At 35.8% G+C, this 144,179-nt stretch overlaps 1 protein-coding gene across 3 annotated transcripts; it reads left to right on the top strand.

Moving 5' to 3' along the window:
• Nucleotides 1–59,383: 59,383 nt before the first annotated feature.
• Nucleotides 59,384–143,963, top strand: LOC120636069 (neprilysin-2). 3 transcript variants are annotated; one of them, XM_039907351.1, is made up of 17 exons: nucleotides 59,384–59,529; nucleotides 92,928–92,978; nucleotides 108,485–108,624; nucleotides 117,811–117,924; nucleotides 122,461–122,706; nucleotides 126,848–127,059; nucleotides 128,856–129,032; nucleotides 134,081–134,166; nucleotides 135,433–135,538; nucleotides 135,827–136,011; nucleotides 137,408–137,497; nucleotides 138,562–138,718; nucleotides 139,725–139,893; nucleotides 140,331–140,449; nucleotides 140,922–141,053; nucleotides 141,136–141,276; nucleotides 142,351–143,963. In XM_039907351.1, the coding sequence occupies exons 1-17, from the start codon at nucleotides 59,525–59,527 to the stop codon at nucleotides 142,549–142,551; spliced, it is 2,331 nt and encodes a 776-aa protein (XP_039763285.1). In that variant the 5' UTR covers nucleotides 59,384–59,524; the 3' UTR covers nucleotides 142,552–143,963. The 3 variants fall into 3 exon arrangements, with proteins under 3 accessions (XP_039763285.1, XP_039763286.1, XP_039763287.1); XM_039907352.1 differs by having other exon boundaries at nucleotides 138,562–138,712; nucleotides 142,351–142,551; XM_039907353.1 differs by lacking the exon at nucleotides 117,811–117,924.
• The last annotated feature ends 216 nt before the right edge of the window (nucleotides 143,964–144,179 follow it).

Here is a 144,179-nt window from a genome sequence, read left to right as displayed (position 1 = left end):
GGACGTGAATCCGTGCTACGATCACGGGGGCGTTCGGACTAAGCCACTCCAGTCCAAAAGTCCACCAACCAGTGGCGTGCACTTTATACATGCACAAAAGCACTGCATACCCAATATTTTTTGTATAAATCATAAAGGGGAAGGATTTTTTAATTATATGCCATCTTCCCTCTTTATGCATACCCTGGTAAAAATCCTGTGCACGCCACTGCCACCAACACACGAGTCCGATTAATTTCCTCGAAGAAGGCACCGTCGGGTCGACGCCCCTTCCCCTCCATGTCTCTAAGGGCTCCTCTACCCATGGCGGCAAATATCCTGCCGATTATGGTATTCGCATTAAAACAAGTAATATTTAGTTCTACACAGTATTTGTATAAAAAAGAAAGAACACTAGACAGAAAGAGAGCTATTATTAACCCTTTTATGGGTTAACCCTTAACAGGAGATCTTAAAGGGTCAGTTTATTGTTCTTTTATATGCCTAAATCTATCATTATCAAGAGCGCTTTTATCTGTAACGCGTTAATGTATAAATTTGGTTTAAATTTCTTGTGCCCTTTGGTGACGGCAGATCAGAATACAGTGGTCACTACCTATGTCTGTGTCATATTTCATAAAGATTCATTAAGCGTTTGAGCAAATATATATAACAAATTCAGATGGATTAGGACCTGGACCTAGGAATCGGGGGGGTGACAACTGTATTATACAGTTGTCACCACCCCGATTCCTAGGTCCTATTCTCGCGGGTGTCAGCGTCTTCTTTGCCGTACTGCCATCTACTGCGAACACCAACCTGCCCAGCGTGGTGATTATTTGCTACACCTCCCGTTGCCTTTAGTCCAGCAGTGGACTTTTATAGGCTATTGATGATGGATGAGATGGCAGGCAACAAAAACTTAACTTTATTTTGGGCAGTTGGTACCGTCTGCACCAACTACTTAGTCTTTGGTACGAGATTACCACATTAGTTCCCTTGATTGAACTGTGATAAGTGGGAATCACCTGAACAATGTAAATACAATTCGACTTTGATTGGATTACTATCGCATGTCCGATCGAATATCCGGTTATCTGGCGCTATGGGTTAGCTGTAAACCTGTTCGATATTCAACACCCGGTAAATCCATCGGTCGTGGTGATTGTCAATAACGGCTGATAATAATCGAAACCCTAGTTCCAATTTACCTTAGACAGAATAATATTGACCCCAATATTCGCACCAACGTTGGTCGCTCTAAGTTGGTTAAATAAATACGCTCCAACTGTAAATGAACGAACAGGAATTTCTAAATTTAATAAACAACATCACTAAATACCTACCTGAGATGCAACTGAATGTAACACAATCGTAATGATTGAGTGGTGTCTATTAATATAACTCGATGAGGCGATGTTACTTTTTCGTCAAAAAAAATTAGTCCACGGAGCTAAGGAGACTAATCAATATTTGTCTATATTAGATTAGTTATCGACCTAAGTTCTAACCAACGTTGGTACAAACATCGGGACCAACGTGTGGAGCCGGGGTCACATGTAAAAGTGTGACCTCTACTGCGGTTATAAAGGTGCACGAATAAGGCATAAACGTGATGTTATGAGGCGAAGTAGAAACGTGGGCGGACTGGACTGGGGTTTGAACTCAGATGCAGTTTGATGACCCATTTAGATGTGCCCCTACTCGATTTATCCTTAGATGGTGGGTGACGGAGCCATGACGGTTCATTTAAATGACTTCACGATCGTACACCTACGTTTTTAGTTGCATATAAATATCTTTTGAGCTTACGTGATATTTGAAATATTAAGTTTTATTTGAATAACAAGAGTGTAAATTTTTTGAGTACCATATTTGTCAAAATAATAACCGGAATAAACTCTCGCAGAGTGCCTTTATCTTTGTCGTATCTGGCTCTCTATTTTTTCCATGGGTCTTAATACGCAGATGAACAATAAATACGTGCGACGTGGTTATGCTCAGAAACTGTATGGAGTTGACATTTTTAATACATATAGTTAATATCGAGGAATTACTAAATAACACCACATATTAACACACTAATGTAAACATATTACACACTAAAGTGTAAATTAAACACACTGCCGAGTGTAAAAATTTTAAGATTCCATTTCAAGGCTAAAGGCAAATTTGATACACTCTTTCCATATATCCCTGGTTGTCGATAAAAGACGTAAATAGGGATCCCAGATTTTCTGGAATCCATCAGGTATGCAGTACCGACTGCGGAACCCCTTTAAGAAACAAGTGCTACTTGCACTTGAAACAAATGGCTCTTTCTTTAACAGGTTTTGCGCTTGGTTTGATCTAACCTGTAAGCGATGATGCAATCTAATATTGAACGCGCTAGCCTAAAAGGTATGACATAATTCACCGGAACACTAAGTCGCTTGTCGCTGCGGTTTTGCCGGTAAGCCAGAACTAACTAAGTTAACTCGAAATAGCTTAGATAGAGACTACGTAACTGAGCCAATCATTTCCTTAATGAACTCTACCGAGAATTGTTTCCGGAACCTTTCGATGGGAATATTCTAGTCGTTGACAGTGATTCGAATATTCCCAGCTAAAAGCTTCTGCCATAGACACGGTCAAAGTGAGACACAAATGGACGTGGATTAGATATTCAACTTTGTGCCAACCGATAGACATAAACTTCTGCATATCGACAGGTCATGCAATATTGTATTTGAGGCTCCCGGCAACTAGTATTTCATATTTCCTGTCTGCCTTGTGGGGCATTTACAAATCCTGCGGTTACGCAACGTCGCCATTTTAGTTCCGGAATTCGACATCCTCTTTGAATTCAAAGACATTTGGTGCCCCTTTTCTTGCCATTTTAGCGTCAAAACTTGCTGAGGTCTGCTGGTAAATTTTGTTGATATCCTCGTTTCTGATTTGATGACGTATAACACTTTTACTCCAAGCATAATTGTATCGCTTACTTCTGACAGTGACAATCTTAAGCTTTCAAGACCAATACAATTAGTGAATAGTTAGCTGTTACTACGCTTCGGGTCCGTAAGCAGCAAGCATCCCAATTAAGACTATAGCAAAGGCCTAACATTCAATGAAAATTTGGCTTTTAAAAACTATTTTTAATTGATGGAGTTCAATACGAAAGCGTCTTTTAACTTATCCCTATTGAATTAATTGAGATCATTGCCTCGCTACGAACATTTTTCTTTGAAGTTTTTTCTTTGATGCAAAAAAATTACATCGAAGACAACGACACTAGACATCAGACGTTCGAAAGAGCCCTCAACAAGCAAGTAAGATGAACTCGACAGTTTAATCGGGTGAACTTAGAATAAAATACCAATATAAAAGAGGTTAATTAGCAGAATTTAATCGATGGTAAAATTGGTGGCGTTATTATTATTCAGTTCAAATAAATATGAATTTTGTGACTGGAAAATCAGTGCCAAACAATTGGAAGCTAGATATCAAAACGAATTAGGAGACATTGTATAATATATTTTCTCTTACGCGAACGTAAAGTCGATTTTAGCCTAACCAGCATTTTAATTGGAGGCGTTTGATGCTTGATTTGGTGTTTACACGGCTTATGTGTCAAAATACCGGTAATAATCGACAGCAAGTTAACCTGCCGGGGCTTTTCATTTGGGGCGCCACAACCAACGCCTTACTAGTGCGGTTGGCATTTCTCTGACTGGGCTTATTACAGCTTTACGATACATCTAAACGGTATGTAGCTAAGCGGCTTACATTGAGTAGGTACTACTCGGAGCATCTAGAATATTGTTCGAGGGAAAGCAATACCTTCCAAAGCAGGAAAGCAGTATCATTCCTTGAGCCTTTATGTCACGCGTCTTGGGTTTTGGTCTGATGCTACGAGTAGGTTCTCATTTACGAGGCAATCACTCTATTTGCGAAACTGTCGCCGCCTACCACAGGTTAGTTGTTTTGGTGATCTTGCATCGTTTTCCTAATATCATAATAAATTTTTGGTATGCTGTTTTAACCTAGCTTCGGTAGGGGTTTTCCAAGAGCTCTATTATTTTTTCAATTTACCCTAACCCCTTATTATACGAGGTGACCCGTGCTCTGTAGTGGGCCGGTAATGGGTTGATGTGATGATGAAGTGCTTCTTCTACCTATAATTAGGCACTTAGTGTTAGTTTTATTACATGTAAAGATTAGACATGAACCGCTAGGTGCTATCGACGATTGCAGTGATGCGCCGGCGCCGATCGACCCCAATGCGCGGTCGTCGCCCCCCTCTATCATCTCATCTTACCCGTATAATACGGGTAAGACGATAGGGCTGGGGGATATGATCAATACTTATTGAGCATTTTTAGGTCATCTTTATCTATATTTTACCTATGTTAATTAATGACTTCGATATGTTATGTGATTTACACGAGATGGAAGCACTCATATGACTCGTAATTTGAACTTACGTCTTAAACTTTGTACACATTAATAAGTGCATGTAGCGCGATTTTGGTCTGGTGTACGTAAACGTCTAAAAATCTATATCCGACCAAGGGCTTTTTGGGAGACCAATAATAGTAGGTCTTCCAATCGGAAGGGGAGACTGAATGCAACGTTATACAATAGCACACTATTTTATGACATTGTAGATATCACAAGTTTCCTAGTTTAGACAGATCGCGCAATACGATCTACTGGTGTGTTCTAGGCTTCATACAATTGCAGTCTGTGATTGGCCGCTAATTGGCGTTTAGCTCTGTTAAGCACCCCAAAGATTTCTCTAAGCTAATTTTGGTTTCCCTTCCAAGTAAGTACAAATTTAGATTTATTTCAAGATGTTAGCACCGAGTATAAGTTCGTTCTCTATGCATGAAACATTTATGAAACTAAGATTTTAGAAGAAAGTAATTTTTTAAAGACCTTCATAGTAAAATGTTTACGTTTATTGATAATGATACTGTGAAAAATTCAACTCGTAACATTTATTGGACTAATCCGAATGAACTCCTCGTGATTCGTGCTGCAGTCCGTATCATTATTAATTATACTGTTAACATAAACATTTTACTAACATATTGTGAACGTAAACATTTTACTAATAAGGTCTTTAAAAATTACTTTCTTCTTAAATCGTAGTTTATTACTATTCCTCTTAATATTTGCTTGTAAAAATCGTTACCTACCAAATTTTTAACCGGAAAGACAACTGAAGAAAGACCGAGTTAAAGTTATACAAATTGCAAATGTACTAAACATTATGTCAATGTTGTAAAGCAATGTCATCTGAGCATTTCATTTGTCTGTGATGAAAAGGCCCGTATGAATGGAGTAGGTATGAATGGTGACAGGGGTGTCGCGCCGGAAAAATCTGCCGCCTTGATAAAAATATAGTTTTAAATCTGTGTAGTCTTTAGAACCAGTTATTGTATTAATTGGCACAGCCTCAAATAAACCTACAGATAATTTTCGTGACCTATCATAAATAGTTATGTTCAATGTTCTCCCTATCACCCATCCCCTACTTATCATGTCAATCTAAAGTCAAACTCTAGAATAAATTATGTGATGATTATTGCCATGTCCGTCCGTCAGTTTGTCCATAAGCGCTTTAGCTCAGAGACCCGAGTAGAAAGCTGTAATTTTGAATGGGAATATTCTATATGTACTTGATATAGGTACATAAGTTAATGACACCACCAAAGAAGAGAAATTTCATCTCGAGAAATGTAGAGTGCTTTTTTGTACCTGTTTAGTTTTTGTTTTTTTTTTGAGTTCGGTAAGGTGCGTGAAAATCCTTTTTCGATTCACGGATCCGTTTGCGAAATAAAACGCATTTTTATATATACATTAAGTTATCATATATCAAAAGTATCACAGCTAAATACGCTTTAGAAGTTACAGATGTATCTTTATAATTATACTAGTGATAGCCTATGCGTGTATGTGTCAAATATATGTGTGTAATGCTTTTTTTATTGTTTGAATGTATGTATAATGCATTATTTAAAAAAATATAAGCCTTCTATATAAACTATAAGTGCGCAAAAATTCATATTCTTACATAAAAAGGAGTAAAAAGTTTTGGTTTTACGTAATTATATATATTGTATATGGTAACAGGTAAGTTTAAAAAACTGTCAGTACCAGCCCAGAGTTGACGGAAATTGACGGTGCCTTGAAAACGATAAGTTGTCAATCCCGTTTACTTTACTAACATGTTAAATTCATCCAAATTCAAAACCCGCCACCAAAACTGGGGCAGCGTGATGGGTCTATACTTCTTAATTCTGTGCTGTGAGATGGGAGGCCTGTGTCCAGCACTGGGACAATAGTAGAGGTCAGTGATAATGATGAATCAGTATAGAAAGCTAACCTATTGAATATTCTGAGCTCAGTACGTACATACATATACAGATTTCCTTTTATATAACGGTCGTTATGTTGGTCGGATTGACCACCTTGCATTGTCTTCTCATCTATAGAAATATAGAGATAGCCTATGATGCCCCAGATGCGTCATTTGCTATCTCTGGTTCAATACAACATTGCCTGCATTTGTGTGGTTGAATCCACTTAATTTGCGGTAAATATATTATATATTATTAATATGTACACAGCACAATTAACATGTATTCAACTGCCTCGTTTGTGTGTGTGTGTGTGTAGTGATTAGCATGTTCAACTACACTTACATGTTCAATTCTCGTTACGAAACATTTTTTTTTTTAGAGCCGAGACCTACCACTCCCTTGGAGAAAATGGAATGCTGATGGCTTGCACCTACTGAAACCTCTTAGTATCCCTCGACAAACATATACAAGAGTACAGGATGCATTTGCGTATAGAGTTGTTAGGTATTGGGATTTTGATTATTACTGGTAATTATGAATACGTATAGAAAGCGTACCTCTTGAACTTACTTAGCTAATTACGTACATAGTATGTACACAGAGTTCCTGAAAAATCAGTAATATATTTCTACATATTAGTTAGAACGAACAAATCTCTATGACCATACACCGGATATGCCATCAGAGCTTTCATACTGAGGGCGATTCAGAAACTCCGCTTTAACGCCAATAGTGGTCAGACATGCCTTTGTCCATCCTTGCATTGTTGTGACTATATTTTGCATCAACGAGTATTTCTTACTTTTATCATTCTCTTTAATATCGTTTTAGATATACCTGCCGGCTAGCAGGCTTTTAATACATGTAATGTACAATGTAATGTACATACTCAGTATCTTAAGAAGGGTCTTAAGATACTGAGTATACCAGTATGAGGTTCAAACAACGTTATATACATACTACTATTGAATACCTGTATGAATAATTTCTTAAGAGCGCAAAAAATATTATAGCTGGATATCTACGATTATTCGTGGTTTTTCTTGACCATATTTATGTCTTTATGATTATCTGCTGTAAGCGATTAAGTAAAATTTTGGGATTAAATAAAAATTCCTGTTTATTTAGGTTAAGTTTAATTTTGGCACCTAAAAATTGCTAAAAAGTGGAATTGTAAAGCGGCCACGTAGCATTTTAGGTTGAGTTTTAATTTGCAAAGTTCTGGAATCATGGTCATGTCTCGCTCTTAATAGATTCGTAACTGAAAATGTTATGCAAATCTGGTCTGTAATATAAACAGATTCCTTCGCGTTCTGCGCTCTTAGCACATTTTTAACTGCACCGCGAACATTCTCACACCATAAAGCTGCGAAATTCCCTTCTGGAATTTCAATTTAAGTTGCAGGATTTGAAACCGGGTAATCTTTTGTATCATCAATGTTTTAGACCGATTAAAAACTGACCATCTGAATCGGGTATCAAATTTGTCTACAATACGTACCATACTCGGATTAATAATGTAGGAAAAATAAGAGATACATTTATCGTATTAACCCATCATGTTGCTAAGATCTGGGTGCACGAGTGTTAACAATAATATTATTAGCACATGATAGTGATAAAAACCAAGCACGGGGGTGACCAATTTCCTAACCCAGGGCTGATATCTCATGATGAGAATTTAATGGCAGAAAAATTCAACTCGTAACATTTATTGTTCTAATACCAATGAACTCAACACCTCGTGATTCGTACTGCAGTCCGTAGCAACGCAGGAATTGTACAATCTCTGCTTTGAAATACTGTGTTATGTACCGAGATGAATGCTGGACAACTATGCAAAAATTACACAATAAGACAGTAGGTCTATATTATGTTTGTGAGAGGTGTTATTGTTGCAAATGATATTAGTAAATTACTTCCGGACAGAGGCTAGTATGTTTTTGCAACTATAATAATTTTAGTAATTCGCTTTTTTATTATACTTTTTTGCCAATGGAGCCTGGAGGAAGCTTTATTATCGGAGTGCTATAACAGTTTTCGAATTGTATGTATAATATAGTAAACAATAAAGTATTTTAATAATCCTCTTTCTATTATTGATCGCAAGTTTAGTACCAGTTAGTTCATCATATAGAATAGATAGGTTCATAGGTCATCCCCAGTTGTGCATGGTCCTCCATTCTAACTGCAGAGAGGGAAGATTAGAAGATGGCGACCTAGTGGCGTTCACTTCATACATGCGCTAAAGCACTGCCTATACTTATAACTAATATAGAATAAGAATTTTTCCATTTTATTGCATATTCCTGCTATTGGCGTGCCGTGATAGAAAATTCTGTACAAGCCTCTAAATAGACCCCTACGAATAACTTTCTTAGTGCTCTAAGGCACGGTGGTGCGCTTCAGATCTCTGGATGGTTTGTTTTAACAATTGGACCTCGTGGGAATGCGAACGCTTTTTTTTAACTCCACAGCGGAGAACGTTTATCTGGGCTAGTATAATACAGTCAGTCAATTCCACCAATCCGCACTGGGCCTGCGTGGTTGACTACGGCCTAAATCTTTCTCATTGTTAGAGGAGACCCATGCCCTGTAGTCGGCCTATAATTCTCGTACATTCTTTTATTTCTAAATCAATGTTTTGCTAAGAAAAATAAAGGATGGTGCCACATTATAGAAAAATGGTGCCGTTTGATAACAGAAGATCAAAATACAGTTGTCACCACCATTCCTCATCTCGCGGATGTCGTGGGAGGCGACTAGGGGAATAAAACGGAGATCGCGCAGTTCTCTGTGCTAAGACTACCGTATGCCCAGCGTGGTGATTATGGATAAACCCTTCCATGCGCGAGACCCCCCAGCAGAGGGCCGTTATAGGATATTCATTGACGGAAACATATTGTAAAATACTTAATTATACCTACCCCAATTAATAGACACTTAGTTAACTACCTCAGTTTAATTATTTTTCTTATTAGCGGGAAACTGATTCGCTTTGGGATCTTTGTAGTCGGCGTTGAGTCTATATCCCTGTTTCCATCTCTTTGGTTGCAGCGCATCCTTTGATTCATTAAAGAGAGTGCACGTATTTGCCACTTACGAACCAGATCGATGTATTGGCTCGTGTTCCATCTTAATTGTTCGAAAATTCAACTGAAGTGCCCGGCTAACGCATTTATGTGACTTTATCGACTTACTAGCCGACGCTTTTGCGTTCAAACGTTACTATGTATAGATCATATGCTTCGTATTCATTTTTATATACTTAGACAAGGAAAGTAGCAGTAGTTTTCTACATTTTACTTGGCACCGACATAAAAGTGTTGTAGAAAATATTTATTTCTTGCTTTTTAGTTGTATAACGAAGACGGTCAATTTTTTGTTAACAAAGAAAATCTTTTACCTATGTTATTTTTAGGGAAAATTGGTAGGACCATGAATATAGTAGGTACCTATCCTAGTAGTACTTACTTATAATTTTATATTTTTATTGAGATGTTTTACCTACACTTGGAGCATTTCAAAAATCCACTGGGAACAATTTTCCGTCCTGCTTTCCTTCCGAACGGTGTCGCAATTACGAATTCCTCTGATTTTATTTAAATTTCAATACTAAGTTATAAAGTTTGCGCCATGGAATGCTACGCCGTGGAATTTTATTATTAAAACGATGAAGTTTATTCTTTTACTCGCAACGATGCCCGTTTGCATTTTCGCAATCTCTTTCTTGATACACAAAAGTTAATAAAGATAACTTTTTCTTATTTCGTTTCAAAGGCATGCCCATAACGAGCATTTAATCGATGTCATGTTAGGTAACTTTGACGTTGCTCTGAACTGACTTAATGATTGTTATCAAATGTAATTTATAATAGCCGGAACCAACGGAATTTACCGGGTCTATAAGGTGCGGGGCTGGAGAACGACATTATCCTAACTCCAGGCTTGTTCTGCTAGAGGAGTCTTTCCCAATCCCGTACCTCGAATCCCAATCATGACCCAATCTCAATATGTAAACTTAGATCACGCGAATACCTTCGTACCAAATTTAAAGATATAGGTATACTTACAGTAGCCTCGCAATAGATTTATAATAATATAATCTTTATTAAACAAAACATAAGTAATTTAAACAAAAAGTCGATATAAACAGTCGACTAACTAGAAACGGCCTTAAGTTAGTGATATCTGCATACAGTCTGAGAAAAGTACAGAAATCCTTTGTGGGGATGGGTATATGCTTTTATGACATGATACCGAAGGTAATATTAGATTTACCTTTACTTAAGTTTAAACAATATATTAAAACACATTTAACAAATCGTGGTTACTACAAGATTGATGAATTGCTTAACGACAAGGCTGCCTCCGCTCTCATCTCTCACAAAACAGAAAAATTCTAAAGATTGTTAAACTTTAAAATGATGTTGGAAAAGAGCAATCTGCTGAGTTTCTTCCTCGGCTCTTCTCAGTGGAATCTTCCTTCCGAACCACTACAAACAGACTGAGTTGACGTTTCAAAAGTGCTTATTAATTAGGCCTACTTGAAATAAATGAATTTTGAATTTTTTGAATTTTGACCTCCCTGGCGCAGTGCAGTGGTGAGCGCTGTGATTTAAGCATTTAGGGAATTTATAATTTCTGAATGTTATCTGGTCTGGTCTGGTGGGAGGCTTTGGCCGTGGCTAGTTACCACCCTACCAACAAAGACGTGCCGCTAAGCGATTTAGTGTTCTGGTGCGATGTCGCGTAACCGATAAGGGGTATGACTACAATACTCCATAACCGGTCAGCAGTGGCGTGCATTGCATATATGCAAATAAGCAGTGCATACCCTTCCCTCAGGGTCTTAAAAGAGCCTTCAGATAGGACCGTTAAAGTTTTGTAATTAAAAAAACACGAAGTAAAAAATATATGAAAGCGCCATATAGTAATGAGCGGCCAAACTTCTAGGTCAATTGTCGCTAGACAGGCGACAGCGCAACCAGCGCGCGCGAGGCGCATAGCGTACAAAATAAAATCTTCTAATTCGTATTTTAATTTTTAACCGTAAACGCTAAACATTTACCTTTTAAAACACGTAAAAATACCTATATTATTATTTAAATCTCATGTTATCGATTGCCGGGTAAATCAATTATTATGAATCACTCGACATATGACGCCCTCTACTGTTGCATAGAAATATCAAATAAAATAAGCACGCCCAAAGAAAGGATCGTTCTGCTAGATGTGTGCGTGCAAGTTAGTAGTTTGTATCGTGTAATGTTATAATCGTGCGCTTGTACTCACAAGATTAGCATCGGTCTTGTGTGAACAGTTTCATTCATAAATTCTTTAAGTATGGGTGTCTATAAGCACTGCTTACGGAAGTGGATAATCAATTACGTGTTTGATTTTTTTATGAATAAAATGATTTGCTTGGTTTGTTATTGTTGTTAACGGTCATTATTCTTTTTTTAGAATTAAAAACATTATTCACAAATGTAAATACCGTTTAGTGTCATTTAAGAAAATTAAGGAACTAATATTATCGAATTAGTCTTTCGTTTTGAAAATAATCTATGAAACCAAACGCTCTCTAAATTTTGAAAAATGAATAATTTCGGTTTTCCAGGAGTCATTGGAAAGAGAGAGAGAGAGAGAACAATAAATATGGTTTCTATTTATTGTTTACATATCATAATAAAATAGCGATCGTACCCAGACTTTCAAAAAATTAAAGACTATTTTGACTAATTTCGATTGCAATACTATCATTAGCATATTCAATCGCCATTATTGTTTACCTTTGAACAATGCTGTATGGCGTTGGTGATAAATAAACGGTTCAAGTTCATAAATTCAGTAACTTATAAAAGTTTGAGTAGTAGTTTATTCATTCATTTTATAATGAAAGCATATTCGTGCGGTCTTTGTTTGGGTTCAATGTGCCTGGAAAAAGTACTTAGAGAAAACTTTAATTTCTATCCCTATATCGTAAAATTAAAAATCATTCGCAAGGAAGGAGTGTACCAATGTTACCAATATCCCAAAAAAAGGTGATAAAGTAACACGTATGTTTAATAATAAATATTACGAAAACTTTTCTTGGCTAAGCGGCTTTGTACATACCAATCGATTATTTTGCTTTCCTTTTGTTTTATTGTCCAATATACGTATAGTGTGGAATGATAAAGGATATTGTGATCTTAATAATTTTCATAAAGACGCTAAAAACATGTTGGAAAAATATTATCATCATCAGTGTGCTTAGAAAATGCTGCCGAATGGTGTGTCATAATTTTGTGACGTAAATCAGGGTATGTACTTTTATTCAATTAGCAGTAGATAGACGATAGTATTAAATCAATCAAAAATATAACTTTCGTAAAGTAATTTGATTATAAACCGACATACATATCTAAAATCTAAATTTTAATTTTACTTTATGTTTGTGCTGAACACCTTGTGCATTCCCTGGGTCCAAGGGCTATGCACGCCACTGCCGATCAGCCCGCTACCATCTTAGACTTCATAACGACTTACCACTAGGTGAGATTGCATTCGAGGGCTAATTTGCAGTAACATAAAAAAAAAAGTCCGTCGGTTCATGTGTTGTTGTATTAAGGCTTTTTGTAAGAGAACTCGTTCGAGGAAGCACTAAGAGTTCCGGATGAATGGCGTTATTGCCGGTGTAATTACAGGCACGTGATGCTTAACACCTAGGCCCTAATTTGAGGGACACAACGTTTCACTATAGGACAGGTTCCTTGCATTACCTGGTGAATTGTTTGTCTGTTTATAGGCGATGGATTTCCTCGTACCCGTGGCCGCCATCGTGGTATTAGTAGATACACGGAGAAATTTGAGAGATACACGAGATAACGTCAAGTTCTGCCGCTGCAGATATGACTTTGTTTCGACTGAAACAGTCCTACTCTCATTATGTACTATTACCCTGTATTACATATATTATGTGACTGCGTTCCCAACACAAAAGCCAACAAAAGGCTTATTAGTAACGTAGGTACGTATTACTGGTAGTGATGGAATTATAATATGATCTACAAATTGAGTAGTCTGTCACGTCGCTTTAACAAAGACCTACGTGGTTAATGACTAATCTAGCCACAGCCTCGATCCAGAATAACATTAACTATGTTGTGCATTTTGCGATGTCAGACCTGACACTTTCTCATACAGGGCCTGCCGAATTTGACGTCAATAATTACAGTTGCAAGTTTAAACGTAGAGCATTTAGGGGATAAAAGTCCTGAAGTGACACGATTTTACGATAAAAATATCAAATATTTGTAGAGCTACAAACATTTTCTTAGTTGGCGATACATTATCGAGGTCAGATCTTTGGATAACATGCTCTAATACTAATACTTTAAATAATTTGTCAACGGTCGTCTTGAGAGCCACTAATCTAGAACAGCTAAAGTCAAATTGTATTCAATGACCAATGTACTGCAGCGACCCGGTCAATACAACTATGTCGTCCGCAAATCACAGCTGTGAGATATATAGACTATAAACTAAATTAATAAGTGTGAAATGGTATCATTGTTAAGGGGTGCGCCTTTTCATTCCACATCCATTGCGCTTACACATCCATTTCACAATTGACTCAATCCATTTATCTGGAGACCACACTTTGATTGGCGCGGTGCACATCTATGACGTAAGCCCATGACAATAAAACTTGTTACCAGCGAGCAATCTCGCTCAAAGGCCTTTCTTATTGATATTAGCTCAAGTGTTTGGCATAACATGTTATCAATTTTCATGACGCGCGCATAGGCATCATAGTGCATTCGTAAATTATTCTGACCCACATAGTTCGTAGAGTAGTAATACAAGTGCATCTCAAAGTTACCAATTAGGCGCTATACTATCGAGCGTATTTAATATTTCTTCTATGAAATGCAATATAAAGCACAGATTTTAATCTGTTTAGGCAAGTAAAATGCTTATTTCCCAACGCCGAAACAGCTTCGATAATCCCTTGCATGAAACCTTCTACTGAATCAGCAGGATACATACCTAATTGTTTGCAATCGACTGGCTGGGGAACAAGCGGCTTGCGGCGCGGACATTAAGCGGCTTATGGCACGGCAGAAGCTTGTTTACGTATTTCAAATGTTTCGGGACCTGACTGACTGAGGGAGACTAATACCAGTTTCACACGTTGATCAACGATTTTAGTTGAAGCTCATCGAGGAAACTAAAATTAATTCGATTAAAGTTCAACATCTTTCAACTTTTGTTGATTCAAGTCTCTTGTTTAAAGCGATGCGACTCATCTTAACCAGTCGACATTTAGTTCAATTGCGTATTGTTTACATAATCAAAGTCTAACATTATAAACTCCCTTCCCATCAGCAGCGGACATCTATTCAAATAGAAAAATCTTTCGTGTGGTTCACTAAAACTGGTTTATACTCGGGTGAATATAAAGATCTCTGTTGGCCACCTAACTTCTTTACCGCGCATCAATGTCTTTATTTTATCATGTAAGGTATAAGGATATTGAACTGCGACGAAGTTTTTCTCAAACTTGGTTCGGACAAAATTTTAAAAATCGTAGTTCGTAAACATTTTTAGTCACATTTTCGCATGTTATGCTCTCCTCTATTTACCTCTCCTTTCTTTTGTATCCCGAAATAACCAACAAAAATTAATGTTATAAATACTACAATTTAAGAGTTCGATTTGTGTTGATGCTCATCGAGGCAACGAAAATTAATTCGATTAAAGTTCAACATCTTCCAACTTTTATTGAATGAAGTCTCTTGTTGAATCTGATTCGACTCTTCTTAACCTGTCAACGTTCATTTCGTCTTCAATTGCGTATTGTTTACGCTGAGCAAGTGTGATTTTCTTGCATACGACTAAAAATGCCATCTTTTGTATCAATTTTAATCGAACTGTCAAAACTTGTTCATTCCAATACGTTTTCAATATTTTGTTGAGCAATAAAAATGTTCGTCTTCTAAAGTCGAACCGTGTGAACCCGCTTTAACTGAAATAGTAGTTAAATTCGGAAGAGTAGTTTATTTTTTAAGCCTCAATTGGTTTTTCTGAAAAATTGGTTTGACTTCTCGCTCGACAAATCGTTCGTTTGATGATTAATCGGATCACTGGGCCAGGGTTAAATTTTCAGGTTGGTTCTATTTGAATTTCTGTCATGAAATTCATATTGATTGTAGGCCTGGCACAGTTGAGTGCGCTTGTATCTTGTAAATGGGTTGGAGTCCTGGGTTAGAAAACCGAAAGGGAAAATTTGGGAATTTGTAATTTCTGACTGGTCTGGTGGGAGGCTTTAGCCGTGACCAGTTACCACACTACCGACAAAGATTTTAGCGTGCTAATACAATGCTAGGTATGGAAACTGAGTGAATTTAAATAGCGATTGGCGCAGTTTGCAGCGAACCTGCGTTCTGAGCCCGAGGCCGTGGGTTCGATTCCCACCACTGGAAAATGTTTGTGTGATGATCATGAATGTTTTTCAGTGTCTGGGTGTTTATATGTATATTCTAAGTATTTATGTATATTATTCATAATAATATTCATCAGTCATCTTAGTACCCATAACACAGTCTTGTTTCTAATTAGAGATCTATTTTATGGAGAAACTATATATAACTAATTAAAAAAAAATGGAATCGACCTATAATTGTGGAGGGAAATACGCATCGAATACAAAACCTCGGTCCACTTTGCAAAAGAAATAAAAAATTAAATTGAAATAGAGACTAGAGAGGCATAGAAAAGTGTAAGGAATAAATGAAAATCCATTTTTATGAAAAGCCAATCTAATGAAGTGTAAGATGCAGTGTATTCGGATCCTTCTATTCACTTCTCGCCTTTGGAAGAATTAAATTACTCCCGCGTAGTTTAAAGTCCATTAAGAAAATAAACTATATATAAAGTCTAGATATCTCCGGCTTTCCGATTTCCGATTTATTTTCCGTTAGCTGTACAATAGACTTTGGATGAGTAAGGCAAATCATAACGGATGCAGTACAAAGAAGTGGCCAACGAGCCAATTAGTACTTAAGTATTATATTTTCAACCGACTTCAAAAAGGAGGAGGTTCTCAATTCGCCGGAATCTTTTTTTTTATATGTTACCCGATTACTTAAAAGCGCCTGAGCCGATTTAAAATATTATTATTTTCCCAGGTATTCCCATTATAGCCCAAAGTAGCAAAATTTTTTTTCCTGTGCGTATTTTGAAGTCGGTTTTTTTTTTGTTTAAAAATAATTTATATATTATACCATTAATTAAATAATCTTATATGTAGATGTACCAGAGCATAAGTAAGTTTAACACATTCAATCGTTATTAAAGGTTTTCAGACGGTTTCTAAAAATATATAGAGATTCGTGTGTAAAAATCTTCATGTAAGATGATTGTAGGATGCAAGTTGGCGTTAATGCATTACTTTTACACACGAAGTGATTTTCTGACCAATAGGTACTTAATTGCGTTTTTGTTCAGGTCTGCCGTAACTTAAGATCTTATGAGCACTTCCGTTGCCATGTTTTTTCTCACATGAATTCTCACCATTTTGCAATCTCTTCCAAATAACTTCACATTTAACTGACTTATGAGGTTATGACCTCTTTCAATCTCATACGGTTAGGTTGCCGTATTACGTACGCAAATCGACCAGTCAACGGAATTGTAATTGAAGATACGAGTGACTACTAGCCGATGTCATTGCAATCTCAGAGTATGTATCTAGAAGCGAGTCTGCGACGTTATATTCTGGAAGAACGCAAGATAACTTCTTAAACATGACCTCTTTTAATTAAATACCGTGTTCGACCTTACAACGTATACAGATCGAACGGACGTCGGGAAAGCTAGCGGAACTGTAATTGCATTTACGAGAAATGACTATGCGACACTCGAATATCTTAAGAAACGAGAATTCAGCTATATATTCGGGTGGAACCAAAGATGACTTGAAAAATCATCTATACCTACTGCATCTTTTTCTGCGTTCCATTTCTATTTATAACCATCTTCTTCTTCAGCCTTTATCGAAAACATTGGCGTGGGCCACCTTCAACATCTTCCACTTCTCGCGACATTGAACTGTGTGGATACAATTCGAACCGAGAACCTTCTTCACCATTCGTCCTTCCGCATTTGTTGTCGTCCTTAAAGGCGCTTTTCTCTCCAAAGCTTCCATGGGATAAATGGCCATGCGTAATACTATAATTTCTGACAAGATAAATCATCTAGCCTCTGCGCTCCAACTCCACTTTCGCCTCTCTGCGTCGAACCCCGTTAAGTTTAGTCACTCTACTGAAGGTTAGATTCCTCAGGCAGGGTCAACGAACTAAGAAGGAGGGTATCTTAGTTTGTAAGGGTATCTTAATTAGTGATGTAGATGTGCTTAGGAGTTTCATCTTAGGCGTGGTAGCGGAGCATTCTTGTTCAGTGAACAACAGTAGCTAGCACCCATAGTCCGAGTAAGATGGATTACTTCTTACCCATCCGAAAGCCTTAGGCAAGCGGTTGGGTTAACCTGCCTAAGCACTTTAACACATAGAAAGACAAAATACAAGCATAGATGACCTTTCAAGTCATTAATGCTTATAAATGGAATTTCTGAGTTATGTAAAAAAACATCTTTATACTTAATCATCATCTTTATCAACAGATTACCGGCCCACTTCAGGGCACGGGTATTCTCTCAGATTGAGAAGGAACTAGCCCGCAGTCCACGACGCTGGCAAAGTGCGGTTTGGTGGACTGTTACTAAATGAATATGTAATAATAAACGGTACTTACGTCTACAAAGTATTCGTATAAAACAAAGTCACTTTACCCGTCTGCCTGATGTTTACTCCTACTAAACCACGCAACGAATATTATTTACTACCAAATCTCCGAGAAATAGATTATATGTGGCTGTAACTTCACTTTTTTCCGGGGCAGCAGGTCGCAAGTTACTAATATATTAGTAACTTGCGACCTTCCTTAGAATAATAAACTGAAAACCTTAACTTAAGTGAGGGAGGTATTTATTATACGTCTCGTGATGCATTTATGTTAATGCTATTCATATTTCGTATACTTACTCCAGGTTATTGTAAGGATCAACCGTGCCTAAATTCATTATTCTGAGGTTGAACCGCTTACGTTGTATGCGCAGACGACAGATGACTTCTCGATAACTGCCAACAAAGGTGTTAGTGATAACAAACTTTACAGTATCTTGAGGTATTTTTTTTTGGTTTGAACACTTATCGATTTTGTTTGTAGCGGACAAAGTAGAAGTAATTTAACAGTGGAATATTTACTTTAAAAGATCGGTTGTGAAAAAGGTAGAAAAAATCATGGTATTTTGGAAAGTCAAACAGAGTCGACACCAGCTTCAATAATTTTCATAAGCTGCTTATTTAATGAACAATAGGACGGAAAACTTACTATCACTTAAAGATTAAAACGGATATAGAAATTACTTCGAACAAGAAAATAAAAGTACCTTATACTTATTTTGTAAGGAAAATAACGAGAAAAACATTCAACATCTCTCAAATTGCACTGAAGCCATATTTTTCTTGGTATCTATACGGAAGTAAATAAATCTGCTCTTTAAACAACTTGCTTCAATTCATATTCCCCCAACGTACCCACCCCACTTAACAACGACTTCAGTAACTAGTTTTCTTAGTCAGGAATCATGAATCTTAGCTCTATTTTATCACAAATACCTAAAGACTAAAAAACATACGCACGACACGATATCGCATCGTAGGTTTCGAAGTTGTTTTGAGATGCGCCGCGGATGATCATGTATTTAAAGTCTTTCTTTTTTTTCCTTTAGCAAGGAAAAATGTTTCTTCGTGTCAAGTCTACCAATTCGTTCAGGCCAGCGTGCTGGACTGTACGATAACCCTTCTGAGAGGAGACTCGAGCAACATGGGCATGTAATGGGTTAGTCTTGATGATTTGGACAAGAGCAACTGCTGAGTTTCTTGCCGGGTTCTTCTCTATAGAATCTGCCTTCCGAAATGGGGGTAAAGTCGCTACAAACAGACAGACTTGACGTTTCATAAGTGTATTAGGCCTACTTGAAATAAATGATTTTTGATTTGATTTGATTTATCATACATCGTCTGCGACAATTGACCATTAAATGCGGTGCTGAGGCAGTATTGCATTGTCTGTCTTCACATCACGACGTAACGACGTCGTATAGTTATCTTCCACTACTCTTCTCTATAGCGATAGGCGATATTTAATTTTCTCATGGTAGGCATGCTAGCCCTACAGGATGCAATGTCTTATTACGTCGGTGTAGAATTTCACTACACGACGGCGCAACGAGGTACGATTCGACATCGTATAGTGTGTATGTGTTTTGACCCTAAGTCATGGAAACCCCAGGAAATATTATATTTCACCTATTGAGTGACATGAATCAACGTCTCCATTAGTTCACAATTCATACAAATCAAACAATCATTAGGTAAATGGCGAGGCCGTAATTTATATAGAGCCAGATTTCGTAGAATTCGTAGATTGTAGTCACCATAGGTATTCATGAACTAAATACATTTGATTCCCATTAGTATTATATGTTCCCCGGATTGTTGAAACCATCGGTATCCCAAGCCGTGTAGTGACGGCAGATCAGAATACAGATGTCACAACCCTCCGTTTCCCGCGGGTGTCGTACGAGACGACTAAGGGTTATAAATAAATAATAAAATATACTTCGACAACACACAAATCGCCATCTAGCCACAAAGTAAGCGAAGCTTGTGTTATGGGTACTAACGTAGCTGTTGAATATTTTTATGAATATAATACACATAAATACTTATAATATACAGATAAACGCCCAGACACTAAAAAACAATCATGTTCATCACACAAACATTTTCCAGTTGTGGGAATAGAACCCACGGCCTAGGACTCATAAAGAAGAACTGATTGAACAGAACTGTTGCAGGCAATTGATGGTAGGATTAGGACACATTCTTACGAAATATTTCTTCCCTGGCTTCTATGATTCTGTGTTTTCAAATCATTATTAATCTCAACCTTCATTAATAAAAGTAAACGTATCGGCTATCAATAAATTAGTATTGTTTTATATATATAAAATAGCGAATGGTATCTTGGCGAATCTCCCAAATATGTGGATAGGTATAATACCCCTATTATGTTCTTATTAAAAAAACTCGACCTCGTAAATAACATTGCTAATTCCGAAGTAGGTTTTTAAGTATAACCAACTAACAAAACAAAAAAAAATGATGACAACATTTTTGAGTCAGCGGTAATATTATTGTGTAGTCATGTTATATATATATATTTCTTGTGTGCGTGTGTATGTCACTGAACTCCTTCTAGACGGCTGGACCGATTTGAATGAATTTTTTGGTATACGTTTGGGTAGCACCCTGGATGGTTTAGATTCACAAATTAGCCTTTATTACGCTTTTTTTACTGGATTTAGAAGTATATTTGTCAGTTTGGCTAGCCAAATGTGAACAGTGAAATTGTGTTTGTCATATTCATTTTTATATTTTTAATACTGTAAGAATATTCTAATCCAATACATAAAAACTATCAGCGGTTAAAATCCTGTAATACAAAGGTACAAAGGTACAAAAGTACCAAAGTCTGGGCCTCCTGCAGAAGCGACCAATGGAGGATACTGTCAAAAGATTATGATCTAGGTCATTCAACGGTTGCCTCTTAGACTATACCTCCAACGTGATAGTATGATGCATTTCTAAAAGCAGCTGTCAACTCTGTGGCGCCAGACGTCGATATCGTCGCAATAACAGGGTAACCCTTGATCTATCTTTGTTCCATTCAACATCACAATACATGAAAATAACTATACATAAAAGTTGGATATGCTTCTTTTCGTATACATTACAGTGAGACAGAAGAGTGAGTGAGTGCAGAAGAGACAGCGATATATAATAAATCTACCCTTACTAATTTACTATAATAAAATAATCAATTGTTGTAAATTCTTACTAATATTATAAATGCGAGTGTGTCTGTTTGTTTATTTGTTAGTCTGTTACCTATCATCGGTTCAACTACTACACCGATCATGATGAAATTTGGCACGGTTATTTCAGGTGTCTTGCAGAAGGACAGAGGTTAACTACACTTTATTCAAGGATATCTAACAGATACCGCGGTATTTTTAAAAATCGAATCAATTGTGGGCGAAGCAGGCCCTTCTATTTGTTAATCAGATTTCATGTTTCTCACAAACCGCTGTTGTATTTAAATAAGATTTCACTTCTATACCTTTAGTGGTTTGTGTATTTTATGAAAAAAAGCAATTTTAAACTTTAAGAAACCTTATTCTATTACGCCATCTATTACGATATTTTTGAAGTATTGCTTAATTTTTTTTAAAGGTACATGTTAGCATACCCATTACATTGTAGCATTTGAATGTAAGTTAGCGTTATAACATAATCCACGAATACGTGGGACTGCGATTAGGATTGAAATTGATATGTAGTTCGGCGTATCAAGTTAATATCAAAAAGTATCTCCTACAAAAAATACGACATTTTGTAAAATCCCCCGGAAATAATCCCGGAATTGAAATATGCAGTTCCTTTGGGATAAATCTGGGGCGTAATTCTGTAATTAGGTATCTCATCAACATTCAACACACTTGCATTTGTAATGTCAGAAGCGAAGTGGAAATACGGTAGGTGTTAAGTATGCCAAATGCAAAGTTTAAATGTAAATTATTATTTGTAGTGATAAAACCTGAAAATAATTACTTTTACCCTCAAAGGTTTTATTTTGCAGTGGCTTTTTAACATTTATATCGTACTAGCTGTTGCCCGCAACTTCGTCTGCCTCTGATTTTGTTTTTTAATGTGGCATTCTATTTAGTTGTATTTCTAAAAAAAAATAAAGTATTCAGTATCGCTAAGCCTTAAATGAGGGGGTTTCTGCTGTCCGCTGAGGAGTTCTGTCCTCTATCTCCAACCACAGATTGGGAAAAATTAAACACATATTATAATCTCTATAGTACAACAATAATTATTTAAATCGGTTATAATTTGTCGGAGAGTGTAAAATCGTCAAACATTTTCATCCCCTCTCCCAAAGGAACCGAGCCTAATGTCTGGATAAAAAGTATCCTATATAACTAACACTTCCAAGAATATGTATACAAAGTTTCATGAGGATCGGTTTAGTAGTTTTTGCGTGAAAGCGTAACAAACAAACTTACATGACATTTCTAATATTAGTAGGGATAGGTGTATGTGATCTTGACATTTCGATTCACAAATCGCTCTTCTTTACAAATGTTAAAAATAATTTGGTGCCCTAAGAAGGTGATTGGTATCATTTCTGTCAGGTGTCACAAGACGAGATTTTGAACTGTCGACGACCTGGCGTAGCGGTGAACACTGTGGTTCTATGAGTGAAAGATCCCGGATGCAATCCCCAGCGGGGAAAATTATTGAATTTATTATATCTGATGCATGCATATTTTGGTGGGGAAGGCTTTGGGCGTGGCTAGTGTCACCGAGCGATTTAGCGTTCCATTGTGATTCCGCATAGAAACCCATTAGGAGTATGCGTTTAATATAACTGCCATACCATTAATAGGTACATCGTCACTCACAACCAGCTAAGATTGCGCAGGTCTAACTAGAGAAAAAGAAAAGTTAGATTTGCGCCAGGGGCTAAATTCGGTCCCCCCTACTAGGCCTCCACCTGGTGGCTTCATAGACTTAATGCATTCATTTAGTGCTCAATTGATTAGTGTTTGCGACCCGATAAAGGAAATTGGCCGTCGATGAACCGGCGGTGATCGATCACGCTTGACTTTAACGCGTTTAATGCCCTGCTTCCGGCGTTGGCGCATCAAACATTAAAAGAGAAGAGTCCACATTATATTTTGTTTCATCGATATCGTTTAGACTCGTGATAAATATTTATATATATTTTTTTATAGACGAGCGCTTGACTGCAATCACACCTGATGGTAAGCGATGTTGCAGCCTAAGTGGAGCGCGCGAGAAGATGCCTATTCACTCTTGATTTGAAGGTACTCATATTGTAGGCACTGGGGAAGATTGCAGCCGGAAGGACATTCCAGATCCTAGCGGTGCGGATTAGAAACGAAGATGCGAAGCGCTTCGTACGCGTCCGCGGTATATCGACCACGTAGGGATGCAGATCCTTACGGTGCCTTGCGGTTCGATGGTAAAAAGGCGAGGGGGGAACCAGCCATAGGAAGCCAGCATAAAAGACACGCCAGTTTCAGCCTCAAACCACTGTTCAAACAAACTACATCAATGTACATTAATGCTGTTAAAACGTTCATTCACCTCAAAAGCTTGATTACGACTTGCAAGTTGAATGGGGGACAACGGAGTCAAACGGTTGTATTCCTTTCTTACGTAAAGAATGTGTGACTACAGAGTAGAGAATAGTAACGTGAACAAGGCGCCAGCGCTGGGAGTCCATTGTATGAGGGCTTAGAATGCTGCCAGTTAAACGCTAGTAATAGTTGTATATAGTAAGTCGTCGACTGATCTAATTGATTTGCATATCACAATGTTCTACATCTAAACTATTAAACTGCGGAATGCTTAAATAATGCTTAACTTTTGTATGTTTGAAGGCGTTAATCTAAAACTTTTCAGTCCTCTTTTTTGTTACATAGCCCGCTTATTGATGCGAGTAGGTAAATGGTTTAATTTTATCGTTCTGTCCCAACTTTATATTTCAATCAAAACGAATGTAAATCTTCTTTAAATAAAATAACAGTAAATAAATAAATAAATAAATATACTACGACAATACACACATCGCCATCTAGCCCCAAAGTAAGCGTAGCTTGTGTTATGGGTACTAAGATGACTGATGAATATTTTGATAAATAATATACGTAAATACTTATAATATACATATAAACACCCAGACACTGAAAAACATTCATGTTCATCACACAAACATTTTCCAGTCGTGGGAATCGGCCCCACGGCCTTGGACTCAGAAAGCAGGGTCGCTGCCCACTGCGCCAATCGGCCGTCGAAACAGTATACACTATACATTGCTCCTTTAACAACATCTACATAAAATAATCGAAATAGACAAAACTTTTTGCCCTTGCCGAGGGTTTGGGAATGGGGACATCGAAATGTTAAGTTAGGAGGCTCAATAGGTCATCATAGTATGATAAAACTAAATTTGTACTAAAAGAATACAAGTATATCTACATTAATATATTACATGAAAGTATCCATCTCTGATTTCTACTATAAAAGTGATTTTTCGAAATAAGCTCGTACACAAATCACGTTTATAAAATAAAATAAAAAAAATTGTTTATGAGGGCTAAAATATAGAGCTGAAATAATAAATAAATATACTAGACAATACAAACATCGCCATCTAGCCCCAAAGTAAGCGTAGCTTGTGTTATGTGTACTAAGATGACTGATGAATTCCTTTTGTGAATAATATACATAAATACTTATAAAATACCGATAACCCAGACACTGGAAAATATTTATGCTCATCACACAAACTTTTTCCAGTTGTGGGAATCGAACCCACGGCTTTGGACTCAGAAAGCAGGGTTGGCCCACTGCGCCAATCGGCCGTCTATTTTATCGATACTCTTATGAAAATGGTTGCACCCCTGAAAGCTAAGAAAGCTATACCGAGCGAAAAGTAAACACAACATACTAGTAACACTGCATGATGGATGTCATGGTTTGAAAAAAAAACAAAAATACAAGGAAGAAAGTATCTTAGTTTTTATAGTAGAGAGCACAGTAATCACTTGATTTGTAAGTACGCTATTTAACATATTTCTAAGTATAATTTGTACATATATAACAGATACCATATTTTAGTTAACTTCCTAAAGCGGCTGGTTTCTGTTGCATTATCAACGTTCTTTGTCGAATATTAAGGACTAAAATTGCCTACGTCATTGTAGTCCTTTTTGAATGGGGGAGGAGACCCTCCTTCGTGACTCATCGGTACCAGCTGGCGTGCTTAGGGCGTCTGCATACCTAGACACTGCCAAGTGATATATTGCAAGGGGCATTGCACACGCGATACTTTCGCAACTTGTGAGTAATCACAACATTAAGAAGTACATTTTTTGTTACCTTTGTTAAGAAAATTATATTGAACAAAACAATCTGTTTATTAATTGTATATATTTTTTTAAATAACTCAATTAAAACACTTTAGTGTTCCTAACCAAAATGCAGCGACAAGTAATCATATTAAAGGAATAGCGCGGTTTTGTAAACATCGGGATTAATAACATTTACTTATAATTAATAAAATAACAGTCTTTAATTATTAATATTTCATGAATCGATCAAAGATCAAGTGCTCTTTGCTTTTATTTCAATATACTTAGTTTTGACCCACACTAAATAGAGTGATGTTAATTTGGACACCCGTCGTACCACGAAAACTTTGAAACTTTTACTTTACGTTTACAATAACTTTCATTCGAATATAACAGGGAATTGGGGGACAGCCCCTAGTTTACCTTATCAAGTTAACTAAATTCACATTTGAGTAACGTAAATCTGACGGAATTGTCATTTGCTCTTGAAATTTGCTTCTCCATTTAAATGACAATTTTACGCCTACGTAAATGTGATGTTAGTTTACATACTTTATATGCTGTCCAAAACCGTTTATATCTCATAACTATTAACTATTTACCATGGCTATATAACATATTACATATTGCGTTATATTTTGGGGGAATTCTACAGATAAAAAAGCTGCATTTAAAGCTCAGAAAAAATGCATAAGGGCCATATTTCAGCTTAAAACTACTGCGAGCTGTAAGTAATCTTCTTCTATATATATATATAAAGAGAAAGTGTGAGGGTATGTTCCGTATAGGCTCCGAGACGGCTGGACCGATTTCAATGAAACTTTCAGGGGATCTCCGAATTGACCTGGCGAGTAATCCTGTAAAGTTTGGTGACGATCGGAGCACTCCTATTTTTGAACTGTCAATTACAGCTTTTATTTACTATGATGATATTCTATTGTTGGGTGTACATAGGTGTGTAGATAATGATCTTCACCCGCTCGAGAAGAGAATAGAACAGAATGAATACGGAGAGAAATAAATGATTTAATAAATTATGAGACTTAAATTAAAAATGTAATGATGTAAGTTTATTGTTTAAATAAAATAAAGCAAAATCTAGCCCGGGGAAGCGGGCTGGGTACGCTAGTACTTTATAAAATACAAAATTTTGACAATGCCATGAACACCTACGAGAGTATAATTTTTATTAAATTCGCATAAAAGTAATAGAAGACACATGCTTAAACTACGCCACCCACGTAGTAGCACTGCTGTTTACCAAATGATTTGAATGTGAATTTGAATTGGAATTTAAGTCTATCGGTGAAATTGCAGTCAACCGCTTTCCGAATAAAAAAGTTAATCCACTCTTACACTGACAGAAAGGCAAGCCCGGTTTGGAGCAACGTTGAGGTTACCATAGCATTATATGAAATCAATGTTCTAAACTTCTCCTTTAACATGACATGGGCGAAATATTTGTGCTCTGGGAACGTACAAAGGAGTAGGCAGTAGGATAGTAGTGTGTCCAAAAACAGTGAAAACGCCCCGCGCACGTCACACTTTACACCCGCGGAATGATGCTAGCTCACAAACTATTCCCCTTTTTTACATTTTATGGTGAACGCTTAAAACATTAGAGGTTAAAAATTACTGTCATCCGCTAAATGTTATGAGGTAACTAACCATTTGTTCCAGAAACCATTCTAAAGTGGAGTGGTTTTCTATGCTCCAATATTAGTTGTGTATACGGATGATGTTCGTCATTACTAACTGGCGGGTAACGGATTGCTTAAAACGGAATTTTGTAACCTAGGTAAATAGGAATATTTATTTCTGCTGCAATTGATTGAATTGATACCGCCACCGCACCGCGCCTCTTACACTTAATATAGGATGCTTCTTAAACACCAATAAATTTAATAGTTTTAATTTTTGTTTACGTTTATTATTATTTCCAATGAATAGCAGACATAGAACCGATTTACTCGGTAATTTTTGTACGACCCAAGAACAGTCACCGAGTATAGGTAACATAGGCGAGTGAGTACTGATGGATCTAGAAGAATTATATTTTCCACGCGAGTTTCTAACAAAGGATAGGTAAGCAAAGCAGGCAAAATAGGTGAAACCTTGTAACTTATAAATTATTTTCCTGAAATCCCCTTAGCCATGAGCATTTTACTCTATAATCATCCGCACGATATCCGAGATATCTACTGTGTCAACCACATTGTTCTCATTGTATAAATATTTTAACGAGAAAGCGATATTTCTTTGTTATCGTTACTTTGCTACATTGTCCACTGATAATGCGTTAGGGTCATTGTAACTTGAAACCTGTCAACAAAACAAGAAAATCTTTACTTAAGTTTATTATTAATATTAATCCTCGTTTAATGGCACTTGTATTGAATCCGCTGGTAGTAGGTATCTCTTATAAAATAAGTATTAACGGAGCTATCTTTTCATCCAGAGCGACACTGGCCGTTCATTAAACGAGTACTTATTTTAAACTATCGTCCAATGAATTTAGTACAACCAATTCACAAATTTAACAGTTCAGCTGTTTCGTTAGGTTTTAATTCAACCCTATTTTATAGCTATCAAAATAAATTAAACTATTATTTTAACTTTTCAAGACGTTTGCAAGTATAAGCGAGATGAATTAACAGTATACAATAACAATTATAATATATGAATATACCACATAACACATTTTTATATTAACAAACAAAATCATTTATAATTTTATATAAAGTAGTTATTAGTTTTAGTAAAACCGAGTCCCTTATCATTGCTATATATTTATCAGATACTTAATGTTAAACGTTGCATAGATCAATCATTTTTCAGACTTTTATGGGAGAGGAACGTGAAATATAAAATTGAATGATACGAAGTGGATTATAGTGTCAGGAATATTGCGATATATGTTTTAGCTTTTAACTGAGTGCATTGACGTGTTCACGTCTACTCCAGCGACTATTCGACACTTTTAGGCTGTACTAAAAGGTTCTGATTTTATGATGGCGGACAAAATCCCAAATATAAGTATCAACATTATTAGATGAATGAATATCGCACATAGAAAAAACTAGCGTTAATAAAAAATCTCCTAAAAAGCCAACATACAGTCAGCAAAGCATGTCTTCTTCTAACTTTGAAGACAGACTTGTTGTTTTGGTTTTAGCATACTGTTTACGAACGACGACCTGTCTGACATAAACCCTCCTTCGGAATGTATTTGCTGGTGGAATAATCGCCACCTTGCGGTTCAAAGGGATGTAATCCCCTTTTAATCGCAAAGTCAGTCAGTCTCGCTAAGCATCCGCATGAAATTCCTAACTCCATCAGAGAAGTTCCCCTACGCATCAGCGCTAATAAAGTGAACATTCGTTAAATTAATACCACTTTTCTAAGTAATTGGAAAGTTAACAGAGAATAAGTTTCAAATCGCAATATTGCAATGTCGCATTATATAGGTAGTAGGGACTGAAAAGCGAGATAGACATTCTGGTTTCAAAGTTCCGTGTATATTTTATTTCTACCTATGTTAGACAAATATAAAATGCAGACGTGTAAAAAGGATACAGTTTGACTCGGGAAAACAAACGAGTTAACTTTAAGATCCGAAACAAACACAGATAATTAAACATAAATATTTAAGTGTTGACATTATTTTATAAATATTCACGCAACCTTATTACACTACATAAAAAATGCCTGAAACAAAGATCTACAACAAAAAGGGATGAACCCTAACCGAAATGAGCGCAACATGACAGCCCTTTTGTGAGTCCTTGTCGCGTGAAATGCTCATTTGCAGTCTAACTTCTGCGAAAACTAAAGGACATTAATCTTAAGACTATTTTTGACTTTTGTGCGTTAAAAATTTGACTACGAAGTTGATTTAAAAACGTAAATGTAAATTGTTTTCGACTTTTAATATCGCTTTCTAGGGTTCCGTTCCCTAATTGTTAAAAATGAACTCATGGTGTGACTTTGCGTCTGTCACAACCTAACACCTATAAAGGTGGTTCATAAAACCAAAAAAAGATAACATACGGCGCAGAGTCGCACGCGTGGTATATCTTTTTTTTTCCGACGCGTGTATTTATTTGGGCTTCATAGCTATACCAGCAAAGGTGGCCCAATAATAATAATTAAAACGCTTATTTGAACACTTACATTGTAAACCACATACAATTTGCAAAAGCATAGTTGGTAAAATAGTATGGCAAAACTTCGGATATATATTTTTTCCTACATACACTTTCATATACTATTCTACCAAACGCATAGCATAGTTGGTTCGCGATAACTTCATTTTCTCGCCTGCTAAGTAAAGAATCGTAGCGTAATATTAAATAACCAAAAATAGATATAACCTTGTAAGAATCGGACTATCAAATTAATAAAGATTTTATAAATCGACTCAAAATTTTACCTTAGTAAAGGTAACCCAACGACTTAGTTGCAATCGTGGGTCTACCCTTTTGTAGAATTGTAGTTTGGGGTATACCTTTGGTGTTACGAGAAGTCACTGCGCACGCGAGGTATATGTCTATCTTTTGGGAAACTGTTGAGCTTAATTATTTTGTTATAATATAATAGTATATAGTCTGAGTTATGTGAACTAAATATTTATACTTTTTTGTTTGTTTTTAGGAACTATTTTATACTTAACTACTGTGGTAAATACGAAGCTAACTTAAAAGACAACATGTGATTTATTGGCCCGAGAAGGGAATAAAAACATAGACCAACCTATGGACACCTACAGCGAGCTAGTTTTACCTTAGATAATGAACAGAGTGACCTGGACGATTAGTTTCTTGAAGATAAAACATAGAAGAGAACAAAGCACATTAATTAATTGTCTGTTGCGGAACCATCAGAGTCTTATATAACTTCGGCGTAATCTGAATCTTAGAACCTGATAATTCCTGATAGTTTTCACTATCATAATAAAATTTATGAAATGTTTATCTTTTAAGGTTGTCTGGTTAGCTTTCATATTGTTAATGTTACTGACTTGAAATTTGGAATGGATAAATAGATAAAGCTTGTTTATATAAATAGCAAAATTTGAAAAAAATAAATATTGTACCAAGTACACATCTTGTATTTTACTCATATCTTTATTGTCTATTAAATATAATATACTAGCTGTTACCCGCGACTTCGTCTGCGTTTGATTTTGTTTTTATCGTATTCAGTATCGCTAAGCCTTAAATGAGTACATGTGACTGTCAATTAATTATAGACAAATAATTTGCAATAAAATAAAATTGCGACTATAATGAAATATCTAAGCTATCCTATCTCTTAAGTTGGACCAGACTGCTCACGGTGTGCCAATTTAATTTAAAATCGGTTAAGTAGTTTAGGAGTCCATCGCGGACAAACATCGTGACAGGAGATTTATATATATAACTAGCTGTGGCCCGCGACTTCGTCTGCGTTTGATTTTGTTTTTAAAGTATTCAGTATCGCTAAGCCTTAAATGAGTATAGTAGTATGACTGTCATGTGACTGTCAATTAATTATAGACAAATAATTTGCAATAGAATAAAATTGCAACTATAATTAAAGATCTAAGCTATCCTATCTCTTAAGTTGGACCAGACTGCTCACGGTGTGCCAATTTAATTTAAAATCGGTTAAGTAGTTTAGGAGTCCATCGCGGACAAACATCGTGACAGGAGATTTATATATATTAAGATATATATATATATATAATTTAGTCAATCGATTTAATAAGTCACGCAAATCGAACTGTAGACCATTCTATGCGACTACACACACACACACAACCCCCATTTTGGGTGAAAGGACAATTTGAATTTAGCTCAAAATACGTAAGCCATCCAATGTTCAGCTAGGGTTCGCCTTTGTGAAAATGTTTGAGCAAACTTTCGTGTTTCCTTTCGGGTAAATCTGCTTAAGCAGTTAATCCTTTCGGCAAATGGATATGTGTTATGCATCAACATTACTACAACGCTATATTTCCTGGTACTTTTATTGTTTCTATTTTATATATAATTCACAGTATAACAACCTATACTGTGGTAGAATCACTACAAACAGACAGACTTGACGTTTCAAAAGTGCTTATATTAGGCCTACTTGAAATAAATGAATTTTGAATTTTGAATTTTGAATTTGAATTATATATAATACCCCACATATATAAAGCAATAATAAACAGCTTATGTAAACTTTTAAAAAAGTAATATGGTATTCCTGTAAAAAAACATAGTTTTCTCCTTTATCTGTACACTAGCTGTAGCCCGCTTTCTTCCTCCGCGTTTATAAAGGTTTTTTTTTACAAATCCCAAGAGAACCGTTGGTTTTCCAGGAATAAAAAGAACCCTATGTTACTTTCCATCCTCTCTTTCCATATAACTAGTACAAGAGCAAGGGTTTATTGAGCCACAGCTCGTCCTGGGAAGTTCCACTGCCAAGCTTATTTCTGCCGTCAAGCAGCTTTGTTGCATAGCTGTGTTCCGGACTGAAGGTCGAGGTGGCTGGTATAATTACCGGTACATCAGGCGAAACACCTACGCCTTAGATTGATGGACACAGGGCGGCACAATACAGACCCTGTTCCTGCATGCCCTGCGAAGCGTTGCTCCGTTTATAGGAGATCGTTTTCTTACCATCAGCTGGCCCGTGGCTGCGTGAACCGTCAACAAAATAAAACGTAGTCAAAGCACGAAAAATGATGCTATGAATTATGAAATTTAATAATTAAAAGATTTGTTTGAACACTTACATTGGAAACCAATGCAAATCCAATTTGCAAAAGCATAGTCAGTAAACTAGTATGGTAGAACTTCGGATAAACCTTTTTTCCTACACAAACTTTTATACACTACTGTTGCCCGCGACTTCGTCTGCGTTTGATTTTGTTTGTTGATGTAGCATCAAATTAAGTTGTAGATCTAAAAAAATTTAAAGTATTCAGTATCGTTAGGCCTTAAATGAGGGGTTTGCTGCTGTCCGCTGAGGAGTTATGTCCTGTATCTCCAACTAAAGTTTGGGCAAAATTAAACACAGATTATAACCTTTATAGTACAAAGATAATTATTTAAATCGGTTATAATTTGTCGGAGTTATGGTGTAAAATCGTCAAACACTCATCCCCTCTCCCAAAGGAACCGAGCTTAATGTCGGATAAAAAGTATTCTATATTACTTCTAACACTTCCAAGAATATGTGTACAAAGTTTTATGAGGATCGGTTAAGTAGTTTTTGCGTGAAAGCGTAACATTAGTAGGGATAGGGATTCTATCCACCGCATAGCATAGTTGGTTCGCGATTACTTCATTCTCAACTACTAACTAAGGGGTCGTAGCATAATATTAACTAAACTATAAGTGGGTATAACCTTCTAAGAATTGGACTATCAAATAAATGAAGATTTATAAATCGACTCAAAACTTCACTTTCAACCAAACTAATAGAAAACAACAGCTTCATTATTAGTAGAGATATAAATAGGAATACCTGATAGTCATAGATGAGTTAAATATGACGGTTGGGATCCCGTGCTATTAATTATTACAGTTTTCCGTTTATTTCCTAAGACGTAAATATAATATAGTGCTTCAAGGAGCATTACTCCATTTAATATTATCCGAGCTATTTCCATTAAATCATTCTAGCGTCTAAGTATTGTTCTCTACTACAATAATTCTCCGGACGGATATTAATATAATTATTGCCGAGAAGTTCAGCAGATATTGCACTAGCGATTTTGAAGCCAGACGACGGAAATTTCCTAGAAAATTATCGAGAGCATCTCAAAGCTAGGAGTGCCTTTGTGAGCTTGCCTAGAGGATGCCTTGTTCACTCTAAATATTTTAAAGCTAGGTACCCCGTAAGCATCGGTGAGAGAACTGGAAGCCGGAAAGGAATTCCAGTTGATGCGGTCCGGAAGAAAAGCGCCGCTTATTCCGTGAAACAACAACTACGACGGTGCAGATCCTCAAGATGCCTCCGAGTTTAACGAAAGCTAATTATTGCCTTCTTACCTCTGCCGGCGACATTGCGCGGAATGCAGTAATCGATATCGCTAGATCAGAGTTTTTTGTTTTAATACTTCTAGTTATGATAATGCATAGTAATTTTATATAAGAGAAAGTTGGTTACTTTTATTTTGGGGTGAGTGTCTTTTGTTATTTTTCTGAAAAAGGGCCCAATAGTTTGGCAAAAGTATTTTTAATATAAGATTACAATAAAGCCCCTAAGATTTACAATAAATTACCGGAGGAGCTGACTGATAAAAATCTTAGTACATATAAGCCGAAACACAAATTAAAACAATATCTTACTGAAAAATGTTATTATTCCGTAGATGAGTACTTTGCTGGTACTAAATTAAATTCATTGTCATTATATAGTATCGGACATAAAATTAAAATTGTAATTAATTAATTTATATTTTAATTGACGTAATCTAATAATGAATGTTTTTAATTATTTTTAAGATTTGCATGGCTCTAAATGGGCTAAAACATTGTTCTGTATAATTTTTTTAAACATCTATAATTTCACATGGTTTTTGCAAATTAATTATTATGATTATGATTATGATTAGCAACGTTCATGCACATAATTTTCAAAGAGTTCAGTTCAAATCATATAGGGGACGAAATATAAATATTATTTCTTAGTTCAGCGGGCTGAAAGCACTTATTTCAAAACTCAGACTTTTGGCTGTAGGTTGTCCGTCAGTCAGTCAGGATAAAGCATTTTATAGATGTAGTTATAAAGTTATGAATTCCGTTATGTGAAGGGTATACCTATATTATAACTTACGTAGCGATATATACGGTTTCTTCGAAGTGATAATATGCTTACTCTCAGCATATTTTGTCCTACTAAGTTTAAGGTTCGGTGTTCTTGTATTACCAGGTTCTTATTACTTCTGATTAACGAGCGATATTTGATATACTTATTATCGGCTATATTTGATGTCACGTTGCCCCTAATACCCACAATAGGCGTACAAGTATGATAACTAGAATCAACTAGCTGTTATCTTCGACTTTGTCCGCGTTTGTTTCAGTTTTGAGGGTTTCGGAGATATCTGCATCCTTATACCATCACTCTTTTATCTGTTTATCCGTTCTACTACAACAACATCATCATCATCATCCCCGGCCCACTTCACCAATCAAAAAAAGGGTTAAGGCCGTGGTGCACTACGCTGGCCCAGGGCAGAATGGTGGGCTTCACACACCTTTGAAAACATCGTGGAGAACTCTTAGACATGCGGGTTCGTCACTATGTTTTCCTTCGCCGTTGAAGCAAATGATATTTTAATTACTTTAAGCACATAATAAAGTTACAGGTGCGTGCTGGGATTTGAACTCGAAGTCCTAACCACTGGGCTATTCCATACATCAGTCCGCCTGAATGACACCATCCAACAATTCTGTTGACATTTCAATTCAAATTATCAAAATTCAAGAACAATTCAAATGACAATTCTTAGAGACTGCATGAAATACCAAGACGATACGTAAATATACCGAATTATGAAGACAAAATGTCAGTTCTAGTTCAAAACAATAACAACAGCGAAAACCACTTTTTTTTTAACACCATAATGTCATATCAGATTTTTTATCGTGATCTTTTAAATCAAAAATGGTTTCTAAATTATGTACTTTTTATCTTGTCCTTGATCACAATTTGCCCTTTTTTAATTAAGTACGTTGGGACTGTCGTTTTGAGCGAACAAGTCCTACCCCATATCCGTTTCAATGATACCAGCTCTGTCTGTGCCGAATTTAGTCATGATACGTGCAGCGGTTGAGCGGAAAATACGTAACAAATAAACAAACACACTTTCCTATTCATAACATTAGAATGGATAATCGGCTTACGCTTGGAACTTATCAAATAAGGCATAAAATATCATGATCAAATGTATGTCAGGACAAAAGCGGGTGCGCGAATTCGTCCGCGTAATATTTCCGTTACACAGCTTAAATGCAGGATTTACATTCTACATAGCCTTTGTAATACATGCGGTTTTAATAAAATAAATTTCATATTATCATCGAGAAATATTTTCGACTAGCTGTTGCCCGCGACTTCGTCTGCGTTTGATTTTGTTTTTGATGTGGCGTTCAATTTAGTTGCAGTTCTAAAAAAAATTAAAGTATTCAGTATCGCTAAGCCTTAAATGAGGAGTTTTCTGCTGTCCGCTGAGGAGTTCTGCCCTCTATCTCCAACCACATTCAGATCCACACAAAGTTTGGGCAAAATTAAACACATATATATTACTTACAATTTCTATAGTACAAAAATAATTATTTAAATCCGTTATAATTTGTCGGAGTTATGGTGTAAAATCGTCAAACACTTTCATCCCCTCTCACAAAGGAACCGAGCTCAATGTCGGGATAAAAAGTATCCCATATCATTTCTAACACTTCCGAGAATATGTGTACAAAGTTTCATGAGGATCGGTTCAGTAGTTTTTGCGTGAAAGCGTAACAAACAAACTTACATTGACATTTATAATATTAAGTAAGTTAGTATAGTAGGGTAGGGATAGGGATAGCAATCTATACTAATGTTATAAATGCGATAGAGTTCATGCTTATTTTGTTTGTCCTTACATTACGCAACCGATTGACTCGATTTAGTTGAAACAATGGAGAGTACATTTGCTACTTTTTATCCCAGGAAAACATTCGGGTCCCGCGGGATTTGTAAAAAGCCACGCTGGGCAGACGGGTTGGTGATCGCTGTAGATGGTAGTAATCGCACAGAGCACTGAGAACGCTGCTGAGCATTCTCCGCGACTAAGGGAATATTTCCTTAGTTAGTATTTGACATCCTTAAGAAAGAAAGAAAGAAAAATCGTATTTACTGTCACACATTTGTGTAAAATGTTACATTTGTGTCATAAAATTGTTAAAGTATAAAAAAAAAGTGTGACAAAGGAGCTGGCTCAGTATAGCTGCATACTAAAACGCGCAGCCCTGGTTTTCAGCCAGCCCCATTACTGGTTTTCAGCCAGCCCCATTACTGGTTTTCAGCCAGCCGCATTGGGGCCCATGGGTAGAGGAGGGTTGGTGACGACTGTATTCTGATCTGCCGTCGCAACACGTCTAACCTATTTATTAAAAACATCTTAATATTTTTGTTTGTTTGTTTGTTATCTATATCTATCTTAAACGCTTAATGAATCTTGATGAGATATGGCACAGACATAGCTTGCTTCCTGGGAGAGACACAATAAATATGATGAAAATAGTTCCTATAGGATTTAAAAATTACCATTCATTATCTGTACACTACCATTTTACGCCATCTATCTAGACGAAATTTTGCTTTTGCTTGCATCCTACTTTGATGATTTTATTTTTATTTATTTATACTCTTTATTTGTACACCTTTACTCTTTATTTGAAAAACGAGAAAAAAAAACAAACACATGAAGATTGAAGCAGGATACAACACCGGCCTTATCGCTAAGAAGCGATCTCTGCCAGGCAACCTTAGGATTAGGAAAACTAAAAAGAAAAACGAATAGGGTCTATTTAGAACATAAATACGAATATCTACATACGAATACATAAACCAGACTACACAATTACAACAATACTATTGATAAATATATAAAATAAATATACTAATACATATTTTAACACATCACAAATACTTAAATATGAGTTTGAGTAGATAAATAAATAATAATAGTTGATGATGATGTATAACGATTTTTAATGCACAGGGAATGCCGACTTTCCGAAGGGAATTTGAACATCAATTTTTTTTTGTTTTTCCCTTGACTGCAGTCTGCAATCTGACCGGGCAGTTAGTGTTGATGCAGTCTAAGATGCTAATGGGCTAACCGTTTAGGAAGGATGGCAGATATATTACATCCATTCTGGCATACCCCTCATTGGTTTCTACGCGACATCGCAAAGGATCGCTAAATCGCTTAGCGACGGTGTTGTCGGTAACGTGGTGGTCTAGCAACGGCCAATGCCTCCCACCAGAGCAGAAAGAAATCTGAAATTATAAATTCTCAAATTGCAGCGGCAATTGAAATAGAGACCTCCAGCTTAATACCTCAGATCCTGAGATCCTCAAAGTAGGAAACTCGTGCAGATACTGATGTGGTTCAATGTTGAATGTAAGTCATAATAAAAAAACCCAATAGGCAAGAGGTACTTGAAACCTATATTAGGAACTAGGAGTTCTCGCGACTTCGTCCTCTTCAATTTCGGTCGTTAATTTTGACTCAATAACCCTTTGTTTTCCAGGGCTAGAAATGGCTTGTATATCTCCAATATAGCAGCTATCTATATTATATGTATATATAATATATTTATTGCGCTGTTCCGTTTAGGTGGTGTTGGTAGAATTTTTATAACTTTTGCAATGCCTACCCTTAAGTTTTTTATAACTCATACTGCAGATTTTTTTTATTTTATATCATCTGCATACCCTGTGCATCCCTCTATGCATGCCACTGAGCTGAAGTCACAAATTTCAATAGCATGAAGTTGTAGAGTTGAACTTGGGCAACAAACAAACAAACAAAAATATTAGGATGTATTACATAAATATAACTTTCCGAAGGTTTGTTCTAAGATAATGGATAATTTTAGCAAACACAAACTTTAGCAATTATATTATTCATCATCATCGTCATCATCATATCAACCCATTACCTTACCACTTCAGAGTACGGGTCCACAATCAGAAGGGCGTAGTGCACCACGCTGACCCAGGGCGGAATGGTGGGCTTCACACACCTTTGAGAACATCGTGAAGAACTCTCAGGCATGCGGGTTCATCACTATGTTTTCCTTCATCGTCGAAGCAAGTGATAATTGAATTGTTTAAGAATGCACATAACTTAGAAAAGTTAGAGTTGCGTGTTGGGATTCGAACTCGACCTCCCAAAAGTGAAGCCAAAACCTAACCACTAGGCTAGATTTATATGATTGCTTTGGATTTAATTTGTTTTTTTTTAAATAATATATTGTAGGTAAGTCTAAGTAAGGCCGCCAAACCGCATTTTTTGAGAGGGTTTGGTGAATTTAAGCCTTTATACCTCTCTCCAACAATAGAACATCTATTTGTATTAAGCTGTTAATGATGAGCATAATAATGTATCAGTATTTAAAATACAAATACAAAGGGAACTATCAGTCGATTAGTCTTGCTGCATCGGCATGGTAATTTGATGGACCAAACTTCGTTGGTTCCAACTAAATGTTTGCCTGCCACAAGACTCGGATAGTATACTAAGCAGTCGGTTTCTTCCTAAGAAGCGGAAGTAACTGTTTTAAAGCCAAAACACTAAACTAGATTATAACCTTAGTTCCACCTGAAAAGGATATGGGTGTCTTTTTATTTTCTTCTTGTTTTTTTATATGGAATTTAGGTAGATGTTTAGTCTATCTGTGTAAGTAGCATTCTGGCTGAAACCAGGATCATCCCACAACGAGAAAGGAAGCTAGGTTAGAAAGTAGGCACCTACCTACTTACTTAGAGCTAATGAAGTGTAGACTAACAACAAGCTTAAATAATAGTAAAGAATATCGTAGTTCTATCCAGAAGTTGTTCTAAAAATGATGTACCTACCTAGGTAGGTAGATAGGAATAATTATAAATATTCATAGTATAAATATTTACGTATTACGTGTACCCAAATGTTTGTAATACTAATATACCTACGTACTTATACTAGATATGTAGTTTTACTTAGTTTGGTAGGTACCTACCTAAGTGTGCATCTCGGAAACTCGTCGTCGAAGAGAGCTCTGTGCGTAAACATTCATAACATTATCAGTGATAATTAAACACTTACAAACTACGCCGGCAACGTCCCAGATAGTGTTCAACAGTCTCTTAACCCCCACTCACAGTCTCTTAGCACGTAAATAAATAAACGTTCGGCCGGATGCCGTTTTTTGTACACTAAACGAATCGATGGGTATAAAATTCGCCGATACACGTTTTGGAAGGCATGACGCACGGAAACGCGGACCGATTGTCGTCTATTCCATACCTCAACTGCGGTACTCCGTAAGTCCGTACGGACTACGGGAGTCAGTGTACTCAGAATGCTCAAACTTTACTTACATCCAACGACAATTGAACACGATCACGATACGATACGGTTGTCACGGTGAAATAGCCTTACGCTGTCAAATTCTCGGTCTCGCTCGCCGTCGTATCCTTACACGTGTCGGAGTCGCACAGTAAAATATGCCGGTCTAAAGTTGTGTAGGCGGATGCGTACTATGGTAGTAATTGTCCTGACTTCTACAAAATTTCCGCGTATTAGAAAACGCGTAACGACATCTTTGAATAGAGATGGAACTAACTGAAAAGTTTGTAACTTATAGCGCCACCTATTGGTATGCATAGGCGGAAATAAAATTTCATGTAATTCGAGACCCTCAATTAATTGTTCTGAACAGAGACAGTAGGTATGCTAGGTTGGAAAACCTAAACCAGCACCAACACATTCGTGTTCAAACTTTGCAACCTTACAGTGTGTTTCTATATTAATGAAAATAATGTTTTTATTTTTATTCATATAAAATGTAACATTAAGTTTACGAAACTTGGCTCTGTCCCACTATTGTGATTGAAGTTAGGGCTAAATGTGAAAAAAATACAAATAACCACCTATTAGGCAATATAGGCAATTTTCCTTGCAACTTTATTATTACATTTATTTTTATAAAGTCTTTGTTTACCTGAATAAATAAAAAAATAAGTGTTTTCTGCAGACAGCCTTTTCCCTAACGCCATCTATTAGAGAAACGTAAAACGTCATGTAAAGCTTACTAGTTGCCGCTGCGCGATTACTGTCTCAATACGGCGAGAACCTGATTTTACAGGTCGATAACAGATGGCAGCATTATACTCTAATATACTGGATTATTAAAATGCATAATTTAAAATAATTTTCATCACCTGATTTCCTGTCATAAAAATTATCACTACTTTTTTTTTTAAAAGAAAGTGATTTCAGAGGATGTTTAATACATGCATAATATATAATTGTATAGTTGGTAGAAAAACACTGTCAATTTTAGAGTTTTCTAATGTGATGTCTTAAATAAACAGATTTTTTGCGTTTACCAATTCAAACGCTATATAGATATATATAACTTATAACTTAACTATGGATATAAATAACGTACCTACTACAGTATTGTTCACCTTAAAAAGTTCAACAAAAAAAAAACCTCAATGATATATAGTATACTTATATCTACAATATATATCTCCAAAAGATAACCCACGGTAACTAACCATTTTTATCTTTACCATTTAAAATAAAATTATGGGTTATTGACATACATTAAATACCTACGTGCATTGTGCGTGTGTGTGCATTTCATGTGAATCAAAATTGTTCAATACAGCATACCTATTATAAAAATGAATATCTTAGAGGATATCAGAGATTTAAAAAGCGGATTGCGTGCGAGAAATTTAAACTCTCGATAATAAATTCAAATTACATACACACTTAGGTACATACATTGCCGGCCGGTCGCTAGTAATATATCAATTCAACCAATCTTGTGAGTCATGCTCACATACCCGACTCTATACATTTCAAGGAAGTATATTGCAGGTGCCTATTTAACCGCCTCAGAAACAAATAAAATAAACGTGCACTACCTACACACAATTTTCGCCATCAATAAGGCACACGTGCTTCTCGTAATTGACCGTTTTTTTCTGTTGCCTAGAGTCAAGACCTTCCATGTCAAGGTCCAGTTTACATTTGCAGTGACTTTGTGATACTGCATTTAAGGTTGCGCTATCCTTACATTTACTATATTGCCGGTGTGGTGATGTGTAGCGAATGCAGCGGCACGTTTAACACAAAATCAGGTTATGCGAGTCATCTAAGAGTTCACCAGCGACGCTCTCAGCCGGAATCCGAAACTCTCCCAGTGCAGCTCACTGGGAGGGTTTGTGCAGGCAATTGGTGGTGAATCAGATTCCTTACATGGATGTTTTAGAATGAAACCATAAAACATCAATATATTCTGTTAAGTGACATAACACCTTCAGGAAAAATAAATTAAAAAGATAAATCTGCGCATAAGCCAATAGAATAATAATAATAATAATAATCAGATAGAAGGCAATTTATATACCTAATAAAAAAACAAAATTGCATGGGTAATATCTTAATATTCCAAAATGGGTCACAAACAATATTTAAAAATAATATAATTAAATATAATAAGTTTTCGTTATAGCTTATGGTGTTTGAACCTAACTTTGTTATATGAGCATCTAAATTAAAAATTAAATAGATTATTATCAATTCAATTCAATTCAATTCGTCTATTCACTGATTATAAATAATAATAATAATAATAAAATCATTTATTCACACGATTATTAAATTGTGACAGAAATCATAGCTTAGTACTATGTATGGTTGAATCACTGGTACCTAAACTGAGTAAAAACTCGTACTATAGATATCAGTGCACTCCCCTATATAATTTTTGATACAACAACATAAGACTACGACAAGTATATTTTATTTTGGATATAGATTTAACATGCAACATGCAAAAATATTAAAGAAAAATAAATAAAATGTTTATTTTTGGAGATTGGGTAATTAAATGGTGATTTAAATGTGTATGAGTGTGTGCATGAGTGTATGTGTGTGTGTGTGTGTGAACGTATGTGCGTGCGTGTAGGTGCTGCGTGCGTGTTCGTGAGGCAAATAAAGTGTATGTGTGTGTGGGTGGATGTGTGGGGGAAGTGTCATGGATTTATGTAGTACAAGGTACATGTGAGATAATGTCATTTTTGAATGGATAGTAGATTCTCTGTGCTATCATAATCCAGCGCAAGAAGCCAGTCATGGACCTGCTTTTTACATCTATAGGATGATAGTGAGTGAATGGAAAGAATTTTATTGGCCTTATTGTATATGATGCTACCAAGGAAACAGAAAAATTTTTGTGAAAAGGAAGTGCAGAATTTGGGAATATTACATAAGCTGTTTTTGCGACGTTTATCTTTAAATTTCATAATTGACTCCTGATTAATGAATTTGTGTTGTTTTAAAATTATTTTTAAAAGAAAAAGCTGTATTACAGTAAGTACCCCACTTTCCTTATACAAAGATGAAGTAGGATATCTGTAAGGAAGAAAGGAGCTAACTTTTAGAACAGCTCTTTGAGCCCGTTCCAAGTTAAGAAGACGCGTCTTTGCTGCACCTCCCCAAGAATCGATGCAATAAGTCAAAAGTGACTCACATAAAGTGTGGTACAGCATTTTCATCGTCTTTTTGTCAGCCACGTGACGAATATTTTTAAAAATGGCAATGAGTTTACGGATACGATTAACTAGTATGTGAATATGATTATCGAAGGAGAGTTGATTGTCAATCACTATTCCCAAATATTTAATACTATCAGATCTTTCTAAACAGGTACATTCACATGCGTTGCGTACTTTTGCGTAGAGTTAAGACATAAAACCGAATGTGCTCGAATACTAAAATTTACTAAAGATGGTTGTCCAGATCGTAAAATTGAAAATGTTAAATATTTAGTTTTCTCCGCATTAAAGCTTAAAAGATTCTTCTGTAGCCAAGTCATAACCAAGTTAAAGCCTTGCTGGGCATTGTGAAATACATCATCCCAGCTCTTACCCCAAAATAACAGTGTAGTATCATCTGCAAATGTGATAATTCTACCATTAGTCATTTGGAGATTGCAGAGTTGGTTAATATAAATAAGAAAGAGCGTCGGACCCAATATGCTCCCCTGCGGAACTCCATGCTCAACTGATAGAGGTGGACTAATGTGCTCACCGATTCTTACGCACTGTGTTCTATCTTTTAAGTAATCCTGGAACAGCATCAGCTGAAGACCACGAATTCCCAGCTGTTCCAGTTTCTTCAAAAGAAGAGGTATGGACACAGTGTCGAAAGCCTTGGCGAGGTCCAGAAATATGGCTATACACTTCATTCCATTATCTAAGTTTGACACAATACAGTTGGTAAGGTCAGTTACTGCATCAGAAGTGGATTTTGCTTTGCGAAAACCGTATTGATTGGTTGAGAGTAAATTATTAAGTTCTAAATATTTTATCAATCTATTATTAATCAATCGCTCTAAAATTTTGGAAAAGGTAGGTAATATCGATATTGGTCTGTAGTTACTTATAACTTTCTTGTCCCCTTTTTTATATACGGGGATTATTACCGATTTCTTAAATAATAAAGGAAACTGGCCACTTGAGAAAGCTAAGTTACAGATATGGCACAGCAAAATTGAAAATATTTCCTTGCTCTGCTTCATTACTGTCGAAGATATGTTATCAAGACCAGAAGAACCAGTATTTTTAAGAGAATTTATTAATCTTACTATTTCTTCGTGATCTGTTTCAAATAAGACAAAGGAAGATGCAGGCGTTAAGAGACATTGAGGCTGTGTGTGTAATACAACATCGTCTGAGCCTGAAGGACACAACTCTATACAATCTACAATATTCTTTCCCATACCAACAAAAAACTCATTCACCTCCGATACTGCTTGTATAGGGCAACGCGAAATAGACAACAACTCCCAAGCTTCCGAATTTTTAGTCTTTAGGTTTGTTATATTATTTATAACATCCCATGTTTTCTTCAAGTTAATTTTGCTAGCTTTCTCTAACTCGGTTCGATCATACTGATGTTTTAATTTTCTGAGTAAGTTGGTACAAAAATTTCTATATCTACGATAAATAATTTTTATAGAATCATCATTTGGATTTTTTCTTAAATGTATATGTAATTTATCTCGATGTTTTAAGCATCTCAATATACCAGGTGTAACCCATGGCTTACGCGGACTTTTACGATGTAATGTTCTGCTAAGCACAGTATTATTTTCAACGATATTTGAAACTACATGTATAAGAAGATCAGTAGCGTCATTACAATTAACAATGTCGAGCAAAGGCTGAAAATTAGTGTCCCGAAGATCGCTTTTTATGGCTGAATAATTTATTTTTCTAAGCATTTTATGTTTAATTAGTGCCTCTTTAGATGTACGCAAATTTATTGATATCAGAACGGTATTATGGTCTGTCAAGCTATTGGCAATTACAAGGGTAGTCGAAGATAATGATGATCTACACAGGACGTGGTCTAAACAATTGTTATATCGAGTTGGGAATGAATGTGAAGGAAGTAGTCCATGCGTTGAAATAATATTTAGGTAATTATGGGCGTTTGAATCAATACTGTTCAGCTTAATATCTATATTTATGTCGCCTATTAAGATAACGTTCTTACTTTTGTGTAATGCGCTAAGCGTAAGATCTAACGATTCTAAAAAACCATTTAAGTTTCGAAATGAAGGTGGTCTGTAAATGGACACTATAGAAATATTATTTACTGTGGTAATCAAACAAGTAGCTTCGCAGAACTGGCGTTCATGTGTTTTCGACGGCATTGTATTTTTAATGAAAATAACTATACCATCATTCTGATTGTAGCAGTACTTGTAGTCCAACAGTGGGCAAATTGTGCTGACTTAGCAAAATCTCGGGCCAAAAATAGTAGTCTCTTAGTTTTAGCGGTTAATTGTTCTGATATATAGATAGGCTGCCCTGGGACTTCCAGGCACAATGTGTTAAGTTTTTCGGAATATTCGCAGTTAAACTTCTTGGCTGCATTCAGTATGTGATTTTTATATAAGGTATTCGAAAATTCTACAATGATGGTTGAACATTTTGCATCGGATTTTTTACTCGGTAATCTATAAACGTCACGAACTTCCACTTTATTTATTTCTGATTTTGTTATGCATTTTGATAAACTATCTACGTATAAGTATAGCATGTCTTTGGTCTCACGAGATTGCTTCGGAACATTTCTAATTTCAACGCACGTCTTTATAGTTCTTTTGTCAATATCGTCAATCTTGTCTTCTAGGCGCATCAAATGCAACGATAGATTTTTGCGATCCTTTTCAATACTGCCAATTTTTCCTTGGAGCGATCGAATTTCATCGGACATAAATTTCAGCGATTGCTCAATGTCTTGATTCGACGATTGGATAGCTACATTTTGTTGTTTTACTTCCATAATGTGATTTTCAAGGGTTTCTAATCTTTTATTTTGTTTTTCCATAAAAGTATCCATCATAAATTTTATTTCCGCTCTAAAGTCATTGAGTTGGAATTCAATTTCGTTTGAACGGCGGCGCTTGAGTTGGGTGCGAGGCTGGTGTTGCGAATTTAGCTCCTCTGACACCACATCGGAACGATCAGAATCCGATGCTGCACCTGCGAGTACTTTACTTATTTGACTTGAAGTAGTTCGCGGCATAGTAGGCTTACTATTATTGAGATACGGTCTGTTTTTACTTGCACAGGTAGTCTATAACTTACTCGGCCTGCCTGGTGCCCTGGTACTTCCAGTTGTATTTAGGAGAGAATCTTTATTTTGACGTTTGATAAACACATAATATGTCACTTTAACTTAGAAGACGATGATAATCTTATATAGTCCTAGTACTTTGGCGAATTATTTACTACATTTTTTGGAAATTTAATAATTGAAATATGAAAATACACGGTTAGAGTGGACGAAAGCCGAGAGGGGAGAGGATTGGTTTTACATTGTTGGTAGATAAAATATCCGCCTTAGATGGCATGCAAAAATATATATGATCTTACTCTAATTCCTACTTACTATAATAATACTATCTTAAAATTACTATGATTAGGTCAAGTTTCCAACTAGCGTACTCTTAAAGCCAAGTGTATCACAATTGCCGTAGTCGTACCTTTATTGACTGCGTGTGTTGCACGGCGCTGCCGCGCAGGTGCCACGTAACAGAATAAAGTAAATTGCGACTTGTTCTCGGAACATCCATACTAATATTATAAATGTAAAAGTGGTTTTGTTTGTCCTTACATTACGCCCTAACCAGCCAACAAATCAACTTGTTTATTGACATAGGGTCAGTTGAAAGGAAGGTGAGTAGCATATCAAACGAATATCCCAGGAAAACAAACGGTTCCCGCGGGATTTATAAAAAAACCGCAACAAACAGAGACGAAGAACGCGGGCAACAGCTAGTATTATATTCATTCCCATTGGAACTGAGGGATGTAAAGTACCTAATATGCTAACATTGTTAGACACATGTGTTAGAGTTATTCAACGTGTTAACATTGTGATAAATTTATAAAATAATATTTATCTTTATATGAAGGATGGCGTTTTATATTAATTGTAAAAAAAAACCCTATTTAAATAAGATTTACAATATAATTAAGTAATTTATATAAATTGTGTGTTTGTTTCCTCTTTGGTATATATGCCGAGAAAAAAAACAATAAAAAGAAGAAAAAGATGGCGCCAATTAGGGATTGAGACGCGAACGCTCAACGTACTTGGAATGGATATAATTTTAGAAGTGCTAAGTTCTAAGCGAAGAGTGATAATTAAAATAATATTGTAAAAAAACGAATAAGGAAATAAAAGTTGTAGAAATATTAAGAAAGTTGTTTTGAACTATCAGTCATTAGCCAACATATGTAACATTAAATAAAAATATAAAAATTCGTACCTAATAAATAACTTAAGTACTACCAATACTCGAGTTTTGTTATCTTAAATATAAAATATCGAAACGGACAAGTAAAAAACTAGCCGACCGACTTACATTTTTATTCGACAAAAATCTATTTTAGTTATTCGTGTATCTTCCATTTCTCCGAAATATTTTTCTATAAAATGCCTCTCTCCAAAACAATCTTGGGGAGAGGCATTTTATAAATAAGGGTCACAGAATAAGTGGTCCCAAAATAAGTGGATTTAGACCGTTAAGGGTTTAGTCCACAAAGCTGGTAGACTTCACACTATCATTAATTATACCTAAGGAACTCAGAATGACGCTCATCAACATCATCATCATATCAACCCATTACCAGTCCACTACAACGGCCACGTGGATACCTTACGCGTAGACCCCTCCCGCTGATCCCGTAACATACATTTTTTACTATCTCCTAAACTATGATACCAAATAACAAGCTGTAAAGCGCTTGGTACCTATATTTACATCAGATTGTCTTGAAATTTATACTGTATGGCTGGCTATTTAAACAGCACACGTATTCGCAAGAGATTGCGAACGTTTTTTTTATTCTGGCTTGGTTTACAAATACCATTATTTCAGATTGCAATAAGATTATTACCGAAATGAAGCCTATAATACTTTTTCATAAAATAGCTTTCCAATGGTGAAATAATTATTAAAACAAAAACCATATAAACTTATATTAATATAGTAAAGTATAAATACAGAATATCAGAATTATATTTCTTGAGTATACTTATTTGTGTATTTTTGATGTAAGTATACCGTAAAAGTCATCATCAAATGCTACCTACGTGTTCAACGTAGGTTAACCGTCTCAACTGATTTGAATTATCGATAGAATCGTGATAGTTCAGTGTGTATGTACGTGACATTCATACATCTATACCAATATTATAAAAAGAAAGTTTTGTTTCTTTGTGTGTTCATCTGGTTATTTTGTATCGTAAAACTAATTGTGCCAACTGCGGTTTGAAGCCGTATTTATAAAATATTCTTCATAGAGATTTAATACCAAGACATTGTCGCTTTCTATCATTTTACTTTCCCAGAGGCAAAATCCCTGTGCCTATTTGTTTAAATCAATGCATTGGTAGGTCCAAAATTTTCTTAAGAATACCCTTCGCAGACTATAATATGCAGATGTCCCTTATTTTATATCAATGCCTAATTGAATCGATTGTTCAAACTTTTCGTCTACAAAGACTTATGTTTTATCATCAATACTGTATTGAGCAGCTACTGTAAGTCATACTTGATTTCGCAGCCAGGAACTAACTTGCAATGGAATAACGAAGTAACTAAACCTAACTTCAATTAGATCGGACACAGACGGAAGTTTGTTTGTTTAAGAACAGACAGAGGATGTTTCTACAAAACTTTCGGTGTCAATTAAACAATAGCCGTGTCCGGCACTGCGAAACATCCGGATCATATTTATTTTGGTTCATTACACGTCCTATAGCTTGACCTAGGCCTAGAAATCATCGCCCCGTTGATGAGGATCAGGGTGCTGGATGCGGGGAATCTGTCACCCATTGGAGGAAAATTCTCGGGTTGGAACACAAACTCAAAAAGTGCATTTTATCATGTGGAGGGTCCACCACAGCAGAGATGTGTGCCCAAGTGGTTCCTTAGCTCAGCCACCAAGCGACAGTTATCAAAACTGTGGAACCGTTTCTGTAAGCAGGAGGTGAGGTTGTATTCATGAGGATTAACCCAGAAGAAATAGCTCTAGAAATCATTACTTAGTCATAAGGAGAGAGAGTTTTGAACTATGGTAAGAGAAAATCTGGAGATCCGTAGAACCAGAGTTACAGTTCAACAATTTGTGCTGCTGAAGCTGCACATCACTAGGGGCGTCGACGGACGTTGGGGTCCCGAAGCTAGAGTGGCGACTTCGCACTGAAAATCGTAGAGTTAGTAGTATCAACATTGGTGTGCAGAAATGATTATTCCTAATGAATTATATGAAACAGATAGCGGACATATGACTGCCTCCATGAAAAGAGTATTAATTTTTATTAATAAAAATAAAGGTACAAAATAAATTGAGGGGAAAATTTTCGATGAGTGGGATTTACCTTTTAGCGACCATTAGAGATTTTTTCTATGCAAAACATGTTTTCAGTTAAGCGGATTACTCTGTTGGCTGTTATGTATTCCTTTAAAAGCTTTTACTATTTTTGTACTCAGGTACCTAGATCGATGAAATGTTTTGATAAACAAGTTTCATGTAAATAAAATAAAAATCATTTAATAAAGCAAACAGTGATGTTAAAAAAAATATCGGTATAGATAGGCAAACAATGGCAAAACTTCATGGCCGTTAATATTATTTTAATATGTTTAATTTCATTTTATGCGACTTCAAAAAGGAAGAGGTACAGACTCAACCGACATTTCTTTTCTTACAAAAGTGGCACGTGTGGTTTATGAAGACCACCATAAAATAGTGTAGTACGACGCTGCGTTACCTATTAAGTGTTTCGGTTATTAGCTTTCTTAAATCAATGACTCGCCCGTCATAATAACAACAATAAATATTTATATATGTAGGTAGCTATTTCGAATAGCTGTTTCAAACTGCAACCAATGTTTTATTACTAGGCTGGTACAGTGTATTTAACACACTTTGATTGTTTTATTTTGTCGACCTCCCTGGCGCAGTGGTATGCGGGTGGTACCGGGTTCAATCTCCGGCAAGGGCGATTTGGCAATTTATTATTCCAGAATTTTCCCTGGTTTGATCAGGTAAGTTCATACATTGCTAGTAATCCTACAAAAACGATATTCCGCCAAGATATTTAGATATTAAGGTATAGGATTCATGTAATTGTCTCACCCCTAACAGGTTAGCCCGCTACCATCTTAGACTGCATCGTAACATACTAGTTGATTAAAATTGCAATCAAGGGTTATCTGAAAAAAAAAGATGGGGCAAATTTTTTTTTTATAAAAAATAAAAAATAAAATTCAGTTATTTCGACCGACTTGGATCATAAATTGTTAGTAAAATACAAAGGTAACTGTTAGTAAACTTAGCCTAAGGAAATAGTTTATATAAAACCCTTCGAGCATGCCCGATTGGAAAGCAAGTGTACCATGCAGCAATGGCACAGGTACTGACCAATAAGTCCTGCCAGCAAGTACCCTCAGAAGGCCGCTGGAACTAGCCAGAACTCTGCGCACCAAGGATGTACACCGTTTTCGCATGATCGTGTAGAAACAATCTATATGCGCTTCGGCAAACATTCTTGACGCGCTGCAAGACCGAGGCAATCCATCAGCATCCTGAACGCATTATTGTACTGTACGCGGAGGGCACTGTACTGTTTACACGTGTAATTAATCCACAGGCTGCTCGTGTAAAATGATGTACAGTATGCTCTGAAAAGAGTGACATTAACAGGAACAACAACGACAAACCTGCGCGCGATCATATTGGCCCTCACAGACAATGCCCTGCGCTCTCTCTCTATATCTGCATCATCTTTGAGGTCAAAGGATATCACATGCCCCAGGTATTTAAACTGTGTCACTCTCTTTTATGGTATCGTTCCCTCTTATTATCACTAAAATCTCCCGTTAAGCCCGGTAACCGCACTGGAATAGCGTGGTAAATCATTGCTATAATTCCATATCTCCGATAAGAGAGGAGAAGTGCACTAACGTGTTAAATCCATATTTTGCATTCTTAATCCTAAGTTTGCAACCGAGTTCATTTCAACTCGGTTGGTTTGGGCGTTATTTGATGACAACTTGCCACAGTGGCTTGCTAAATTTGATGTCAACTGCGATACAGAATAGCCCTGCTGTGCCCAGCTGTTGGACCAAACGAAACGAATTGAGATCCTTTTTGAAATTGACAATAACTTTACCGTTCCGAGTCTAAACCGTTATGCATTCTCATTAGGGCTTAGTTGGAAGACGCTTGCGGAAGTGTATTATGTTCATTAGAATGCTATGGATGATTCCGAGTCCTTCGTTTTCAATGTTGAGGATAAAGTGGCCTCTTCATGACCTTTTTAGGTACATAATATGTACATTAAAAATTTGTATAAAAAAACTCAACGTCTGATTCTGTTATCAGTGACTTGCCCAAGTGTTTGTGAGCAGGGTGCCAGGTACCGAATAAATTAACATTCATCAATACGGCATGATGCATTTTTATCTAAGTATTTTTGAATTTTTTTCAAAATTCAAAAAAAGTCAAAATCCATTTATTTATGATCAGATTACATGGGATCAATAACAACAGAGACGATGGCGTCAGGAAAAGTTTAAAACTGCGTTCCAGCCGCCACGCCCACCTCCGAAGCTTAAGCTAACTTTTACACATAGTTGGTCTACACTATCAGTATAATTGTGCTGCTAGTCAGCACACTTCGCACTACTCCTCTTGCGGTGTGGATATCAGCTACTGGGGCACTCCATCAGGACCTGGGTGAAGTTCAGTGACCCTGCCCAGGCGGCAGGGTCACTGAACTTCACCCAGGTTGCAATATTGACGGCCGATTGGCGCAGTGGACAGCGACCCTGCTGAAATCTGAGTCCAGGATCGTGGGTTCGATTTCCACAACTGGAAAATGTGTGTGTGTGTGATGAACATGAATATTCTTCGGTGTCTGGGTGTTTATTATGTATGTATTAATTTTATAAGTATTTATGTATATTATTCATAAAAATATTCAGTTATGTTAGTGCCCACAACACAAGCTACGCTTTCTTTCGGGCTAGATGGCGATGCGTGTATTGGCGTAGTATATTTATTTATTATTTAATAGGACGAGATCCCCCTGGCGCATCTTTTTCTTGATTTAAACGGCACTTGGTGCGCATCTGACAAAGCGAAGGTGGACTCTAAGTTGCAATAAACCTTCAAGCAGCGTAAATTAATAAGTTGATTGAACGTTGGAAATGAGATTTTACAAAAGGGATTTACGGCCGAAACCCTTCTTAGGATATGGTCAAACGTCGTCTACGCAGACGTGCATATATGCAACGTATCACAAAAGGTTTGAGCAAGCTGCTTGTGATTTTAGTAAGTCTTTAAACTCAAAATTTCACACCGCCGTACACGCCGGCTGAACGCGTTGACTTTGGGGGTTGAGATTATAACTTGAACTGGAGGCTTTATAAAGAACTGTCCAAGGAAACCTGAGAATACTAGATCAACGAGGCTTTTCACACGTCAAAGATGTATAGTCATTATCACCCATTACCGACTCGACTACAGGGCTCGGGTTTCCTCTTAGACTGAAAAGGGCTGTAGTCTACCACTCTAGCCTAGTGCGGATTGGTAGACTTCACAAAAAAAAAAAAAAAAATCGGGAAATATTGCGAAATGTCGAATTTATAAGCACCAAATGGCTGTTTTACTGAACTGTCGACATCAGCGTTGCTCCAGCGTTGCGGATGCGCAAACTGTATTTCTATTTCTATTTCCAGCGTAGGAAATACAACAAGGCCAAGGCAAATGGTCTCAAGAGCCTTAGATGATAATGGATCTATAAATAATATTCATATAGCATAGGGGCTGATCAACCTTGGTAGTAATCTTATCCATCCAGGTTTTAGGATTCTACACCTCACCATTGCTTTCCAACAGTCATGGTTGTCACCAAGCGCTGGCTTATCGTTAATAAAAAAACAAATGGAGGAGGAGATTCTTGTGAAGAACTACTAACATTGAGAATTTCTTGACAAACTTCTACAAGTCATATTTTGAAGCACATTCGGTGACAATGGGATGGGCCCCGTTAACTGTATAATAATATTTTACTCCGATGAAGAGATTAGCATTAATAACGGTGTGTCCTACACAATTGAGCTTTGATAAAAACACGAATGGCAGCTTCCACCAAAAGTTTTTTGACCCCTTTTGTGTTTATTTATTTATCGATTAAACATGAATCTCTCAGACCGTTTACCTGGGTTTATTGTTTTGTAACTCTAGAGAAATTCTCTATTTAGATGAAATAGTAATACTAGAAGTATTTCATAGCTCTCATCAGTTTACTTATTTATTATTCTTTTTTACTTTTTGTACCATAGGAAGAGGAGTAGAGAAAAGCAGAACTGTGTGTGATGACAGTAATCATTATAGGTCTTTGAGTAATATATATAATAAAAACATTCAGGTGATTATTGATTAATTAGGAAATTATGAGTGGAAGCGAGCGTTACTTAGTTAAAGCCCTGTTTTTTAATGAAGATTAAGCTTAATTTGCAAGACTGTTAAGGAAACTTAAAAATCAAAAACCGGAATGGGATCTTGAGTCTTAACATTATTCCGAATCGAAAGACACCTTCAGGAGTCGTTTGTCGTGTGTTAATAAAATGTATCTTTAAAAAATACTTCTCGTAAGACTTCTCTAGCAAGCGGTGATAGCTTATTGGGTTGGAGCACGACTTCACTTTCGGAGGGCCGAGTTATGTGCGTTTAATTAATTAAAATATCACTTGCTTTAACGGTGAAGGAAAGCTTCGTGAGGAAAATTGCATGTCTGTGAGATTTACATACCTAATGTTCTCAAAGGTGTGTGGAGCACACCAATCCGCACTGGGCCAGCGTGGTGGACTACGGCTTTAACCCGTTCTCATTGTAGCAGCTGGAGATCCGTGTCCTGTAGTGAGCTGGTAATGGGTTGATGTGATGATGAAGACTTCTCTTGTATATCACCTAGGCTGCAGTCATCAGGAACGCGTTTTAGGGCCCTTTTCCTATCATGTGTTGCCCGCGTGCGGATCTGGCCGGCCTGCGTATGATAACGCGCCTGTAGTTAAACTGAATAACAGTACGTGGGCTTGCCGCATGCGGACCAGATTTGCAATCGGGTACATTTCCACGTGACGGAAGAAAGGCCCTAACCACAGGCACGTGGGCAGAAAAACCCACGTGCCTGTAGTTAAAAGGAAAAGGGGACTAAGGGCCTGAGATCTAAGAGATTTCCATGTTTTTTATGATGAAACATTTAATGGAGAATTTGTAAAGGATTTTATTTTTGTATGTTATCGACGACAGCTTTAATATACGATTCAGTCAAAGAGATGAGAGCAAGTCGCCAAAGGAAAATTATAAAGAAAATTGTTAAAGAAATTTACCTCAGAATTTTACTTTTGATCATATCATTTGACGAGGGAACGTGAACATAACAACATAGCTAATTCAAAAGATGGCTATAAATAAAAAGTTACTTTCCGCCTTTCAACTGTCGTTATGATAAGATATTTAAACTAAAGCACAAACAAAATACTGTCTGTCTTGGCTGTATGTCTGGATGATTTCCACCGAACTTCCACAGATATTGAATGTGACATAGATTCTTTTAGTTGAAAAGTTTCAACGTAAAAGGTTTGGATTGTTATATGAAAGTCCTATTTTGTAACCTAACCTGTGTATACGATTTTTAAATGTTTTTGAATAGAGGATGAGCCAAGCATAGGTAACTGCAATAATTAGAAGTCGCAGGTAACCACTAATACAAAAAAACTATAATTTCCGAAAAAGAACGCATTTTTTTTAAATATTTTAACCCAAAAATTCTCCTGACTGGTGACCCAAGAGCTGATCGGTCTGGAGTCAGGGAGTGTCACCCGATAGATAGAGTATAGTGCCGCGTCAGCGTTTTCTGATAGTATTTTTGTTTGATATTGCATAAGTAAAGCAGAAATAAATAGGTACGTTATATCACCTGTTAATTCATAGTCCGGCTACTTATTTTGGTTTTAAGTAGGTAAACCCGTTTCACTGATTGTCATAAACCAAAATATATTAAAATTAGCGATAAATTTACTTATGTGGTAAATAATAATGATAGTTAAGAGCTACAATGAATATGTATGATTTTTTGGTACAAATATATATCTTTAATACTTTATCATATTCGGCTTAACTTTCGAGGGTACAGAGTTCGACCCCATAATGAAATTAATTAAGTGGATATACAAATCGAACCTGGTTTAAAAAAGATAATTTTTCATAGGAAAAATTATCTTTTACAGCTAACGGTGTAGAAATACCTGCGATAGGAGAGAATGATATTAGTTTAACGATCAGAGAATAGAGAAAGTTTAAAAATAAAAGACTGCAGAACTCTCCCCATTGTAGCTATGATATTAAACGATAGATCGGACGGACGGACGTCCGACGATATTCTAAAGTTTTAGCCAAGTTGAGTCTACGTCTGATATTGACGTATTTATTGACCGATACTGACAAGAAGGTAAACCGCTTGTTTTAAGAATTTAGAAGTAGCAAATGAAAAGTTCCAGCCAATAAATCAATTTCAATAATATTAGCTTATGCCGCGTTCTTCGTCCGATTTTATTTCGGTTTTGTTTTATAAATCGGAACCGTTTGGTCCCTGGGACAAATAGTAGCCAATGTAGTTTAACAAAACTCAATCAAAAAATCAATTTATTAGTTACTTAGGGCTTGAAGCAAAGACAAACAAACAACCACACCTTCGGATTTATAATACTTATGAGTATGGATTATAGCCAATTTAAATGGAAGCTGGAGTTTTGATTATAACTTTTAAATCTACAAGCTAGCGCAGAACTGCAAGCTCTGTTGGGCTAGTCTGTTAGGATATAACAGTTATATTAAAACCATATTTGGTTTCTATGCGGCATAGGTGGTCCTCAAAACGTCTCATAAGTAATATATAAGGTTTCAACTGACCGGGATTCCCCGACCTTGTTCTTTCTTTCGCGGGTTTCGGAAACGATCTTATAAAAATTAAGCTTAATTTGCTATACTCCGAGAAAATTTATAATAAAATATTTAATTATTTTTTTAATATGTTTTTCGCTGAGTATAGCAAATTAAGCTTAGTTTTCATAATATATCATGGATTTATCCAATATTTGATACGATCTTATTAAAGAAAAATTGTATCATATAATTCACCGTACAACAATGTTTCCGGAGGCAGTTGATTTGGAATCTCCCATCACATATATTTTTCCTAAGCTAGTTAAAAGATTCATCATCATCATCATCACTTCAACCGATTGAAGTCCACTGCTGGACACAGACCAACGCTGAGTTTACCTGTGCGGGGTCGCCATTCCAACACCTTGGAACCCCAACGTCCAGCGGTTCTCCGAGCTATGTGCACCGCCCATTTTAACTTCAGCTTTGCAATTCGCTGAGCTGTGTCGGTAACTCTGGTTCTTCTACGGATCTCCTCTTTCAATTTTATCGCGTAGATACTCCCAACATTGCTCTTTCCATCGCCCGCTGAGTGATTTTGAGCCTACTTATGAGGCCCATAGACTGGGGTGCAAGGGGAGACTAGTACCAGTCAGCTTCTCCAACCGTTAACCTCACCTGCCCGTGGTGCACCCTGCTGACTTACCAACGAGGCTCGGACGACCGACCAATGGCGGTCGGTAACCATTCTTTGTCCAGCTGGTCCAAAAATCAACTGGCGGGTAACGTGCAGCAGCGTTACCGGTGCGAAAGTACCAGCACTGCGATCACCAACTCGCATGCCAAGCATGGTGATTATTGGCATATCTTTGTAATGTTAAAAGATTAACGTGGGCATATTATATCACGGAAAAACGCAAGTTTCGCTGTAGGTATGCGCGGCACCTTACCGCGAACGAAAAAGGAAAACCAAAATTTATAAACAGACGGGATTTTCAGCTGGGATGCATTTTAGTGATATTTATATATATATATATTTTTTTATTTTTATATATTTCCTTGAAGTTTAGGTAAACGTACTTTAATAGAAAAAAATAAACCACGCTAAGGTCAAAATGAAGACTTACACTATGTCATTTTATCAATTTCACTTTTGTGTTTTTTACCTACATTTGGAGGAAATACGTATAATATAAATAAATAAATATATTACGTCAATGTACACATCGCCATCTAGCCCCAAAGTAAGCGTAGCTTGTGTTATAGGTACTAAGATGACTGTTGAATATTTTTTATAAATAATATACATAAATACTTAGAATATACATTATATATAATTTATAAGCTTTTAAAATGCTTATATATCAAACGAAATTCATGTGACGTAATTTATGAATGGGCCCTAATAAATATTAAAAACGCGTGCATAATAACATATAATTTTTATCACATTATGATATTCATTTATTTTATTCATTTAATTAAGTGGGCGGTGTCACAGTCGATCTTGATATGTGTTTCAGAAGGTACGCACAAAAAAAACTAATAAATTGATAATAATCATTATATGTTAAGTTAGGTTAAGTATAAATTGGTACGTTATATTTTATCTTCTACCATCCTCTCTCCTATAAAAAGTCCATGCCGAGATGTGGGATGTAAAGATAATGAGTAAACCTTATCAGACGCATCAACGAAATGCGTATGTATCACTCATATATTACCTACGACTCTTGCGGCAGTCTACGATCAACTTATATTGGTTGTAATTTTCTCTTGAACTCTAAAGTAGTAAGAAGTAAAGCTTCTTACAAAGTATGGTGAGAAATCTTTTAGTGACTTCAAGACTCGTCTTGCTATCACTTTCTCGTAATATCTACTTGGCTGATATTACTGTGTTCTATTTAAAATTATAAGTAAACACTCTCAAGAGGAAATAGCTATATGAGCTCACCTACCTGTATTTTTTTTATTCCGCTACAAGTTTGCCCTTGACTGCAATCTCACCGGGTGGCACTTGACGTGCATCATGAAGTACCACCTGGTCTAAGATAACTACACGATAGAAATTTAAGACCAACATAACTATGGCACAAGGAACAATGAATATAAGATTCGGCATGAAGTTTGTCAACGTGATAACTTAACAAGGGCTTCTCATGGCACCAACATTTTAGATCAATCGCTTGGGGGCACGTTCTTGTCGGTAGAGGAGTCACTCCACGGCCTCCTACCAGATTAGACCAGAGAAAAATAAAACACAATCAATAAAATTGCCCTTGTCGGGTACATAATTATAAAACTATGAGACTAGAGTGCACAGCCCCACCCCTGCAAAATGCCCAAAAGTAAAATCGATCCAAATGACAACTACTTACGATGGTTTGCTAGATAGTCTATTGCGGGAGCTGTAACATGAATAGTTAAATTGATAATTTCAAAATAAATAATCTGAAAGAATTTCAATACTTGCGAAAACAATTTTTTCCAGAAGTTAATTAATAGCAAAGATATTGTACCAGCAAACAATTTAAGGTTAAATACTCTTCTGTTATAGAACAAAAAGAACCGGCTAAATACTACCGGCTACCTAGGAGAAGGGCTTGCACGCAAAGGGTTTTTTAAAATCAAATCAAATAATCTTTATTTGGAAAAGGGTATCTTTATTTATATAAACACAATAAAGATGGAGCAAAAAACACCAAAAAGAACACGAGGGCCCGGGCTTTAGTTTTGCTTTTGAACTACATTGTTTTTATTATTGTTGGATATAGCGGTAAAAGGAATACACATCTTACGAGTTTAAACTGATCTCGAAGATGAGACTTTACATAATCGAGTTTGACTCACAAGTTTTCTTAATATTTGGTACTTGCATGTTCAATTATTGTAATATGTATATTGATATTCGGGAAAAGGCCAACCGGGAAGGGAAATTCGGTAAGCTCGGGAGGATCTGTTTTACGATAGAATCTCTAGAGACAGACACTTGACTTTTCAAAAGAGCCTATAATTTAAGCCTACTTGAAATAAATTAACTTGTTTGAAAACAAAGCGCTGTAGCTCTAAATCTTTTTTAATACCCTGTCAATTGGGGCACTTAGCGCTGTTAGTTGAACGATCACCTCTCGAAAGTAAAGATGATGAGATACGTCCGATATTAATATTAATATTCATTTTAATCAAAAATCTTCAGACGACGGATTGAATTGAGTTCTCTCTCCTTCTCCTTTACATATTATTTTGTGTAGTTATGGAGTACCAAATTGAATTGCCATCTGAAGGTTTTGTATTATTGGTGACAGAAAATATATAGATGCAATCTCTATGCATTTATAAACACACAGAAGTGATGGTCAAAATATTAACTTAACCTGGAAGATTTACAAGGTAATTTTTTTTTAATTTATTCCTTCGGAAGGAAACTATGAACTTCCTAGAACGTTTTAGATTTGAAACTGTCTATAATCATTGTACAAAAGTAAAGTGAGTAAAATATTAATCTATCAGAATCTTATTAATTTTGATCTTCGAACTAATGGAAAATGGTTGGGGTTGCCGGGGCGAGAAAAGCAGCCGAGTAGGGGAAAGGTATATAAAAGTGTGTGATGAGCGGGCGCGCATCTCAGTCGCACCGCGATAGAGCTAAAGCGGCCACGATATCACCAGGTGAGCCGTTAGCCGACCTCACGAACGGCCACTCAGCTCGCGAATCGCGCCTAGCCCGCATCGGCTACATACGCGCCTCATTTCACCTAACTCTACACACATTTCCGTATCCATGAGGTAAGTAGTGTTATTTTATTATTATTGCTTTGCGACGCGAATAAAACACTTTTTTTTTTTTTTCGTTTGCTCTATTTATATTTGTTTCTAGGTTCGTCACGCAATTAACATAGTCTTTTAGATTTATTGGTTTTCTCGCGTTGTGCGCCAAATTAGTTTTATGTTAAACACACGTAAAATGTAACTGTAGGATGTGAAAGTAAAATCACTTATTGCAAAAGAGCCTTCTCTCGGCCAAAGTAAGTCACAGGTAAAGTTGTCAAAGCTAAATAAGTTCGTACACAAAAAGTTTGCCTTGTAGAACAAATTTTAATCCTTTGTTTGAATTTCGAACAAAAGGCTGTCAATGTACCTAACACAATAATCTACGTCGAATATTGACAGTTTTAAACATTTTACAATTGAAGTGTCCCTCAACACAAATAAATATTGTACGTAATTAGAGTAGGTACTTTTATCTATTGTTGTATTCTTTCTCTCATTCTAATCACTGTTAGTTAAATATGCAGGAACGTGACAAAATCGTTGTTTGAAATTATCGAAAAATTAACTATTACATTCTTAAGAAAATTTTACTGTAAGTTATTTATGCTTTGCTCTTTATTTTTTTCTTTTAAATTTTATTTGTTGTACTTCACACCAAAATAACTGAAACGATTTAGCTGAAATTTGAAATTCAAATAGCTTAGAAGTAGGTATATTATAGGTAATATATATAGGATAGGTAATTTACAGTAGCTAAATTCGTAAGGCTTTCTCCTGGAATATAATAAAGTTCCTACAGGAATAACTACAACAGAAATACCTAATAAATACAATTTATTATTAATTGGTCAAAATCACCGAATAAAAAATAAGAAACAAAGTTTACCCCATCTTTTGAGAATTATTTTGCATCGATATTTATAATATGTGTAAAATTTTGTTTAATAATTAATGTAGAAATTGTTTGTGCGTGCTATCAAGAATCAAGAATAATCTTTTATTGATATCAAATACTTACTCTCGCATTTCTCTTCTGGGAAATGTTTCGAAAGAATTATGAAAGCAGTTATGGCAAATTTGGTTTTATTATTTTTGGTTTTATTTTTTATTTACACAAATATCCGTCAAATCAGCAATTCGGTCGGTATTTATTTGAGAAAATGTTGGTTTAGCTACTCCCTAAAATTTGATAGGAATCTTTACATGACCTTTGTTGAAGATGATTGCGGATAATATAAAATTCTCTCTACTCTTGAACATTAATAAAAAATATTTTCTATTAAAATCCTAGCAGATACCCAAACCCTAACCGAATAGGCGAAACCTGCGAAATTTTAGAGTGACTATATTTTTAAACAGGTACGATGCTCAAAGTCTTTGAAACCCCACTCAACCCTATGTAATGCTACGTGTGAAAGTCCCGTCAAAATCTAGCCGTTTCGGAGATCAGCTGGAACAAGGAATCAGACAGATAAAAAAAACAAAAACTATGAATATTGCTTTTTGAGAGCAACGTACATATATTTTCACATGCATTTGGTAAAAGGTGTGACTTTCCAATTACAACCAGACCAATTTTGTTTATTTGCTTAAAAATTAAATTAGTTTTTCTGAAAACTTTTCAATGTGTCAAAAAGGCCAGGCGTCCTGCTGATAAGTTTTTAGCGTTCCGTAATTAAAGGGTGCGAACCCTATTTCCGCTGTTCGTCTGTACATTTGTCAGCGGGCTGTATCGCATGAACCGTAATAGGCCGAGAGTTGACATATTGCAAATAATGTGTCATTTATTTTGAAGAAAATGTCTGGAAGACTACATACAAGAAGCGTTCTCTTTTTTTTTGCTACAGCTTAATCATTTCAATTTTATGTAATGTTTCATATTCGATTTTGTACGTTCGTGAACAAGTCAAACTCGTATACTATTAAACATAAATAATAATATAATATTATTTATTTTATTTAGATACTTGTTTACACAATTACAAAATACATAGTAAAGGAAAAATAAATATTTTGTTTCTAATCAGTGTAGATCCTTAATCCTTAATCTTATCTTAAAATTGTTCACAGCATTTACTACAAAATTACCGATATTAACACTACAAACTATAATAAAAATACAAAAAGTTAAACAAAAGTTATATTACAATAAGAAAAACTAAAAAATAACAAAGAAAAACTAAAAATTATAATCCAAAAGTTCGGTCCGGATTGCTTGACAAAGTAGAAATAATAGCATGTTTAAAATAATTTGGCCTTTGACAAAATAGATCAATATTGTTATTTGCGCGAGCAAGATCGTTATAGACACGACTTGGGCGATTTAGAGCGGCATTCCTACCCAAATTCGTTTCTACCGTATGGTATAAAATAAACAAAAAAACTATAACACAAATGTGTATAATACTTATTTTAATTTGATGCTAGTCAGGATTAATTACTTGGGTAGTACCTACTTAATTTTCTAAGGCAATAATATTCTCTATTTTTGACCTGGTGGACGTCTACCTACGTTCACCCAAAAAGTTTTTCCTTGTCATTATCAGGATTATTATATTAATTACCGTATATTCTTACTTCTGAAAAGGTCAGAATGTTGTATAAAGTAATTTTAGTAAGCGGAAGGTTGGAGGCCAATTAAGTTGTACCTATTAATTTTGTAATTTTTATTTTCTATAAGTGTGTCATACGAGGTGATCAAACCGAAGGGGTTTTAATAAACAAAATTAAAAAATATTCTAATTATATTATTACATTTAAGAAGAAGAAGAAGAAACCACTTAAGGTAAAACATTAATGAAACAGTAAACAATGTAGACATGCAAAGGCGGCCTTATTGCTGCAAACAATCTCTTACAGGCAACCTTTGTAGAAAGGACTTAGGGCAAGAGAACGGGATAGTGCCAAGAGTGTTGTCATATATAGATAAATACCATAATGTATAGATACTAATACATAGATAATTTAAATAAAATACTTAATATATAAGTATAAAATATACATAATTTATAAAAGTAGATTTTAATACACAATTAACAATCAGTAATAAAGCAACAACTTCAACTACCAACACCCAAAGAGAGTTAGTAGTCCTTCAGACGACTCTTAAATATAGGAACGGAATTACTTCCACGGATTTCAGCAGGCAGATTGTTCCAGAGCATAATTGCCTTAAAGGTGAAAGAATTACCGAAGAACTTCGTTTTACCAAATGGGAGTAGGTACCAGACGGTTACCGAGGCGGGATCGAAGGTTGGAATGAGAAGTAGAGTCAGAATAAGAATAGAATAAAAGAAGGACATTACATTTATCTATTTTAATGTTTTTTTTTGCTTGAAATCCACCGACAACATTGTCGGTCTTTAAACACGGTTCTTTCCCTTTTTTTAACGGTCATGGTACAGGCTTTTTTTTCTTTTATATCATTGTCCATTTATAATTCTTACACTTAACTTTAACTTTATACACTTTTATATGTATTAAAAAAAATTAAATGCATAAACATTATTTGATGAATGTAATATTGTATATATTTCCGATTCTGCTTCACATACTGACCTCCGATCTCGGCACGATAACCGTCTGGTACTCCCATTTTGCAAAACCAAGTTCTTCGGTAACTCTTCCAGTTTTAAGGCTGTTGCGCTTTGGAATAATTTGCCTGATGATATCCGTAAAAGTCAATCCCTTCCCATATTTAAATGTCGTCTTAAAGACTACTATCTGTCTTTGAGTGAAGTAATTTGAACAAATATCTTAATTAATGTGTATTATTTGTATTTATATATATATTTATTATATATGTATTTATATTATATATTTTTTTTTTTTTTTTTTATAAATTGCACTATCCCGCTCTCTTGCAGCTTTTCCTTCTGCCAGAGGTTGCCTGTAAGAGATTGCATGCAGCAATAAGGCCGCCTTTGCATGCCTACATTTTTTGTTCTGTTGCTTATTCTATATTTTATGTATATTTCGATGTTTGTGTGCAATAAAGTATTTCTTCTTCTTCTTCTGCCCATTACCGGCCTCACAATGAATAGATGCTAAGGCCGTAGTCCACCACGCTGGCGCAGTTTGGCTTGGTGGACTCCACACACCTTTGAAAACATCATGGAGTACTCTCAGCAATACAGGCTTCTTCAGGATGTTTTCCTGCATCGTTGTAGCAAGTGGTATTTTAATAGCTTAAAACGCACATAGCTCAGAAAAGTTAGAGGTCCGTGCTGGGATTCGAACTTGGCCCCCGAAAATGAAGTCGAAGTCTTGCCCACTGGGCTATCACAGCTCGTGAAATGTATACATAATTATAATAATAATAAATAATAATTAAATAATAGTGTATCATTGTATTCATTATTATATTATTTACTGTGGTTTGTAATAATTTAATTTTATAAACACGACTGTGACGATCATAATACATGCTAGTGAAAGCAGTGGCGTGCACAGCGTTTTTGACCAGGGTATACAGAAGGAAAATGGCATTAAATAGAAAAATGCTTCCCCTTTATGAGTAATACAAATTTTTTAGGGTATGCACTGCTTTTGTGCATGTATGAAGTGCACGCCACTGGGTGAAAGGTACTAACCGGCACCGATGCGACTTTTAAAAGTGGTTTGATTGTCTTGCGTAAGCACGGAGAAAATTAATGAAAAATTAATAAATGAAATACACTATTCTACACCGAATTGAAAAAAAACAAGCATTAAAAAAGAAAATACACAATTAAAATAAAGAAGAAAAGGTACAATAGGCGGCCTTATCGCTTAAAAGCGATCTCTACCATGCAGCCTACCAAATCAAATTGAGTACATAAAGTACATGAAATGTCAACAGAAAAGCCCCATTTCTTACAGTTAATAAAATGGCTCGATGGGGGAAACGATCCGAACTCCTCCCGTTAAAATCTCTAACCAAACGACCAACAAGACCGTGCACAAAAGTATAATTTGAAGAAATAATAAAATAGGGTTATTAATTGGCGGCTCTATCTTTAAATATAAACATAAACTGTACTTTACTTAGCTGCTTTGAAGAAACCAGAGGTAAAAATTACAAAAACTTGTCAAAGTTAAGAGTGTTCTCTAGATGAAGAATAAATCTTTTACTCAGCGGGAAGTTAAGAAATTGCGAAAGAAACTGCCTGAAATGTTTCATTTAAATAAACTTTACACGTGCCTCGTTGACCGACACGCGACCGCTATTCGTGGTTAAAGTAAAACAAACTTTGTAGGGTTGCAAGGGTTCTGTGACGAAACTTTCGAGAAGCCTTTGTAAGTATCGTTTTCCAATGCATAAGTTCAAACAATGTATTAAAACTTATAATATTATAACAAAGTTTTGACGACTTCCCCGGCGCAGCGGTGAGCGCTTTGGTTTCAGTCTTGGGTTTGATTCCCGGCAGGTGCATGCAGAATTTTCTATGGTCTTGTCTTGGAGGCTTGAGGCTTGGCTAGTTACCAGCTAGCGTAAAAGATGTGCCGCAAAGTGACTTTGCGTTCCGCTACGATGCCGCGTAAGTACCGATTCGAGGTATGGGTTTCATATAACTTCCATACCTCCTAAAAGGTTAGCCCGCTGCCAGTCAAGGGCTAGCTTGGGGTGAAAAAATAGAAAAACGGTTCTTAAAGCGTTATATAAATATGAATTTAACTTAATATAAATAATACTAAGATTATAAATTAATAATGATATTTTTTTAATTATGAAAAACTTATTAGTACTGGACTCTCTTCTTATATAGTTATGACGATAATATTCTATAATTAAATTTTTTATGAGTTCCTAGCGCAGAAATAAGTATTAACAATTATCAACTTAAAATATTTTAAAATACAATTATATACAATTAACTGAGCAGCGAAGCAATAAACCAATCTGCTTTGAAGCAGCGTGGTGGTTCCGTGCTCGAAAACCTTCCTTCGTATGAGAAAAAAATATCTTTAAATATCGTCTTTCATTAAAATTCCTCGTGAAGAAAGTCGCGTGCAAATATACGCCTCATTAATATCCTAACTATTATAATAAATGCGAAAGTGACCTTTACGCCCTTGCATAGCAACGAATAAAGTTTTTTTTGGCATAGAGAAAGGACAGAGAGTAACATAAGTTACTTTTTATTCCAGTCAAACAAAACACACGGTTGCCACGGGATTTTCAAAAGAAGAATTCGGATAACAGCTAGTACACGTATTTAAAAAAAAGGACTAAACTAACGTTATATATATAAATAATTTGGAGGGAACAGAATTTTGAAGAGATACTTATATTCGTGCTTTATGTTTGACACTAATAACAAAATTAAACATTCCGTTTTACTTACATGGCCAAGGTTTTTGTAATGGAATCGCATTTCAGTGTATAAATATATTAATTTGCCGCGTTTTCCTTATCTCCACGTAACTAAAAAGAAAACCTTGGCTCCATTTAATAAATGTGGACTCACAAAAAGAGAATAAGTGTTGTTTTGGAAAATACCTCCCTGTCAAATTGTATTCGAATTAAGTAATTTCTGTTTTCAAATCATTCAATAAATACATAAATATATACTACGACAATACAAACATCGCCATCTAGCCCCAAAGTAAGCCTAGCTTGTGTTATGAGTACTAAGATGACTGATGAATATTTTTATGAATAATTTGTATATATACTAGTAAACATTCATGTTCATCACACAAACATTTTCTAGTTGTGGGAATCGAACCCACGGCCTTGGACTCAGAAAGCAGGGTCGCTGCCCACTGCGCCAGTCGGCCATCGTATATAAGCGAACACTGTCGTAAAATATTGATCTACTTAACTTCAAAATACGGGTCACGCGTTTAAAGGGTCAAAGTAAAGACTAATATAATCTATAGACGTACAAGTGAATGGCATAAGATAACGGTATTATTATAGTGAAAGATATTTTGCGACTGCCTCGTTGCTCTAGTGGTTAGCACATTTGATTAGTAATCGCGGGATCCTAGGTTTGATTCACTGATAGTGTCGAAAATTGTTAAGTTTTAAGTTAATTCTGTTATTAAAGGAATTCTCAAGTTAGGAAATGGTATTTATCCACACCCGTGCCTCGGATGAAGCCTTCGGTTGTTATTACTAACTTGTAATAAGTAATTGATAATAATAGTAAAATTAACTAGGTATAGCCTGCATTGGAGCAGTGTAGTGGGTCTATGCTCTAGAAGTATCAATGTTTCTTGTGTAACTTCTCCTGACAACACCTTTCAAATATCAGAGCATGAACAAACACTGCAGTACTATTCCAACGTTATGCCACTAAAACAAAAGGCATCGAACCGATAACCTCCTGCTTTTTTTTATTTATTCCAATTCAGTTTTAAATTATAGAACAGTTGATTAAATTGAACTTCGTGTTATCATAACATCAAGCGAGTACGTATCAACTGCCTTTGTTTCGCTATTCAGCAATATCGCATATGACGGCAAGCTAAAGTGTGTTTATCTGTATGTCCCTAACATGCTGGTCACGATTCTCCTGACGAATTGAAACGCTCTTACAATTTTGTTACCTACGTAACTTGATATTACGTACATTTATTATTTACCTAGCTGGTGTCTGAGGCACAGTGCCCTTAGCGTAAGTTTTAACGTAAACAAACGTCACATAAACGTTAACGTAAATATATGTTTTTACTAGGTGTTGCCCGTTTTCTTCATCCGCGTTTTTTTTACAAATCCCATCGGAAACGTTTGTTTTCCTAGGATATAGAGTACTGTGTTACTGTCCGTCCTTTCAACTAACTTCACGCCAATAATCAAGTTTAATGGTTGCTTAGTTCATGCGTTAATGAAGGACAAACAAACAAACAAGTAAACCAACTCACATTCTGGTTTAAGGTATTATTACCTATGGGTTTTTAGCAGGACTACCCAGGGCACAGATTTAATTCTGAAAACTTCCACAATAGTTCGGGTATCCTGCCGCGGGATCTTACTCTTAAGTCTATAGAGAACTAGTTTTTTCCCGTGCTGGTTTAACTGCGTTAAAAATATAGTATGCAAGTCTGGAGAAATTATTTTGTCCTATAACCGTGAAAGAGCTAACAAACTTAATTTTTTTTTTAAATAATTAAAACACAGGATTAAAGTGCATCGTTGAAAGGATCAACGAAAAAATGGAAAGCTAGTTACTAAATTGTAATTATTAGTAATAGTATTTATAATACCACAGTATATGTAGCCACAAATGAAATCTATCCAATTCTCGTAAAACTCATTCATCTTCGTGATAGTCATTTGTGACATCTAGGAAACTTGCGACGAACTTCCGTATGGAGCCGCAAACTGGTTATTAAAAGTTACATTTGATATATAGATATGACGAAAGGTTACCCTTAATTACTTTTCCTCCAAAGTATCCGCAAAGTTACTTAAAACTTTCATTCAATCTACTGTGAGATAATCACTTTTCGAACTATAAGCTCACATCGAGTATAATTGTGAAAAATTTATAAAGCAAGATAAATGTGCCAATTCTTTAATACAGAAGTCTTTGAATTCAACAAAACTGACATATCTAAAAACATGTCTTCCTTTTTCAAAGAAAATATTGTGTAATGGACAGCAGTATCAATCAAAAACCATCAAAAACAATCAAAAATCATTTATTAAGCTTATTCGTACTTATATGCATATACGTATATGCGTGTATATGTATATACGCTTATTCCTATATGCGTACACGAGAATATTTTGAATTATATCAATTTACTTTATTCTTGAGATACCTATATGTAATATCATTTTTTTGAAATAAAATTAATGTTAGTACTTTAGTACTAGGTATAATCTTAAAACGAGAATTTTGATTGTTTACTTATCATATACAAATAGAAATAACACGTTCGCAAATATCATACAATACACGCTGGGCAATACCCGGTCAAAGTAGTTTTTTGATATAAATAGAGACAAAATACCTTTTCAGTTTGTTGCCGCTTCTTTTCATGGCAATATTCAACCTTTCTTTGGGCTTGGAAATATAAGTAAGTTTCATCCAAGTGACTTCAATATGAACTTTGCTTGTCCGTCGGCCGTACTCCTCTAAAGTTTTAATTAAATAAGTATGGCACAGGCAGTGGCGTGCATAGAGGGTATCCACAGGGTACGCAGTTGGTATAAAACGAAGAAAATCTCCAGTACGAGATATAAATACTTAAGGCTAGGCTTTTTATAACTTTTACAATGCCTATCCGTAAGTTTTTTATAACTCGTACTGGAGATTTTGTTCATTTTATATCATAAGCATACCCTGTGCATACCCTCTATGCACGCCACTGGGCACAGGTCAGTTTAATTGTATCTAATGCCGCTGGACAAATAAATCTTTAACCCACCGCTACTGTTCAAACGGGATGGCGGTTGGTTCAAATGTATAAATCAACATCATTCGTTATCAAAGCACTTCTTTTCTCCAAGCATAACTCGTCTGATCTCGTGGGAGGCTACAGCCGTGGCTCATTAACTTGAAATTCTGACAAAAAACGTGCCGCCATGCGATTAAGCTTTCGGGTATTCATAGAAACCAACAAGATGTATTGGTTTAACAAATCTGCCTGTACCCCAACAGCGTAGTTCGTTACAATCTTAGATTGCATCATCCTTTACAACCAGGTGAGATTGCAGTGGAATCGTATTAAGTCATCAATTAAAAGAACCAGAGTTGATGTAATTTTAAAATTAACGGTAAAAGCTTTACTGCCCTCTCTAAAATGTCATTAAGTGCACGGTTATAAATTGGTTTACCTGCACTAAAAGCTTCGATATTCCGATATGATAATATGATTAAAATATACGTGCAATATACGTGCAAATATACGTGCCTTTACTCTACTCGCGTGCACTATAAACCTACCTACCAACTAATAATATTTTTTTCCCATAAAAACCATATATCCCGATCCACCGCGTCGAATAGCCCAATTTTAAAATACTTTTAAAATTCGATTGAAAGCTCAAGAAGTGCAGGTGTATAAAATTAAAAAAAGGTTAACTAAATTTTACTAGGTATTTAGTTATTTTTTAATATTATTGAGTTTAGCACGTTATAATAAGTACTAAAACTTTAATTCCCTTTTTTCTATAACATATACATACACATATCGCCATCTAGCCCCAAAGTAGTTTTTGTTATGGGTACTAAGATGGCTGATGAATAAAAGACAAAAACACTTATAATATACAAATAAAAAACCAGACACTGAAAAACATAATGTGCATCACACAAACATTTTCGAGCTAGCTGGGAATCGCCCACTGCGCCAATTGGCCGTCAATTCTAGACCTTTGGGGTAAGAATTTTTAAAAATTCTAAAAGAATTACTTTACCATTTTAATTATTATGAAGAGGAATACAAAATAGGGCTTTTATCATGAAAGTAACATTTTAAAAAGGTTTTAGCCCATTGCTCTCTCACCAAATGAGCATAGGCTATCGAAAGCTAAAAGATTTTCACATTCAAACAAACAAAGAAATAAACTCTTCAGCTTTATTGTTATTTTTAGTAGAGATAAATAAGGAAGCTACTAGCATTTCAATTTATTTTCTATACCACTCAAGTGGATCTACTCGTGTGTGCTGCGTAATGTACGTACGGCATAGCACTATTCGCTCATAAAAATATCTAATGTCTTATATTTTCTGTTAGAGATATTTTCATCATCGTAAAAAGGAATCGGCTGTAAAACGTCCGTGCACTACGTTCAATTTTATCAATTTGACATCGGGTGGTCGATATACCTACCTGTAAGTGGATATACAAAGTTTATATGTTTTTTAATCCACCGGATTTTTTTAATATTGAATATTTTTTCATTTTAAATAACATACAAGTTATCCCTTGACTGCAATCTCACCTGGTGGTATTTGATGACCCAGTCTCAGATGGTAGCGGGCTCACCTGTTAGGGAGTCTTACCCATACTTGGTTTCTACGCGACATCGCACCGGAACACAAAAATCGCTTAGCGACATGTCTATGTCGGTAGGGTGGTAACTAGCCACGGCTTAAACCTTCGATACGACCAGACAAGAGAAAATTCACATATTATAAGTTCCGAACCGAACCCGGGACCTCCTACTTAAATTCATAACGCTAACCGTTCCGCCAGGGAGGTAATCGAAACGAAAAAATAACAACTATAATATTACCGTCTCTAAGCCAATCTATGTGCCAATTTCTTTCTTTCTTTCATAAAGAAGGAAACAATTTTAGAGCCTACGCTACTCAAACGCTAGTTTTACTTATAATTATCACAAGTTATCGGGACCGACTTCTACATGGCAACGGGTTTTTTTCTGATTTTCCGACATAAAAACGGGTTTATACTGAAATTTCTTGTAATTAAAACAATGGAATCAAACCCAGGGTGTCATAATCCATGTTCGGACATGCTAACCAGTAGACCAATGAGGCAGTTAAAATTATTTATAGGTTAATCAAATCTGATAACTAAGACTTTTGAGAGAAGTAATAAACAATACTTAATACTTATATTTGATGTTCATTTTTAGTGAGTGAGTGGTCAGGGGCCGTTATGTTATATAATAATAATATAATATATATACTATCTACGCGCATAAATTTACCGAATTGATGTATTTTAAAATGCGTCTTACAACCATACATTATGTATGAAATTCGAGTGGAACTACAAACCTTACGCGATATGTTAGCGCCAGACCACGCCATATCTGTGTGACTTGCTCCTTAAATTCGTGTCCATCACGGAATACTCGTTTTTTGTGGTCCTTACTGAGAGATGCGAGTATACACCATATATACTTACGCGAAGTTTTATGAGGTTGTTACCACTTCGTAGGCAGTTTATTTTTATTAGCTTAAGTTTTAAGTTTACGAACGTTTTTAGTTATCACCACCGTCTCACTACCGCGTAAAAATATTATGTGCGCATCAAAAGTCTATTTGAATGAAGAAATATTTGACTTGACTATTTTAAGGTTTATAGATTTGCTAGAATCCATAAGGATTAGGTTAATAAAAGTATATTTAGATATCGGATAGTTATGCCGTGTGGTGAGGGCAGATCAGAATACAGTTGCCCCACCTTTCCCACGAGTGTCGTACGAGGCGACTATGGAAATGTAACAGAGAACGGGTCAGAGTCGGGTCGTCTGTTCTACTCGTACTACTACTACTCCGATTACCAACCCGTCTGCCCGGCGTGTTGATTATGGGCAAACCATTCCGCCAGGAGAGGACTTTAGTCCAGCAGTGGACTTTTATAGACTCTTGTTGATGGATAGTGATATAAAAAAAGGCCAAGTTTTAGTCAGTCTCGCTCTCAAAAATTTGAGGGGTACGTATCAGTAGTATTAATATAAATTCGAAAGTTTCTCTGAGTTTCTGTTACCTTTCCACGCCTATTTTTTTCGTGGGAATTCCTCGTGGATACCACCGCGCCTCAAGAAGGCCTTGAGTCTAATCCTGAGGCCTATGGTGTGCCTGTTTGCTGGGTCACGGGAGCTCTTTACCACACATCCGCTACCTTTATACGCTCTTTGTTTTTTTTTTGTGAGGAAATCCTCAAGGATACCACCGCACCACGTGGAGGCACAGTGGTAAGTCGGACTCGTACCGGCTAAATCCCCACGGTGTTCCAAGTCGCCTGGTGGCAGGGCCGCGGGAACGCTTTCGCACACAACCGCGACCCAGCTAGCGGCGCCCGCCGTGGCAGACCCTCCTCTGTGCCCCTATGACTCACCTTCAAACCCGAGGACGTATCTCCAACTGGTGACGGATTTCCCGCATCCGTCACCCGGAGGTCCTCTTCAAGGGGGAGGGCGACGTTCATGATTGGGACGCCTGCGCCCGATTCTCCTACGGCGGAGAGATTCGGTTGAGATTCCACATCGTCCTCTCTCAACCGTTCCCCCACCTCCTTCTGCGACATAACTTGCTCGCAGACCTTTTCCACGTCAGTTAAATTTCCACCCGAACAGATTTCGATAAAATTTGCCAAAGAGAATCGTTCAGCCCGACATAGGAATAGGATAGGATTGTGTAAATACGTTATTAAAGCGGACGCTGTTGTTTGTGGGCATCACCTAATATTATTTGTATGAGCATAGAGCAAACTTGGTTTTTTAATAAATAATGCGTGCACTGAGGATTACTAAAGTTTACAGGCAGGAGGACTGCTGAAAGGTATAATTTTAAATGTAATTTCGAATAGAGTTGGTCGAATTTCGACCACTGGAGTCCTGAGCGAGCGCTAGAAGGTAAATAAATATTGTATTCGGAACAAAAAAATAGTTTGGTATATTTAACACACGGATTTTCTATGCAAGCTTCGGAGATAACTCGGTGCTAGGGGAAAGTTTTTGATCTAGATTTTTTAGTAAAAAAGAATAACTTTGTTGCTTTTAAAGCGACTGAAAACCTATTTTATAAAATTCAAATGAAGCCCTTTCATGATATGTACTACTTGACCAAGAACCGTGGCATTAATATTCAATGGTTTTTACTTATGCCAAAAGACCACTATTACTAAATTTCATAATTTTTATTTGGGTACAAAATTTAATGCTTTATATCGTCATCATTATTGACGTCATTGGGCTCGTTGCTGGGCAGACCTTCTTTTTAAAAGCATAGTCTCACCACGTTTTTCCAAAGTGGAATGGCGGCATTGAGAAGTTCTCTACTCGTCCTCCAAAGATCAGATAATCAACTAATTAATTATTACGAACTAAACGTATCACCAATTAAAAAAGTATTAGCGAAATCAAAATGTCAGATCCAAACAAGATTTGAAACCCTAAAAACATATTTTTAAGCATCAAATTAACACTGCTGCGTCATCCTTTTAAAGTTTAAAGGAGTTATGAAATCAGGTTCGCTTGAAACATCTGCGGGAAAAACCTAGCAGGTTGTAAACGTGGAAATCGTTCACTCAACCCTACGAAAGTTCAATGTAGCTTAAGGATAAAATCGCTATAAAATATGGATAATCCCTGCTGTCCTTCTTTTTCATCGCAAAGTTAAATCAACCCAACAGGTTTTCTTGAATCGATATATTGGCCCTGGTTATAAATTTTCAAATGTCAATTATAGTATAACACTGTTGCACAAAGCCTGGCAGCTATACCGCGTTCATTCTAGTCATTCAATACGCTCTTGGACAGCAATGCTCAATGGGATCTATTCCATGACGGGTGGACAGCATTGTTCCGTGAATTGTTGAGATACTCTAAGAATATTGAATAACCTAAACTTCAATATTCGCAGAGCATCAGTTTAGTGCACTATATTGACTTTTATAATATTTAATGTTATCTTTCATTCATTTGTCTTATAGTTATTCAAAAATTATGTAGTTCTATCTAATAAGTGTATGAGGCCCTGCCGTACTAAAAAGATTTAAAATAAATAAATAATTAAAATGTAAAATCCATAAATTTTTGCAATGGTGCAAGTAAAGCCGCCGAGCTGTTGACAAATATAATCGTCTATCGTGTAAACACTTTTTTATTTATACGTTTAAGTTATAAAAATATATTCGTATTTATTAGTTTTAGCGATCCGTGCGCAACTGCACCTTACAAATGATAGTACGCCAATAACAACGATGGCAAATGACATAGATTATTTCATTAATCGCTATTAATTAAAGCCACGAGTAGAGGTAACGCTCATAGGATAAGAATTTTAGTGTCGCAGTTTTAACATAAACGTACAAACACGTTTAAATGACGGCGTAGGATTCTATTAGTAAGTATAATGGGAAAAACTGTTAATATTACTAGTTCTACAGGCTGTGCCTAATGAAATTTCTAATTCCATAATAACCTATAACTATTCATAATATATCGGGTCTCTCCGCAAACTACTGTACGTATTGGAATTACGTGTAGGAATTAATTTAGATTTTTGAATAATCCCAGAAACGAAAGCCATTCGTTACTGGTGTTTATACTCGTGCAGCTAACCCACGACTAACTTAATTTCTTCTTTCAAACGAAAACGGTTTAAGCGGAATTATTAAAGAATGCGTCTTGATGTTAGCCAAAGTTCTCTTTTCCCATATATAATTCATCACGGTCTTGCTATTTGGGAACACTCCTGTAATACGCTTCAAGTTCGTCGGCCCAACGAAGCCTCAGAATCGACGTATTTTTTCACGTGGAATCCATTGTGAGGTGGCCTTTTCCAATAACTCTCTGGGCTTGTATTTATTACTTTTTTCGTTTTAATTAACAGTTTTTTGGTCTTTGTTTCGTTATGAAGACATACAAATTTATTACATTTCTGATAGGTACTACTCGTATATAGGATTTTAATGGCAACCATTTAAGAAGTGATTTGAATTATTTGTTTCTTTTATATAACATTAAAAAGGTTGGAATTAATATCAAACCACTTGCCGTATACTGTAATTTTAAAATGATTGTTTTAACAAGTTAATTTCTCACTGAGTGCCCACTAATATAAAGTTTCAGTGCTAGTTACACACTTGAAAGCTTTTTTAGAAAGAGCGCTCATAACAAAAACTTTTCGAAAAGTAATTACAAACTGTTTACAGCGAACTATTTGTTTCAACACTTGTGCTAATAATATAGCAACTATAAAGTTTTAATACAGTTTTAATTTTAATTTTAACTCTTCGTGCCAGTTACAGTCCATATTATTTATAGCAAAAAGAAATAGTTCGTATTATGAAAAAAAATTCCTGTGCAATTTATTCACAAACGGCAGAAGTGTAACTTCTGAAAAGAAGCCTACGAGAGATTGAGGTGGATGTAGAGTATCAAAACTATTCGGATAAATATAAGGTTTATTAATTAGTTTCCATGGTAACTAGTATAGGTAAAAAATGCATGTTTTCTATCTCACTCTGTCCCATACATTTATGTGTTTGTTTCTTTATTTGATTATTATTCGGTTCCCTTGGTAACTTAAATAGGAAACAAAATGTGTAATGTGTTCTATATCATTCTCTCGCCGGCTGAATCCTATACTGTAATCTGTATGTATGTGTTTGTGTCTCTATGGACTTTTTTTTTCGTTTCATCTAGTTTGAAATCACAAGGATTCTAAAGAAGTTTCACTTAAATAATTTATATATGCCGATTATAGTCAAAGTCAAAGTCAAAGTCAGCTGCAACACAGGTTAAAGTTTTTATAAATCAGCAATAATTTATATTTAAATAATATTAAATAAAGAAGCGGTGATATCCGGCGGGTAAGGCTTCGGTTTTCCGTTCGTACAGACCGAATTCGATCCCCAGCACTGACTTTTCAAAGTTATTTATTTTTAATTTAGGCAATTTAAACATCACTTGCTTTAATCGGTGAAGCAATGCTGCACGCCTGAGAGTTCTCCATAATGTCAAAAAGGTCGCTCTTGGCCAGCGTTGCTTTAGAATAGGCTCCGAAAGTACTGGACCGATTTTTACCATTTCTTTACCAAGTATTTAATGAATAATAGTTTTATATCCTCGACTTCGTCCTCTTGTTTACTTTGGTTAAAAAGGAGCCTATGCTTTCCTCAGGCCCTTTAACCTCACAAACAAAAAGAACGTTAGTATAACGGCATTAAACATGTTTCGTTGACGAAGTTTTTGTAGTAGTCAAAAGCATTAACTTTTAATATCGCGTAAATTTACACAACGTTTATACTGACCACCCAACAAGTCATAAATGTTTATATAGGGCTCTGTACATACTGACATGCAAGACACAAAACAAAACTTTTTTTTTATTACACTACAATCTCACCTGGTGGTAAGTGATGAAGCAGTCTAAAATAGTAGCCAGATAACTTATTAGTAAGTATGGCAGTTATATTTAACAAAAACACTTATTCGGTTTTTACGCTATATCGTTTAGCGGCAAGTCTTTGTCGGTAGGGTGGTAACTAGCCACGGCCGTAGCCTCCCACCAGACAGCTGAGTTTTAGTAGGAAATTGTTATGCAGCTTGCATTCTGTAGACATACATAGGAGACTCTTTATCTATTACTGCGGGATTTACAAATACATTTTCTAACAAATTATTGTATGTTGATCAGTAATCCGAGGGGGTACTCCCCCAATTTACTGACCTACGTTAATTACCCAAGGGTTCAAAGTGAGCAAAGTCGCGGGCACAGCTGAAAATTTATACATTTGGATATAACAATATGGCAATTTGTGATGCCACTTGTTTATATAAGGTAAATGTAAAGCTAGAACCACTCACATATAACATTGTATTTACTTACTAATTGTCAACAATTCGTGAATATACATGTACAAAATATGAAAAAAAAACTTCAATGACCTTCAAAAACCTTAAGTTGAAACATTTACGGTGGTGACGGCCGAAAGCGCAGGTGGCGGCGACCCTGCTTTCTGAGTCCAAGGTTGTGGGTTCGATTCCCACAACTGGAAAATGTTTGTGTGATGAACATGAATGTTTTTTCAGTGTCTGGGTGTTTATCTGTATATTATGAGTATTTATGTGTATTACGTTCATAAAAAAATATTCATCAGCTATCTTAGTACCCATAACACAAGCTACGCTTACTTTGGGGCTAGATGGCGATGTGTGTATTGTCGTTGTATATTTATTTAACCATTAAGTTTAATATAAAAAGGGTGGTCGGGCATCACCACGTCATAAGTCACCACTGCTAGTCGCAACCTCTGTACAAACCGCGCCACATATCACCTGATCATACACGTTCCGGCCACTCAATATTTTTTCTCAAACTGAAAATTTGAAATGAAAGTTTACTCTATGAGTTCTAAATAAATGGCTGCGATTATTAGTTCATACGTTTGATCGATAGAATAGCACAAACAGACGGTTTTTAATTTAAGCTCGTCTGTCTGGTTGTCTGGGCCTAATTGAGATATCCTGCACGTAGAAGAAATATATTATGTTATATATTCTACATATCTATTTATCTGTTCCTACTAATAACAAAAAAACAAAAGCATTTGCTTATTTTTGAACGAAGTAATCTTTGGAAATATAAGTTGTTTTGCCAATTTGTTTCCTTCTCTATCATGTAATATTCCTTCTTCATCTTCATCTTTGCCGGGGCTTGTCTCCGTATTTGGTCCGCCGAAACCTTATATTGTACGTAGTGCCACTGGTACAGTTCACTCGAGAAGCTTAGCAAATAGCATGGGCGGGTAACTCGATTCTGAAAATTAGGAAACTTAAAGGTCAAATTTAGTTATCAGAAGATATACGCTGACGTAGCCGCGTATTGCCAATAAACTAATACATAACATTCTAATTGTCAACTTATGACAACCCTATTGAAGATAAAAGACCGACACGCGCATAGTACCTACGCTACGCGACGCGTACCTAATAAAGTGTCAGGAGTCACTCGATTTTAATTTTGCTATGTTAGGGCTGTATCTGATTAGCTATTATACCATTCATACTGTTGGGTACAGGCTTCCTCTCTTACATAAGGGGAGAGGGCAATTAGAGCATTGATCTCTTCTCTAATGCGGTTTTATTCATTAGTATGACATTTTTGTGATAATAACCCGGAGAGCCTCCAAGGCAAGTGCAATACTAATTTCCTAACTCCGAGCTTGTTATGAAAATTCCTTTCTATACCTGAGAATTATCGGAATACGAAGCTAGATCTTAACCGCGGGAAACAGGAAAATAAAATTTCTTCGCAGACATAGTCGTGGGTAACTACTAGTTTAAAATTAAATGCGTCATTCGTTTATAGAATCCATTCACATTCAATGAATAACGACCGACTTTCAATCCGCTATTGATTTACAGACGTCGATATCTGTTTAGAACAGCGGTGTAACATACTAGCGGATACGCGCTTCGATACGAACTTCGTCTGGATAGAATTGTACAATGTAGGTACTTTAAATTAGTAAACATATGCCCTTCAAACTAATGTACGCGCAAAAGAGTTATAGAGAAATGCATCGTTAGTTTAAAATTTCAAATCACTATTACAACTACAGAATTTTAGTAAATCAAGTTCACAGATAAATTAATGAATAGGTTAAACTTTTAGAGGTTTTATTGAAACTAGTGGTCGCCTACTGATCGATATTCGCCCATAACTAATTTAGGTTATATGTTTGGACATTAATAAGGTTCTGTGGTCAAAGATTATACTTCTTTAATGACAGATTTCGCCAAGGCTTCACTATCTATTTGCCCATTTTATTTTTTTAAACAAATTATACTTAATCCAAAAATGATTAACATACTTGGTGGAGTGTTATGTGATTTTTATTGATTATTTAATATTTTATTGATAATTTGAAGAATAACGAAAACCTCTATATAAACTATTAGCGTAGAAAATTTCAAACTCATCCGTCCGCGCAATTTTCGTAAAAAAGGGTACATTGTTTTTCCGTCACGAATTTATTTTCAACGGGATTACTGGAGACGTAGCCTTACGTGATAGTTGATAGGCTCATGTATCACATAATACTATTAGTTTACTATGAACCACTTTAATTGGGATTACGTTTGTAATTCAATAAACCCACAGTTGGAAATATGAGTATTTTACATAATCTCAACTCGTGACACGAATATTAGGTACATTTACTAGTGACATACGTACCTATCGGTAGTTCGATGTCAGGTGTCGTTAATTTAAACTCTGGTTTACGTCTGCAGATGAAGACTTAGCAGCGAAGTCTCCTATCAGAATTAAAAAGGCTCAGTCCACCTCGCTGGTCAAGTTCGAATTGGTTGACTTCACACGCCTTTGAGAACACAATTAAGCATTCTCGTTTTCTCACGATGCTTTTCTTCTCCGTTAAAGTAAGTGAATTGCTTATAACGTAAGTATATAAGTTCAATTAGGGTCGAACTCGGTTCCCCTGAAGCTAAGGTAGAAGTCGAACCACTACGATACCACTTTTAATCGAAGCACTTCAATTTTATAATAGGGAATCGTTTCTGTAAGGTACTAACAATTGTAATTGAAAGTTAAAAGTCAATATTCATTTATTTCAAATAGACCGACTTTATCTGGAAATGCCAAGTCTGTCCGCTTGTTGTGATTCTGCTACCGACTCGGAAGCCAGATTCTACCGAGATGAAGTCCGCAATTCAGCAGTTGCTCTTTTCAAACATCATTTTACAATTTTTACTATACTTTTTATTTCTTGTGAGAGATGAAAGCGGAGCGGCCCGCTTCCAAGCAACCTTATCATTATTTATGTTGTTATTATGTTAGTATAGTGTATATTCTTCGATGCTTGATTGGATATGACTTGTATAATAAGAAGCACTATATATTTCAGTCTTTCAAGTATAGTTTTAGATTACCTTCTTAAGTTTCCATGGCTGGCTCATTTTTTATGCAGTAGTAAAAAGATTTTTTAAATTTAAAAAGTTATATAGCCAAGCCGGTCTCCGTTGCTTCTCATTGCCCGCCAAAGTTTAGCAAAGTATTCATTGGATTCTAGTACTCCCTATGTACAATTTATTATTTATAAAAACGTTTTAAACCTTTTTTTGTTGGTTTACAAAGTTACTTAAAAAATAATGCCAAGCATTTTAGTAATTGTATTGCCAAGTAAGTGCCAAGTATTTAAGTTTAGTTAATAATTTCCCTACTAAGAAATCGTTGAAGAATTAAGATTTGAAACTTTATTAATAAGCACAAGAAATCATCATCATGCTTAGAATTTAGCGTCTCTATTCTTATAGGAGGTGGAGAGAGTGTTAGAGCTTATATCCTGTAGGCTCATCGAATAATGTTTCGAACTCAAACTAAAACGAGCTCCGAGGCACGAGGTTAAAAAACGTTAATTTCCTCCAAACTCCATAATCTCTATTTTTAGAAATACCTTAAGATTTTTTTTGTGATTACCCGGGAGTCGGGAATTGAACCTGGGACATTGTGATTTTTATATTGCGTTGTTGAACGTGCAACTACTAGACCAACGAACACTCACCACGGGAAAAAAAAAATAATTAAAAACGAAACATTTGAAATAGGTATTAAGTACATAAATTACGTGTCTAAATACATAATAAACAACATTTATATAATCGTGACTTTATACACGATTTAAAGCGTTTTCTATCAATTATCCTTAAAATATAGGCTTTTAAAGCCTATATCATTAAATAAATACAGGTAATTAATGTGGGCAAAAAATATGTTTTACACATAAGTACTTAAAAGTCGGACAGACTATAAAATTAAGTACTTTAATGCTATTAAATTAAAACAAATTTTAATGAGCTTAAATAAATTATATAGGACCATAAAACAATCGCCGTTATTAACTAATTTTAATTATTTATTTTCAAATATTCTATTAATCTTGCGGGAATTTACTTCTGAGTCATACCTTTTTTTGCGAATCTTTTATCGTTTTGGGTTTAATACCTTCATAATTTTAATGAACGCATTCTCACGTAGCTTCCGTCCGAATTTCCTTAATATTAAATCGTCATGAAGAGCTATTTTCGGTGCTAATATAAAACAAGTGACGATTCAATCGAGGGATACGTTTTTACGTATTTTATTACCACGATGACCTCATTGAAAAATTTTTAGTGTGTTGAAACAAAACAAAAACCATAGTCATGTGGACCGGTCGTGAGGTGAGGTGAGACGTTAGTGGTCAATAGAAGTAAAGAACAAATATTAAAACAATTTAAATCGATTACTTTTAACACATATTTCTTGTAAAACTTAATAAAATCTAAAACGTCTTCGAAAACACCGCAGCGAGGCACAGTTCTTAAGATGCTGGCATTGCCCCTTTGAAGGCCCGAACTAATTCTTTGGCCAAAGTAACTGTCCGCTCTAGGATCACCGGTAGACCGTAGATAACCCTTTTTGATAATTCTTTAAAAAGAGCTCGTGCCTCCGGACCCCACGGTCCCAAAGTCTTTACTCCAAAGGGCACAAAAATGAAACTGCTATAATGCTGAATATTAAAAACTATCTCATCTTAAAAAATCGTTTAGGGCACAAGTTAAGAATACCCGTAAGATATAAATTTTTATTTACCGTTTTTTTTCTCCTTACCCTAAACCTACACCAATATCACCCTTGATACATTTCCTATTATTATTGTCTTAGTACATTGGGCGGCTTATCTCTGTATTAAAATTTTATCTAATTAAGGATTGAGTGTCCTAGCTTTATATATTCTTATACAATTTTGAGTGCAGAGCTCCCAACGATTACTGGGTGAAGTATAAGCCATGATCGTCTTTCTCGTGTTCATTCTTAGGCTTACCTGTTGAGAATCTTTGCTAAAGTCATTGCATGGAGCTCTTCCAGAGTCTCCACCAGATTTTGTAGAAACTCGCCATATTGATGCCAAATCTGTTCTAATCCTGAAGCTCATACCTTTCCTCCAATGCAGTGGTAAACGGCTTCGAGGAAATAACCAAGTAAAAACTCAAAAAACTTTTCCAAAAGTTAAAACACTTTTATTATCTTATACCTATGTGCAAAGTTTCGAGTATTAAATTTGTCTTGTTTCTACTCTCGACTTCCCACAAATACTGGTTTTATCGACTGATATTATAATATACATAAATATAAACCATTTTATAATTCACCAATTCACCATCTTATCTAAAAAAAAAAAAGACAAAATTAAATTATTCTTCTAACTAGATTTGTTACTGATTTGTTTGATGTTGTCACAGAATATGTAGCTAATAATATTATTTTCCTCAAATCAATAAACTGTGTTAAATTCCTAAGCGTACTTACACGTGTCTTATATAATCGTTACTTATGTAAACGCAAGTAAGTATCAAAATCAAACAAGGCTTTCATGCATTTCAAATCGATTTATAAAGAGTCATTGATTTATTTCATTGATCATAAAGAAATCAAGATTACGTTTACAGTACTTTTTTTTTTTTTTTTAAACGAGGAGGAAAAAATCCCTTCGGAAGCTTCTGCCGACTTGCACGGATTAAAACAACCTCCCCCCCCCCCCCATCTGCCAGGTCTGCACGGAACCGCTGGGCATTACTTCATGCACGTTTATAGTACTACCTACTTCACTATTGATAGGACATTTTTTTTTTTTAGAAGAGAACATTTTCAGTTTTTATCTTTCCAGTTATTAAGTGAAGAGTCTAATTCGGCTATTATTATCAGCGAGTTTAGCTTTTTCGATAATCTTCCAGTACCAATGTTGACAATCTTTGCTGAAGTAGATGACTAATGGCCGTTTTCACTGTCTCCGAACAATGAAGATTGATATTAAGTTTACAGCATTATATATATTAACATTTACAGCCTCATATAAAAAAGCTAAAAGTTGCCAGGTTCAGAGAGTGATCAAATAAATAAGTCACCGTTATAGTTTAACGAGTTTTGTACGGCAATGAGCGGCGGAATGTTGAATGATATAAGATGATACAATTGGAATTGTGACTTTGAAATTGCAATTAAGGGCTAACTTGTAGTGGAATAAAAAAAATAAAAAAAGTCTTTATTAACTCCAACAATCTCGACGAACTGTTGCATCATAACTTCCATCGAAACGGATATATGACAATTTTGAGGGTTAGTGTACCAAAAGAATGCCAACGGGACCTCGTTCCAAAACCTCAGCTGTGTTTCTGTCCGTCCGTCCGCACGTATATTTGTAAGCGGATATATGGCTTGGGCGTAATAAAGTTGAAACTTCTATTGCTGCCATTGATTAAGTATGTAACTATTTGCTCCTATGACCATAAATGAAAGTTGAAAAGTTTTGTCTGGTGTTTAATCGGGCAACGTTTTTTGAGAGTGAATATTGAATAGGTAGGTTTACTGATATTTTTAATTCATGTTAAGTGAAAATCTAAAGATATCTTCTTAAATTAAACCAAACGGCCTTGATCAATACTGGTTTACATTCAGTCAATTCTCCGTAAATAAAAAAAAACCTACACTATTTGAAATTGATTTGAATTGCCATTTATGCGTTCGAACGCCATGAATCGCGTGGCAGGCAAATAGGCAAAATGGCTAACCGGTAACTGGTGTCTAGTAAAAAGAGCGCTGACGGATGACCTGAAAATTTGATGGGTGCAAAGCAAAATAATAAAATGCTGGTTTTCAAAAGTGCCCATATAAAGGTAACATTTTGTATATCTTTGGCGGTGAGTATGGCTGTTATTAAAACCTTTGTTTTATGGAAAACCAATAATCCTATGTGTCACGTGTAAAAGCATATACTTTAAAAACCCTGCCTTCAATATAATATAATTCAATCCTTAAAGAGCCTGCGGCAGTGACTATTTACCATTACTGATGATTCTATAAAATTAGAAACCCAATAGGTTTTATTTTACTTACTAGATATAAAACATTAGGCTATTTTTTACTTGTTACCATAAAGCGTGATTGCAGTCTAGTGTTGATTGATATATTTAAAATGATTAAGTAAATATAATTTACATTGTTTAAAATTTACGTGCATACGGGACATTAGAAAATGTAAGTTATTTCATGGGCACACAACGTTCAGATATATTATTAAAATTCAAAGGTTTTTTTTCTAATTCAAATGTTGCCTGGCAGAGATCGCTATTAAGCGATAAGGCCGCCTTTTGTGTTCTACTTCATTCTTTCTGTTTCTGTTTCTGCTTTTATTATATTTTGTATATGTTAATGTTGTGGTATACAAATAAAGAGTTTAATAATAAAATATTATTATCTAAAAGATATATTATTTAAAAGAAAAAATAAAGCTGTTACACCCTGCGCTAATACAGGCTAATTTGAATACAGATAGTCATCACACATTTTACATGCAACTGTTACTACACCGATAATAGGTATCTACATAAATATGTACATCCGATGCACTGTGCGGTTCTTATAATTACCACTAATGGACAGCAATTACTATAGAAAGCTGTCGTTCAGAGATCCGCTGGTCGCGATGACCCGTTTATACAGACAGATACTCGTCTATGCTCTCAAACTGTAGGTATATGCCTACATTTTAGTTACATGTTTACATTTACTGTAACCTGATTGCCTACTGGCTAGATTGTCAGACTCCCTTTTCTGAGGGACCGAATTCGATCCCCGGAATGCATCTCTAACTTTTCTGAGTTATATGCGTTTGCTTTCACGGTAGAGTAAAATAATAGTTTGATAACGTTAATGTCACCATGTGCTAAATGCCCTCAAAGGTATAATAACTAGGGTTTTTTTGAATGTCTGCCAAATAGTGGCTACAAAGAATAGCGGATGAAAGGTTATGAGAAATTGTACGCGGGGGAAAACGCGGATAAGCGCTAGTTCAGAATTACAACGTTAGAAATTTTCCTATTTCATATTATAACTATTACTTGATATAGTCTTCGTAACCCCGTTAATTATTTATAATACCTATACCTGCGTCATAGAGTAAATAGAACAGAGATACCAGGGCTTCGACACTCGTACTCGACATGTGCCCTGTGTTTCTGTAACTATAAAAATTTACTGTGCTCTACATTAAAATTTCCGCGGTTGTAACTCTGTCAATGTCCATCCCCAACTAATGTTCAATGCATAATGAGAAATTAAATACGCCAGCATGTCAAAACGGCGTCCTTATTTTATTACCGATGCAATCGTTAGGTTAAGTCCGCGAAACCCGTTTACCACAGGATATGCTAATTTGGCTGACTAGGTAGGTTTTGGAACCAGTCGTAAGTCTTCATTTTTTTTTACACCACAAATATATAAGTATAATTAAGCAAAAACCGTGTTCACTTCGCAAACTCATTTTTAACAAAATTACTTCGTGAATAAAACTATTTAAATCAGCGTTTGCCACCAAAAATACAGAAAGGCGCTATTTAACAAGATACCTTACTAGAGTTTAAAACAAAACATAACCTTTCCTTTGAAGAGAGCTCACAATAGAAAAATAACGATCCTACAGCTACTAGATTTAGACAGCAGATCAGAAAACAGTTGTCACCAACCTACCTCTTGCCGCGGATTTCCCGGGCAGCAGCGTCCTCTATGCCACTATCATTTACTGCGGTCACCTACCCGTCTGCCCAGCGTTTTGATTAATTATGGGCTACCCCCTATTGGGGAGGCCGTTAGTCCAGCAGTGGACTATTCATCATGATCATCATATCAACCCATCACCGGGCCACGGCACGGGTCACATCCCACAATGAGAAGGGGTTAAGGCCGTAGTCTACCAAGCTGGGCCAGTGCGGATTGGTGGACTACTATAGGCTATTAATGTAGTGAAATCATATATTTTCGGACAATCCAACTTTTCTTCATTTTATGAATAGATACTGCACCAACTAAAGTTGAGGTGATGACCCTTTAACCACAATGACTCAACGCACCTTATCAGTAATTATTTTGGGTTTTTTTTTGTTTATAACACTTCAAGATAGCCTTTGATATCACTCAAACCTGATGGTAAGCGATGATGCTATGATGGTAGAGGTCTAACGGTGCACTTATGAAGTTATGACAGGGTAACGTAATTTAGGCACAAGATACCGACCGAAGTAATAAAAAAAAATCGGGCCTTGACCCATTCAGTGTTATGTATCAACTATAATTGATTAGTTTCAATACTTGCCTTTGCATACTGAAGAACAAGGTACACATACATATAATACTATTTATCTGTTTTTTTAACTTATTATACCTGCACACATAAATAAACAAAACTTATAAGCGGTAAACAGGTACGAATTAGCATTGATCATGTTCCACAGAAACCGTAACCGTCTCAAAGTAGGAAACTACTCATTACCCAGATATTATGAGATTACACATCTGTGTCACCGTGCCAATCGCGGTCCTGCTTACTTGTTACCTATCTTTGTTATTGTTATATTATATTAGCTTTAGTCCGGAACTGCGTCCGTGTTTTTTCGGTTTTTTTTAAAACCCCGCGGTAACTGTTAGTTTTACCGAGATAAAAACTAACTTTAGATAAAAATCAGAGAGAATATTAACCCAGTCAAAAAAGACTGATGCACAATCAGACAGCCATATGGACAAAAAAATTGGACTTGTTTTAAACATAATAAATGCCAATATTCATTTTCTAAAAAGACACAGTAATTTTGAATACAAAGTCAGACAAATTAATTTATTTTTTACATGTCAATCATACATGAAAATCAATTTCTATAAATTTAAGTTTGTCGCTTTACTTGCGTTGAATTCTAAATACCTATTACAAAATTTACGATCTAAAGTAACTTAGGTTTAGTAAAATATATTCTTAATTAAAATAACAACAAGATGCTTATCACATAAACATGCAATGGTCAATTAAAATATCAATTATTATCTTCGTTAATAAAGTATTCATAAGATAGAACGCGGGCCTAGCGCGTCAAAGCGTAATTAATAGTGTCGTATCTTTAGTAGGCCGCAAAGTGCTATAATATAAAGTAGCGCGTCTAGTAAAGCCTCTAGTGTCTGAAACAATTTATGGAATACTAAGAATGCTACGGGTAGCAGGAAGCGCGGTGCGGCGCGTTTAGATTCTACCCATACTTGTTCACATCGCGCGAAAATGTGCATGGTTCTAAGGCTAGCACGTTACGTTGGACTGTTCAAGTTAAGATTCTAGCAGAATGGTCCGCCGCGACGCTTAAAAGTTGTAACTTCGCAGGAGGCTAATTTTCATTTCGTAATTATTAAACATAATTGTAAGGTATCTTATTATTTAAACTACAATTGTAATAAATTTAATGTATACAATACTGATGGTATCGAGATTTAAAAACAACATCACGATAAAAATGCATTGTTTCCCGCAATTTCTTTATGAATAAATACATTTTAGGTGACCTTTTCAATCTCGTCTTTAAAATGAATGAAGATACTTTACGAGCAGGCGTAGAATAAAAGTAGATCGACAAATTACTTGCTCTCGCGGCAAAAACTATCTCTACTGTTGTAAATGGTGACGTATGCTCCAACCAACATTGACCGCCAAACCTGTTTGGTATTCAAAGTAGGCGATGTCACAAGACGCATTGATGCGCGCTTCGCATTCTTTCTAGCCAAACGTTTAGGTAATAATTTATGAACACGTCGCAGAAGCGCCAATTACCGTTTAATTTCATTGACGGATGGATGTATCAGAAACTGCCTCAACGTGTAATAAGCAATCAATTAAGTCTAGGCTTCCCTGGCGCATTAAGCCATATGTCTAATGGGTATATAGCTAGTGAGCCAACTTCTTACTACGGTACTGTATTATTTGCGAGTACCGGAACGCAAGCAAAGCCGAGCCGGGGAGATGGGGGCCAGGGAGTCACTCCGTACCGCACCCATTTTCTGCTCAGTCAAGCATATGGTTAAGCGCTGTTGCATAACATCAGGAAGATCACAGGATAAATTCATGTCTCAGTTTAATTTAGAAATTTATAATCTAAAATAGTTTACCTAGAGTAAGGCTTCGAGCAAAACGACTCACTTTTCACTACCCGACAAAGACAAAGACTTATAGATAAACTACGAGAATGTAACTTAGAGGTGCGGTATGATGCCGGGAGCAAACTGCCATACGTCGCCTGTGGTTTGACGGCCGAGTGGCGCAGTGGGCAGCAACTCTGCTATATTATTCCAGGGCCGTGGGTTCGATTCCCACAACTGGAAAATGCTTCTGTGATGCCCAGATACCGAAAGACAAACACTGAAAACACGAAAAACACCGAAAATCTGCATTTGATTTATTTATGTATAATTTATGCATAAAATTATTCATCAGACATCTTAGTGCCCATAACGCAGGCGATGTGTGTATTGTCGTAGTATATATTCTTTATACCAATTTCAAGTTAACACGCTTCCATTTTTTTTTATTTTACTACAGTTAATCCCTTGACTGCAAACTCACCTTGTGATAAGAAATGTTATCTTATATATCTTACCTGTTAGGAGATTCGCAATTATATTAAATCTAAGTATACATATGTACGCTGTATCACTAAGCCGCAGCCGAAGCATCCAACCAAACAAACAAAAGACTGATGACGATGAAGACTTCCATGTTTGTCTGCGAGGTATTTGTCGTAACGATCAGTGGTGATATCGCAGTCAAGCACTAACTTGTCATCGATTAAAACAAAACAATCAATTAACAATTATTGACCATGCAATGACGTTGGCTGTGGTTGTCTGTACCAATACTATAGCTGGCACAAAGTCATTAAAGATTTTCCTTGAAAATCGCAATTTTAAATGGCATTTATTTTTATTTTATTGATTTTGTTATTAGAAATTAGATATTGTAATTGTAATTAAAAATACGCTGAATAATACTCAGAAATCACTTGTGCTTAACACAAACGTATGCTAAAGTAATTAATATTTTAACAAGAATTTAATTTAATTAGAATTTACAAACTAATCAGTTGAAAGCGGAGTCTCGAGTGGTGAGACGATGCGACCTCACTTCCCATGGCTCTATTTGAATTACGAATTTGAACTACAAATTGCAACGTCGCGTCGGTTAGATGATATTTCACTATTTCCGCAAATGTATTTGTGATGCTGTGGTTGGAAATATCACAAGATAGGTAAATTCATGTCGATACACAGTATTTACATGTATTGATAATTTTAGGAATTTCTTCCAATAATTGTTTACACACGGTATATTGTTTCAATAGGATATATGATCCAATCTTATAATAATCCTAATCCTCCTAAGGAAACAATCTTATAATAATATATATATCTCCATATCCATTGATAGGTAAATCCAGGTGCATGCGCTTTCATTTTTCTCTCGCGTCTTTAATTGAATCGATCGGAAAAATGTGGGTTTTGATCAAACATACCTAGGTAACATATTAAATAAATGTTTTTTATTAGAAAACACATTTTTCTTCCTTTTTTTTTTAAACCCACGCAAACGCCTACCTTGTTATTTACCTTGTTTTTGCGGAGAAAATACCTGCTAAATGTAAATTCTGTTCAAGGCAAATTTGGAATTTATAACGAACGTCTAAATTTTCTCTGGTGTCATCGGGTAAGACAAAGAACTACCGCCGACGGATTTAGCGTTTATCTATTTCCAAAACCTACTTTACATAAAAGTAACGAAAAGATTATTTCCATTCAAATAAGACAGGTAAGAAAAAAAATAGTATAGATACTCCTATATACTACTTTTTATTCATCTACGGTAAGTAATAAAGACAATGTTAAGTATTGGTAGGTACAATTCCTAATTCATTAAGTATTCGGCTACTGCAAGTGGGCCAAGAGACCGAAAGCGATTGTGGCCATTGTTTTGATTTTAAATGACTGGATATTACACTACACAAACTTGAACCTAGTTAGGGTTCCGTAGAACGAAATTTTGAAAGGAACCTAAAATGCGACCTTGTGCGACCGTCGCAACTCATATTTTAGAAAAAACTGAGTGTTCAATTCCCTGCAAAGGAAAACAACAAAAATAATTTTATTTTAGTTGCTTTAAAATATATGGACGTCGAAATTTTGAACTGGAGTTTACTTCACTTCGCCAATTAGGATACATAGGAAAATATGTAAGGGCTTCATTTGCATATAAAAAAATAGGTTATTACCTATTTCCAAATGACAAACTAACATTTACTTGAAAACATTTACGCAAAGAGCGTAAAAGTGGATGATCATACTTATTTTAATATAAATAAACCATTTTCTTTTAATAGCTCAGTTTTTCAGAAAATACAAACACACGCTTTACAAACATAGATATGCTCAAGATTGGTATTTCCAAAGATCACGAACACTTATTATTTAACCAAATATTTATTAGTTTATTGCCGAGATACAGAACCCAAAGTGCGCGGGGGTATGACTCGCACTTGTCTAGCTATTTTTTATGTGACACAGTATTGTGAACCGTGTCCTTACCACTTAGGTACAAGGTGCCCCTAATAATAGAATGAAAGAAAAAACTAAACAAACTTCCATGTTTCGTCAACCTAGTAACTACTACTTAGTGCTCAAAAAATATTGATTTCTATCTGATTGGCCATTTTTGGCCATAGATAAATTCCATCCGCCGAAAACAACCATAACCACAAACAATACAGGTTTCGATAGAATAAATTATAAGCGAACTCGGTTATGTTATATCGGTTTTGCTTGTATCTGCTTACCACCGACACTTATCGATTTAGCATCTTTACTGGGGGATAGGGAAACGAAGTTTTTCCAGGATTTCTTAACCACGACTTGGGCCTCCACTTAGGGTTAAGTCGGGTGATCTGGGTTTGTTGGACCAGGGATAGTCCCTATGTCTCCACGATCGTGGATTAGACCCAGAGGACGTATGAAATGAGGGATCTCGTCTTCTACTGAGAAGACGCTGCGCCGAGATTTTATCGGTGTCTCCAGCTTCTTCTTCTCTTGTTTTTCTTTCTCCTGGGCTTGTCTCCGTACGTGGTCGGCTTCCCGCTGGGTCACTCCAGCCAGCCGAACTCACTCCAGAAGCTTAGCAGGCCGTCCAGGTAACTAAGTGCTTCAGGGAGTGATGCTGGGGAGCCAAGGTATGCTGCGCGTTGCTCTGCTACTGCTCTATATAAGAGCGTTACGTGTGTCAGTGTTTCTTCTACCTCCATGCATGCTCTGCACAGAGGACTGTCGGTTATACCTAAAGTGGAAAGGAGTTTGTTCAATGAGCAATGCCCTGGAATCATGCTTCCTACCCGTCCTTAGTTTGATTCTGAGTCCTGCTTCTTGTGATACAAACATGAAATTGCATGTTTGTATCACAAGTAAATAACCTTCGTCCACGAAAAAACAAATTGTTCGTGGGCCCTTCATGTAACACTGTTGCACGCGTGGCACCTGTACCGCGTTCATTGTCGTCATTTAATGCGCTCTTGGACAGCAATATTCAATGGGATCTAGTCCATGACGGGTGGACAGCATTGTTCCGTGAATTGTTGAGGTACTCTGAGAATATTGAATGACCTTTACTTCAATATAATATAATTATATCATGTCTTTTATAATGTTGAATGTCATCTTTCATTCATTTAGTTATCCAGAAATTATGTAGTTCCATTCCAGTGTTAGCGGCCCTGCCGTACTAACAAAATGTAAAATAAAAAAACAAATAATAATTTAGTCGTTCAGGTCGTAAAGGTCTTACTTTGGGCGTCTCGTGACGGAAGTGGCGTTGGGTTTGGAAGTGTAAGAGAACAACCGCTGTTGCAAACAAGTGTAGGTTTGGATGCTGGGTCCGAGAAGTATACGATGGGTCACTCGGGCGTCGAGCAAAAAGAGCGACATGCCATGGTTGTTTTTAGTTAGCGTTACCCCATTTTTAGAGAAGACGGTCCTACATAACCTAGATCCTGCACAAGAGATGGAGGCGGGCATTCAGCTATTAGATCTCGCCAAAAAAATAGGGAGTGATGTCGGCCGGCGAAATTAGATTTCACATTGCTATAAAGAAATCTTTATTGCTCTTTCTATCGATTCGTAAGTTCAAGATCAACCTAGATTGGAAACCTTGGTCCCAGAAGAATCGTATGTTTGCTAACAAAAAGTAATAATGGTACAAATAACGATATAAAATTCAAAAGTATATATGGGTAGTTATTTGTTTTGCCTTAAAACGATCCCTTTTACCCAATAAACGTTTCGGTTTTATTTTCTAATTTTCGTCAATTTCAACCTTTTCCATCCATTGCAATCTTGTAAAACTTACTGTGATGGACAGTTGCAAACAGAGATACCGTCTATTGATATTATGAGCGTTCCGTTTTTCTATAACGAGGTACGGAACCTTAAAAACCATCGTCGGTTGCGAGGTTAGTAATCTCATACTAATGCCGTAAACCGATTATTCAAAAACCAGTATTTCTTCTTTAGCTCATTTTATATCGTTATGGTACCGTTAGACTTGGAGAAAATTTCTATCTGTATTTAAATATTTTTCACTCTACCACTAGTTAGCGTTATTGTGCTTGATTATTATTTAATTTATAAATCTCACCTAGTGGTAAGGGACGATAGAAATGCTAATCTAAGCATCTTAAGCGCAACTTTTAGCTTTCATGTGGAAGTTTTCTTATCTGAATCCCCGCCTACCCGGTTCGGTTCCCCACGGGTTGGAGCAAAAATTGTTTGGTAATTTCTCTGTTAAAAAGTTCTTTAATTTTCACTTACATGTGATAATGACCGATAAAAACCGCTAAACCGCACAGGACCACCTCGGTGGATATATATGCTCTATAACTCTCTCTCCTAGAGAGAAAGTTATAAAGCATAGCAAACATAGAGAGAGTCCTGATTCCAGCCGAACATTAAAAACATCAAACACTCCACATTACAGCACGAGATCTCTCGCTATCTGTTCAGTAGTAAACTTGTGTGGACTTAGAACCAGTAATAAACATTTATGTAGTTTTATTTGAGACACAATTAAATTATTTTTTTCTTTTTCAGTGGGGATCCAGAGTATATCAGCACTAATTATAGCATGCGCAACAATGTCAAGTAAGTAATAACCTTAATATTTTATTATAAAATACCTTACTGAATTTTATGAAAAAAGTTGGTTACGTCATCATCAACTTCATCCTATTGACGTTCCATGACTGCAAGTCGATTCTGTATCTAACGAATGAAGGGAAGTTGACTGTGAAATCCATTCTGAAACCTAAGTTTTGACTGAGTTAATTTCAACTCGGTTGGTTCCAAGTTTGTATTAAACTTTTAGAAAAGGCAATTATAGTATAGGTAAAGGACGACGTTACTACGATGATCTAACTCGCAGGGTTCTGCCAGGGTTTGCGAAGTCAGCGCAAAAAAATGCATTAAAATCTGTTGCGTACTTAGTTGTATATAATCTAACCGTATAAATGGACAGACAATCAGCCGGACGCGACTGTGTTTATTCGGTGAAGTGACAGTGATATCTAATTATTACTAAACTAAAATAAAGCCTATAATGCTCGCCGATATAGTTATTATTTCAAATCGTTTAAGAAGTATAATATACAAGCTTTTGTCTTTATAGACAAATTAATCGGGTATTGCCCTAGTCAATTTAAAATTGCAGTATTTTAAGCAGCCTTGCCTTTAATGTGCTGCAAATATTTTTCTGTGCTGTTTATGGTGTCCTAAGCGATTAATTGATTTGTTTATGGACTAATCCGAGGTGGGCAGGATTTAATAACTAATATTAGAAGTTATTAATAATAACCCGAACCGATGACGTGCTCTCCGAGACAAGGGGGATATTTTTCTCACTCCGGGCTGATGCTAGTTGCACTAAGAAATTCTTCAAGTAAAGTCCTATGAATTTTTCGCTTGACCTGGAAATCGATCCTGGTACTTTGTAATACACATGATATACCACCCCCTGGGCTGACAAGGCCAAAAAAAAGAAAGGCGACCCCTTAAATTTACTCTAAAACATTTTGTGGTTAAAAAATCGATATCCTCTGCTCATTTTGGATATGCAACAAAGAGTTCTCGTTTGAAATACGTACTCATTATACGTAGGCCCAAATTATTTGTGACGGAGACTCCGAGGCACGTATTAGAGCTACGACCCGAGGCCAATCTTTATTAACCCAATAAGTATCATCTCAAGTAATATAATTTGCATTTAGATCACTCGCAAACCGTAAACATTGCCTCCTAAGTGTTTTTTTTTTGTTTTTTACGCATTTTTCCATTTATAGCTCTAACGGTTGTTGACAGTAGGCATATAGCGTTGAAATATGATATTTTCTTTGTGCACGTGTCACCGGCCCACTACAGGGCACGGGTCTCCTCCCACAATGAGAAATTGTTAAGACCTTAGTCCACCACGCTATCCCAGTGCGCATTAGTGGACTACACACACCTTTGAGAACATTACAGAGAATTCTCAGGCATGCAGGTTTCCTCACGATGTTTTCCTTTACCTTTGAAGCAAGTGATATTTTAATTGCTTAAAACGCAACAGAAAACTTAGAGTTGCGTGTTGGGATTCTGACTCGGCCCCGCGTAGGTGAAATCGAAGTCCTACCCACTGGGCCATCACCGCACGTCTAATTAGTGGAAAAGCTTTTTGTGACAAAGCTCGTTCGGCATTGCTGTGTTCCGGTCTGAAGGGCGTGGTTGCCGGTGCTATTAAACATGGGACTTAACGCCTCAGATTGGTGGGCATAGGGCGTTGCTTTGAAGGTGCTGTGCTATAGTACAGGTTTTCAATCTGCTTGTCCGTTCTCTGTATAAAAAAAATGTGTGCGTGTACTAGTGTACACACGTAAAAAGTTAAACTTCTTAAAGACCTTATTTTTCGAAAAATGATCTACTGCAACTTTACAGAAACTGGTTAAATAAAGTTAAATTAGATAAAGTTTAACAAAAGGCTTTTATTATCATGGACATGAATACAAATAATACAATTATGTCATTTTACTTTATTACTACTAAGATTATTACAGCTTTAATTTAATTGTTATATTATTATTATGGCTTATGGTAACTGAAATATGAAATATAAATATAAATAAATAAATATACTACGACAATACACACATCGCCATCTAGCCCTAAAGTAAGCTTGTGTTATGCGTACTAAGATGACTGAAGAATATTTTTATGAATAGGTAATATAAATAAAATACTTATAATATACATATAAACACCCAGACACTGAAAAACACTTATGTTTATCACACAAACATTTTCCCGTTGTGGGAATCGAACCCACGGCCTTGGACTCAGAAAGCAGGGTCGCTGCCCACTGCGCCAGTCGGCCGTCAAATATTGTTTACATTCCATAAAAACTCCAGGAATTTTAGTGCCGGATCTTGTTGTTAATGATTGAGGACTTTTTTTTAATATTATATAAAATTCAAATAAACTTTCAAAAATTCAACTAGCTTCAAAGATTTTTCTGATGCAGATCGGTTTTTTATCATTATTGCAACCTAGTAAAGAGGCACGAAGAGGGAGGAGGAAGAAAAAAATTAATAATATCGTACAACTTCTGATTTGGAGATATATAAAGTGCAACAATCAAAATATTCATCCTATTTTCCATTTGGCATTGAGCCATACATAAGTCAGAAGAAAGAACAGAAAAATCTATCGATGAAGTTACAATGTTAACAACATAATACTAATTATGATATATGCTTACGTCTTCAGCCGTTTAAATTTTGCAATGCATGTGAAGTTCGAATAAACTAGAATCAACCGTGGTTGGGACAAGAAAAAGACGGCGCGTAACGAAAAAATGTGACGCGTAACTGAAAAATGTTACACCAAATTTTTTTCCAACCCCGATAAAGAAGTTTCACTTCAAAAATACAACAACTAAAAGATGCAAATAAAGAAACACCCATTATTCCAAAAACATAAGAAATATATTGTTAACACGATTACAGTTATATTATTGGTATAACTGTCTCGTTGGTTTAGTGGTTGGTTTAGTTCATTTGACTATTAGGTATATAATAAGTATAGATTGCAAGGTTTTAGATTTATCTGTTTCCGGTTATCGTTCTGAGATTGCTGCCTTACTTCCCGTTGAGTTCGTTTAGTAAACTATTAGACACTAATTTTTAAAGCCCGCCAACAAAAATTGGAGCAGCGTGGTGGGCTTTAGTTTGAAATCCCTGTGAAAGAGTATCTCCCCATTGCCCGGACAATAAATAAATAAACCTACTACGACAATACACACACCGCCATCAAGTCCCGAAGTAAGCGTAGCTTGTGTTATGGGTACTAAGATACCTGATGAATATTTTTATGAATAGTAGATATACATAAATACTTATAATATACATATAAACACCCAGACACTGAAAAACATGAATGTTCATCACACAAACATTTTCCAGTTGTGGGAATCGAACCCACGGCCTTGGACTCAGAAAGCAGGGTCGCTGCCCACTGCGCCAATCGGCCGTCAAATAAATAATAAGAAATTAATAGGCATAGAAATTCATTACGATGATTAGTGAGTATAACACGTAGGTATTCGAAAGCTTGAGAAGATTGACACAGTCTTTATTCGACGCGTCGTATGAGTATAACTATGTCTGATATGAAAGTGCCTCACTTTTGTACCCTCTTCGTATTCCCTATTCACGGCTTTCACGAAAACTCCATACACAGAGAAAGCTGCAGTCATTTCTCTCAAAGAAAACTCGATCTGTTCTACAAGTAGTGTCTAGTTTGGTGGCAAGAATCAGGTTTCGGGATGAAAGGTGCGTCAAGTATTGACTTCAAACTGCACACTAATATAATTATGTTTCCTATGTATTTCAATAGTAGATAATAATAAATTAAATAAATATATACATAATATGGATTGTTAGCCGACTGCGGACGGCATATAAGATCCACCACCCCTCCTCTTTCCGCTGGTGTATTACGAGGCGACTGATACACCAGGATACAACAGGGATAGGCAGCCGGGCAGCAGCGTCCTCTGTGCTACTACTACTGCGCTACCATCTACTGCGCTCACCAAAACGTCTGGCTAGCGTGGCGTCGGAACAGGCCTATAGTTTAACAGTAAACTGTTATAGGCTATTTATTGATGATGAATTAATATGATGATGTTGTAGTTATATAGTCAAATTAACGGTAGGCTGTTTTTAACAATGTTAAACTATTGGATAGAAGCAGGCGTTACTTTGCGGAAATCCAAAATATATTATGAAAATCAATCTTAATTTGCTATACTTAACGAACTGCAGGAGAATCTGTATGGTGTAATTTATAATTTCTTCAATCCGTATACTCCACACCAAACAGATCCTCGGGACAATTATTCATTGTAAAGTCAACGTCTCCTGAGGATGCTTGGGTTTCGGAGAGAAACGTGCGTAGAGGGTTCATTGTCGAGGATCTGTTTGGTGTATAGGATAGTTCTGTTCTCCCATTTATACTTAAAAATTCCCGGTAAATTTTTGACAAAATCCAGTAAGTATTATTTCAAACGGAACTTTGAATTGGTCCTGAATTATTACTATCATATATTAAAATTTATAATTCCGGTGCTGACTATGTCATTTGTCTTTATTAAATGATCTATAAAAGCTCTGAACGGATTTAGCATAAATATTTCTGTAGATTTTTTCTCATATAAGTATATATTATACGTACGTAATCTTCTTCTTCTTCTTCTCTCTGGGCAGTATCCACACGTAAGCGCTTCGCTTGTTATACGTACGTAATAATACGTACTTAAATTTAAAGGAAAAATAAGCTGAAGTTGGGTGAACCATATGCTTAATACTTTAACGAGCACAAAAATATAATCTTGGTTCATTGGAAAGATTTCAATGATATTTAAATTGCAATCATCTTTTTCGATCAAAGTTTTAAATTATTATCCAGGTGCTCTTTTAAGTCACTTTTTAGCACAATTTAGCTCCCTTATTTTACTTCACTTCTTGACGTGTTTAGATAAATCGTGTGCTCGTAACGAAACTCAATTGGGTTTGTTACGCACGTACTCGTAACCAGGCGATACAATTACACCATTATTATCACGGTATTTCATAATTACAGCCAAAGTGGTTTCTTCTCTACTCTCTTTGCTATTTTCAGTTTCGTACGGGACTAGATTGCTGTGTTTTAGACATATTGCATATTGCAGTAGGTTTTTATCTAGTTTACTGAGTGATCGATATATGCTCTTGAACTCTCTCTCTCCCACGAGGGAGGTATGTGCCTAGCTAGGATGATGATTGAGGTGTGACCTATATGACAATTACATACAAATTGGTCTAGTACAAAGTAGTCTCTAGTTTTTGGAGCTAAATAGCAATAAGTTATAATTAATATCCGTACACCGTAATTATAAATATTTAGAAGATAACCAATGGATTATACGATATTATTTTTATAACCTACATGTTTACTGCAATCTCTGGTGCAGTCTAAGATAGTAGCACGCTAACGTGTTAGGTTTAAGGCGGGTAAAAAATGCAATATGCAAGTATGAGTTTTGGAAAAATAAACAACGCAACATAAAACCGAAGGACTTTATGCAATATGGGTTTTAAAAAAAAATAAAAAACGCAAAAAAGCTAAGGCCAAAGGACACATAAACGAGAAATCTAACGGCGCAGGCGCAGGGTTCGCGAATGTTATCCGGATATACCGTTATCGATGCAGTTATGTAAGAGTTGATCGACCCCACTGTAAACAATATACGGATTACTATGCTAATGTATTCTATTCTAACACATCGCCTTATGACAGTGAATTATGAACTAGTGCCAAAATACAATGAAGTCTTAATATTTTTTTTAGTCCTTGTCTGCTATATCACGTGGTTTAAGTGATATGCAGTTTAAGATGGTAGCGGGATAAGCTGTTAGAGGGTAGGATAATTATACCCACCCAAATGTAGGCCAAGGTATAATTATACACCGATGGTCACCAATCACTGCCCCCTTGATCAGAGAAGAGACAATTCAGAAATTATATAAAATTTGGAAAATCCAAGTGCACGCTTCATAATCTCATTTTTCACGAAAGAAAAATACATACCTTAAACTTTTCACCGCATGTGGGCGTAGTAATAACAGCCATATATAATATTTATATGTATTGATTATAAAAACAGCCAGTGCCAACATAGTAAGTCATCGCTGTAGTAGAATAAATTCTGTGCCCAAACTAACCAAGGCCAAAGCCGGTCTTCCGGTCACCTGTGGATTCAATGAGACGGTACAGATCGCAATAAAAGGCGCATAGTCAACCATATCTATACAAACCAATAAAAATCTAAACAATTTGGACGATCTTTTTTTCCCTCGTGTGTTATATGCCTACAAAATACAAAAACCGTTTTGTTTTTATCTTTTTGCCTTAAAAGTTTTTATTAAAAGTTATCTAATGTATTCGTTTTTATTCACTTACATGGAACATAAATGGAAGGTATAGTTTTTAAAATTGAACAGATTATGAATACCTTGAGCTGCTTCTGAGGAGTGGTGATATACACTACCAGACAGACGGACAACGAAGTGTTCGAATATCTAAGAAACACGTATTTATTAGTTAACAGCCTTATTGGTCTAGCAGTCAGTATGCTCGTCAACCGATTCCCAATAAAGTAAGGTAGGTCAGCACCTACATTACCTTTTTGGTTACCCGTTGTTACCCCTTTTAATTTTCTGGCACGAAGTTGCAGTAATCAGTGCAAGCTGTAAGGAAATTAGCTTCGTCCACCCTCATTCTTAACTATAAGTATATATTTGTAATAAAAGCAGGTCGGAAATTACAGCTTCTCACTTCCTCTAGCGGAAATGAAATATGCGGGAAGCGGGCTGGTTTCTCAACGAAAACATTTTCACTCTCTGCGGAAACTCAATAATGGTGGTTAAAGAAGAAAATGTATTTTTCCATTATAACCCTTTATAAAGTTCTTGTTTATTTTGGAACTTGCTTTCTTTATCCCAGTTTAAAATTTGTTATAGGCAGTGGCGTGCACAGTATCTACGACCAGAGTATGCATAAAGCAGGTGCATGGCATAAAATGGAAACTTTCCCCTCCAATACGAGTTAGGCAGTGCTTTTGTGCATGTATGAAGTGCACGCCACTGATTATAGGTATGTGCTAGAAAGTGACAATAAGAACTCCTTTACTACAAGACGTCATAGTTCTTGAGCTCGTTGCACTTGACAAGTATTATAGTTCTAAGTGGTGCCCTAAATTATATGATGGACTTGAACGGTGAAACGAACTCCTTAACTACATCAGGTTTAAATTAGCATTGTGTTGTGAAGCAAGACGAAGCAGATGGGTTTTTATTATAGATAGATAGTTTTAGATAGATATATTTCTATTTCCTTCAGTTATGAAAAAAAAACTCCAGGGATTGTTTAAATTGGCTATGAGATCTATAAAGTTAAAGTACTTAATAAACAGCAGATTCATCACTCTTCTACAAAAAACGCCTGAGCACTTGCTGATAAATTCTTAATTGCTTATAAATTAAAATCTTACATATACGCATAAGACCCTTACACTAAACGGAAACCTACTTTATTCGGTCAAAAAAGTTCGTTGACCTTGAAGACAATGAACTTAGGTCAGACCGGTCTGGATTAAAAAATGCCGTCCACCGATATGATGCGTCGTTGCATAATGTAACTAGTGATGTTCTTAACTCCAATATCGAACAACCTTACTCAAATAAAATACTAGCTATTTGACTTCATTTTTCCAGCTAGTTTTTTAAATTTCTTGATAAAAAATATTGAGAAGTACTGTAATGCGGATAGTTTAGGATTTTGTTTGGTTGTTTGAATACTTATTGCACACAGTACGCATTTAATAAAAAGTAAAGAGACGAAAACAAAGGAACCTTAATCTTATAGGCATTGAGGTGTGCAACCTTAGGCGTAGGAAGAAACAAAGGAAAAGTTTGGTGCGGCAATTGGCAAACAAAAAATAATAATTTAGTTGGAATATTTACAAAAATCTGGATCCCGCCAGCAGCACCATTAAGCTAAATAAAATCCGAGTGACGTCATAAATACCGAAAAGTCAGTCAAGTGCCGAGTAGGGGAATTACGAATATGTAATTTTATATACACATATGTCTGTCTGTTTGTTTTATGGCCGCGCATCACGCTGTAACTACAGAATGAATTGAGATGAAACTTTGCACGATTGTCGTTTATACTAGGTTTATATTAGGTTAGGTAGGATATAGGAAAGTTTTTATACCGAAATTAAGCTCAGTTCGCTTGGGAAGTTTTTAACGATTTTACACCATAACTCCGTCAAATGTCTATCGACTTAAGTAATTATTTTGTACTGGATAAGTTATACTATCAGTTGAGTGTAACGTGATTGGAGGTAGAGGACAGAACTCCTCAGCGGAGAGCAGCAAACCCCTCACTTAAGGTTTAAAAATACTGAATACATTGAGTGTTGCCACATTTATGAGGTAGGAGTTTCGTTGACTTTACTTTAGTGCTAAGAGTGAGTAAAAAATGTTAGAAATTATCTTGGTTAACCAAATACAAATCAACTAACAATACGATTTCAATTATTCCAGTTACGATTACAATTGTTTGTTAGTGATACAGATGAATACAAAATTAGCTTTCAAATTTTCAAACACGGACATCCATCCATTTACTGACTTGGGTCAACCTTGCTTACCCAACGCTATCGACTAATATGTAGTGCTGCTGTTAAGCTACTCATTCTTAATGCAATCATTTGTGTTAGGGAATCGAAAGTAATTTAAATAAGGCAAAATGGGAGTAGGTCCCCGGGACAGACATTTACGATTGGCAATGTTTACGTGATTGAAGGTTTTAAACAGTGGATGATTAAATCTTCAAGTGCAAGAACTGTTAGAAAGAGATATATTATTCGCCGATATCTCAGACGTGCGTTTAAATATGTTGATATTGGATAGAAGAAGGCGTTACTTTGCGGAAATTCATGATATATTATGAAAATAAACAGGATTGAAGAAATTATAAATTACACCATACAAATTCTCCTGCTTTTCGCAGAGTATAGCAAATTAAACTTAATTTTTATAATATAAATATGTTGAAATACTATCTGTATTAATATCATACGTTTGTATAATTGGCGGTTCCAGTATATACTATTGCAAAAACCTTTCGTTTGGTACCTATCCGATTTATTGAGGTATGTGTAAATTTTTAAGCAGCACGCTGAGTCCCGTAATTTACGCGAGCGAAGCCGCAGGGCACATTTAGTTGTCAATAAATTTCATTACAGTACCTATTTAAGATATAGTTAGCTGATTAATGAAATCGTTTTATAACAACAGAAATTCAGAATCTATGTAATAATGCCTACTTGTATAATAAATAGGTCCTGGTTATCGTGTAATAATTATTATATTATACCTAATTCACACGTGAACCTCCGGCGAATGTTTTCGTTCGGCGCTTCCGGATTTTATATGCTATAACCTGTTTTAATAACTTACATAATTACTGTAATCATTAGTTTCATTACACAACAGTAGTATGTAACGTTAATTTAATTTTATGTCACTACTATTATTCAATAATCCGCGTCTAAAAATAATTAATGTTGTTTTATAATCTCGGTAACATCTAAGTGACCCATGTTACAATAATATACATCTAATTTAAACTTCAAAGTTTTAGGCCGATTATCGATATTACTTAAAATCGTTGTTCATCGATGAACTATCCATAACGATGCATAGATAATTAATTCAAAGACACATATTATTAGCATTCATTGAATTATTATTAATTTTATGTATAGAATAATATTATGTACATAACCTATAGGTTGTAAAATTTTTGTACTTATATACCACTTTTATTGATACACTAACCTTATTTTATAAAAACCAGGTAGGTTAATTTGTGTTTATATAACCCTTCAAACAAAATGAGGTGTTAATGAGTCAATAGACATTAAACTATATATATTTTTTTAATGTAGTTATCAGTTTATTTTTTTTTATCAGTTTATTTATCAGTAGTCAGCACGCGGAGAGTTCCATACAACGCTGATGCAATATGAAGCACTAATGGGCATTCTTTTTTATGTTCGTTGCATAGGGCCAGTGGCATGCACACGGTGACTAGAACAGGCGTAGAGCAAGAACGCGGCATATAATAAAAAATTCATCGTCCCATACGATTTATATAAAAAAATGTAAGGTAGACAGTGCTTTAACGCATGCCATACTTGCATAAAAGCACTGCCACTGTGTCATTGTGTGTGGACCCCACTTTATTTTTTAACGTAAAGTAAATTAATAAGCGAACTATGCGGACTTAGGACGTAGGGTCCCATTGGCACGCTTCGGGTACGGAACCCTAAAAAATATTAATTTAAGGACATTGCTTTGATATTTGTAATTTAATAACGCATTTTGACAAAGTACGATTAAGTAATTTTAGGTTTAAGTTGACGAATATAATTATTCTCGCCCTCCTCATAACAATGGAATAAATGTTTCTGAACATATAATAAGCACCTGTATATATGCCTGTTTAATGCATGTTTAATGCATTTTGGGTTCGACTTTGTAGCCTTTACTATCATAATAAAGCGAGTTCGGTCCTAAGTATAGGTAGATACATGAAAACCAGTTCTTAGTTCGATATTAACTTCTGAAAACGTGAGATATTGAGTTAAATGTTTAATGACAAATTCACTGTCTCGTTGCCCTAATGATTAGTATATCGCCTGATGATATAGTAACCTTAGTTTGATTCCCGGGTCGGATCATATAAGCCTAGTGCGTGCCTAAGCGTTGTGTAATTGCTCTAGCTTCATAGCTTAATTTAAATTTACTGGAAGATGGTGATAACAAAAAAATTAATTTACCCGGCTAAGTTTGTTGTGGGATCTTCTTAGACCATGGCGTGTTTGGAACCCTCGTAGCTTTAGATTTAAGTTGGCGAACGAAGTTATCACAATCCCGTTACAATTATGTAAACAAATATGTATGAACGCTTCATAAGTGCCTGTGATAGGCCTACATGAATGAAGAAATTTTGAATTTTGAATTTTGAATTTTTATAGTAGTAGTACTTTTTAGGATCGGAAGTCATTAAATTGTCGTTGAGCCATTATTTAATAAAGACCAGCTCCCATTTGAGCAGCGTGGTGGGCCTTTGCTCTAAAAGGTGTTCAATAAGCTGAGGATTATAAAGAACTAAAACCTAAGAATTCCTACGAACGATGAAATTATACGCGAAACATTTAGCTTGTTAGGTATGCTGAATATTATTTAATTAAATGATGTAATAATAACATTTCGTTACCATATTCTCGCATTCATACATCCATTAATTTTACATATTTTGCATCATATATTAACATCATCTAGGCAATGCAAAATGGCTTTTAATTAAAACGGCAATAAAGTCCAGTCTGTTGTATGGGAGCTCCCCAATAATTGCTAAATTTTATTTTAATTATTTATTTTAATGTTAGATATATCGGCAACAGAAATACGTTATCTGTGTTAGATAAAAGATCATCTAGGTACCACCGTCCAGTACCAGTCATCACTCCACTTTCCTCATCAATCTAAGGCATTTAAATTTACGGTCTCTATTATGGGAAAAATATTCCATCAAACACTTACCTATCGAATAGAAAGGATTCTATTATCGTTAAAAAAACAATCTTTGAGATAAAAGTGTCCATAAAAGCCGTCAATATACGGGGGACAATAAAAAACGCATAAAAAGCACAGCCGCGTCGCGCCGGCTTGCACTAAACAATAAGTGATTTCGGATTATAGATGCTTACCTAGATAACGCAATAGACATCCATCTATAATTTAGTATATAGTTAATGCAAACCGCTTTACCAATATGCTGAGCTGAGCTGTTATAGCTTAAATTAGAAGATAAGCTAAAAATTAAAGATTCTAGACCCCCTTCTAATGATACCAACTCACAATAGCAGTTAACGGTTTCACAAAACACTTATGCCCGTTTTCACAAAACTTAGGCATCGTCTATATCGAAAGTCAAATAATTTTGCCGATGTCTATCGAAAAAAACGTTTCACAAACACTTAGGTTATAACTATAGGTGAAATGTTGATGTATTTCTAGTAATCTCCCTAGCTCTGGCGTTACTTATTTACTCATTGCCTTGTTCGTCCTTAGGGAACAGGAAATACTTCGTAAGTTAGGTATCGTCGTATGTCTTAATGTTTTTTAGTTTATTTTTAGTTTATGAAGATCGAAAATCTTACTTGTCTATACTTTGTTGCACGTGTCTTTAACACCGGTCACTATATATCATACAATAAGAGCTAATTCTCAGGACTTTTTAAACAATCCTCAGAAATTCTTCCAGTTGCCAAAGCAAAATTTCCTAATTTTAATTTTTTGTTCTTAAACATAATCAAAACATAAACAGACTAACAACTTTTCGTGTTTGTATATGTAAGTATAGCAAAATCAGGCACAAATAATAATACAGTATTTGTTTATCCACGTGATCCAATGATCCTTGAAAATGTAATCAAACACAAACAACAAAGTACAAATTGCACAGTGGCAGTGTTTTGATAGCTGTCTCTCATTTGAATACAACTTTTTATGATTAAAAAAAAGAAAATCCACCAAAGCAATAGCTAATGTGAATAGCTAGTAATATTCTCTACTCCAAGTCTTGTTAGATGTAACTGACAGCACTGAAAAATTGCAACTAAATTGTTTACAGATTACGTAGTAATTTCATCTATCAAAAAGTTTTCTTTAGTTGAAACACCAATAAAGACTATTGTAACCAATTCCAGGGGGCGAATTTTTATGACTACATTATTTAATATTTTGAATTGACTCTAGTTACTTAAAATAGGCGATTCACGATGCACCTATATTTATTAATATTATATATTGTACAAGCTGTTGCCCGCAACTTCGTCTGCGTTTGATTTTGATTTTTGATGAGGCATTCATTTTAGTTGTAGTTTAAAAAAAAATACAGTATTCAGTATCGCTAAGCCTATAATTTGTCGGAATTATTGTGTAAAATCGTCAAACACTTTCATCCCCTCTCTTCGGCTGTTTGGGGTATGGCACCCCCAATCCGTTTTTACGCGGCATGGTACCGGAACGCTAAATCGATAAGCGGCACGTCTTTATCGGTAGGGTTGTAACTAGCCCGGCTGAAGGTCTGCCGCCAGACCAGACTATAAAGATAATTCGAATAATATAAATACCCAAAACTCGGTAATGTTACATAAGTAATCACAACCTAATAAAGCATTATATAAACCTACTTTGGATCTTATATAGTGTTGCCCAAATTCAGTCTTGGTCTTGCAGTCTTGGTCTTGTTCTTGCGTTTTTGCAAGACCAAGACCAAGAACGAGACCGCGTATTTTTAGCAAGACCAAGACCAAGACTGACCGTGCAAGACTTGAGCAAGAACAAGACATAGCCTGCAAGACTCTTGCGTCTTGCAGCTAGGACTTAGCGCTATTTCACGGAGTAGTTAGGTGTAACAGTTCGGTGTATAGGTAGGTAGGTACGCTTAGGAATTCTATGAGACGCAAAAAACTATATCAAAGAATATGAAAAACTGGACCTATGCGCATTACGACTAATACCATAAACATAGCGAATAAAAAAATATCTATTAAAATCAAACTGAGTGCATGCATAGTTATGTTTTAACCATCGGCACTTTGATAATGCGGCATCAAAGGTTTTGTACTTACTTCTCAAAGAAATTTGCCGCTTTTCGGAAGTACATGGTTATGATACACGCGCCGGCGGCTTCTTTTGAAATCTAAAACAATCGTTGCCGCCGCGCCGAAATCATAACATTTGACACTATTCATGCAAAATAATTTCGAATTTTAAGAGTACCTACAGGTGTTCCAAAGAATAAATAAGTTTCAGAGTGCTTAGAATGAAAATGAATACATTATACTGATCACGCAAGTAGTATTATGATTAGGATAAAATGGTGAGGATAGGTAGTAGATGTCATAATAATTCATTCTAGTAAGTAATTATAATATTGATTACTTATATGGTTTTAAACTAATTACTTAGGTACTATTATTGTACATTTAGTCATTATATTTCTTAAGTTTTTACAAGTTGTTTTAGCAAATGTAAGCTTATAAATCATAAATGTTTATTAAGAAACAGTTACTTCCATGGAAAACGACATATAGGTCAGTTGATTTTTCGAATTTCTTATCAAATCTTCAGTTATTTATTAATCTGCTTGATCTTTACTATGGCTATGTTAATTCAAGCTCACAATGTTCCAATTCTAATACGTTTTTCTAAGATTTAAAGTAAACTTTAATAAATAGTAATAGACTAATAGGTAATTGCAAGACTTGCAAGACTCTTGCTGCAAGACCAAGACCAAGACCAAGACTGGGAGCGCAAGACCAAGACCAAGACCAAGACCAGGTGTATTGGCGCAAGACCAAGACCAAGACTGGCTAAGTCTCGTCTTGTTCTTGCATTTGGGCAACACTAATCTTATAGAGAACACTCCGGTGGTTTCCGGAAACTGTGTCACTCAGCGTATTGTACAAGCAAGATAGAGTATGATAAACTCAGTCCGGGTTCATACAATTATTTTTATAATTTTAAGCCGCTTTGCCCGAGTCATCGAAATAAGTTTCATTTGAGCAAGAAGGGATCTGGTATCCCTCGGGCTCTCTTCGGTTAACACCAGGGAAAATTGCGGCCAAGTAAATTGGGTTAACAAAACAAATTGAAAATTTCGTACCAATTTTCTCCTTCAAAGAATAACCACTTTCAATGTTCCACTTTCCTACAAAAGCTTTATGTGTCACTTGATTATCTTTGTTAATTACACCACTTTTGCGATTAACAGCTAACAAAGCTGTGTGTTCTTCACTCGCAAGACATGACTACAGATTATTTGAGTTTTGCGATAAACAGCTAACAAAGCTGTGTGTTCTTCAATCGCAAGACATGAGTATAGATTTTTGAGTTTTGCGATAAACAGCTAACAAAGCTGTGGTTTCTTCAATCGCAATACAGGACTATAGATTATTTGAGTTTTGCGATAAACAGCTAACGAAGGTGTGTTATACAATCGCAAGACTACAGGTTATTTGAGACTTGCATGCGTGCAGTACATGATGACTAATGCCTAATCTGTTTTACACAAATATAACTTAATTGACAGTTATCTAAGAGTTGAGTTATCCTTTTCCATAACGTACGTAGTAAATGGTGTTTCACTACAGTTGCCAATTTAGCTACACACTATGGCCTAATATATCCAAAGGCGATCCATACATCGGTTAATGCTTTAATGTTTAATGTGTACATTGCCGAAGATATGCTTGGTTTGGAGTATGGAGATCGAAGAAATTATATTTAGAATTATATTACAGATTCTCCCGCTTTTCGCAGAGTATAGCAAATTAAGCTTAACTTTCATAAGATATCATGGAATTCCGCACAGTAACGCCTGCTTCTGTACAATATCACTTAAGACTAATAATATATATATTTGAATCACAGGCCATCCTTCTGGGAGCAGAGGACGCGGATGGAGAAGCGTCTTCTGATGGCAGTAGGGGTGGTGACGGTGCTGGCCGTTGCCTTCCTCGCTGCCTTCCTCGCCATCATCCTGCTGCGGACCTCCCCGGACAACGCCGATGGTAAGAAAAACTACAATGCTGGTATGATTGATATACAGGTAATCGCTTATAGGACATGCTGTATACGCGCGACAAGGTTCTTATATATTTGTCACGCGTCACATCGCTTGTGTCCCTTGCCAAGCTAGTCAAATTCCTATAAGATACGCCAAGGCAGTAGCGTGCACAGGGTGCTCGACTAAGGTAGACAGGCAAATAATGTAATATGGAAAAAATCTTCTTCAATACAGATTAAACATTTCAGTGCATTTGTGCTTACTCTGTTTTCCGTAAATATATTTTTTTGGTCATGTAAATATATTATGCGTAAAATCATTGCCTATTCTTATTCTTTATTATAGCGTGTGTTTAAGACAAATTGACCAATTTAATCACCGTTTGCAAGTCGCTTAGTGACTACATAATATATTATAGACACGATCCCGTAATAAGAACAAAAATGACCAAAATTATTAGTTTAGCAAAACTAAAATATGCCTTACCAGGGTTTTATTATATTTTTTCCATCTTAATTTTAAGGTGAGTACCCTAAAAAACAATTAGTATTCAAATAAATAAAGTGAAAACTGTGACTTTTTTGATTAATATTGCTGTGACTTGCGGTACGATAAAACAGATAAATAGGCAAATGTATAAAGTTTTTTTATTTGATTACCATTAAAACGCGAAGATAAATGACCTAAATTACATTTATCGTCATAGCACTAATTATCACTGTATTTCTTTTGCCTTGGCGTATCTCTAATGAAATCGATGTTTTATAGCTGTTTAGATTGTCTTCGAGTTACGTTGCTGATCGAGACGTATTAACGACTTAGGGTGGCCATACACATGCGACTTCAAGCAGTCATGACCAATGGCTTCACGCCATAGAATAGACATACAAGGCTAACGTAAATGGGCACTAAGCCGATTGGGTATTACAGTATTCATAATAATACATACCTTGTATGTATTATGATGAATATTTGTAGGCTTTAAGTTGCGACTGCATAGCGAATTACAATCTTTAATTAAATAGAAAACACGAAACGGCAACCGGGCTAAACATGAAATACACGGACTTCTCGAGCTGTCTTCTGAGAAGAATAGTAGAGAGCATTCAACTTCTTCAAAATTCATACATCAACTGTAGTAATCGACCCAGCGATGGGCAGTTGCTAACTGTTGGCAGCATCTGCTAGATAAATTAATAAATGATAGCTGCTCGAACAGTCCGTGTAAGTTGTTCAATAAATAAACGCTCGCACTACCAGTATATCATGTATGGCCACCCTAGGTACTTAAAATTTCTCAGTATGCCGTTTACAATGCTAAGAATTGTTGCGTATTCGACTATTAAAGCTAGTTATATTTTATTTAGAACTAGCAGGTGCCAGTGACTTCACACGGAAAACAAAACACTATATAAATATGCTACCTATTGTCCTATATATAATATACGCAAAATAGACTAAACACGTCCTCAAAGCAATATTTCAAAAAAGAACGATTGTGAAAATGGCACGTGTTCACAATGTATAACCAGCGATCTCTTTAATAGCAATAAACAAATTGTAAAACATGGAAATTGCACGTCCAGCGCTCTTTTATTTTAAAATGCAACAGAAACGTGCTTGTGCACGTAATACCCAGCGTCACTTGGATTATAGTTAACAAGAGAAATATGAAGTAGTATGGATTATATTTTTTTGTTATTTTTATCATAGTTTAGTACAGTTCGGAAAACTTCCTGATATCTTATCGTTCAAAATCCCTCAGTGCAAGACTTATGGCTCTGAAACGTGCAGTCGCTTTTGAGAGCTCGGAGTATCTCTACGTGATCAAATCAGAAATGAGATGATAAGATCCAAAGCCGGTTGGCGCAGTGGGCAGCGAACCTGCTCTCTGAATCCAAGTTTGCGGGTTCGATTTCCTAAACTGATGTTAATTCATCTATATCAAATATTGCTTCACAACTGTATTTCCGTTACTGACTTAAAGTTTAATATTTTAAACTATTTAATTAATGGTTAGTCAAAATCAGAGTGGTACCTGATTAAATAAGTTCACTATCGTTGATTGTCAAGTTACCTTATTTTATATGGATCCGTTTTTTAAGCCCATCTAACTCGGGGGCATCAACATAGACCACATTTGGGATCATCGGGCTATACAATCATTTTCCACTTATCTTCTCGTTCCATTGTCACACTCAACAATGACAATATTATCGCAGGAGGTACCTACATGACATAAACCGACACTGTTTACACCGCGCCATCGCCTAAATGCTCGTTGTACCGTAAAAGCCGATATAAACTTGATGCAAACTCGGAAACAAAGCCCTTTCTGAACCGTGCTGTTGTTTGTTGCAAAATGCAACAACGGTCATCCGGCCGCTTTGTCCTCTAATACAAAGGTAGTGTTTACACATTAACCGATACCTAGTTAAAATTAAATAATCAACATTGTTAACCCATTTAACGGTCCACTACAGGGCATGGTTCTCCTGTATCAGAATGTTAGGGTCTTCGGGGGACCGATTTCGATCCCAGTAGTTTGTTTTAGTAGCAAGTAGTGTAATTGTTTGTTTAGTAGCAAGTTTTGCTAGCTCGCTACCGAGCAATCGTTCTTGCATATAAAATTCTATACTGTCGAAGTAAAATAGGTTAATGTCTAAAAGCCTGTATGTACTTACTTCTTATTTTAATTTTACAAACGTTTTGCCAAAAGCCTTAGTTAAGAAATTGTAAACAAATTTAAACTTTAAAGAGAAAATACAATATGAATAAGATCCATTTCACTCTGACGATAAAGTATTTCGATAATCGAATAGGATTTCAGCGAGCGAGGAAACCGTGTATTGAGGTACAGGTATTTTTAGTACCTTCTCTTTTCGCAAATAAATCTTGCTTTAACGGCGATAGAAAACATTGAGAACATTAATGCCTAAGAGTCCTCATGAGTTGTTCTTAGGGGCGTGCGTAATAATAATATTCTGCACTTGATCATCGTGGTGGACTACGGCCTTAACCCATTCTGACACCTGTACCCAGAATCACTACAACAGTGCAGACAAATTATTAGATTAGCGTGCACTTAAACAAATTTATAAGATTTCCCTGGACATTATGATTTAATGGCAACAGCTATTAAACTTCAATTCACAGTTGGCTGACAGGTCAAACGTTCGTCATTCAAGTCCAATCGTGATGGTCATTAATATGACACGCGCCCCATTTCCCATGCAGTCTTGCGCGGGAGATCGGATAGTTTCAACGTATCCGATTGAAAATACCTCTCTTCTACAAGACTAGCACATTTGATTTTCCATTATGTATGCAAACAGTAGCTTTGTAAGTTCTTAGAGCGTCAACTAATGATCATCAAACATTGGTTGTTAGTTTTTATTTAACGTTAGCTCACAGAAAAGTACTATGTATTAAAAAGTAAACGATAAAAAAGTTTGGCTATGAATTATTATTGCTCTAACTAGGTTGTCTTAAATTTTACATAACAATTTGAGATGGTAACAAATGGTTACCTGCCTATGTTTGTTGGGAGGTTTCTTTACTCTAATAATATAATATTTTCATGTTCATGAGCTAAATATAGATCCCCCATGTTTACTCATGAGAACATGGAGTTTTGTATAAATAATCAATCTGTGTGACTTTAAATAGTTATTTATGCAATTTTTATATAATAAGGGATATTAAAACCTGTTTGATTGCTTATCAACAGCATGCATACAAGACTTTTTGTTTATTTTTTTCTTAATTGGCAAAGATTGACACAGGGATTTCCATTTATTTGCAATCGCTCCTTTGCAATCGTCCTAGTAAATTTCAAAGAATTGATTTTTCCAATTATTCTATGCCATACACTAACACAAGGTTTTTGACAAAGATTTTAAATGGCTATGTGCACATTTACCATCACGAGTATTCGTGGCAGCCTTGCAATCCACATACTCAACGGGCACGGACGTGATAAGGGTCACAGCAAAATGATTTAAATGTAAATTTATACATTTTTAAATAAGTCATTAAAACTTCCGTTGAATATGATAGTTTTAGTGCGCGCGCTAATTTGGACCAGTTAATTATTGTCAAAAAACCTAGGAAGATTGCATAGGTGCGGATTATCGGAATCGAACTAAAATAAGTTTCACGCAATGCGCAATCATTCTAGAGCTAGGTACAGATGTTAATACTTACTAATATTATAAATGCGAAAGTGAGTTTGTTTGTCCTGACTTCAGGCCCTAACTTAGCCATAAACTTGTTTTTCACATAGCTATAAGGACAGCGAGCTATCCTTTTCTTTTCAGGAATATCAAGGGCATGAGATTTGTAAAAACCGTAATAAACGCGGGCAACCGCTAGCTTATAAAACCTTAGTAATTTCCGTCAAATGGCGACATAATAGGAAATTTTTGACTGTATGTCCAATACCTATAACTTTTCATATAGCTACTACTACTACTACTACTACTACTACTATTATAAAACTGTACATATACCTAATTACATATTTTTTCAAATGTAACGAAGCCCGTTTCTCGGCCTATTGTTATAATAATGTACAATAACTTAATAAGTATTCAAGCGTTTCTAGGTTTTACAATTTCAACATACGTTTCGTGAAAGCACAATAGGCAACGCAATATACAACAGGCCTATTACAGAACCCTGAAAAGCAAGTCTTATAAACTGCTAAATGAAACGGTCAAATAGCTGCTGTTATGTAATTATTTTATAGTGAAAAAGAAAATAGGCTACTTTGTTAGTCTAATTTATTTGTGTCACCATCGTTCGTGCCCGCCATTACGAAATCGTACGTGAGCTAATATTGAGCGTTATTGATTTAAATCAGAGCAGATAGCTGGTTACCAAAATATTTGCGTCATTGAATCAATCGCCCATTGCTCGTGGCGTAAGGCAGCTTCACGCTTGACACGAGCTCTGCAAAGATGTACATATTTTTACTAGTGTCCTAAGGCCGTTAAATTTACTTGTAACCGTGTAACTATAGATTTTTTTTCCGTTGCTAATATAATAGTTGTCATAGAATGATAATGATTTAATCTATTAAATAAGTGAAGTTTCGTGTACAGTGGACCGCTTTTTACCATTATCAAATGGTGAGCAGGTCCGACTATAGATAACGATGTACAGAGTTTGTTATTCGGTTTACAATTAAGTACCTAAATTATTTAGGGCTTGGCGTTTCTAAGGCCTAAATCTCCAACTATTGCATCAAGAGACTGGTAAATACATTATTTTATAAGAAAAACTCAAATAGTATAGTTATTAAACCAGTCAGTCTTCACCCATTAATCCAACCCAAGGACTTGAGCCATCCGTTGTCGTTAATTAATAGACTAGCGAGGCAGACACACCTACCTTCATTTTCTTCCAACAACGTCTTTTTTCTTATTATTCGACACTAATTAACAAGTCCTTATACAGTGTTTCATCAAAAGACGTTTGCGAGGAAATAGCATTTTAATTACAGCCGTGACAATAATTTGTTATCATGAAAATACTCCTATTGTTCCTTAATAATGAGTTACTAATGAAAAACGCAAAGCATGCATTGCGCGATGTATGCTTCGGACATATTTTTCATCGGTAAGAGACACGATGGAAAATTTAAAGAGATAAATAAGTTGGTGATTCACTAAAACATTTGGATTGGCGCTTTCTGAGTCCAAAGCCGTGGATTCGATTCCCACAACTGGAAAATGAAAAACATTGTGTGATGAATATAAATGTTTTTCAGTATCTATATAAAAATTTATGTATTTTATATGCTGTCGTAATATATTAATTATTTGTTTATTAATGGTACTCATTTCACACCCAATTTTTTTTATTGAAAAGGTACGTAGTCCTTTATACTAACTCTTTCTGCAGAATCTCACTCAAAAGCGGAGTAATCAGTGTGCCTATTTCATTAACAACCCATTAGCGGCCAACTCCACTTCATGGGTATCTTCCCAGAATGAGAAGTTTCTAAGCCACAGTCCACCACGCTGGCCGAGTGCGAACTAGTGGTCATTATGGAGAACTCTCAACATGCAGGTTTCCTCACCGTTCGAGCAAGAAAAGAAAAGTCGAAGGTTCGCTCGTTCGTGCGGTCCATACTCGGCCCCCGAAACCAAAGCCGAATTATTTCCACCGAATTAAAAGCGACATAATTTTTTGCAAATCCGTCGAATATTAAGCACTGTTTTTAGAATCTCCTTAATTTTTCCGTATCAAAACAAATAGGTATCTGTGGGCTACCGAGTCGTTACCAAAAACTTTTATCTCTTAATTTCAAAGGAAATGATTTTCACGTGGGTAATCATTGTCAGTACAAAAGTGAAATAAGGTCAATATCAACCAGCTCTTGTAATAAAAGAAAAACCTTGGTCAACTGATGGCAAAGCTTTATAAAACTTAATAAATGTCACTCCACAAAAGGAGAGTACCTAACGGCTAAGGAAAAGTAGTAGGTTTATCTATATTTATTTTAAGTACCGAGTAAATAGTAATTATTAATGAGAAAGTAAGAATGTTATATAAATATTCTAAATATTGCAACTTTAATATACTGACATATAATTATGTTATTTATTTTATAACTCAACTAATTACACCCCTTTTAAGGTCTCCTTAATTAACTTCATTTTTCCACAAAGGGTTGTCTAGAGGAGATCGCTTTAAGCGATAAAATCGCCTTTGTGCATTATTTTTACTTTGTAGCTACTCGTAAACCATTTTCTTTAATTTGTGCAATAAAGAATTTATCTATCTATTCAACTATATAGACTATAAGATATCTATCTTGTTAGGTTCATATTATAGTTTTTCCAAAGAACATTAAGCTTCATTTGCTATAATCCGTAAAACCAAGCATTCAATCTTTTTGCAGATGGTCATAGGATCTTTTTGGTCCAGAATAACCAACAAACAAGGCGCAAGGTTGCCTGCCTTTCGGTCTATTAGGTATATTTCGGAGAGTGTGGTCAAGAACTTTTTGATCTAGTTCCCCCCTCACCTTTTTACCATCAAAACGAGAGGCACCGTAAGGATCTACATCCCTACTTGGTTGATAAACCGCGGACGCGTACGAAGCGCTTTGCATCTTCGTTTCTGATACGCACCGCAAGAATCTGGAATGCCCTTCCAGCTTCCATTTTCGCCAGTACTTCGTATATGTCGTCGGTATATGAGTACCTTTAAATCAAGAGTGAATAGGCATCTTCTAGGCAAGTACGCTCCACCTTAGGCTGCATCATCAGTCATCACCTATCAACAAGTGTCATAGCAATCAAGCGCTCGTCTATAAAAATAAAATAAAACATTTCATGAAAATGCGGAAGTATGTCTGGCAGTGGAAGTTTTACCGCAAAATTAAAGAAACAGTTCTGTAATAATTTTTCGGTAAAACATCGAAGTAAAACGATCTAAGTATCTGGAATTAGGGAAAGATATTTTCGTAACTAAGACTTCAAAAATGATTGAACTCCACAATCAATTCACACAATTCAGTCAAAAAGAATAATTTTGATTTTATTCTTTTTTTTCTTCGAATAATCATATATATAATAGCATTACTCTGTAGTGAGATGTGGCGCCCCGATAATAGAATACAGAAACTAGAATATAGAAATACCTATTTTGTAAATGCGAAAGCGTGTTTCTTTGTTTGTTTGTTCGTTCTTTCTTAAAGCCCCAAGTTTACTTGATTATTGTTGAAAGTACGATGTACATACTGTAAAAAACCGTAAAGAACGCGGGCAACAACTAGTGAAGAAATAAGTAAAATTAAAAACAAACTTTTAACAAAATCACTGTCTATCGTTTATTCTCGTTGTACTCCTACGAATAAATAATAAGCATTGGAGCTCCACCTATCAAGCTTGTCGGATTAGAACTAGACGTTTAATTAAATTGAAGTTACAGCATATCAGTTAGGGATTCCCCCTTGAATATTGTATGAGAAGCCTATTTTGTACTGCAACACGAATCCGCGGCTAAACAGACAACGGTTATGAATTTCTTCTTTGTTTCGTTCATTTATATTTGTGTTGGTAACGATGACAGCTAAAGACAACGCAAAATAAAAGTACTTACAAGTTTTTCGTTATCTGGGTTTCCAGCCAACTGCGTCCGCGTACCTACAACTTGTTTTGTCCCATATAAACTTCAACGTACGCGTTGCAAATTGCATCGCCCTCCCATCTATAAAGCAAAGGTCGTAGCGTGATGTTGAAAGCTTGTAACTTTCCTAAAGAGTGCTTTGAAAAAATGCCTGGGCTATCAAAACAAAAAAAAATTCAAACTCTAGTGTTACTGGACATTCGTGCTTGCTTTCATCCCATATTTAACCCGCTTAAGAGAGAAATTTAAAAAACTTTACTACAGCTTTATTGTAATTGACACAGATACACACACAAATATTAAACATACAATACAGTTTAAATTTTACGGTTGAAGTCTAACTGGTACCAACTAGGATTTATTAGGCAGGTAAAAGGTATAGATGTTTCTGAATACCTTGTTTCTGAAACGCTGAAGATTGATCTGATTTTTGAATGAATCAATGTCAAATACCAATTCCAGATTAAATTAAGTAATGTTATTATCAATAATTCTAAATTTGTAGCAGACTTATAAATAATTTAATATCAAGATTGTTTGTCAAACGTTTCTCAACGGTGCAATAAAGACTTAGATCATTAGTTTTTCTGGAGCCCGATGTAAACTTATCAAAATTCAAATTCAAAAATATTTTTATTCATGTAGACCTATCACAGGCACCTTAAGTTTTACTGGTATTCGATCAGCCTTTCAGAATCTGAGTATAAATGTAACGGTTGATTTTTTTGAATATTATTTTTAAGGTTTAATTATATTTGCAGTATTGGAAAATGTTTTTTCGAGATAAAAAAACTGCAACTTGCCAATCTTTTTATACAGCGAATTAATAACAATTTACATTTATACTAACTGCTGTTTATTTGTTGCTTAAATTTTTATAAGAAACAAATAAGAAACGGTACATTGCGTTCTATAGTGTTTTATAACAACATATAAGCATGAGAATGATTAATTTCACTGTAATTAGTTGTAGTATGTGTTTGCATTGTCGCTTCTCATTACCTACTGTTGTGTGTCCCTCCCATTCACCCATCTGCCCGCATTCTAGACATGCCACAGACTAGCGAACTGAGAGTCTCCCCATCCCTGCCACCAGCTGTTATATCCAAGAGCGACCAGGGCGAAGACTTAGTTTGCAACTCGCCTGGCTGCGTCCACACAGGTAATTGTTTGATGTTCTCGGCCTGCGCATCACCAACTTTGAAACTGTACAATAACGACGCAATGGTACTCGTACATGGAATGCTGCTTGCTGTATAATACACTCTAGTGGTATTACCCGCTGAGGTTATTATCAACAGTAAAAGGGCCAGGTTCTAATTCTCTGAACATCTAATAATCTAATATTAAAGAAGTCTTTGTGACTCAACCATTCGTTGTGTGCAATTTTCAATGACACAGAATCAGGAGCCTACAAATAAATTAAATTATAGATATAATATACTATCAATTTCAATCAAATTCTTTGTCCGAGTACAGTTAAATTCTTGCGCGTATTCCTACCTATACTTCAATTTGGTGTGGCCAAAAGGTACTTAATTGTTATTTACTTTCATTATGCACAGTACCCGTTGCTTTGGCGCCGACACAGTCGTGAATTAACATTTTATTGAATACTAATTAAATAATACATTGTTGACGTAAAACAAACGCTGGTGTTAATAATTAAGTTACGTGTCGATTTCACCGCATGCGATCCATTCACAATAAAAAAAAAATAATAATATGATGACTGCATACATCGTGACTGTATTGGCCCATACCCACGGCTCTGCAAAATAAGGCGAAGGACAAACAGAGGCATTCAATCCTCGTCAGCGATGGCATACAAATTCGCGGTTTACTTCTACCAATCATAAGACTTTCGCTGCATCTTGTCATAGGTGGTTCTTTTGTATGCCGCCGCGGACGCCCGTAGAACTCGCTAGTTTGACTTTTCCTTTGCCAAACAGTAATGGGTAAAGCAAGATTAGAGCTGTATAATAGCTGTTACGCATTTTGTTTGTAGTATGCGTTATGTCCATTATACAGCTGTAATGGAGTTTTATCTTTTGTAACTTCTTATGCTAATTAGGTAGGTACTTTGTCAGTGGTTTTGTGTATTAATTCGTGCATGGAATTTGTAGCTTGTATGGATGAATGCATTTTGAATTCTGTGTGCTAGCTACTAAGACATTGTGAATGACCTATATTATTTAAGACGCGACTTTCGGTCCTTAAATAAATCCCAGCTCAAATTTCTATGTGTAGCACCACATCTTCCACGTGTTAAAGGTAGACTGAGTAAGAAATTGAATATTCAACATTCAGTTTCACCTACGAGTGAATGTATATGTAAGTAAATTACTGCAAAGTGGAAAACTTCGTACAACCCTTAATCAAATTTTGATTGTAAACCATTCAAAGAGTCAGTAAAATTAATCAGATTGAGTACAAAATTTCTATCATAATGTATTGTACAATGACATTAAATAGGTCCTAATATAATATGTGATTCCCCAAAAAATATAAAATATTAACGAAATGTTGCATAAAATGGTAACTTAGGTAAGAGGGCCAGCCGTATCCTTCGTGGTATTTTTTTCAAACACTGTAATACTTTTAAATGAAAAACTACTTATTAAAAAAAAAAAGATAATGTCAACATATTAAGTTATTCTATAAACGAAAATTGTTGAGAATTTATTCTTAGGTATAAAGCAGGGATTTGGTATTTTTTTATTCAAGTAGGTATATCACTCTATAATTACAACTTTCTCACATCCCAGGGAAGTGGAGAGAGATGTCAATTATAGGGGTAAGCATTTACTTTATCAACTTTTTTAGTAATTACGATATTTTGTTTCACTTATTTGTAAAAAACCAATAGAAATGAATTAATACATAAAAATATGAATGATTACTGCAGGTAGTTGGCATGCACTGCTAATAGTTGATAAACAGTGATGAACACTAAAAAGGTATTTTGTGGGGTATTCAATATTGATATGTCGAAATAAATAATAAATAAATTTTACTCTAGAAACAATTAGAACAAAAGTTTACGTGTCTCTTTGCGTAAGTCCCAAAATTAAGGTCAAAATCGACTAGGCGCTGCCTAAACAATGACACATAAATAATGTAACAATAATACCTACTCTACAACATCACCGTATACACATTTCCATGACCTAAGATACCAACTCAAGTTCACGGATTTATGCAGAACCTGGGATTGTTAAAGCGAATTAATTTGATGGAAACCCGTAACAAAGTAACTCGAATTGTGTTCGGGGTTCATAAATGCTTTATCATTGGGATCTGTAACTGCTTAAGACGATAAGTAAGAATAATGTTCGGTTACTTAAGTTACCACCATACGATGTAAACTTATTAATTTACTGATTCAAGAAGTTACAACACTCTCGGATTAGTTAACCGGTCAGTTAACATATCCATCAGTTTAGTAAAGGATAGTTAAGTTTTGTGCGTTTTGTGCGTAATTGGCAATTATTCTAAAGAAAAAAAAAATAGAAAGAATTAACTAGGGCTTCAATTAAAAAAAAATTGTAGCATGAATTTGACATAGCTTATTGTAATGAATTTTGACGCACCTTAATACTTTCTCTAAAAACACCTACAAATCAGGAATAGTTACGATCAACAAACGAAATGGTATCACAATGAAAATCCCATTGCAAAAGAGAAGAGGCCACGTCGCGTTTCGTGTCAGTCACAGTTGTATTCCAGATTCAATTCCCAGGGAAACAATGAGCTATTATCATCCACTCTAACAATGGTAATGCACCACGTTTATCACACGTCCTCACCTCAGCATACGTGACGACTAGATTTTACTAATTACCATATTGCTGTGCTATGTGACATCCTTCCTATATTAAATATGAACTGGACTCTGATTTCGCCAAGCTTCCCCAAAACATAAAGACTAAAAAATTTAATAAAGTAATCCTTTTGTTCGGAACTGCAAAACTTTGGTACCTATGTAAGATACAATTCTGATTTCTTCAAATAATGCTTGTGATGTGACCACTTTTCATTATTTCATTAAAATAAAAGTATCAAATTGGTTACGTTTATAGGATTTATTGTTTTTTTTTAACTTCCGCGAGAAAGCTAAAAAACTAATTAGTTTTTTTTATGATAAAAGCTTAAAAGCATATTAAATTCAAGAACCGTCCCCTTTTAAATAAACTGGTGACTTTAAACATCACACACTTTTTTATATAAGCTTTAAACATCTTTTTCCTACAATCGTTATACTGAATTGAATCCCTACACCCTGACTTTAATTATTTACTTCCTAAATCCTAAGACTTCGTGGTGAGTCAGTCCAGTAAGTCAAGCAGTGAGTGGTGTTACAGTTTTAATGTAAATTAATTGAAAATAAATTAACAGTGATAGACGTAAGTAAAACAAAATAATTTAGCGTTTAATACTTTTAAAACATACTGGTCTTTATATACTGCTACACCTGTTCTCGATTATCGGTTATATATGCTTCGGGGAAAGGCTATATTATATGTTTAATTTTGCTAAAACTTCGTGGCGATTTGGTCAATATTATTGTTGGTACAGGAAATAACTCATCAGCGGACAGCAGCGAACCGTGAGGGGTTCGCTAAGAATTAACGAAATAATATAATAAACTTTTAGTGATAAATAAAAGTTATGTACTATATGATTATAGAGTATATCTCACTAACATAGTTAAGTCACAATAGCAGCATTTGTATTCTAAAATTTAAATGGATCGCCAGTAGAAAAAGTGGGTCACATTTGTATCGCAGTATTAATTCTTACTCAAATAAATCGTTTTATACTGAAGGGTATTTATAAAGCAGCAAAAATCTTTTTAATTCATTCTAATCAGACATTTAAGGAAAAAGTTCAAAATTGAGAATTAAATAACGAATAAACAACTTAAAAATATCTGTACACCTAAATTAAATATTTTTTACGGAAATTGAATTTTACATATTTGAGTCAATGAAGAGTACGATGTTTTCTCCTAATATAACGGTCACTATCTGTGAGTGATAAAAGCTGAAAGGGTAGTACATTAAATTCTTCTTCAAACCTACAAAGTGGGTCCTATCTATTTACTGACCCTAGTTATCATAGCTTACCCTGAACAATATACAATTTAGTGCCGCTTCTATTGCCAGACATCACTCAAACTGTTCTTACGGGTTTATTTAAAAACAAAAACTAACGCAGACGAAGTCGCGGGCTACAGCTACTCATAAACAGCTTCCTAAACTTTATTATTTCAAACTACATAGGTAGGATTACTATGAGCTATAGTACTATGAGCTATAGTAGAAAAGAACCTGTAGGTCGTAGAAATCAAACTAAATTATTGAATAAATGATATAAAATCATACTTTAATATTTGCATTAACCTTGGAGCTCAAAAATATTACATTTACACTTGATAAGGTTGTATATCCACTACGCAGTTAAACACTAGACTATACGGTAAACAAAATTGTATGAAAGCAACATAGAAATTCAACTTGCATAAAGTGTCTACTATTAGTACTACTTGATGAAGTAACTAGGTAAATCAAAGTACTATCTGGTGACGACTGGAACAAAAGTAATATTAATCTTATATTAATTTTCATTTTAATTTTATTAAAAACAACTGCTATCTATATAAAATATTCTTTCTAAACAAAATTATTTTTCACAGCATCGAAGTTGTTACACAACATGGACGACAAAATAGATCCTTGCGACGATTTCTACGGTTTCGCTTGCGGTTCCTTCCTGAAAAACACCAGGATCCCCGATGACAAGACGTCCGTGAACACCTTTTCAATTATCACTGACCAATTGCAAGAGCAAATCCGCACTTTACTGGACGAGCCTGTCAAAGAAAATGAACCTCGCCCGTTCGTGCTCGCAAAAACACTGTACCAGGCCTGCATGAACAGAAGTAAGTGTATAAATATTTATTATTTTTTATTTCGCAGATTACAAAACAAAACAAATGTGAGCGTGCCTAAAAACCATTGCCTCTAGCGCTGGCTTATGTATTTTTATTTAAAAATCCAAACATTCTATCATCTAAAAGTCATGCTTCAAATTTCGAATTGAATGAAATCATTTGTTATTTGGTTTGTCTTTCAGTTACACGGAAACGGAGGTCGTAGTAAATTTTTCTGTACAATCAAATTCCGAGTTCCTAGCCTCACCAAAGGTGCCCTTAGGTTGATATTCCTCCGATATGCTCTCGTCCAACTCCTTGTGACTGGCTCATAAGATGGTTATTTTAGCCCCGTCCCGGATTCGCAAATGAAGCAAGTGATATTTTTATTGCTTCAAATGCACATGCCTTAGAAAAGTTAGAAGCTAGTTGCGTGTTGGGATTCGAACTCTGCCCCTCGAAAGTAACGTCGAAATCTCCCACTAGGTTATCACCGCAGAGGCAATTAAGGAACTTATAATTAAAGAATTTCCTCAGGTCTGGTTTCGTGAGAAACTACCACCGTAGCTAGTTACAGCCCTACCGACAATGACTTTCACCAAGTTATTTAGCGTCACGGCACGGTGCCTCATAGAAACTGAATAACTAGCTTTACAATTTAGCCCGCTACTATTTATATTACTATATAAAACAAACATATTGACTACAGTTAACCTAAAACAACAACAACAACACGTAGTTAGGGAGCAACTGAATTGCCAGAACTGGCTAAATTTCTAACAGGGCCGTCTGCCTGGTTGGAAATTTACAATTGTTTGTTACAAACTCAACTCGGTTTCCTCAATTCAGTTCGCGTATGATATCACAAGTTATAACTAGCAAAATTTAGTTCACGCCAAGTTGGATAGAGTTCTCACCGATTCAAATGATGTGTTGTATGCCGAACATGTTATAGTTTAGTTGCAAATTCAATACGCAAATCAACTTATCTCTTGTTATTCACCATCATGTTCGCTTTGCACTTCGGCTAACTGCGTTAACAAGCTTCGTAATTAAGCTGTGCGTATGCTAATCAGTGATTCCAAATGCTTGAATAAATGGAAGGTCGAATCGTAATGATTATGATCTGAGGTATTTATGTGATATTGGTGTTTATTTGGTATTCTATCACTTTAAAACTATCATCATCATCATCATATAAGCCCGCGGGCTGCTGAACATAGGCCTTTCTCTTCTGTTCGTGGTCTCCATTTTAGAACTTTTCTGATCCAACAGCCATCGCACCAGAATACAGTCGTACTCTGACTGGACAGCATTAGGGAAACTTAGTCAAGTCTTCTGATCGTAGACGATCAGAAGACTTGACCTTAATTATAACGCTGAAACGTGGACGCTAAGGTTGATCAACGAGCTATGTAGAGGGCAGGGAGTATGTTGGGAGTTTCCCTGAAGGATAGAACGAGGAAGGAAGAGATCCGCAGGAGAATCAAAGTCACTGACATAGCCCAAACTATTAGCAAGTTGAAATGGCAATGGGAAGGCCATGCTTGTCGTTGAAACTATATGTGGCTAAACTTGTACGCCACTGTTTTTTTGATTTACAACATGTCTGCAATATCACCAGGCTCTCACTAAGATGGTTGCGGGCTAGCCTGTAAAGGGCTTGGTAGTTTTATAAAACCTATACCCCTAATCGATTTCTACCCGACATCTTAACTGAATGCTAAATCACTTAGTGACACTTTTTGGTTAGTCTTCTTTTCATGTGGTTTTTTTATAACTTCATTTTCTTGACCGCAATCTCACCTGAAAATAGGTGATGATACAGTCGATGGTAGTGGGCTAAACTTGTAGGTGTATCGCAGGTTTAAGCCGTACCCGTAACAGGTTTCTACGCGATATCGTATCGGAACGCTAAAATGCTTGGTGTCTTTGCCGGTAGGGTAAGTAGCCACGGACTGAGGGCCTGAGGTGGGACCTGACAAAAATCTCCCCTTATCACTAAAATGCGTTGATATTCGTTAGCTCACTATCTCGTATTGGAACAGTGAGATAGGTCTTTGGGACAGTAAACTCTGATGATTATTAAGGACAAACAAACTATTAGCTAGTGCTCCTAATTGGATAAATTATTGTGTTACTTACCCATTTTATTTGTTTATATATAAAAATGTTATGTTGGTTTGTGTACGCCTCAAAAACTCAAAAGTTCTGCACTGATCGAGCTGAAATTTTAGCATGATATATAACCCGCATCAAGGATTGTTTTTATCTATTTGTTGCATCAGTCACATATCCGCGACCGCGAAACTACAGTTTTTTTAACGATTGATGTACCAGTGACCGCGCCATCTGCCGAAAGCGAGAAAACACTCGCTTACATATGTAATGTATTCTTTGTTGTGTTTCGCATTTCTCAACCATTTCATAAAAATGTGTCACAGCGAAGCGTGGCAGGGTACGACTAGTAGTCTAATAAAAATGTTTAAAAACGTGCCATTAGCTTATGTAATCGTTGAAATTATAATTATTATCACCAATATAAATTATGTAGAAGTAAACTCTACATCTTGGTGAACTATATAATAAGTACGTTGATAAATAGTAGATAAGTGCACAGTAAATCGCACAAGCGGGTGAAAGTGAACCAGTGACGTTGCTTCCGTTGCTTGCACAATATAAGTATTATGACATGCTCCAAAGCAACTCAACTATATCTATATAGCACTATGATTACCGCAAACATTATACCGGTCATCAATATGTTTCCTGTTATCATTGGAATGTTTTTATTTTTGCTGTGAAATAACTATTGGCGCGTGTTGGCAATAAACCCGAACCACGTGTCATCACAGCAAATGGCATGACGCTCTCTTATGCCGTCATGCCATTTAAACTTTTTTTTATATTTAACAGAAAATTTATGTTGATTTTTTTAACGAACCTCTATCCATATTTTTATTATTTTACTCCACATTTATTTATTTATTTATTTCTAACTTACGACTAGTTTACAGGAATACATTAATATCGCTTATTCGTGTCTCACGCTGGGAGAGGGCTCCTATATAATAGAGGTAGTTTTTATTTTATAGTTTCGACCCATCATAATGCCCTGCTCTAATGCAGGTTAGGTATTACTCCATATCGACCATTATCACATGCTATTACGAAACCGGGACAACGCTAATTTCCTAACTCCAATCTAATATTGAGATTCTTGATAGAAAAACCAACGTCAAACAATTCATGTACTGCCTAGTAAACAATAATAATTTGTCAACTTTGCATTTGGTAACTTAACAATAGAGAGTTAAAACTTTTTATAATAGAAAACAAAAAACAAAAAATTGATTCCTAAATAGCCTAGCCTTTGTTGGTAAGCTTGTGTAACTTTGAAAGGAAATAATCGGTAAGTGGCAAAATGATTTAACTTTTTATAAATATAATTACATAGAAGATTACCTAAGTAGGTACATGCAAATAAAAATACGAATTAACCGCCATGCAGAGTTCCAATGAAGCCGTATAGACAGAGTAATCGTGCAGTTTTGTTATGCGGTGATCCCACCTTATGGGTTGCAGCTCCACCAGCAATTGAGCCCCAAGGCTGGAGGATACCGGGGAAAATGAGGAGACATAAATGTAAGGGCCTCTCCATTGAGGCTCGGACTTTGCCATAGATGACGATTAGACGCTTTGGGTTTGTTGGACTACGGTTAAGTATTCATGCTGCTTTGACCATGGACACAAATCCGAATGACGTCTAAAACTAGCGACTTCGCATTCGCCGGCAAAGATGCTGTACAGTGGTCGTTATTTGATCGCCTGCGCCGTAAAGAGATATCACACTAAATATATTTAAACAATATCTTAGTCATTATTACAGATTTTCTTTAGCTTAAATATTCGTTACAAAACTATTAATGGGTCGGTAATATCTGCAGGTTTTCGATTGTGGATACAACTTTTACGTAATAGTAAATTGAAGCAAAAGTTCATAAGGCGTAATAGGTGATAGAAATGTACTAAATATTATTTGGTTTTTTATTACATTCCCATTGAAAAGTGTTTTTTATACTGCAATTATTATTAGAAGAAATCGTTGTTGTTTATTATTATTAAGTTATTAAATATGTATATTTTTTAGCTGCCATCGAAGCTCGTGGAGTCAAACCTCTGCTAGAAATGATTGAACGTTTGGGAGGATGGCCTGTCCTTCTAGGCGACACCTGGGATGACAGTACATTCACATGGGATGAATCGGTATACAAATTCAGGTCTGCTGGATACTCCGTTGACTACTTCCTGGACTTCTCCATCAGCGTAGACGTGAAGAACTCAACAAAACGAATCATTGATGTAAGAATTAAAAACATTTTGTTCTACTTATGTACACCTAAGCACATATTGAGATTTTCTCAGTTTGCATGTGAGTACCTTTTTCTTCATAACTTGTTAACTACTCTTTCATTTCGATTTTAATAAATCACCTGCGTCAACCGCATAACGTTCCGCTTGTCAGTCTTGTTCTGTTATGCAAAATTCAACACAGCAAACAATATGTGATAAGCAAGTATGTATGTGCAAACAATGAGAAATACAAGTTAACAAGTTTGATTAAAAAAGGGCTTATATTATTTTTTCATAGCTCAATAAACATCGTGCTTTTGTTATAATGGTTCTAGTCTAGTCTTGGTTTAGTTTTTCTCCAGTGTTTACAAAACAATCTTAACATATTATAGTTACAATCTTAACATAGTGCATTATTTATAAATTTATTTTTCGGTTCATGTATTATGGAAGGAACAGAATTACTTCGCAATATTCACCTTGACAAAATGGATTTACGAGTAGGTGTTTATTTATCTGCCTTCCTATAAATCTCCTTTACTGCTGTCCTTGCCGCTGAATTAAGTATTTATCCTGTATACTTGACCCTCACACGTGCGGGAAAACCTGTAGGTATTTCTTATAAGGGATACTAACAACGTTTTATTATTTTCTTGTAATATATTTTTTTCGGTAGTTATTATATTGCTTTATGTATATTTTTCAAAAGTAAGTTCTGTGAAACCGAAAACCTATTAGTTTTTGAGTAACTGCCATAGTTTTTGCTGAAAGAAATCATATTCAGCCCTAACATCACATGAAAAATTAACATCATTTGAATCGTGTCACTCTATTAGATACGCGTCGCGTTGCGTAGGTACTATGCGCGTGTTGGTGTTTTATCTTCAATAGGGTTGTCATAAGGGAACACTTAGAATGTTTAGAATGGAAAAATAAATATGCTTCTATTGATTTAACATTTTAAAGGGTGATGTCCTTATGAAGTTATACTTCTGTATTATTTCTTCATCATTATTTCGTAATTCGGTTACACGTTGTACACCGAAAAGTTGATAAATTTGTAGATTCAAAGTTATTTCATATTTATTTAACACAGATTAAAAAGTTTTAAACTTACTTTGTTAACTTTTTAAATAATATATTTACAGCTGGCGTTGCATTATTATATTAATCTAGCTCTGCGCCTGATTTTGCTCGCGCGTACTGAAATCCTATTTATTTGTTATCAATGCGAAAGTTGCTCCGTGACACAAGAACTGAAAAAAATCAGTTTTGCTAATACATTTTTATTAATTCATCTTTGCTATTATCCCAGAAAAAAAGATTAAAAATAGGCAGACTAATATATATATACATATATATACATCTAGTTTACGCTATATATTAGCGTATATATTAGCGTTTATTTAGCGTAAACTAGATGACTTGATTAAACGCCATCTATTAGAAAATCATCAAATTCAATTTTTAATTATTTTGACTGTGAATTAATTATTTTATTTAATTATTTTGACTGTATACCTTTGATTTCATCCCAATTTATTTTCTTAGTCCACCTTAGCAGTGACGCGAACCAACGAACAAAACAATACAAATTATAACTTAGTAAAATTTTCACATCGGTAGATACTTTTTCAAGTTTTTGCGGTTTGTTTTCTGTCTAACATTTCACTGTAGTCTAATATAAATGTTTATTTATTATTTTATGTAAATAAATTAACAGCCAACGCGAACTCAAGTTGCCATGCGAACTATAATCGTATATCTATTCTCTTGCACCATATTAGATAATTTTTTGTCCACAGCTCGATCAGGCGTCTCTGGGTCTAAGCCGGGAGTATTTGAACCGGGGCTTCAGTGACAAGTTGGTAGTGGCTTACTACGAGTACATGGTGGACATCGCTACCCTCCTCGGGGCAGATAGAGCTCGCGCTGAGGTGGAACTCAAGGACTCGCTGATGTTCGAAATGAAACTTGCCAATGTAAGTTTTATTTATTTGGTTAATCATTGAATTTTGTCTGTTTGAAGGCTTCAGCTGTGCTCCGAACGATTTAAGGTTCCGGTGGTTCTTCTACGATGTCGCGTAGAAACCGTTATGGGGCGTTAATATAACTGCCAAAGCCAAGAACGATAGCCCGCTGCTATCTTAGACTGCCTTATAACTTGAAATTACACTTCCAGGTGAGATTGCAGTCCAGGACTAACTGGGTTGATTGTTTGTTTGTAAAACTTTATTTTACACACATTTTTTAATAATATAAACAAAGAAACAAAATTAAAGTAAAAAAAAAAAAACAACATAAATATTTTGCGCGCAAAGGCGATCTCTCCCAGACAACATTTGGCGAGATTAAATTAGACAGAAAGGAAATTTGTAGTTAAATAAAAAACGAAACATAGTTATGTGTTGGTTTTAAATAATAGTTGGAATTTGAATCTTTGTGATATGGAAGTATTCTCTTGACAACCTTCATAAATTCACTTGCAATGCAAGGTACCATGCATAAATTACGAAAAACGTTATGAAGAGACGGGGAAACAAAGTGTTACATGTGTGGCCATAAATCTCGTGACGTCACATCTTAAGTATTAAAACTTGAGAAAATAAATCTTTTTACATTATTTGTTTCAGCTATATAATTTAAAAGCGGTAAGGTATTGTACACATTTTGAATTTCATTAAAACGAAACAATTAAAGTTATGTAAATTCAGAGGAATTCTCAGAGAAAACACCGAATTTTTCGTCAAGCGCTGATGGTTCTTGTCGCATTATCTGGCCTATTTCTTTTGAAGTACATTCATGCTCTAGGCTTTTCTTATTTGTTTAGATATGACCGCAAGAGACCAAATGGTATGACTATGACGAATGCCCAACAATGATTCTTTACTAGAGTCCCACTTACCAGGTACCTATACCCCAAAAAACGCGGGAACCTAAATACTGATTTACTGGTAAGGACTATGTTGTTGCGCTTGCTTTTGAGACTCTCGAATCCATGGTCACCGTCATCCTGTGTCCTTGGCGTTAAAATTCGCGCCCTGAGTGTGGCCAATCACGAGCTGCCTGCCGAACCCGGCGCTTTTTTAATTGGTCACAAGTAGGACGCATATCTTAACTTAACTGAGGATACTGCAGTTTGGTGTGCCTTGCCCCAGAAATTGACTTAAGCGTCTTGTGACCTAGCCGGCGCTTATTTAGTCCAACTAAGCTAGTCCAACTATGGCTAGTCCAACTATGGCTTACATACAAAAGTTTTTTATATGGCTGAACTATTGTCTATATTGGCGCTCTTGTTTTTGCAATTGTTTATGGGTAAGTAAGTTAACATATTCTTGCCCTTCTCATTGGTTTCTTTTGCACTGATCTTTCGCTTGAAGATTTTATATTTTCCATATTTTTTGAAACAATAAATGTTATTCATTTTACTGACTATTAATCCGTATCCGTCTTAATTCGATCTTAAGCGTAGATAACTGATATCTCTAGAGAAACTTTTTAGGTCTTGCTAAGTTAGTAAAACGGTTCCGAGACCAGCAGTCAGTAAGATGATAACCTTTTCCTGATATAATTTATAGTAACAAAGTTGCTTTTCAGTATCCGTGATATACTTTAGTACTTTAGTACGAGAAATAACGAGGTTCCACCCGACTAAGGATCTGAAATAGGTCAGATCATGTTAAAAGCAAGAATGCTTTGAAAAGTTCGAGTGTCACACGACATCACACGTATCTAGGCCTCGGTTACAAGAGTCGCATTTTTAATGTGCACACAAGATCTGAATTTATGAGTTTCGTTTGACGGCAAAAAATGACGATCGACTAACGAACGACGATGACGTCATAACAATGAATATTCATTGTTTATTTTCATTATACTTATTTCAATTCTTGGTTATTGATGTTTAGCAAACGTAACAGGCAACAGATAAACATTAGCTCACATCAGGCTAGTATTCTTTCATTTCTTGATAAGAAAAATAATACTAAACCATTTTTGGTCCGTCCATTTGAACCGTTACGCCAATTAGAATCGAACCCTGCACCTCGTGACACGTACCGGACTAATCAGGCGATTGGGCCATCTCAAACATTCAATTACTTCAATAATTCGGAACAGTGCTTAAATTATTTGTTACCAATCATCATCAACTCATTGCCGGCACAATATAGGGAACGGGTGACGAGCCACCTCCCAGAATGAGAACGCGGTAGTCCACCACGCTGGCTAAGTGCGGATCGGTAGACTTCACGCCCTTGCAGTGGCGTGCATAGAGGGTATGCACAGGGTACGCAGGTGATATAAAATGAACAAAATCATCGATAAGAGCAACAAAATACTTAAGGATATGCATTGTAAGAGTTATAAAAACCCTAACCTTAAGTATTTATAGCTTGTACTGGGGATTCTTTTCATTTTATATCATCTGCATACCCTCTATGCACGCCATTGCGCCTTTGATAAAATTATGGAGAACTCTTAAGCAAGCAGGTTGCCTAACGATGTTTTTCTTACCGATGCAATCTCTTAACTTGGCTAAGTGGCAGTTAAATCGACAAACTAAGTAGCATTGGACGGTTTAAGGATTGGTCTCACTCAATGAGTATTTTCACTTAACCATTTCTCTATTATCCGGTTTTTGACCGTAACAGAGAGAATAGTAAAAACTTTAAGAAGATCCGCTTATTTGTTTGCAAACATTTGCTTCGATTGTGACAATCTAATAATAATAATAATAAATATATTACGACAATACACACACCGCCATCTAGCCCCAAAGTAAGCGTAGCGTGTGTTATGGGTACTAAGATGACTGATGAATAATTTTATGAATAACATACATATATACTTAGAATATACATATAAACACCCAGACCCTGAAAAACATTCATGCTCATCACACAAACATTTTCCACTTGTGGGAATCGAACCCACGGCCTAGGACTCAGAAAGCAGGGTCACTGCACACTGCGCCAATCGGCTTTCAATCTAAATAAATACCAATGTAGCATCGTAAACGTTATGATAAACAAATGAAGCGAAATAATATTGTCCTGAATTACAATCTGTTAGGTCAGCTGCAGACTGTGACCAAAACCACAGATGATGTTCTATGCAATTGTAACGTAAAATTTTTCGTTATTGAACAAATATGAATGTTTGAAATTGAATTGTATAAAGAAGTTCAAAATTATGCGTCGTAAAATATGAGCGATCAAATACTGACTGTACAAAGTAGTGTAAAAATTTACGAAACACTTACAATACGAAATAACTAATACGACCTGTTAAAAACAGGTGTATAAATTCTAATCAAAAATTTGTATAAACAGTTTTCAAATTATACGTTACGTCATACTAACGGACGAACGATATTTACCTATGTAAAATATATGTTACGATATATTGCGAAGCGAAGATTTTTTGCCGTATAAAATCAGAGCTTATTTCCATCGCTTTTGTTTTAAAATGATATTTTGGTTTTAGCTTGCAGACCTAAAATAAGGATTATTATTCTGAATATTCAAGTATATTAGAATTTAAAACATTCATTTATTAACATTTAAATATTTAAACTCTGATATCTCGAATGGTCCTCCACGTAAGAAACTTGTTTGGACGGTTTAAAAATAATTATATTAAAGTATTAAGGTGTTAAGAAATCTTTTAGCTAGGAGTTTTTTTAATTAGTATTTCAACATAGTGCACTAAAGGTGATACTTATATAGACAAAAGATCCCTTTTTATTATTTACATGAGACTCCGCTACGATGAACTACGATGAACTAGGGCGGCCCAGGTTAAATCGAACAAAACTCAAAGCTTAATTACAGATAGTAGCGACCTGCGCTAGTTACTCGTATTTCAAACTCAGTTCGTTAGTACTGAGTTTCAATACTGCGACTAGCAAACGTGAAACTTCTCGATTCAGTGCGTTTTTTTTCTCACATTGATACTAGTTAGTACGAAAACACGAGTATAAGTGATTAATAGTCTCTTCTTTAAACCGATGGTTATAGTTGTCACAGTAATTTTAAACCTACTTTAATTAGAAATGGAATTACGACATGACTAAATTAAGTATAAGCTTTTTAACATACCGCTCATTATTACATGAAGAAAGATATGTTCTAGATGTTAAAATGGGACTATTGGTAACACCACAACAAAAAAAAAAACTTTTATTTAATAAAATATTAATACTGTTGAAAAACTGGTGCAAAAGAATATTTCAAAAGGAATTAACCTGTAAAAATATTAAATCAAAAGAAGAATATTCTAATATTATAAACATATCAACCCTATTGAACATAAAAGACGAAACGCGCATAATACCTACGTTATGGACACGTACGTAATAAAGTGACAGTAGTAACTTGATTTTAATTTTACGTGTGATTTTTGGGCTGCATTTGATTTTTTCAGTAAAAACTATAGCAGTGGTTTACACAAAAACTATTAGCATTTCGGTTTCAAAGATAAGTCTTACTAAAGTAAATAATGTGCCTCTCAAGCCTGTGAAGTAATATTTCGGTTTTCATTTACACATTGTAATAAAAGTAGCAAGAGTCGAAAGCATATCAATATGCCCGTGTGAGCTGCCTTAACATTATTTTGTTTGGAAAAAGTTTTGTGCGCCAAGGTTTCAGGCGATTGGTTAAATTAGGTAGAGCAGTGACGACCATCAATTGATGAGAATTGCAATGAACATTGGCAGTAGTGCTTGCGTTTATTGAACATTAGTGTTGTAGATAGGTAATTGGTATTATTAAAAGTTTTAAAACGATTAACTTTTGTTGAATAATTCATAGACGAATACAGGTATGGCACTTAACTAGCCTTATTATATACATCTTGAGTGATTGTAAAGACCAGCTCAACATTGCTTGCACCATTTAAACAATCGCAGTGAATATTGCTCCCCCAGTCGAGCTGCAAATCTCCATTTTAAACTACTTATCTGTTAAAGGAATTACAGTATATTGTATATTATTATTTTTTTTTCTCATATCCGATTGTTTACTTTCAGATCTCCTTGCCATTAGAAAAACGTCGTAATGCTACTAGTCTCTACAACCCGATGACCATTGGTGAACTGCAAGTCAAGTTTCCAAGGCAAGTAGCATTATCGTAATCATCACAATCAGCCAATGATCTCCCACTTCTAGGCAATTTCCTCTCTAATTATAGAGAGAGTTAACGTATGGATACTTCACACGATACAATTGCAATTGTGCGTTGTAAAGTCAAGGTCTGACTGATGGAGGAGAAAAATGGAGCGTTCATAAATGCGGGAGATATTTAAGGGGGGGAGGGGGTCAACTCAAATCTAATCTTACTTTGGAGATAGGGGGGGTATATCACGCAATTTTTCGGCAAATATCACGCAATTTTTTTCCTGGCTGGTCCATTGGTCTTTTTTACAATAACAATCCAACGCGTTAACGTAAGAAACCCACATTTCGAAAAATCTCAAGTGAGATCGGGGGATGGGGGAGGGGGTTATGATAATAAAATCTCACGACATCTCACCAGAGGAGGAGGGAGGTACAGAAAATTTAAAAAAACACCTTACCTATTTTATGGACAACCCCAAAAAGTAAATAGATTCCAGAATGTCGCGGATAGCAAAGCCAATATTATAATAGTATCTATAATAGGTGCAAGAGCGAATGCGCTAAGAAAGCCGAGAGTGTAACAAGTAATGTACCATGCGCATTTCATTTGACGACTTTCATCTCACTTACCTGGAAAAAAACAGGATAAACTTTTAAATACGTTCTCATAAAATAACGGATCCTTTTTTGCTGTTTTTCCACTGTACGAAAGTTTCATAGCAAAATATTACTTACGGAAAATGGCGAGCGGTTTTTTTTCGCGCGCAAGGTAAACCGATAAACAGCCAGCATCGTTCGTTGCATACAGGCTGAACATAATAAAGGAAATATTTGTGTATGTGAAACATGTTTAAACATAACTAGTTATGAATTGTGAATAATTTTACAAAATTTAAAGTTCCTTTATCATAATTAGGAAGGTAAAAATATTTGTTAATTTAAGGAACCGCCTACTATTTTTAGTCACATAAAACCACTTCGTGGTTTAAAAAAATTATGTACCCGGCTAAATTAAAAGTGATATTCATGCATATGACATGCTGTGAAGTACAAATAAACTTAATCCGGTCATCTTATAATAAGCACAAGAAAGTACCTACGGTAATTTTCAAATAAAACATCCGTAACTTGGATTTTGAGCCTTATATTGATGTAATAAGGTTCTCGTTATGAGCAAATGTGATATAAATTAGTTATTTAAACTGATGTATTATTAAGGCAGCTCAATAAATAATAATTGTTTATGTTTCATATATTGTTTTAGGATCCCATGGCTGAAATACATCAACCGCCTGCTCGCTCCTCATATTCAAGTTGGTCTGGATGAAATCACTATTGTCAACGTGCCGAAGTATATGTCCGATCTCGAGGTACGTACCTAATTGATAAGCTTTTATTAGTTCTCGTCAGTTATTATCAAATAAATTTGATGAAAATTGGTCCAAAGCGGCCGCACAAATGGCGGTTTACATATTATTGTTTCACAACTCCCTTATTATGGGTATTAAGACTTGACTAGTAAAATCGTACACTACGATAAATTTCAAATCCAAGATGGCCGCTGCCACAAAATGGCGAGTTTTTTTTTCTTTTCACATTTCCCATCAAATTAAGAGGTTATTGTAATAACCCAGTCAATCTTAATTCTTCTTGTGCAGGATCTCCTTGAGATCACCCCCAAACGTGTGCAAGCTAACTACGTGATGTGGCGCGTGGCGGGTGCATCCGTGTCTTACCTGACTGAGGACTTACGGAGTCGGCAGCTGGCATATGTGACTGCCCTATCCGGCAAGACAGAGCGCGAAAGCCGCTGGAAGGAGTGCGCTGACACTGCTAGCGTGAGGTAGTCTACATTCATAAAATTCTAATTCCATAATTAGGCCCACATACCTCCTGGATATCTCATAGAGATCGTGATAACTACATTTGTTAACTAAACACGCGCCCTGGTCTAAGAAGAACCCACAACCAACTTAGCCGGGTATTTTATTTGTCATCACCATCCCACTCCATGTAATCCATACAAGGCTTGAAGAAGAAATTATAATCTACACCATACAAATTATTTTTTTATAATATATCATGGATTTCCGCAAACTAACGCCTGCTTCTATCCAATAAGTTAGAGCAATTCATATCCAAGCTTTTTTATAGTTCATAATCTTTAAAATTGTAATCCTTAATTTTATAATAGGTTTTTTTTCTATAAGCTTACGTTTTATATAAACTTTGAAATTAATGAGTCATCTCAAAGATTTCATCCGGTAATTTGTTGCGGAATATCGTAATAATTAGCGGTTTAATTTCCCATTACATGGTAGGATGGACACCGCTAATCACCAGGTTATTCTCGGTGGTACCCTCGGAATTTTAACGGTTTTAACTACTTAACATATCTTGGCCGGATCTGAGTATCGAACCCATGGAGAATGTTTGTAACGATATTATGTGTAAAGTTTCAATCAAAAATGTACATAATATACATAGAACAATTTTATACCATTGGTTCCGGTACATAACTCTACTAAACGTTTGTTGTATAAATAAACGATTGCATTTTTGCACAGGTTAGTGTTGTCAATAATATACTTAGTTAAGTAGTTTTCAACGGGAATCTTCGTATTTCAGTCACCTTAACATAGATTAAGTGGTGATAGCCTAGTGGTTAGAGCTTCGGCCTCCCTTCCGGGGGACTGTGTTCGATACCAAGCACGTGAGCGGTGCGAACTTTTCGAAGTAACGTGCGTTTCAATTGAAGCAATGCAATTATCATATATCTTGAAGTCGAGATACGGTTCGGCGGTAGTCTACCACGCTGGCCAAGTGCGTTTTGGTGAATTCGCGAGATTTTGAGACCATTATAGCAAACGCTGAGGGCAGTGGCGTGCATTGGGTTCCTTACCAGGATATGCATACTGCAGGAAAATTGAATATAACGGCTAAAATTCTCCTCCTATACGGGTTATATATCAATTTTAGGGTATGCAGTGCTTTTGTGCATACATGGAATGCACGCCACTGGCTGAGGGATGTAGTTTTTCTCACGATCACATTCCTTTACTGTAAAATCAAGTCATATTTAAATGAAACATTTAAAAAGGCGCATAACTGAAAAGTTAGAGGTGCATGCCGGAGATCGAAGTTGCTCTCCCGAGATGCCAAAGGCTACCGACTAGGCTACAACGCTTAACATTATACGAGTATACATTAATATTACGATTACATTTCTATTTATCCAGTATGTCCATTGCCGTGGGAGCTCTCTACATCAGGAAATATTTCAACGAAGACTCGAAATCCAATGCATTGGAAATGGTGAACGATATAAGGTGAGTAAATAATATTAACTTTAATAACTGAAATCAAAAAAAGAACTTCTTTTTTACATAACTTACATATATTCTCTCTTTTCATTCCTCCTTTTGAAATTCTTTATTTTACTTTGAATTTGCAGCAATAATACGCCATAGCATATAATAGAACTTGAATATTAATAATGATAGACAGTTCATTGGGTAGTAGATAGACAATTACCTTTCTTGTAAGTTATGATTACAGTCAGTGAGTAGGTAGGCCATATAATAATATGAAAACACGCTACTTCGCTACGTTGTTCATGAATATTCAGTAAGTATATGCTTTCTGAAATATTAAAAAGTGTCGGGGCAGTAATTTTTCTCTAGGAGTAAAGAATTCGCGTCGCCAATTTAAAAGCTACGTTATGATCCTTTTTTTATCCTCATGGATATCACTACACCACGGGGAGGTCCAGTGGTAATGTCGGACTCTTACCGACTAAAAGGCCACGGTGTTCCAACACGTCGCCTGGTGACTGGGTCACAGGAAAGCTAGCTATCTTACACAACCGCAACACGTTACGACCCTAAATTAGCACGGGCATATTTATATATAGTGAATATTTATTGAGACAGATTTATTTATTAAAGGTAGGTAGGACATTTGTATATTTATTAATTTCTTCGGTTTTTATTTTTATCTGTTACGAATATAAGTATCGAAGCCTATAACAGTCAACTGCTCGTGTCTGGACTCTCTGGTCAGAAAATGTCTATTCACTCTTGCCTTGATGGTTGTCTCTTGAGTTTTGTTTTTGCCACACCCCACACTCGTTTTTCTTGCTCGTCCAAGGTTCAGTTTGTTTCAATATAAACACTTATATTTTAGAGAAGCTCGACAATTGTTTCTTTAAAAAGTTATGGAGTGTTTATTTCCCTTCCGTCATATATTTAAGTTTCACTCTTTTAGTGACTTAGTTTAGGTGTCTACCTTTCCTTTTAATATTCTTAAATTGTATTTATTTTACTAATAACGAAACAGGCTTTTAATATTGAGATAAGTATTTTATATTTAAGCGTTATTATACTTTTCGTAGGCAACAATTCCGCAAAACGCTTACCCAAGTGGACTGGATGGATGAGAAGACGCGAGAGGAAGCGCTTCAAAAGGCCGATGGCATGTCTTCCCACATAGCCTACCCCAATGAAATGCTCGATAACAAAAAACTGACGGAGTTCTACGATGGAGTATGTGTTTGTATTGCGTTACTTAACGTTTTTAAATAATTAAAAACTACCCAATTAACACTCATTTTGAATATATATAATTACCAATAACCTGCCACAAAGGTCTTCTCGTTACCGCCTTGTCGTTTCGTTGGACTTGTGTGGCATGTTTGAGGGGCTACGGTCCTGGGTTCGATTCTCGGATTGAGTGAAAAGCAGTGTACGTATTGGTTTCATCATCATCATCATATCAACACACTCCAGGGCACGGGTCTCCCCCACAATCAGAAGGGGTTAAGGTAGTAATCCACCACGCTGGCCAAGTGCAGATTGGTGGACTAAACACGCTTTTGAGAACATTATGGAGAACTCTCAGGCATGCAGGTTTCCTCACGATGTTTTCCTTCTCAGTTAAAGAAAGTGATATTTAATTGGTTAAATCTCAGAATTATATTCTGGAAATTGGTGGTTTATGCCATTACGCGAGAAGAGCAAGCCAAGACCCCAGTGCCTGTTTTTGTAACTTACATATTATGTACTGTATTGGAGCAGCGTCTATGCTCTAAAATTCTCTCTCCTAGAGAGATCTCCTAGATACCTTTGCCCAGCTGTGGGACGTTAAAAGCATCCTCTATCAACGAAGACAAAAGTGTAATAAAATTATTATTTACATAATAAAGATTAGTAAGAAAAAATGAACTATACTAATTATATACCTACCTGTTAAATTTTATATTTTAGTCGCTGAAAGCCGCTGGAAACAAGCGGCCTAGGCCCAGGACAGTGGGTTTTAGAACTCTGTACAAAACACCAATGTCAAGAAGTAGAGGTTAATCAAAATGATGATGATGATGACGCAGTGACCTATATTTGTGTGTAGGTAATACACACAAATATAGGTATAAATCTAAAATGCACATAAAATCCTACCGGTTCCGAAATTTCCCTGTGCATTTTAAATTTATATAACGGTTAAACGCATGTAGTAATTTTTTTTCTCGTAAACAAAAACATTTACATTGAATGCTTACAGTTGGAGATGAAGGCTGATAAGCTGATGGAGTCTGTTCTGAACCTCACGCTGTACGGCACTGAATACCTGTTCAGCAAACTGCGCGAGCCAGTCAACAAGACCGACTGGGTCACCCACGGACGCCCCGCTATCGTCAATGCGTTTTACTCATCCATTGAAAACAGCATCCGTAAGTTCACTATTTCATTTAGATATACAAACATTACTAATGGTAGCAAGGTTTTTGAAATTCGACTTATTGAACAGTCTACTTACAGATTAACTAAGCAACATTTTCTGAACTATGTTTTAAAATACATTTATTACAACGAGATTACTAACTTATTACACAATTTATGAATTTCATAATGACAAGGTGGCTTGGAAGCACACCGCTCCGCTGTCATCTTTCGCAAGGCAGAATAATTAAAATGTTAAAATGATTCTGTTGAAAAAGAGCAACTGCGAGTGTCTTGTCTGCAACTTGCTAGTATATATTTCTACTTTCTGAAGAAGATATCTAAAAAGACACCTCTTGGTCTTCCTCAGTATATCAAGCTTTGGCATCTCCTAAGAACGTAGCACTGTCTACATGATAAAACCTGATCAGCTAAGTTTTTTTGACAGAATTCCCGGCTGGTATCCTGCAAGGAACGTTCTTCTCAGCCCAACGTCCAGCTTACATGAACTATGGTGCTATTGGTTTTGTTATCGGTCACGAAATCACTCACGGCTTCGATGATCAGGTATTTATCTGAATAAAAACTCTAGATTTAGTAGGAAATTTTGCTTTTTCTATGTGCGCTAAACTCGACTACTTAAAACTGCAGGGATTTTCACGAACAGGCAGTTTGATTCTGTCAGGTTCAGTACATCCATTTTTTAATTCAATCTTACAGTATTTAGAGCTAATAAATAGGTAACGTGGTAGCTGTTCAAGCGGATACGAATACCAGCATGCACCTCTAACTCTTCTAAGATATGCGTTTTAAGTAATTAATATATCTCTTGTGTCAACGGTGAAGGAAAAAATCGGAAACCTGCATGTCCGAGAGTTCTCTATAATGTTCTCAAAGGCGCGTGAATCCGCATTGGGCCAGCGTGGTAGACTACGGCCTTTCAGAGATTCCCTGTAGTCGGCCAAAAACGGGTTGTTAATATGATGAAATAGATAATCAATGTGCTCATAAGAATTTTAATGCGTTCAATTCTTTTTAGGGACGTCAATTCGACAAAAATGGAAATTTGGTTGACTGGTGGCAAGAGATGACTAAACAAAAATACCTGGAGAAAGCAAAATGTATCATTGATCAATACTCGAACTACAGCGTCGCTGAAGTGAACATGAAGGTAAAAGAAATGATCGTTGTTCATTACTGAATGTTAAAAAGGGTTTGAAAAGAGGTTTTTTAAATGTCGTTTTAATTTTTAGCTTAACGGCGTTAACACCCAGGGTGAGAATATCGCTGACAACGGTGGAATTAAAGAAGCTTATTACGCTTACCAAGCTTGGACGCAAAGACACGGACAAGAAGCTAGTCTTCCAGGTCTCGACAAGTACAGTCCTAGACAGGTAAGATGGAGAAAAGGCAACTAATGCTCATTTTCGGTAAAGTCGAACAAGAAAATGCCTGAAAAAGTAACGCCAATTAAAGCAGATCCTCGGCATACATCAACCGTTTACCAATAGTTGTCACATAAGATTTGGTGAATTCCTTTTTTGTTCTCTTGACATCGCCTTAATAAATTCGATTTAGGCGATGCCTAGGTTTAATGTAAACGGGCAGAAGAGTAATAGTCCACTTAGTGATCTAATAGCAGCAGAGCTTTTTGAAGTAGGTACAAAAAAAATAGGTAGCAGAGCTTTCTGTGTCAGAGCTCTTCCGAGGAAGTACGACAGGCAAACCAATTTCTGCAACCAAGCATCATTGTTGCAACGCTGAGTTCCGGTCCGAAGAGCTTTATTATCGGTGTAATCAGAGGCACGTAAAACCCTGGTGTCTAAAGTCTGGTGGGTCATTTGCTTGGTACATCAATTATATAACTACTAAATAAAAAAAGGTTAAAAAAAATTGTACAATGTACTCTTAAACAAACTTCTATCTTCCATTAATCTGCATCTAGAAGTGTCTATTATAAAAGCTATAGCGTTGGAAGTAGACAACCTATCTACTAATTGCTCTGTATGTAGATATATACTTCATACAAAACAATTGGCCCAAGTTAGCTCGACAGATGAAGGTAGGTATTGTTGGTTGGTTAGGTGTCGTAATAGGTTTCATAGAGTTAGGAAATCGGCGTCGACCACCTTGTCCCTTGTGATAATCCCTAATATGTAATAATAATTATAACGGTAAGAACCCGCAGTCAAACATTGAAGCAGATTGCTTGGTTGAAAGCTGGGTGGCCCGTGCCGTACTTCAAGGTAATCATAATAGCCGATGACAGCTGCACTAAAGGCCTCTCCCAACAGTATTGTTTGCCCATAATCACCACGCTGGGCAGACGTGTTGGCGATCGCAGTAGATGGTAGTATTTAGTAGGACAGAGGACGCTGCTCTCAATTCTCCGTTATTAAGACACTTCAAGGTAGAAATGTAGAAATAGATAATGATGATGATGGTAATCCCAAATTAACTTTTTGCAGCTTTTCTGGTTGAGCGCGGCAAACACATGGTGCTCAGTTTATCGTAACGAAGCCATCAAACTCCGGATCACGACCGGCTTCCATGCGCCTGGCCGCTTCCGCGTCATCGGACCAATGTCCAACATGGAGGAATTCTCTGCTGACTTCAAATGTCCCGTGGGCTCCCCAATGAACCCAGTCAAGAAATGCAAAGTCTGGTAAACTCCTCACAAGACCAAGGAAACGCTCTCTCGCCCAACAGGAATCGGACCTATGACAGACTGATCGTCTGATCGTCGTCTGATCGACCGATCTCAACCTTTTTCGCACCAGACAGAAGCTGTTTCCTCCCACACTGAGAAGTTTATTCCATTAAAGTCGACGGGTGCGAACACAATTAGATGTTGGATGTTTTGTCTTACGATGTTTTACAGGCATGGCCGATAACTTAAACACCGCCAAAGCACTTTGATTGATCTATAGTAATTTATAAATTATTGTTCACTTTGAAGAATCACATATTCATACATAGATAAATATTATATTGATGTCGGCCAAGTTCATATAACTCAATGTTTTAGATGCATTTTAAGTAAGTAGATATGTATAGGGTACTTACTTGTCTAAGTAATTTAATCGCAAATCCGCATTGGTGAGATTTTTAGACTGACCACTAAGATTGTTGAACAATTCATAGTTATATTTTTTTATTTGGTAAGTTGTTAGGCAACTAGACAACAGCCTCCACTAACAACCGTCTTAAAAGTTCACCTAAGCAACGATACACTTATTTCGTGTTTCGAGTACATTTTTAAGTTGCCTATCATTTGATGAAATTCACAGACATATGTGTGTGTCTAGATTAATTTAGTTTATTACTTAACTTAAAGATCAAATTTATGGTCAAGGTTCCACCATGCATGAATAGGACACCAAACTAAATTCATTTTAAGTTCGCCGGAGAAGAAGGATATTAAAAGTACTTTGAAATCAAAAGCCAATAGCAATCTTCTATATAAAAACCTTGCAAATATGTCACTCACGTGTGAACCGCTGGTTATATTTAAATATACTTACATGTTTACATTTAAATTAGATAAACAGAAAATACTCGAGTGTTCCCGGTTTCCTGTAAATTGCATCTATACAGAATTCTACACCAGGTTAGGGCATAAGGCGTTAAGATCATGTAAAATGGAAAAATACTTTCCAATACGGGTTATAAATCTTACGGCAGACTCAGGCCAAATCAAGAACCTTAGCTTTAATATCATTACCTTACCTAACCTTTTTACTAATACCCGCTTAACCTGCCTATATTTTTCAAATGTTATTAATAATCTAAAACCCCGTAAATCGTTATCAAACTTATATATATATCTTATAGTATACAAGCTACCTTTCAGTATTTAATCAAATATTAACTACGATAATATACCTGGGTACCTATATAATAACCGTTTCACGGATTTTGTGTAGGACAACGTATACTTACTTACAAAGCAGGAATCCCTTTACATAGCACAGTGATAATTTAATGTTAGTATAAGTACTTAGTTCATTAAGTTAAATTTTAGGATATTATCTTATTGTTGTAAACGTTTGAAAACCAATAAAAAGATTTGTATCGACTGCACGAACTTTTAAATTGACCGTCTTTCCGAATCCTATACCATCCTGATATAATATCAAAAATACTATATTCTTACCTTAGTTCTATGAGATACATTTTATTCTGTTGACGGAGCTCGTGATTACAAGATACCAGACTTCTTGGGGGAGAAAAGAGACTTCTTGGGATTTCTGCGCACTGTACCTTGGCACATGATTGGAAGCTCCGGGATCTCTTA

Source organism: Pararge aegeria, chromosome Z (assembly GCF_905163445.1).
Source record: "Pararge aegeria chromosome Z, ilParAegt1.1, whole genome shotgun sequence".
NCBI lineage: Eukaryota > Metazoa > Arthropoda > Insecta > Lepidoptera > Nymphalidae > Pararge > Pararge aegeria.
Note: the sequence above shows the minus strand (reverse complement) of the source record. Positions and strands in the feature narration are given on the sequence as shown.

Excerpts from the sequence above, each read along its gene's own strand:
- LOC120636069 (XM_039907351.1), top strand. Across the intron at positions 137,498-138,561 it reads GAAATGGTGAACGATATAAG|GCAACAATTCCGCAAAACGC; the intron begins GTGAGTAAATAA and ends TACTTTTCGTAG. Across the intron at positions 138,719-139,724 it reads AGTTCTACGATGGAGTATGT|TTGGAGATGAAGGCTGATAA; the intron begins GTTTGTATTGCG and ends GAATGCTTACAG.